This window comes from Alosa pseudoharengus, unplaced genomic scaffold (assembly GCF_046254945.1).
Source record: "Alosa pseudoharengus isolate Yale_2024_CS ecotype anadromous, Long Island Sound unplaced genomic scaffold, YU_APseudo_1.1 YU_APseudo_1.1_scf_13, whole genome shotgun sequence".
Classification (NCBI taxonomy): domain Eukaryota; kingdom Metazoa; phylum Chordata; class Actinopteri; order Clupeiformes; family Clupeidae; genus Alosa; species Alosa pseudoharengus.
In genome coordinates this window covers 10,193,837-10,338,015 of record NW_027468598.1, presented here as the reverse complement: position 1 = coordinate 10,338,015, position 144,179 = coordinate 10,193,837, and the positions used below count along the sequence as shown (strand labels likewise).

The 144,179-nt window shown below is 40.4% G+C and overlaps 3 protein-coding genes and 1 long non-coding RNA gene across 7 annotated transcripts in view; 3 read left to right on the top strand and 1 right to left on the bottom strand.

The window, feature by feature from the left end:
* bcas3 (BCAS3 microtubule associated cell migration factor) overlaps positions 1-18,971 on the bottom strand; it is a 110,722-nt gene extending 91,751 nt beyond the window's left edge. The window contains exons 1-5 of the mRNA XM_076283122.1: positions 18,886-18,971; positions 17,979-18,069; positions 17,230-17,284; positions 14,826-14,901; positions 3,127-3,233 (exon numbers count right to left, since the gene is read on the bottom strand). Coding sequence (XP_076139237.1) covers positions 3,127-3,233; positions 14,826-14,901; positions 17,230-17,284; positions 17,979-18,049 — 309 coding nt within the window. The 5' untranslated portion in view covers positions 18,050-18,069; positions 18,886-18,971. The remainder of the gene's footprint in view (positions 1-3,126; positions 3,234-14,825; positions 14,902-17,229; positions 17,285-17,978; positions 18,070-18,885) is intronic.
* Positions 18,972-21,462: 2,491 nt separating this feature from the next.
* tirap (toll-interleukin 1 receptor (TIR) domain containing adaptor protein) lies at positions 21,463-26,324 on the top strand. Its single transcript, XM_076283121.1, has 5 exons — positions 21,463-21,603; positions 21,775-22,007; positions 23,480-23,549; positions 23,966-24,638; positions 25,498-26,324. Exons 1-5 carry the CDS (start codon positions 21,463-21,465, stop codon positions 25,668-25,670), a joined length of 1,290 nt encoding a protein of 429 aa, XP_076139236.1. The 3' UTR covers positions 25,671-26,324.
* Positions 26,325-49,985: 23,661 nt separating this feature from the next.
* Positions 49,986-52,331, top strand: LOC143121107 (uncharacterized). The gene is made up of 4 exons (XR_012986408.1): positions 49,986-50,320; positions 51,050-51,135; positions 51,418-51,505; positions 51,609-52,331. It is a non-coding gene; the product is annotated as an uncharacterized LOC143121107 (long non-coding RNA).
* A 4,250-nt stretch (positions 52,332-56,581) lies between these two features.
* st3gal4 (ST3 beta-galactoside alpha-2,3-sialyltransferase 4) lies at positions 56,582-143,877 on the top strand. Of its 4 annotated transcripts, XM_076282100.1 has the most exons (12): positions 56,582-56,960; positions 112,451-112,519; positions 114,137-114,209; positions 114,299-114,391; positions 116,317-116,414; positions 116,566-116,629; positions 117,554-117,649; positions 123,338-123,527; positions 125,075-125,188; positions 128,394-128,531; positions 142,259-142,411; positions 142,584-143,877. In XM_076282100.1, exons 2-12 carry the CDS (start codon positions 112,498-112,500, stop codon positions 142,671-142,673), a joined length of 1,131 nt encoding a protein of 376 aa, XP_076138215.1. In that variant the 5' UTR covers positions 56,582-56,960; positions 112,451-112,497; the 3' UTR covers positions 142,674-143,877. The 4 variants fall into 4 exon arrangements, with proteins under 4 accessions (XP_076138215.1, XP_076138218.1, XP_076138219.1 ...); XM_076282103.1 differs by lacking the exon at positions 142,584-143,877 and having other exon boundaries at positions 128,394-128,587; positions 142,259-142,375; XM_076282102.1 differs by lacking the exon at positions 125,075-125,188 and having other exon boundaries at positions 56,584-56,960.
* Positions 143,878-144,179: the final 302 nt, after the last annotated feature.

Here is a 144,179-nt window from a genome sequence, read left to right as displayed (position 1 = left end):
ATTTTCTATTAAGCGAGCTAGGCTTTGAATAATGGTGTTGCCTAACCTATGTTTTTGTCATATCCACTATTTACTGTACCTTGTTGACCCCTTTTCACAATATTGATGTTACGTATTTGTTTGACGATGGTAAACACACACCTTGTGAGGTGCTCACGATGGTAAATAAGACTTGAGTTTAGAAGAAGTGTCGTGGCACAGAACTTCAGAACTTCAATATGCAGTAATTTTATTTAACCAACGTTTCGGCTTGCGTGTTAACACCTTAACACCTGTCCAATCAAGAGACTCATGTGTAACATAAAGGAATCCTGAATGACTTGTGTTGTATGTGAAAATGACCCTGATGAAGGCACAAGCCGAAACGTTGGTTAAATAAAATTACTGCATATTGAAGTTCTGAGTGTGCCACGACACTTCTTCTAAACTCAAACAATATTGATGTTACCATAACTAGCCTCTTGACGCCATCGAGTAAATGATAGACAATGATGGACAATCTGACAGTATCAAACAAAAAAGGGAACATCTTGATTTGGTCTGAAAGTGTAAAGCATTCAACAAAGAAAAATGTGGTTACTTTGAAGTATCTAAGATAAGATATCACATTAGTTTGTTTTTAGTTCTTTCTACATATAACAATTATTAGCTGATTTTGTCCTTGAATGGAGGAGAAAGGCTCAAAGAATGCCTATGTCTGTGCCGAATCATTTCAACAATAGTAAATGCAACTGTATTAGTCAAAAAACATTTCAGGACTTTTACTTTTGATACTTAAAGGAATTATCCGGAGTAAAATGCACTTTAGATCGATTTACGGATGATTGGGGGTACATACGTTGAGTTGACATCAAAATCATGTAATTCGGATGTGTTTTGAGAAAGTTCGATTGTACCGTTTCCAGAGCGTGTTACAACACACTCAGCAATAAGACTCCTACAGCAAAGATGGCAACATTTCCGAAAAGGTACTGGCTTGATGAAATTCATTCTGGACTCTCTATTCGACCACATAAAGACCTCGGGGTACTTCGGTTTGGCTTTAGGGACACTCTACTCACTACCACGTAAGTGTTATGTTGTTTGGAACTGTAGAAGAGGTATAAAAATAGCGTTTTGTAGCGGCGAAATTGAAATGCCCTGCTCACTTCCAGGCTACGAGTTGTGTGACTGAAAACGGTACAATTGAACTTTCTCAAAACACATCCGAATGACATGATTTTGATGTCAACTCAACGTATGTACCCCCAATCATCCGTAAATCGATCTAAAGTGCATTTTACTCCGGATAATTCCTTTAAGTACATTTGAAGGCAAGTACTTTTGTACTTCCACTCAAGTGGAAATGTAAAAAGAGGACTTTTACTTTTATTGGAGTAACATTAGACCATGTGTATATTTACTTTCACTCAAGTACAGGATTTGTGTACTTCGTCCACCACTGCGCACACGCACACACACACCTTAAGAACACAGAACCAATTAGCCCCTGTCTAATCAGACTGTTATTTGCTACCCGTCTAAGACACCTCTTAAGTCTTGACCCAACAGTGAGAAGATACCACAAACTAAAACACACACACGCAAACTGAGGAGATGCTAACGCACACACGCGCACACACACACACACACACACACACACACTAGTGTAATTGTGATTTAATGCACACTTTCTGAGGACACACATTCTTTGAAGCAAGATCTAACATACGTGAACGCACATACGCACACACACATACACACAGCTATTCCTTCCTTGACTCAACGCCATTATGGAGGGTGTCGGCTTAGCAGCTGTCACAAACACTTCACAGTCACTCATGGCCTGATACCGAGGTGCTTTCAACACTTTCCCTGCCTTGTAGAAAACAGACTCCCTCCCTAGGCCTACACAGACAAGAATATGTCAGAGTGATGTCAAGGCAACCACTGACCAATCTAACACTGACTTTTACTTTCCCTCCTATGGCCATCATCAACAAGAAATAATTACACATGTTGCAAGTATGGGGGCTCTATTTTTTTCTAGTAGTATGAAAACGTATTTAGAAGTTTGAAAATCTTATAAGATGATAAAGCTATTTATCCCTCGTACATTTCATTACAGTTTATATAACATTTTTATCAGTCAATTTAACTGCATAATAACACCACAGAACATGGGACAGAGATCCCTTGCAGCACTTCACCATCAAACTAGGGCTACACTGCCTGACAGCAAGCACAGACAAACCTTTGTCTTTATTGACATCTAGTGGACATTGACAAACACTACATCAACTTTAGTTCAGTTTCTTTTATGTTCTAAACAACATCTGTTAATATTATCTTTTCCATTTATGGAAATTCTTTGTTAAATATTCTTCCATTATCATGAAAATAATCACCTAAGTAAAAACAGTGTTTGAAGGGCGCTAGTGTTAACACTGGGACCACGTAGCTTCAGAATTATTTGACGACATTGTTGCTACTGTGATCATCTCCCATCCTCCCATGATGCATCTGATTGAAAAATGGACTTTGGTCACAAGGCACATACTACATGAAAACAAACCAAGTCCACAATATACACACAGATCTGTCTCAGACATTCCCATGCAGTCACATAATCATATGACTCACTATAAGAGCTCAGTATGGGTGTTCACTGTTTACACCAATGCAGACACTTATCAAACAGGTTGCCTCAGATGACTTCACCTAATAGCTCACAGCAGTTCAACATGTCTACCACAAAGACATACTGAGCATGATAAACCGTTATAATCACTTGTAATTACATGTAGCTGTATACCACTGCTTGAAAATAAAACTGTGTGAGGTGTAGGCTCTGTTGATGAGCAGGCTGAAGCCCTCTTTGAGCATTGGGGCAAAGCAGAGGAGAGGGATACAGTAGGTCCTCAAGCAGGGGTTTGCTCATTTACTCAGGTAATTTGCAAAAGAGCAAAGATGGCAACAGGGAACTAAACAGAAACGCTATGGAGAGCTGCTACAGGGCATGAATTAAGGTTGCTTCAGGCAGAGGAAATGGACACCATTTGCAAAACAAACCTTTTTTTAATCATTTCAGTTTAATCTTTAAAACCAGTGAATATTTCAGGATAAGCTAGTTGAATGAATACTCACCGATATGCTCCAAATCTGCATACCATCCGAGTAGCCAATCATGAGACACAGTGGAGGATCATTGCCACTGCCCTGCATCTCCAGAAACTCCGGGGAACGGGACACATCTGTGCAGAAACATCGGACCAGGGACTTCAGTCAATTCTCATACTATAGTGCACCGGCTCTAAACAACACAGTGATGAGGAATATGCTGCCTACTTAGTCAGCGCTACACAACACAGTGATGAGGAATATGCTGTCTACTTAGACAGCAAAAAAAAGTTTCATAAGATGACATCTTGAATTTCCCCTATGGATCAATAAAGTATCTATCTATCTATCTATCTAACAGCCGACCGCACAAGAACAGAAAAATCAGATATAAGTCTCTGTAAGCACCTACTGTAAATCACCAAATTTTCAGTTTTTTCCATGCAGAACTCTCATACTCCTTAATGCTGTATTTGAACAATAAGCCTTTGGTCTATATTTAAGAAAGTTCACAATGGTGTCATTTAACAATGGTGAACATTTAACAATGGTGTCTCAAACGAAACAAGGACCATGGGTGAGTTATGGAGAGCTATGGGCCATGGATGCTAACTGCATTAAAGGAGAATTTTCACACAGATCTTCGAGGTCACCGAGTACTGTCGGTACAAAGAAAAACCAAAAAAAAAAAAACTAGCTCGAGTTGCTGCAGCCAGGCAGATACAGTGCTACACTCCAGGGATATGAACATGGGGGCTCACGAACATGCACCCAGATTGTAGCGCAACTGCCAGATTGCTTTACCTGCTATTTTTTTTTGGGGGGGGAGAACTTCCATTCTTCCAACTCCACAGAACCTCAGTCAATTGGTGAAAATGAAAGCTGTAATCTTGGTATGGGTCATGGCTATTCAGGGCTCCAGACTAACTTTGTGCATAGGTTGCACTGGTGCGTCTAACTTTTTTATTTAGGTGCACCCAAATTTTTCATCGCCACAATTTCAAGGTCACCTTTTTAATCGGTCTCCATACAGTATACATTCCGTGTCTGAGCTGTTGTCAGTACATGGACCGGGAATGACTATTGATTTGATTTGGGGACCCCGACCACCTTGACACCAGTAGCCTAATATTGAATATTGTGTGATCATTCACATCAGTGGCGATCCTAGTCTCTACTCGACCCTCCACACACACATGGAAAATTATGGCTTGTCATATGTTTCTATTTCATATTTTGAAATTCATAAACTTTATATATTTTGTTAATAATTTATAGTATTTTATGATCTGCATAATTACTAATAGCTACAAATATTTAGTCATTTGAATACTTCATATTGATTTTTAAACTATGGTGTGTAGGTCTAATTGAGTGCCTGTCAAGAACAACATGAAAGTAATTCCCTTTCATTCTCATGGTTTTAGGTTAGAGGAAAATGGTCGCGGATCGTCCAAGGATATATGGATACAATTCATTATGTTTTCTATGTCATTAGATAAAATAAATGTTCAAAAAACTAACAAGTCAAAGAAAATCTTTCTGGGATCATAGAAGAGATAAGCGTCTTGCAATGTCAATTTCTATGATTTTGGTGAGCACTACATTAATGATAGACAGCATGAGGTAACGGGATAGTAAATAAGGCATTTAGGAAGGGTATTTAAACATTTTCTAATGAGAGCTATTGCGAGCTAAATATTACACTTTTCTCTTTACGATTTTGCTACATACCGTAGTTGCTGCTCTGTGGTTTATATTGGCAAGTTAATCAAACATGTATAATTGAATATATACACGTGGGAGAATGACTGGTGCATTCATTGTGTTTCAAAAAGAAGCGGGCAGGAGGTATGCTTTTTAATAACGCACACCTGCAGCTTCCTGCACACTTCCTGCACACTCACTAGTCTGTTCCATTGTGTGTTTTCTGAATGCTAAGAAGCCTTGCCTCGTCTTTGAAGAATTTGACTCGGCAGGGCTCGTTCTACCAAGCACGAATCCTCGACTTTGAGAAACAGCGAGTGATGAGGAATATGCTGCCTACTTAGTCAGTGCTACAGCAAAAAAAAAGTGCAAGTGAGCACAAGGCCAGAGTTCCTGCCTCAAAACCCGGATTGCTGCTAAAAAGGTGCGGTCTACAATCATTGTGGAGACATGGAGAGGCTTGGTAGTATAAGAACCATTTTGAAAGCTGTGATAGCAAATAAAGATGTTTCTATTGATTATTTAAAAAGGGTATGAATCATTTTGGACACGCCATTTTTCATAAAATTGTTTAAAAAATTGAAAACGCTTATTTTTCTGATTCCATGTTTCTACCACATTGTCTTACAACCTTTTGGCATGTGGCAGTGTCATTTTCGTGCCACAGCTAAAGTTACACAGGGGAACAAGTAAGGCACAAATTGACAGCAAAGAACAAAAAAAACACATAAACAGAGAAGGAAACAATCATCGGAAAAAAAAGGTGTAGGTTGAAGCAAAGTGAGTGAAAAGTGAGTGAACCCTGATATTTAAGCATACCACAGCAGGTCTTAAACCAGTATCAGAGCAATATTCCCACACATATACAGGAAGGTGCAGCTCAGATAAGTCAAACACAATCACCCAAACAGAAGTGGAGCTGGACAGGCTGAGGAGTAAACAACTTTAAAAGGGCCAGCGTATTGCATCACTAAACAGGCCAGCTGTTGTAAGATCACAGTTCCTATCTGGCTCAAGCACACTGGTGTCACTGTGGAACGCACTAGCCATCACTCATGTCCGTACGTAAAACAAACCATTGAGTGGTTCACAGGTAGCCTCTGCAGTATCTCTGTTCAGGACTTGTGTGCCTAAAGTGACAGAGTCCTTATTGACATACTAACTGTTGTTAATCATGATCTGAAACAGAGTATGGTACTAAATTTCATAATTAATGACTGTGTGTATAGGAAGATAACACGGCTCCACAGACTCCTTTTGCGTTGTTCAAAAACACAAAAGCAATGAAAGGGGAAAAAAACTATTAAATTAACCACAAAACTCTCAGACCACTCAACAGAGAGGCAAAGTTGGACTTTTTATCTGTTATAACAGACTTAAGGCTGTCAGTTACACCTTTAGAATAAACTATTTTCAGTAACGACTGTTATTGCAAAGGTTGTCAGTGCCTGTGTAGGCCGGGGTATGTAAACACATAAAGCCAAAATGCTGATTCAATTGACAACTGGGCAAGGAGGAAAACAGTACTGCAGTCAGCCTCTAGAGGCGGAAAACACACCTTTGGGTTTCCCTTTACTACCACTTGATCATGCCATTCATGATTCAAACAAAAGTCCATACAGTCCTTTAAACATTGTCTTTACAACAATGCATTGTCTTTACAACATTTTTAAACAATGCAAGTCAATGGAGGAAGTCAGAGCCACAAACAAACAAACATAAAACCGTATGTGGCTGACAGCTGACAGCAAACAATAGAAAGTACTTGTCTTCAAACACTGGATCATCCTCACTCAATTATTTATTTTATATTAAAGAAGCATTAATGGCTCAGAACTCAGGCGCAAACTAGCGCTTGGCTAAGCCGAAACAGTTGGCATTGGTAATTTAATCAAACTTAAGTAGTTTCCTAACCTACACTACCAATCAAAAGATTTAGAGAATATATGGCATGACATGATAATGGAATATAGACCTAGAGCCTAGTGCAGATTCTGTTCCTACCACTAAAATTGCAACAATAGCCTATATGAGCGACTGTTCAATGCTTTATTGAATTAACCCATTTTCTTCAACCTAATCACAGCTATTGAGTCATAGAGAACCAGATCCATCTTAATCATATGTGGCTATACACCAGCTGTGGCTTTTAGTCTATCAGTCTGTCTCTTCAAGAAACAACAAACAGCATCTACACAGACAGTGTAGAAGTCATGATAATGACAGCAAGCTTTTAGAAGAAATATAGAAAGCTGCCCATGGCTCCTAAAAAACAGTAACGTATTTTTGTAATGTATATTTGTGAAACCATAACGTCAGCTCTTTGTATTCTACCGTCAAACTACTGTAATTTTCTCTTTTTTTTCTATTCAACATGACAAAAAAAGGTTCATGGTCAGGCATAGTTTTTAAGTGCTTTCGTAGTTATTTCGTCTGCCTTTGGGCTATACAGCATGGCCGTTATTAGAGGACAACTTCTGAATGCAGCTATGTTGTCCTGCCGTGTATGAGGTGTAACTTTCTAGTTAGCTGCACGCATGTGCAACAATTCTTGATAGGTATCTATGGACGAAAGTACAAAACAGTATGCAAATAGTCATTTAGGTTTAGGCTGACTTGTAAAAGTAAAAGTCTAGAATAATAGCCGATTGTTAATTATTATTAAAAACTCAATATAAATTTTTCCTCCAGCACTATGCAGCCTTCACTGTAAACAGTTTGGCAAACACTGCTCTACTCTGTGCTACTTTGCTTATCTACTCTACTCTATCTACTCTAACATACACCCCTCCAATGCAGATTCTGTTGTTTCTGCTAGCCGTTTTCAAATTCTCAAACTTTTATAATCAAGTCCAAATCACAGTATCCCTAGTGCTACAATATAACAGCCAAGATGTCAGTCATGTGTTCACTGCGCACGCCAGTGTGCCGTCAAAATGACATCAATCCCAATGGCGTGCTGCACATTTCAGTCCCAATTCGACAGGTTGTGTGCACCTCTATTCTTTCTAACTTGCGCGTGCAGCGCATCTGGAGAAGCAGGACGGATAAGCTAGAAACCAAGAGCTAGAAACCAAGCAAGAAACCGAGCTAGGAACCAAGCAAGAAACCCAGCTAGAAACCAAGCAAGCAGGTGTGACTCTACAAACATAAAGTTAATTCATAAATCAACATCAAACAATAGTAGGTCAACATCTCAGCATTCCATACAGCCCACATTATAAATAAACTTAATAGGCTAATTAACTCACACAACGTAAATGGAAAAGTAAAATAATAGATTTAAAAATGGGGCTCAGAGGGTTTGTGGTAGAATTGGAGATGATTTGTAAACTGTTGAGTTGTGAAGTTTGAATAGTCAGTTGGAGTATTAGACAGTAAATTTATTAGACAACAAATCTATTTCCAAGTCGTAGTTCTCTTGCAGACAGAATCAGATTGTCCTCCAGGATTTCCATATAGCCTTACAGCCTTACAGGGTCTGTTGTCTCATCAGACAGAAGAAGTCACTCAGTTTGTGGTGACGGCCTGCTCTAGGCAGATTTTTGCCATATTCCTTACATTCCTTAGTCTTTTGCCATATTCCTTACATTCCTTGATGTCCAGGGATGTCACGATTCTCCAAATCCTCGATACAATTTGATTTTTGATCTTTTTTAAATTATATTACTATTAATGCATTTCTTATATTGTTTACTTTTTTGCCTTATTTCCAGTTATGTTTTGGGGGTCTTTTATTTTGAAACCGGTCCTACCACGAGCTACTAAACAAACAGACATAAACATAGACATAGTGTTCACATAGTGAACATAGTGAAATTAAATAACATGGAATGATAATTTGATTATCCTAGCACACTCCAAAGAGGCACAAGGTTACTGTTCACATAATATTACACTGTTAATGTGTGTTTATGCCTTAAAGTAATTTTGGACTCTATCTAGAACTTAACTTGCAAAGTTAAAGGAACCATATGTAAGATTGTGGCCAAAACTGGTACTGCAATCACTTTCAAATTACTGTAGAGCGGTGTTTCCCCTCCCCCTCCCCCCTGACTCGAGGTTGCCAAACCCGATGCCGAAAAACTACTGACTTTGTGATTAGTAGATAGGTGGAGGGTGGCAAATCAGGCCAAAACACAACATGACATGACAAAACACAACATCAACATCAGTTGAGGGCTGCAACTTCACTTTTTAAATGACAATATCCTGGCCGGACTACTGTTGTCAGTGAAGTATTTGAAATGAACATGACTTCTTAAAGGAAAATTCCGGTTTTTAGCACTTTAAAGCCCTTTTCTGGTTTGTTTTGGATAAACTAGAGTGGTGGACACCGAAATTTTGACCATTTCGGTGTCCAGTAACCACTTGGTGAGATGCACAGTTTTAAAAACGAACGTTTGAGTAGCCTACAGCAGCGGTCCCCAACCACCGGGCCGTGGGACATTCCTAACCGGGCCGTAGCCTACGACATGAGTTTAAAAAAAATGCATGCAAACTAAACTAAATTTAATTCGCAATAATGTCACGTTTTTACATGGCATAGGCCTATATGCAGTTGTTTGATTGCACGCATGTTTGCATTTTGCAAGGTCTATTTTCTTACGTCTGTCTGTCCCGCCTTCAGCACTTTACATATTGCCTTTAGCGCTGCGCAGCCTCAGGTCAGCTCACTTCACTTGATCAGTTCTTGGCGAACGGTAGTGTCACACGAAGTTAGCTAAACTGCTAGAATGAGCAACAAAAAACAAGCATCTTTAGCACTGGCCAGAGTGTTTGAGTTGCGAGAGCCGCTGCAGAGATTTCTTACAGAAAAAAAAGTCACCGTTAGCTGCACATTTTAGTGATGAGGACTGGGTGTCAAAACTCGCTTACCTGTGTGGCATATTCGGGTTGCTTAATGACCTCAACCTGTCACTCCAGGGGAGAATGACGACTGTCTTTAAACTGGCAGATAAAGTCACTGTATTTAAAGCCAAGCTTGATTTGTGTGGACGAATGGGAACGGGGTGTATTTGATATGTTCCAAACAGTAGTGGGGGTTTTGGGAGAGGGGCCCTTTCTCTCGCAGCTGGTGCGCGATCACCTTGTTGCGCTTTCAAATGAGTTTGAGTGTTACTTCCCATCCTCCAAAGATCCACGGCAAACCAATGAGTGGGTCCGCAACCCATTTGTCAATATCCAGAATAGTCCTAACTTGTCAGCGCAGGAGGAAGAGCAGTTGATCGAAATTGCAAATGACGGTGGTCGAGTGTGTATGAGGAAACCTCTCTGGCGGGTTTTTGGATCAAAACCATAGCAGAATATCCCGAGATAGCCGTAAAAGCGCTGAAAACGTTGCTACCATTTTCCACCACGTATCTATATGCGAGGCCGGGTTTTCTGCAATGACTGCAACTAAGATTAAATTGCGCAATCGACTGGACATTTGAAACACACTGAGGGTGTCACTGTCTTCCATCACCCCCATGTTGCAGGGAAACAAGCACAGGGCTCCCACTGATTATATTCGTAATGCACGTTTAGTTCCCATGTTTTGTTCCCATATTTTGTTAAGCATGTTCACACTTGATGTAGCTTCAAGTTGTTCAATTTTCATAGTTCATAGGCCTATTGTTTTTTTTTACTTCTTCAAGTTCACGTTTTTCACATTTTTAAGAGTTCGTTACCTTCATTGTTCATACATAGGCTAACTGGAGCTAGTTCTTTTCAAGTAATGCATGCACAACACATATGGAACATGGAACCCCCAACCCACTACCCCCCCCCCCCCCCCGGTCCGTGAAAAAAAAATGGGAATCAAACCGGTCCATGGCACATAAAAGGTTGGGGACCCCTGGCCTACAGTATGCCTGTTGGCAGCCACCCTGAGCAGTCAAAGGCGATTCAAAACGAGTCAGAAAAGTCGAGACAGGACCAATCGTCAAAATGTTGGTGTCCACCACTCTAGTTCATCCAAAACAAACCAGAAAAGGGCCTTAAAGTGCTAAAAAACGGAATTTTCCTTTAATGTCTAGTGAAATATCAGGGCCATTTTATGATTTATGGTTCCTTTAAGTAGCCAAAGTTGGTGTAACTGACGTGAATGAATGAACCTGAAAATATTTCCACACTAGTGATTTCAGAGAAGCAGGAGTGTGTTTGATTTCGGTTGATGTGTTTTTGAAGTGGCTTAAAGTTTGGGGAGATCATGTTGACGCGCCGAGCTTCAACACACCTGGCCTGCAGGGCCGTAGTCACCATAGACATTGAGGGGGACGTGTCCCCCCCAATATTCAAATATGACCAAAATGTCCCCCCCAATATACGGACATAGAAAAATAAAGACAGAAAAAAACGTTATACTAGGCCTACAGGAAACCAACACGCACCACCATCTGAAATGTAATCAAACGTAAATAATGCAAAAATTAGTGACCTAGTGATGGTTCCAGAGTAGCCTACACCCTGAGTGGTTTGTCCTGATGGTTTTCCGTTTTTCGTTAGTGACGTGCGCTATCAAAAGCTATTTATACCATTTACTGCAGTGAGGTAGGGCTGTCAACAATATCGCAGCTACCAGTACAATTTTCACAAAACTTGTTGGAAAGGTGTAGCACAGGCTAAGGAAATCCTACATTTTTGGAGCCGATCAGACTCAAAGCGAACTTTGAAACATTTTCCATATTGTAGCCTATTCTCGCAATGATAGCGAAAGTGAATCATTTTATTTTAAATGATGAATTTGTGCAAGCCTGAGTCATTCATTTCTTTCACATGTCTTTCAACATAAATAATGCATTCACATGCTAGTAATGCCAGAAATTGCCGTTTATAGGCCTCTTAGAAATGGTTGTTGCATCTTGCATATTATTTTGCGCACTCAGTCGCGCATCCATGCAGGCAAAACGTAGGAATTAAATGTGGCGACGGCACACAAGTTGGAAAAAACTTTTACAATGCACTGGCTGTTATAGCCTACAGTTAATGTGAATCGGCAAAGAAAGGAATTTGCACCTCCATTCATCAATTAAAGGCTGTAGCAGGCCTAGTGTTTCTATATGTTGGCACAAAACATAATTTCTGTCAGAAGCCAGTCTATAATGCAGGGGGTAACATGAGGTGAGTCAGACAGAAGAGGGGCCTGTCTTAGTAGCCTATTCCTGAATCCTGTCCCTTTCAAACTACGTTAAAATTGTGTGATTAGCCGCCAGCATAATAAAATCTAAATTAAAAGTCAAAATCTTATTAGGCTATAGGTCCAAACCTATGAGTCTAAGCCTTAGTTAAAAAAAGTAAGTCAAAGAACCACATTCTGTGTAATATAGCGTTTAACAAAGATACTCTAGTTTGTAATTCCTTTTAAAGTATACATTTTGAAGACAAATGGAGTCATAATACAGGTCCAGGGATGGATTACTGAATTGGCTTACTGGGCCTTCTCCACCCTTCTCTTTTCACAAAACTCACCAGAAGTCATCATTTAAAGGGTCATTTTTAAAAAAATTAAAAATCTTCCGTGGGAGAATGCCTCAGGACCCGTCTATCTGGAGGAGGGGGGGGACATCTGTGCCCAGGGGTTCATAATCCATCCATCCATGCCATGCCCATGTCTGTCAAAAGTTTGGAATACCCTAATTGACTGTTGGGATTTTTAATAATATTTTTTGCATTGAATTGTATTGTATGAATGTATTGAAATTGTGTTCGGGGGTCTCTCAGACCCAACCACAGATTTGGTCCCCCCCAATGTTGACATCATGACTACGGCCTTGCTGGCCTGTATGTGTTTTTTTCCCTCTTGGCATGCATGCTGGACGTGATATTCTACCTTTGATTTCGAAGTTCAAGATTGTGATGCCATTTCAATCAATTTTCGACTTAAAACCGAGATTATGACACCCCTATTCCTTAATGATGGATTTCACTGAACTCCAGGGGATGTTCTCTGAGTTGTTTAGAGTGTTTTTTTGTCTTCATGATGGAATTGTAGCCAGTAGTACCAGTAGTGCTGGGCGGTATACCGGTTCACACCGTATACCGGTGTATATTTTCGTTATGGTATGTATTTTTAATATACCGCCATACCGGTGTATTTGATTACACAACATTTGGAACGCTGCGCCGCGCGACAGTGTTTGACGGGACTTTTTTCACACGCACGCATGGTGCCACTGTGAGGGTAAACACAAAACACCTTAAGTTTTTCCCCTGAAGTATGACCCTTAAGGCTTAATTTCTCCTTAGGTAAGGGGTTTATTTAAGGGTGTTGCACAGAATAATACCTTAAATTCTTGCTTTAGTTAAGGAAAAACGTTAAGGGATACTGCATTGAAAAGGATTTAGCCTACCGTCACGAAAATTCTATTGAGATTGTTCAACAGCTGTAACTAGCTGGCTAGTAGTAGGTGATGTCGTTAGTTAGCAACCCACCGAACACAGTGAAGTTTAATGATCTTATCATTAATCTCACCTTAAGAATATTCGCTGAAATTATCCAGGTAGCAAGTAAAGCATGTTATAGACATGCACTGAGCAATACTGGCTAGTTAGAAATGATCCTGACTGTCATCAGTGCACCAAAACGAACTTTTTTGTTAATGTTTTGCCTAGCGAACCAAACCGAAGCTCATGGCAGGCTAACAAGACATCCACATCCACATGAAGTTAACGTTAGCCTACCACTAACGTCATGTAAACCACACAATAACAATACATTTCTGATAGGCCTATTTGACAGAGTAAGCATATTAACAGAGAGGTTTTATTTTAAATTGTATCATTTTCAAAAAAGTATAATTATTGCAAGTTGCACTACTTTTTGTATTGGTTTTATACAAGATGTACTTGTGAAATTTGCACAGTAAAAGTTCTGTATTTTGACTGCAATTGTCTTTGCATTCTGATTAGATTCTTCATTAGAATCATGAGTGGCTCTTTGTAAACAGCATCATTTTCTGGGGCCATGCAAAACTGCATTACCACTAGTGTGGAGTTATTCTACATCATGACAGTAAAATAGACCATCCTTAGTCAAAAATACCGTCATATACCGTGAAACCGTAAGAATTTTGAAAAATACTGTGATATACATTTTTGGTCATACCGCCCAGCACTAAGTACCAGGCACATGTGAATTTATATTACTATACTACAAATATTCACTGCACTCAGGCGATCACCATTTCACTAATTGTGAGACTCCTAGCACTAATTGGCTGGACTGCTGTTGATTTAAGTCAGTCACTTTAAAACAACACCAAAGAACTTTTCCTCTGCACTAGCCTATTTGTTTATCCAGCGCGGCTTTGCAAATAACAATGTCCACAGACAAGGTAGAATATGTTGCATGATTTTATGAAAGTAGCCTACGATGTATTGCGACATCAGATGCAAGTCAAATTTGTAGTTTCTCATGTCTCATTCCATCGAACTACAGATCCGCTACCCGATCTGGCAAACTTACATAGTGCGGTTATAGCCGATAGAGGGCCGCGAAGCGAATGCAGAAAGTGCCGTTCACCCTGTTACGAGTTGATGAACCACTGAAACGATTTTGGAAACATTATTTTAAGGTACAAAAAACTCTTTGGTGTTGCTTTAAGGGGAGGTGAATATTTATGCAATCGCTTATTTTGTATTATATATTTTACTTAAATAACATTACTTTGTAGAAAATCTGACACTTTGACATTAAAGAGGGGATTTTTGTAATATATAGTAAAAAAGGCCAAATTAAATTGATCAAGATTCCATTTTTAAAAGCAGTAAAAGGGGAAATATCCAAGGGGGGGGGGGGCAATTTTTTATAGGCACTATAAATGGCTCTGGCGCTCCGGCTCTGACCACTGCATTGAGTATACTGAGCTCTTTACTGATGCACACACCAATACCAACATTTCATACAGTTTCATCTTGACTAGATTATAATTCATGAATTTTTTTCTACTATGTTGCAATAATGTATGCTATGCCATGTGATTATCTGCATAGATTCCAAAAAGATGGCAATACGGTGAATGAACATAAATACTTACCATTGAGATCAGCCTTTTCAAAGCGCACCCAAACAATCTTCTCCTTTTCATCAGTTGGTGGAGTACCTGTATATGCCTTGTTAGATGACAAAAGAAAAGGATCAGACAAACACTGGAAAGCATGGACTGCTTAAAAAATGTATAGGTTTTAATTTCTGACATTACATCCACCTACTGATCACCTGTTGAAAAGAAAAGCTATCCCCAACAGCCCACTTTGCACTATTATTCCACCAATCAGTTAATTCAACAACATATATATTCAACATATATATTCAATATTATATATTCAAGCCAGGGAGACTTGTGAATATGCTGCAAATACAGAGAATGGATGAGTCTATGAGAGGGAGCTTGCATCTTAAACTTTCCAACTCATCTAACAACTCACTAATCGTCACAAGAAACATGAGGCTTGACGTGAGAGTGCAGTGCACACTTTCAATTTACTGTACAGATTCAATATGAAGCACTTTGGGTGTCTTGAAAAAGCACTATATAAATGCAAGTTGTTGTTGTATTGCATTTCATAGTCATTTGTTATGTGTTTTGACATCTGTGAGGACAACAGACAGCTCTTACTGTCTGTCTGTCTGTCTGTCTTACCACTGTCTTTCTGTCTGTTTGCGTGCTATATTAGCACATTAGCCGAACTGTGGCCACACTTATACACGAATCCGGCGAAACTACCGGAAGTAAGCGGGCGCCATTACTGAGCTGTTGCTGGCTACTAGCAGGCTACTTCAGCCTGTAATCTAGAACTGACATTAGAGATCATGCCGTGAAAAAGTGATGCCTTACGCTAAATAATACATTACTGCTGTGTAGGCTAATGTCATTATTCTGTGGGTAACAGCACTAGTAGTCGCAAAGTAGCAAAGTGACGCAGACGGGAAGGGACTTACCACCGTGACACCATGTCACATGGCCTTAAACAATCCTTCCTAGCGATTTTTGTGTGAGCATATCAGTGAACACCCCTGACCACTCGGTGAGTTTCACATCTTTGTAAACGAAAGTTTAATGCGTTTTAGGAAGGATTGTTCCAGTGCACCTATGCAGCGTTCTGGAGGAGGGGGGGGCGCTACCACAGAAACCGAAAATTCTCAGGACAGCAGCATGTGTCCAAATTTCAATCTTAAACGTTCTATTTAATCATAAACTATCTGAAAACAGGGCTTTAAGTGTAAAATACCGAACTTGTCCTTTAAGTAGATAATATCAACCTAGTCCCAATTATGTCTTTATTTCCTCATTCTCTACTCTAAGCTATTTTCATAAATAATCTGTAAGATCGCTTGTACCTTCATCTGTGACCGGAGGCCACTGTCTAACATCATCAACCCAACAAGCCATACTGCCTGGCTGTAGCTGTCATTGAGGGTGCGTTATCACAGAGGTTTGTTTACATACCATATTGGATTGGTTGTGTCCACTGGGATAACAGCCCGCGATTTACGACTGTCTCACTACTTCTTTCATAATGTCGAGTAGGAAAACATGCCAAATGGACAGATATTTGTATAGTTTCCTCGTTAGAGAGCCTAGCTAGCATAGTTATTGCTAACGTTAGCTAGCTACAGTAGTTAAGTAGATATAATATCAACCTAGTCCCAATTATGTCTTTATTTCCTCGTTCTCTACTCTAAGCTATTTTCATAAATAACCACACCATAAGATCGCTTGTACCTTCATCTGTGACCGGAGGCCACTGTCTAACATCATCAACCCAACAAGCTATACTGCCTGGGTGTAGCTGTCATTGAGGGTGCGTTATCACGGAGGTTTGTTTACATACCAGTAACAGCTCATTAATGGCGTCGCCACAAGATGGCAGCCTCCACAGAACGCTCGTCGGATTCGTGTATACCTTTTCTTAAAATAGTTAAATATATAGATATATAGACTTTATTTCTGCATTGTTGCACTGTTGGACTTACTCATTTGCACTATCACCATGACCACTATCACCATTGCACTATCACCATGACACTCATTCACACAGAGCACCTTACCTTACCTTACTATGCACAGAGAATCACAGGCTCAGTCCCTGCCTCAGTCATTGCAAGCGCCTCTGATTGATTAATCACCACTATGTGGATACTGTTTTTAGAATTGATTTAGATTAAGTGTTAGTTAGTATAATTTGTATTTTAGTATATTCTTTATCTTCTACTGTCCTTATTGCTTAGTTGTGTTTTTATATTATATACTTTAATTACTTTTTCTGCTGTTAAAGAATGTGTATGTGTTGTCTGTATTGAGACCTTGAATTTCCCCTGGGGATCAATAAAGTATCTATCTATCTATCTATCTATCTATCTATCTATCTACTGTTTTACTTCAAGCTCAAACCTTACACGTACATCGTTAAACTCGCCATGATGAACATTACACTCACCTGAGGGACGACATCCTGTAGAAATGTGACCACACTCTCCATGTATGACTGCTCACTGAAAGACAATGCACAATGACAGTCAGTAACACATCATTCTCATGCGTCATCAATGCATGTTAGTCTTTGACTTAGACAGACAGACAGACAGACATCAAGGGTGCTGGACCAATCAGCGATGAGAGGGGATGTGGCTAGTATCGAAAAGTGACCATGGTAAATGCCCCTGCAAACATCAGAAAATTGCAGTCGGAAGAATGTGTTAATGTATGCTAGTCCTAATTACATTGTTTCCTGACTGCCAATGCAGTTTATTATCAGTTTGTAAAGGTTAGGCGAAGTGGAAATCCCTGATCAATGTGACTGTTTAGGCTGGACCAATGATTTCAAAGTTAATGCAAAGTCTACAACACTAGCGTTGCTAGAGTTTGAAACATTTCCCAATTGTGAGAGGCCAGACTCACTTCACAAAGTGAAAGGAAATAGTGAATCTGGAAACCAAGCTATATATTTATAACCTCTGTTATAAATGTAGGCCTATACATGTTCATCAAATCACCATAAGAGCCCTTTTCACACAGAGCCGATGAATAGGCAGTGGATACTGCCAAAGAAAAAATCCCCTTCAGCAGTTCCAGTGTGTGTGTGTGTGTGTGTGTGTGTGTGTGTGTGTGGATAACAAAGCCGTTTAAAGAGTTATATCTGGTGACTATGTCTCAAAGAGAATACATGTGTCTTCAGAACAGACTTACGTGGCAGCCTGGGCTCGAACCACAACCCCTCCAGCACAGCGGCTTGGTCTGCGAGGGGAGTCACTTGCCATCCCGTTGACAAGTTTTTAACCTGTATCAGGACAAAAGGCAAAATGTCATATGAATCTTTTCTATATTGAGGCATGTTAGAAACAACACACAACGCAGAATTAATTTAAGCTCTCTGCCTAAGCTGATGTCTTAAGACTATAACTACAGTATTTGAGCAATATAGTGGTGCTGATTTGGTTATTGTTGCTTGTTCATATCCATATATAATCTTGAAGATAACGTTAAGGTTACTTGGTTACAAGACCTTAAAAGACATCAGTTTGCTATAGTCTTCTTGTAATGTAACGTAACGGTATGTTAAACAATAACGGTACACTATAAATGTCCATGTTTCATGTCATTAGTGAGGCAAAGGATGTACATTTATGTTATATTTTTGAGGCAGTGAGGAACGTTAGGGTTGCAACTTCTTATCCATGTAAGACTGCGTTAATGTTACAAAGCTGGCAAGCTATGTTGACTGGATGACTAACTAGCTAGGAGGCTAACGGTCTGTTACATTTCAGGATCAGAAAACTGACAGCTAGGTAAAGTTCTTGTTGTCACACCTGACATGGCATTACAGAGGACATCACCAGCGATTTACAAGGCGTCCCCCAGCATATCACTTAAGTAAGCAAGCTGACTAATGAGCTATCAAGCTCTTCCAAATAACTCTGAAGACTTTGCAAGCAAACCAACCACCTAACGTTAGCTAGCTGGCTACCGCTAGCAACAGTTCTCCTTTGTAAGGCATGACATTGTATACTACTCATAACATATTTTAGATATGACATTGTTTGAAATCATATCTTAGTATGCAGCAAGATAGCCGAGATAATCTCATAAAACAAACCTTAATATGAACCAAAGATGTGTTTGCAGTCTTGTATGTTCAAAGCAGAGGTCTTTATCGAACGCCTCAACACAACACAGCACAGCAGAAAAACAGCGGAACTAACCAGGGTAGCTGCTACCAATCAGAGAAGAGAAAGAGCCTCATGTGACAAATCATCTTACAAGGAGGGCGGGAGTGTGGCTGTTTTTGACCCAATCAAAGTAAAACTTCTCTTTGCTCATACTGGATGATTTGATGAGCACCCAATGTCAACTTATGTTTACCTTTTATTTTATAAGTACATAATTAAGCCGTATAAAAATTCAGTGAACAAGTATGTATTTCTTTCGATAGCAATACTTTGTCTTCATCATGAACTGAAACATAGGCATCACGCTGTTTTTGTGTTTGTTTACATCGACATATCTGGTGACGTCAGCAAGCATGTTGCAGCGTTCCGTCATTTTCTCAACACTGCATTGAAACCGTGATTGGAAAGGCCGACTGGTGTATGTAGAATTTGGCAGACGCTTTTGTCCAAAGCGACTCACAGAATAAGAACCTTACAATACTAAAAACTAACAGTAAGTCGTTTTTAAAAGATGGTAAGCCAACATTAAGCAAAATAGCAATAATAATGTCTGAAGCCTACACAATAATAACAATAAACAATTACCATAAATATACAAACCATAACTCTAAGAATTAATTAATCAAGTGCAAGCTGAACAGACTTCAAAAGTCTTTAGACCCCTCTTGAAAGATCCACAACTGTCGCAGAACACTAGGCAATTCATTCCACCAACAAAGAACCACTGAGGAAAAAAGTCCTGACCTGATCTGATCATGGAATTAAAATTGCAGGGAGCAGATCCAGAAAGTGTCCTATAGGCCAGAGTAAAGGATTTGAATTTAATTCTGGCTGCTATAGGAAGCCAATGCAGAGTAAAAGAGGAGCTACATGTCCTCTTTGGCTGACCAAAGACCAGGCGTGCTGCAGCATTCTGAATTAATTACAGTGGTCTCACTACACAAACAGGCAGACCAGCTAACAATGAATTGCTATAGTCCAATTTGGAAATAACCATGGCCTGTACAAAAAGTTATGTGGCACGCACTATAAAGTCAGTTAAAAGAGGTTATGATATGTACCCAGGTTTTTCTAGAGACAAATGAGCATATATCGATTTTCTAAAACTACAGCCAAGAGTAGGCTAGTTCAGTCTAAATCAGACTCTTGTTATTTCATGGGTGTCTCTGAGACAGTCTCATTATTGACTCTGATAAGCTTTTGTTAGACGACAGTGTTTCCCTACAATGCCATTACTACCACTGCCTCAACCACCACCATGATCATCATCATCATCATCACCATCATCATTATCAACAGGGCGGTGGTAGTGTAGTGGTTAAGGAGCTGGGCTAGCATGCAGTAGCCTGAAAGTTGTCGGTTCAATTCCCGGCTTCCACTGTTGTGCCCTTGAGCAAGGCACTTAACCCCAAATTGCTCCGGGGATAATGTGATCCCTTGTAATATAGCTGACATATGTAAGTCACTTTGGTCAAGAAGTGTCTGCTAAATGTAATGTAAAATGTAATCAACATCTTCATCGTCATTATTTGCAGTATAGGCCTAGGCTTAGTTCAGGCCGGAGTTCAAGCAATTGGCCCTTATGTACTCTGTTGTTCTGTAGACATAATTGATATCTGATGACCACAGGCTATTTGTCAAAGGTCTGCAACTACAGTCACTTTTGATTCACCTAAATGTAAAAGTAATTGAATACACCTTGTGGTGCAACCTGGACACATCGTCAGTGATGCTCCCGGGGTATTTTGCACCCTGGCGCAAGGCGTAAAATGTGACGCACTGTCACGAGATATAAGCAACTCCTCTGCAGGATAAATGTTTTTTGAGCAATATTAGGGTAAGTGTTGCTTTTTCCAGCCTATGTTTTCGATGGTAACCCATTGTCAGTCAATAGTGAAAGTAACTGCATATAACTGTCTTGTCGTTGACTGACACCATGGTGAAGTTAGTTTCACTTTGCCAATGAGTTCAAATAATAGAGTGGAAATGCGTGAATGCTATGCAAGGTTTTAGTAAAGCATGGTTTAGTGGAATGACTATTCCATACGGTCTCGCAAGCAGCCTCCTTCAAATGCGCCGTTGAATGTCAAAATACCGATGCATTTATTTGACATCGCGCTTTGTGCCGGTAAAGGGAAAGGCAGATGTCATTCTCATTGGTTTAAATGATGTTATATGCCCCAAACACACCCATGACTGATTAAAAAACCTAGGAACACCTTGTTGCGCCATGCGCTCGACGTTTGATAACGAAAACCCTTCCAATGTGGACTGGACATCCTACTAAATTTGAATAAGATTTTGACGAGTGACGATGCGCTTTTGACTGTCATTATAGGGCCCATAGGGTGTTTCGGGTCTTACATCAGACACCCTCACCCGGGCGACCCAGCCAGGGGTGATCAGGCCCCGACTTGTGTCCAGGTAGCGCACTACGCCACGTGTCCCCCCTCCTTAACCAGAGCCACCGTGAAGCCTTTTCAGCAGCTTCCAGGATGTTCTTGATGGCTCTTTGCCTGTGCAGACCGCAAATCCCTAAGAGTGCCAGGACCCGGTGTAAAGACTGGCCTGCGAAGCCCCTGCAGCCCACTTCAACAGGCTCACAGTGGGCCTTCCACCCATTCCTCCAACACTCAGCTACCAGCGTACTTGGCCGTTGGCCCTCTTCCTTTCCTGGGCTTCCTCCATCCGATCTTCCCAGGGGACAGTTAGTTCCAGTATAGCACCACCTGCTTGCTTGCCGCGGACATCAAGACCATGTCTGGTCGGAGTGATGTGACTGCAATGGTGTCCGGGAATCTCAACTGTCTCCCTAGATCAACCAGGAGGTGCCAGTCTCTTGCTGTTGCGAGCAGGCCCCCTTGGGTCTTTCTGGGGGGCTGAGGCTTCTCGCCTGCTCGGACAAAGGCAGACTTGGTTGGATAATGCTGCTTGCTGATGTTGATGCCAGTGCAGATGGTGTCTGCTACTGCCTTCAGGACCTGGTCATGGCACCAACGATAACGCCCATCTCCCAAGGCCTTAGAGCAGCAGCTGAGGATGTGCTCTAGTGATCCCCTAGAAAAAATAAACTCTATATCAACAACCCCTGTACTCCAAACCCTGTTCCACCAACCCCTGTACTACATATAGGCCTATACAGGTAGGCCTATACAAAATTGCATTGTCATTGATAATGTGGAACATGTTTATGCTTAACTTCAATGGGTTTCATCATCTGTTCATGTATCATTACTGCAACATGTCCTTACTGCAATAATTATGGCTGCTGCAGTAAAGACCTCCTGAAATTACATTTCTCATGCCCAATAGTCAATTTCACCCACTTTTGTGTCATTGTGTTTTTACTGATAACGCAAAATGAAAAAAATTAATTTTATTTGTCTTCAAAAGTAAAGACCATCACCAGCGCACACTGGTGTAATATTAGGAATTCTTTGTAAGAAATGAACGACACAAAACAAAACAGAACTGAAACTGAGAATTGCAGAACATAAAGCAGCAATTAGAAACACCAATATGGATTATATCATCACTAGACATTACAAAGAGAAAAACCATGGACCATGAGTGCAACCCCATCCAAGACGGGACAATTTAATAAACAACTTTTAAAAAGGGAGGCTTTTTGGATCCATGAATTAAATACAGTTGAAGCCAATGGACTTAATGAATTAAAAATGGACACTGACCAAGAAAAACCTGGTCTAGTCAAATGCACAATTCTACACAGCTTTTTTGAGACACAAAAGTCTAACAAATGGCTAGACCTTAGCAATGAGTCCCTAACAACACAATGCAAAACTGTGCTGGTGTGCTTGGATAAATGTCCTTGGGATTTTTATTCAGTCATTCGAATATTATTGGGTTCATTTGTTGGGTTTGTTCAATTGATGTTGCGCCCAAAACACACCCATACTTGTGGATGCAAGAACTTATTCGGCCGTCAAACTAGCAAAAGTGGACAGGACAAACCCTTACTACGCTTAAACCATACGCTTCAGGCCATGTGTTTTAGATCATCAAAATAGGGCCCAATGAGAATGAAAACAAAAAATGGAGGACATCAAATGTTAGGTCTCAATCACAGCTGTAACTATTTTAATTGAGGTGAAATCAGCTAGGCCTACATTATGAGTCTGAAATGGCCTTCAGACAGTTTATTACTCTGGCATTCATTTGTTATCACTCAGCAAGCCCATCTGATCCAATTGTTACTCTGCAGAATAAAGGCTATAAACCAAACTGTAAAATTATATGCAGAGTAATTGAATGGTTCCATCTGAATTGCTATATCAGTATACCACATCATAAAATTGTCACAAAGGAACATGATTAGCCTACCTCTAATTCATCACAGCTGACCTGCTTTAACATGTATGTCCTCTCGATAGCCCTATAACTGCAGAGATTTTCAGGGCTATGATTTATCTCAGACTCATCAGTATTTAAATTTAAATAATGCTTCCTTCCTTTTTTATGCATGCGCTTCATGTTCTTCCTTGTTTGTGTAAACCGTAGTCTTAGTTGTCACACTTGCAGTAATCAGCTCACCCATCGCATTCATGGATACAGAGCACCTGGATACAATGTAAGTGAAATAACAGTAACAGAAACTTTTTATATCTTTAGTGATGTTTAATCAGATTCGCTGTTCATGCTGGATAAAGTATAAAGAGAGCAACAGCTGCTTGAATAGATTGCTGGTCTAACTGAGATACTTTGTCTTTCTAAATTGCTACAAGTTAATATCTGTATTTTTCCTCCCATATAATGGAATTAGGACCACAGTCAAAGAAAGAATTTAGGCTAGAAAGGTGAAAGTTGATATGGTAGGTACATCTTTATTAGTTAATAGTTGGTGGACAAAATTTGCATGAAGCATTTTTAATTCTAAATGTATGATTAGTCAATCTGGACTGTTATCAGTGATTGGTTGCCTGCTTAATTTCACCTCTAGAACATTTTAGCTAAATAACTACCCTTCATATTTCTCTCTATTTGTAGAATGGTTTGCGTAGGCTCATTGGGAAAGGAAATGAGTCACCAGTGTCTGTTTCAGAAAACACCCCCCATCATCACTCCTTAAGCTCCACTGCTTCTTCAGGGGCTTTCCTATCCAGCACGTACAGTAATAGCTGCTCGTGTGCAAGCCACAGAGTCTGCACATGCTCTGCTGTTTCTTATGCAAGTGATCCCTCCGATGGGGCATCGCCCTCTCACGCATCCCAAGAGCAGAGTCTTCCACCTGCCTTAACCAGTGCCTTTCGCTGGAGCCTGGAGTACGATTTGTGTGTGTGTCACAGTGACAATGACGGCAGCGAGGCCGAACGTCTGGTCTCCTACCTCGAGGATACGGTCAGAGGCCTACGCTGTTTTCTGCCAATGCGAGACTGTCCTCTCGGTAGCCCTATACCCACAGAGCTTTGCAGGGCTGTGCAGAACAGCCACTGCTGGGTATTCTTGATGACATCACATTTCCTGCAGAGTGAGTGGTGTATTTACCAGATGCACCAAGCGTTGTCAGAAGCACCCATGTCAAACAGGATTATACCCACAGTCCTTCATTTGCCTTACTCAAGTTGTCCAAAGGAGTTACGTTTCTATTACATTATAGACCTGAGCCAAAAAGCTAGTGGAAACCGTGGATATGAACTTGTTTACAAGGCAGTACTTCATTGTGAGTACAATATTTTAGACACTTTTTACATCATTGGTGCATATATGGGAAATGAATATGCTTTCTGTTGACTAATGATATCTGATAAAGGGCTGTGGCCCGAAACGTCACATGTGGTGATATAGCCTACAAATAAAAAAACACTAAGGAGCAGATTCTGGTGTGCGGACTCAACGTTCTTCTACTTGCTTGTGCCTTCCTGTCCAGCACCCAGTACTCAACTACTTGTATGTGCGTGCTGCACTCTTGAACCCAAATGTGTATATTAAAATCAGTTCCTCCCATTCCATTATATGTACAAATCCATGAACACATGGGTTGATATGTGTATATGTTTTCTTTTTAATGATCTCGGTCTAATAATACTGTTTTTTCTCATTTTTGTGTGCCATGCACTCCCATCTTCTGCCATCGACCCCCCCCCCCCCCCCCGCCTACAAACTACAAATGACAAAAAATTTGTTTGTTTTGTTTTCATTTTCCCTCTGGAATTTTAGCCTATCTAGTTTGGCAGTAGGCCTAATAATCCTTAGGTAGTAACAGATAAAGATGGGGATATAGTGCAGATATCAGGCCTACTCTGGCATTAACGTATCATTAGTTTATACATTGTGCAGTAGGCCTAAGCCTCTATGCTTATGGATGACCTCACTAATGAGCTCCAGTACTTTTGACATCAGATCCTGCTTATGTTTGCTCCCCATCAGCAGCTGGGTGAAGTTTAGAGACATTGGAAATAGCTATGCCAGATAATTTGCCAGCCATGGGCTCTTCTGATTTTTTAAATGTGCATCGAGTTTCATCTGACCCCTCGAACAACTTTTGATACACCTCGATACACTTTTGCTCTCTGTTTCAGATCTGGAAGGTGGTGTGGAGAAGGTCAACAGTAGCACAACCTCTACAGCTGCCATTTCTGACACTGAAAAAGATTTCAGTTCCTTAAAGGAAACGGATGCAAATGTGCTTTATAATTCAACCACAGGGCAACAAAAGTCTCCACAGTCACGTAATGCATGTAACGCTATGTGATTTCATAGCCTAGAAATCTAGACACACGCTAGCAGCAGTGGCTCCAGCTTGCCAGGCTAGTGATTTCATTGTTTACTGAATTGTGAAAAGTGAAGTTGATAGGCATTTCATGTCATCAAATGCAGACAAGACCAAGTATTTTACCTTATAATATGATGCATATATTTTCTGCACAAATCCATTTGTATTGTGTAAAATTATTCACAGTAGATTATGTACATTTTTTTAACTTATACTACTGATATATAAGTTATTTTGCAAAAGTCAAAACCAACATTACAACTGTCATGTATTTTATTTTGAAATCGCACTAGGCCTATGTTTATATTGTCTGACATGTTACCACCATATAACACTATGTATATTATTTGACATATTAATATTATGTAATATGTTGTTTGTCATGCTTGATATGTTATCCCAGTAAACTTAGGGTGTCCCGAAGTCGGGACATTTACAGTGTCCCCCACCTCCCCCCAACATTCTAAATCAATTGTATGCACCATATTGCTATGTATAGTAATATTATACACAATTTGAAAGCTTGGACTCTTGGGAATCCATATATGACAATCGTTTTCATGTGCAATTTGTAAAGTGCTTACCATTGTCAGATTAATCTTACTTCGTCTCAATTAAATTTTATCAAAAATGCCCTCCTCCCCCTCCTCCGCCTTTGGTGCTTCTCTACTATGACACAAAGCTGCAGTGTATATCCCTTAGCAATAAGTATGTAGCATATTGGGTCTTGAAATATGCACAGGAATCCCTATACATTGCATATTCATGTTGTTTTATCCAATATTAGTTGTGCATATGTATAATTCTATACACATCCATTGAACCAACAAAGAAAATGCAAAAATAGAGACTTTTGTGTAATTATTCCAGATTTTGCGTAGTCATTCCATATCAGAACCCCTGACATACGTTCCATGTCTACAAGAAACTACAGAGTGTTACCTTTCATTTGAGACCAATATTATGCTTATACACCAAGATGTTGCCACACAGTAACATCTTGGTGTATAAGCACATTTAACAATGTGCTGCTTTTAAAAAGTATATTTAGAGATTTTTTTGCCTTTATTCAGCTAGGACAGGCTCAAATACGAAGGTAAATGAAACAATACCTTATTTCAAGTTACAAGGTGTCAACATTGGGGAGGACAAAATGTGCATGTTGCATAAAATCAGTTTCTGCCATTCATATGTACAAATTCATGAACACATGGGGTGATATGTGTATATGTTTTCTTTACCGGTAATAGTTTTTCTCATTTTCATGTGCCACTCTCATCTTATGCCATTGAGGGTTGAACAAATTATTACCATAGCTATAATCACATGAACATAAATCTGTGCATTGGTAGAGGTTTCTTCACTTAACTGAGATCATCTCACTTCCGCACTCTTTCTTTGTCAGTTATTTAATCATTTAGCATATAATTTTACAGTTTGTAACAAATTATTATTTTGGACAGCAGTGAATGATACTACTGTAGCATAACAATTTATATCCTGGTATTAGGGGGGACATTTTGAGCATTTTTTTATATTTTGGGGGACATGTCCGTGACATGACAGTGGTATGACATGACAGTGAAGATACGGACAGGAAACGAGTGAGACAGATAGACTCGAACATGGGTCCCTGTGGGCCCTTGCACCCGAATGTACTGACACTGTAACCAGTGTGCCATAGCGCCCCTACAAGCAGATTTATACTTTTGTATGAAAGGTCTCACAACATTTAAGTGCTTGTTTTAAGTGCTTGTTCCATTCCCTCCTCATTGCCTTCACATTTTTAGGAAGAACGAATGTAACTTACACCTAGTTAGCATTACATGAGGTTCCCCATATCCAGTGCTCTCTCAGTTTCAAGCTTTAACATTTCTGCTTCCCAACCAATCACTCCCAGGTGGCTTACATAATCAACCTTCTCAAGGAAACGTCCCTTCCATGGGCTTCTGCTATGTGGATGAGCAGCCTGAGCACAAGTTAGTTTTCTATCATGGAACTCTGGGGAGAGTGGCGTAGTTAAAATAATAATAATTTAAAAAGTAATTAAAAATGTTTTTTGTTGTTGTCATTGTTGTTGTTATTGTAATCTATCTGTGTGTATATGTACCCTGACTGGTTCTGATGCAATCTTGGCTGTGCTGTGCAGTCAGGGGTCATTTCTATGTTCCCTTTGCAGTGATAGCAAGTTGCCATTGACTTACTGAAGTTAGCTTGCAGACTTTTTGTTGCAGCTGCTTGTGCCGAATAAACTTGTTCACTCCCGATAAGCAGCACATACTTAGCTAACATGATATGGGCTGGCACAGAAAGGTGGAATATCAATAGAGAGTAAGGATGTGAAGAAAGATAAGTAAGGACAACAAACAAAGAGGCACATTTCCTTCCTGTTCCTGATTGTGCTGCCATGAATGATCAGAGAGGCACATCTGGGTTCATTCGCTCCTCTACAAGGGCCAGGTTCTTCTTCATCGGAAAGGAGGACGGCCCCTATCCATTTCTTATAATGATTATGACCGCCGCTAGCGAAGCGGTCATATAATGATTGTCAAAGTTTTTTATAAAACTTCATCTACTTCCTGAATTTTTGGTCAACGATACCCGGGACACCGAAACACCGGTGCACATGAAATTTGGTGGGTATGTAGCCCCATTAGACTTTTACGGAAAAAATTTGTTTCGTCCCCGGGGGCCACTCCCCCCCCCCCCCCCCGTGCTGGGCCCCCCGAACTGCAAAAAAAGCAGTTTTTCCTAAATAACTACCTGAACCGTGGCACTGAGGATGAAGAATCTTTTATGGTATGTTGGTCTCAAGGGCCCACATCAACCTGGCCCATAATCACTCATTTGTGATTTGCACCCCCCCGGTAAAAAATGAAAATGCAATATTATTCTGCTTTAATCGCCCCTATCTTCAGTTAAGATGTTCAGAACTGCACCAAATTGTATGTGTATGATTAACCTGGCATTCTCTGGGGGTATGCCAAGTTTCGTAGAATTTCATCCATGGGGGGGGTCTAAAAAGAATTAGGTTATGTGTACATTTAGTGACTGTACACTCATTGGCCTGTAGATGGCGGTGCACACATATACACATGCACACACACACAGGCACCCACATACTATCAGTATTAGAACGGCCGATACATAATTACAAATTCAGTAGGATTAAAAGAAAGCCAAAATAAATATTCATCATCATCATCATGGCTGCATTTCCAGTATTGTCAATAAGTAGTCGTTTGTCCACTAGATGGCGCATCGTTGCAGTGAGACGTAATTTTGTTGGAAGTTAAAAGTGGGTTGGAAAAACAATGGACGCTTCCTACAAGGACTGTAGTTTATGGCAGAGAACGTCTAATAAGGATAGGACGATGTTCACATGAAATGTAATTCCCATTTCTTCTTGAAGCCGAAATAAATCTGAGGATGTTTATCGGACATGCTTGGTTTTTACTGCAGGTAGGCTACGTTAATCTTATAATATCAATAAGGACCTATAGGTAATGTTACCGTTAGCGTTGGTTGAGTGATGGAGGCAATTTGATTGATTGCATGCATTTGTAGAAAACTATAAATGCGGTTATACCAAGCAAATTGATAGCAGCACTGTAATTGTATCTTTCGACTCATTTGTTGCACGTGCTACAAAAATCATTCTGTGCAATGGAAGATTTACCAACGTTACACCGGTCTGATACAGTTTTGCCTATACATGCGTGAGACTGAGACGCCTGTTTATTTGTTTTAAGTGCATGCAGGGTGTGAGAGGGGAATCGATGTGCTTTGATTCCAGCTTGGTAGTTGTAGTCTGTGAAATTAAAAAGCACGTGTGTGTGAAGTATCCAAACAATGACACCTTCATTTCATTATGGCTGCTTTAGCAACACACCTTAAGCTACTGTGTAGTGCAGCCATCACCAAATGGCGGACCGCGGTCCGAGTCCGGACCGTGACGTGATCCTATCCAGACCATAATAGCCTAATTTAGATTTTCACGTAAGATTTCAAAGCTGCGCTAAATGTTTCGTTGGTTAGGATAACAGCATTTACTTCAGGAGCTTCAGGAACCATCATTTCGCTTGCTGCTACTCAGCCAGTGAAATCTGTGAATTCTGATAAAGTCGAGTCAGTGAGTAAAGTAGCTGAGTAAAGTGAGTGAGTAAAGTAGTTTCCGAGTAAAGTAGTTTCCGCCAATCTGCAAAAAAATTTCTTACCAATAGCTTTTTTTACTATGTGTTCCTATAGGTGTCTAGTAACACCTCCCAATTTATCCACGGCCAAATCCTCGGGGAAACACCTGGAGAGCCCATCAAGTTTGGGGTGCCCAGAGGGACTGGGCGAAAATAATGAAAACATTTTGTTGACCAATATTAGCTTTTGAGATGTCTAACTAGGGGTTTTTAGGGGTGCTGAATCTATCCCAGCCATTAGTTTTGAGTAAAAATTACTCCAAGTCCATAAAAAATCCATAACAAGTGGTTTTATTGAACAATTACAAAACAAATCTTTCTTAATCACTTTAAAATTTAACAAACCTCATCCCTCAACTCCCCTGCACTTCCTCACTCCTGTTATCTTCTGGCTGGTTGATGTTCTGGCAAGAGTTACCATGACAGTTCCAACAAGCAGAAATACACTTGACTCCTTGCTTTTTACAACAGCACCTGAGAGTGTCACAGACGCCTGCACAGTTGCAGCTGACAAACTTCAGAAGGTAGTCTGGTGCAATGGGATCTGGTGTGACTGGTGCATAATCATCCACACTCAAGGACATCTAGTGATGGATTTTGTAGCAGTAGCCAATCTCTGGTCTGGAGATATGCCCGCAGAGAGTGCTATGCTGCACCTCCTGTACTCCTGAGGTAGTTTCTAAGGCTTGACACTAGTTATGTTGTCCTCATGAGTTTTACATGTTGCTCACTGTCCACCCTCAACGTTGGACACTCTTTTCTCTCTCTATCTATCTCTCTCTCTCTCACACACACACACACACATTTATGCACATTGACTCTCTCACAAACACATTCACAACCACACACCCACACATCTATGCACATTGACTCTCTCACAAACATATTCACAACCACCCACCCACCCACACTTGCACACACAAATAAAGTTCACACCTTCACTGATACTGTCTCTCTCTGTCTCTCTCTCTTACACACACAAACGCACAAATACACACACATGCAAAATGTCCTTTCTCACACACACAATGTTGAGACAAAACTATCTGTGATTATAGTACCAGTGTGTTACACGCAAAGTGTGTGTGTGTGAGTGTGTGTGTGTGTGAGAGAGAGAGAGAGTCCAATGCGGAGAGTGGACGGTGATCAACAAAATGTAAAACTCATGAGGATTAACTGAGTTAATATTTTTGTAAATATGTTATTATATCTTTTCATGGGATAACACTGAAGAGATGACGCTTTGCTAGAATGTAAAGTAGTCAGTGTACAGCTTGTATAACAGTGTAAATTTACTGTCCCCTCAAAATAACACAACAAGCAGCCATTAATGTCTAAACCGCTTGTGAGTACACCCCTGAAGTGAAAGTGAAAATGTCCAAATAGGGCCCAATTAGCCATTTTCCCTCCCCGGTGTCATGTGACTCGTTAGTGTTACAAGTTCTCAGGTGTGAATTGGGAGCAGGTGTGTTAAATGTGGTGTTATCGCTCTCACACTCTCATGGCAAAGAACTCTCTGAGGTTCTGAAAAAAATAATTGTTGCTCTACATATCCATATGTTGTCTTTGGAAAATAGACGTATGAGTGATGCCAGCATTGCTGCAGAGGTTGAAGGGGTGGGGGTCAGCCTGTCAGTGCTCAGATCATACACCGCACACTGCATCAAATTGGTCTGCATGGCTGTCGTCCCAGAAGGAAGCCCGCAAACAGTTTGCTGAAGACAAGGAGACTAAGGACATGGATAACTGTAACCATGTCCTGTGGTCTGATGAGACCAAGATAAACTTATTTGATTCAGATGGTGTCAAGTGTGTGTGGCGGGAACCAGGTGAGGAGTACAAAGACAAGTGTGTCTTGCCTACAGTCAAGAATGGTGGTGGGAGTGTCATGGTCTGGGGCTGCATTAGTGCTGCACTGGGGAGCTACAGTTCATTGAGGGAACCATGAATGCCAACATGTACTGTGACATACTGAAGCAGAACATGATCCCCTCCCTCGGAAACTGGGCCGTAGGGCAGTATTCCAGAATGATAACGACCCCAAACACACCTCCAAGACGACCACTGCCTCGCTAAAGAAGCTGAGGGTAAAGGTGATGGACTGGCCAAGCATTATTCCAGACCTAAACCCCATTGAGCATCTGTGGGGCATCCTCAAATGGAAGGTGGAGGAGTGCAAGGTCTCTAACATCCACCAGCTCCATGATGTCGCCATGGAGTGGAAGAGGATTCCAGTGGCAACCTGTGAAGCTCTGGTGAATTCCATGGCCAAGAGGGTTAAGGCACTGCTGGAAAATAATAGTGGCCACACAAAATATTAACACTTTAGGCACAATTTGGACATTTTCACTTAGGGGTGTACTCACTTTTGGTGCCAGCGGTTTAGACATTAATGGCTGTGTGTTGAGTTATATTGAGGGGACAGCACATGTACACTGTTATACAAGCTGTACACTCACTACTTTACATTGTAGCAAAGTGTTATTTTTTCAGTGTTGTCCCATGAAAAGATATAATAAAATATTTACAAAAATATTAACTCAGTTAATTCTCATGAGTTTTACATTTTGTTGATCACCATCCACTCTCTGCATTGGACTCTCTCTCTCTATCTCTTTCTCTCTCTCTCTCTCTCTCACACACACACACTTTGCGTGTAACACACTGGTACTATAATCACAGAGAGTTTTGTCTCAACATGGTGTGTGTGAGAAAGGACAGTTTGCATGTGTGTGTATTTGTGCGTGTGTGTGTGTGAGAGAGAGAGACAGAGAGAGACAGTATTAGTGAAGGTGTGAACTTTATTTGTAAGTGTGTGCATATGCGTTTGTGTGGGTGGGTGGGTGGTTGTGAATGTGTTTGTGAGAGAGTCAATGTGCATAGATGTGTGGGTGTGTGGTTGTGAATGTGTTTGTGAGAGAGTCAATGTGCGTCAATGTGCATAAATGTGTGTGTGTGTGAGAGAGAGAGATAGATAGAGAGAGAAAAGAGTGTTCAATGTTGAGGGTGGACAGTGAGCAACATGTAAAACTCATGAGGACAACATAACTAGTGTCAAGCCTTAGAAACTACCTCCGACTACAGGAGGTGCAGCATAGCACTCTCTGCGGGCTTATCTCCAGACCAGAGATTGGCTACTGCTACAAAATCCATCACTAGATGTCCTTGAGTGTGGATAGAAACAAAGAGAACATGATTATGCACCAGTCACACCAGATCCCATTGCACCAGACTACCTTCTGAAGTTTGTCAGCTGCAACTGTGCAGGCGTCTTTGACACTCTCAGGTGCTGCTGTAAAAAGCAAGGAGTCAAGTGTATTTCTGCTTGTTGGAACTGTCATGGTAACTCTTGCCAGAACATCAACCAGCCAGAAGATAACAGGAGTGAGGAAGTGCAGGGGAGTTGAGGGATGAGGTTTGTTAAATTTTAAACTGATTAAAGGGGTGATAGAATGATGATATAGGGTATTTTGTGCTGGTCCTTAAGGTCTCTGAATAAGGTGTGTAACATTGGTTGGGCTGAAAATGGCATATGTGCTGTTCTATGTGCCCTAATGCAAGCCTGGTTAAAAGCCCTGGAATGAAACAAGAGGTTTTCTTCCTTTTATGGTATGCTCATGAATATTTAGATCAACTGCGTGCTGATTGGTTGGTTTACAACGAGCGAAGCTAGTACGGAGCAAAGACGCAAACATGGCCGACAGCACTCACTTTAGCAGCCAAGGTGGAAATACTATGGAGACATAGGTGTTGAACAGCATATTTGACCCTGAATCAGAGGAAGAATCTGAAATAGAGGAGCAACCAGTCGCCCATAGATTGGAAATGACTACTTCAGAAGTTAAGTTTTGTCATTTACTTGAGTTTGCCACACGTAGCCCAGTTAGCTAGCTTTAATACTAGTGCAATACTCGCACGTTAGTGTCGTAGACTAAGCTAAACATTGTATTAGGTTCGTTTTTAGCATTGTAAGCAACAGAAGTTATTAATTTGCACACAAACAAATGTTTTACAACAAGTATATTCTCCTGCTGAATAGGTCATCTGATTAGGAGTTACATACATTATTGTAATGGTAATATGCGATCTTACAACAGGACGTCCAATTAGCTGGGCAGGAGCTCTGTGCAGTTTGTAGGCTATATGGCTGAAGTGAAACGAGTAGCATACTGCTCGCGTCAATGAAAATATTACGTTTGTGTCAGTAGGTCTAATGTACTCGTGTAACTACTATCCTGCTGATTAAGTCATCTGATTATCGAGATTTTTTTCCTTCTTTCCATGTAGTAATGTATGATCTTACAACGGGACGTCCAGTTAGCTGGGCAGGAGCTCTGTGCAGTTTGTAGCCTATGGCTGAAGTGAAACGAGGGCAACGAAAATATTACTAGGCCTACTCTCGTTTGTGTCAATTCAAAAACACTTTTATTTATCCCCAAGGGGCAATTTACATACCATGGAGTAGAGTACAATAATCAAAAATCCTATAAATATCACTGTTTAAAATACAGTAGGTACAGTCAGTAGGTCTAATGTAATCTTGTAACTATCCTGCTAACATCTGATTGAGATTATTACCTTCTTTCCATGTAGTAGCCTAATATGTGATCTTACAACTCTGGTAACTAAAACTGGAGACATTTACTTAAGCTAATTTGTGCTTCCTGCTCATTCAAAATTACAAAATAACAGCAGGGAAATTATGTTTGTTTTTACAGGTTATGAAAAGAATGGGCCAGGTTCCTGAGGAGCTGACCTGAATGACCATCATGGCCTCGATCCGTTGTGCCTCTATATTTTTGTTCTTTGCAAAATGCAATAAATATTTACAGAGCTGACCATGGCCGTTTGAGAATCAATCAGAGGGATGGAAAGGTGAGGACAATTTGATACAAGTGTTAGCAGTTACAGTATATAAATAAAATATTTTTAACCAATACACATTCATTATTGGTTCAGCATATTACAAAAACACAGTTTGAACTTCATTTTTTTTTTTCAACAATCGTCCAGTGATACTCTAATGTAAAAGATTTTTTATAGTAAAAAATGTGCTTTTCCACCCTGTTCTCGTTGCAGGCAATGAAGTGACTTGGCCTACAGGTCTTTTGTGAGCAGGTGCTGGGGTTTCCTTAGAAGAAGCGTCCGTGTCATGATCCCCTCGTGTGTGGTGCTACGCATATGGAGGGAGCGTCCGGATACTTCAGGGCAGTACGTTGGATTCAGACCCCTTGTCGACTGAACCGTGACTCATGTTCAGCAACAGCATCCTCCATGGAAGGTCTGTCAAGCTGAGCACACAAGTCTTGGGGCACAGGAATCTGCTGGACGGCATCCCAATCAGGAAGAGGGTCTTTGATGATCTCGAAGAGGACAAGAAAGAGGACTCATATTGGATACTGTAATACAGTGCATTGTAGGCTGTACACTGTACAATAAACAAATTGTATGGCCCTGAACATTGTGCTTTGTTTACAGTACTGATGATGATGATTTCGACACCAGTAGCATCAGATCTAAGACAGCCTGTTGAGTGTGAATCTATTTTAGATAATCTAAGATAATTTTAGAATCTAAGTTATTTTTAGTGCCTATACTGTTGCACATTTTGATTTGTTGTTTGCAATAAAAAAGTATATTTTATTAAACTTACAAATTGTTTGACAAGTCTGTACATAGTTTCTCCTTGGCTGTCTTCCGTTGTGGGGACTCAGCATTCTCATTGAAGTGCATGGCTGCAAGATAAAACCTAAACCAAACAACAGAAATGTTGTAACACAAGTGAAAGTCACTTTTGCATGCACACACCAAGCTGTTAACTCACAGCAAAAGCATTTGCTAATATTCTAAGCCCCGCAAGATGCCACACTTGGGGAGCATCTGTTTGGCATTCTAAAATAAGAACGTGCAAATAAATCCATTGTATTTAGACAACATCGACTAGATATCATTTGAATTGATAACGTGAAGTTGTTTCCACTTCTGACGTCAAAAACTTATGTGGGTTATATTACAGCTTAGCAACCAAACTATCGTGTTACTCAGCTTCAGTTAGCTATCTTGCTGAGAACATAACCTGTCAGAGATCTCGACAAACATGCATAGTAAAATGTAGGTTAACATGACAACACAGGTTTTATCCGAATGACACACAGGAAATTTAAATAGCCTTGCCAATGAACTAACGTTAAATCACACATTCTACTTGCTAGATACACGTTAGCATAACTGCTTAGCGACAAAATAATACTTACAGCATGCGGTTGTGATGAGCTTACGATCAGAACAGCCCCTCGCTTCAGTAACAGCAGCTTAGCAAATCCATCTTTAAACTGTCCAAGGTTTTGAAAACTGCCTTCGGTAAAATGTTTTGCAAATTAATAACGGTGTCGAACTTTGCAGGGATCTTCTGGTAGAAAAACATTATCCATGCCCCTCGAACTTTTGAATCCTTGGGAAGACTATGGAAAGTCTCCGCTTTCTTTGTAGCCTACTCTCAGCCTGGAACACTGCATTTACGACCGTGGCTCATTTTCGATATCCTTGAAGAACTGTCTGCTTTATAATTCCTGTGGATGTAAACGAGCAGGTAGCTAAACTAGTGTTTGTCTCATCTTCGCTCTCCATTCACGTTCCTGGGCTCAGAGCACCAGTGGGCTGGTCTGTATGTAAATTTTGAGGTGTGACAAATGTACAGGCCAGAGCCAAATAAGGTACCACCTGCGAGTTTGCGTAAACTCGCAGCTTCGTTGAGATTCGCCCGTTTTATGGCGGGAGTTTCGAATTGTGAGATTTGCATAGGAAGGAGGTGTCGATGGGGTTTTGAAGTTCTCTGTATCTCCATTTCACCCACTGAACTATCGCTATTCATCTATGACAAGGTAAACTCGGTTTTGCATTCTATGACCCCTTTAAAGAGAAACTAAATCATCAACAGTCACAACTTTATTTGGCCCCCTCATTGCTGCTTGCCCATTTTTGTCAAAGATAACTATTTCAACACAAGATATATGTGTTTTAATTCTGTCTAATGACACAAAGCTGAGAATCACATTGTTAAGATACAGACAGAAGATACAAGAAGACAAAATTATCAAATGATGCCATTTGTAATGGATGCCAGCTAAAAATCGGTATATAAAAATCGATGAAAATCAATATCGGATGAAATGAGAAAATATGATCTTTTTTTGTAAACAACTTAAGTGTGACAAGCAGTATGACACATAAATACCCCAGAAATGTTTTGTGGGCGTCAGCAAAAAGACCTGGGTTGATGCCTACATGAAACTTGATGATGATGATCCTGTCATCAGTTGCTTTAAGAAGCTTGGTGAAGGTCCATTGCCATCTAATCTCATCAATGGTGAACTTCCCCAACAAGTCAGAGGTCTAGAGCAGTTTGTCTGCAGTGTCTATAGGTCAACTGGTCACACAACCCTACCAAAACTGAGGTGGGAGCTATTTCGGACCAGGAACTTCGAGGGAGAAATGTTACCTCAGACACGAGCTGCCTTGTTGCCTCATATCCTTTGTGCCAATTACATTGCCATGCGTGATAAATCCTACATTTCAAACTGACCAGTTCTTCCTCAGATTGAAGAAAATGCTTGGACTTTCCAAGAAGGAGTTTATGTTCCTGTGACATGTCTTACACTCCCTGCCAGAGCTGTGATAGAGTTGACAAAATGTGTGTGCAAAACCCAGTGCAAAACACCAGGGCCGGAGTGGGGCCACTTTTCAGCCCGGGAGTTTCAGGCCCAAGACCGGCCCACGTTTTCCATAGTGGTGGAAATTGGATAAATGAAGCAACATTTCAGCTCTTACTATCCTGTAGTTTTTATTAGTACCATGGTTCAACAAATGTGTAAAGGTTCAACTGAGAAGTTAACAAAAATATTCCACTATTCCACAAGTTAACAAAAACGGAAAGAAAGAAAGAAAGCCTTTGAAATGTAGCCTATCCCACGCTTCCACAAAGAGGCATATTGAACTAATGTTTAGGCTAATGTTTTTGCATGGGTAGGCTATGCGGTTTGGTGATTTAGCCTACTCCTTTACTGCACCCTCTTCTGCGCAAACAAGGCATATACAGTAGGTTTATCATGTAGCATAATTGCTCTTTCTCACATTAGCCTAAATAACTATAAATATCCTTTCTACTTGTCCCTGTAGTCATGGCCTCCTCATCACTAATTTCGGGCTCATAATTTTCAGCGGTCGACTGGTTGATCTGCTGCTCAGAGGCTACAATTTTTATTGCATAGGTCTACACAGATCAAGCTTCAGTTTTGTTATCAATATTTGCATACTGCAAAGTCTATGAATCGGATACAAAATGCTAATATTTTAAGTAATGTAATATGTTGCTTGCGAATAGCTTGACAATGCTACAAACGTCCAATATTAGCCCAATAATTACATTGCCAATAGGCTCATTGCCTATAGGCTATCTCTCTTTACCAGTTGCCACTTTTGTCTGTAATCTGGAAGCTTCGCACATTTAGCAGCATTCTACCTGGCCGTTTCAGTCCCTCCTGGCCTCTTTCTACATCCATCCTTCCTGACGCTTATGGCTACTCTAGGGCCGGCCCGGCTATCCGTAGGCTATCTGTGAAAACTTTTCGGAACGTGTATAGCCTACTTTAAAAGAAGATAGACTAACGTGACAAATTTCAATATTTTTTTCCTCGACCGGCCCAAAAGTGAAGCGGCCCACCGGGAATTCTCCCGATTCTCCCGATTACCCACCCCGGGCCTGGGTGACTGTGAAAATGCGACCAAGCATACTACAAATGAGGATGAATGATCGATTTATGTAGAAGTGTATTTCTAAAGTGTTTTATTTCCTGTTCATGTTTATGCAACTTTACATTACTAATTAGTTCATTTATCAATTAGTTCATCAATTAGTTCAGTACTTAGTTAATGCCCAGATAGCAAAGGGGCGTTGAATCCACGTTGAATCAACCTCCGCCGCTTCAAACAAACGTGGATTCAATGCCCCTTTGCTATCTGGGTGTACACTGCCATTGCAGTAGAGCTACAGTACATTTTGTATTAGTTTTATTTCAAAGATGTTAAATGATTGATTGCTTTATTAGCTATTGTAAAGGAAAATATCAGATTAGAATTTTAGCAAAAAAATCCTACGGGACCATTATTTCATGACAATTCGTACCCCACTATATAGGCATTCTCTTCAATGCCTCCTAAGCTTAGAGGAGTACCTCAAGGAGCTCTTGGCTGGGTTCACTAGAGCTTCAATAATACTATTGTGTAAGAGATCCAGGCGGCACATGAATTTGTACATTAAATTTCTAAGGACTGCCTCACAGGTTGGCACATTGGAGAAGACAAACAAGTAGCTGGCACCAAACCATCTATAGGTAGCTGCATAAGCAATCTCATAGTGTCATTGTAGGCAACTTTAAGCTTCTGCAAGCTGCTTCCGAGCCCTTCCGAGATAGAACCTTTTCGACGTAGACTGGGTAAACCCAGCCCAATCTGCCAGCGATTTTATTTCGCCCTGCAGCTCAGGCTGGAAACCTGTGCATCTTTCTCTCCTGCTTCCATTACAATTTTGCATGGACCAATCACAAACTGGCTTATCCACCTGGCACACCCGAATTGTTGGTCTGATTGGTTAAAGGACTATCAAACTGCGTACAGAGTAATTTCAACTGCCAGTTGATCACGCCTCTTGTGCAGTAGAAAATACAGAACAGACTCCTCAGACTAATGTTCAATCTTAAAAGATTGAGCTTGGTCTGGTGATAGCCAGACTACTTTCGACGCCCTACTTTAAGAGACCAACCACCACTCAAAATCTTCTGACGGCTGGCGTCTGACGGAAACTGATCAATCTGACCAACAATTAACGTTGATTTGACACTCTTTTGCTGTAGGGGTTTGCAAATCATTAATATAGAACACTAAGTTGCGCTATTTGTTATTATGATCACAGCACAGCCTTACTATGTTATCATTACCATTGTGACGGAGGTTGGGACTCCATGATAAAGGTTTGACTGAGTGTAGTGCTGGGCGGTATACCGGTTCACACCGTATACCGGTGTATATTTTCATTATGATATGAATTTTTTATATCCCGCCATACCGATGTATTTGATTACACAACGTTTGGAACGCTGCGCCGCGCGACAGCCATGCAAATAAATCACTGTTTTACACCATTTACGAGGCTCAAAGTAGCTCCACACTTCATTGGTAGACTTCCGAGGGCCCTGACATTTAAAATGAGACATTGAGAACTTTGAAAAAGCACTGGTAGTTTATTTACAAGACGATTTATACAGACAGTACGTTCAGGAAGTTTACCGTTCGCTGCCATTCTTCAATTTAGTCACGATAAGTCGAGCGACGAGTACGAATGAACAGGTATGATAAGGGATCGGATTTCAAAAATAATTCCGTGTAAATGCATGGACTCCAGTTGCTTAAGGTCAATATCACACCGAACTTCTCCTTTAAACTCAAGTTTCTTGCTCTCCAAAGTCTTTGCATGGCTAGGATGCCCGAGGCACCCCCATCGAAAACCTGTTGGTAGCATCGGCTAACTAACGCCAGATTTCGGAGTGCAGGGGACAAGCCGAGATGAGCTATGAGACAAAAGTACACACTCGGTATCATGTTTCAACACACTTTAGGTCAGGGGTGGGCAACTAATTTCCCCAAGGGGCCACATGACAAACTGGGACTGTTGAGGAGGGCCGGACCCAAAATACCGAATTCAAGTCTGAACTCAATTCTGTCCAATTCTATTCTGTTCTTGTATAACATTAAGTAAATCATATGGTTTTGTTTACTACTCGTAAGAACAGATGAAAATGTGAGGGAGACCAAGGAAAAACAGCAATAGGCTATTTAATCTATGTCCAGTATTTAATCCTCATTCTCGAAAAAGATTTTTTGACATTGACATTTTTTTTTTTTTCAGTTTTTAAAGGCTGATATAAAAAAGTACTACAATATCTATATAATTAGGCTAGGCCATGAAAATGTGAAGGAGTCAGTACAACCATAGGCCTGTGTCACCATTTCATCAACACTCAGCAATATTTCATCATTAAATCATTACCATCATTAAATTAACTCTATGCAGAATTAGACTATGAAAATGTGAAGCAGACAATAGTAGGCTGTCATTAGTTAATCAACATGCACAAAGAAAACTATTTTAAAAATGTAGGCTATGTTTTTGCTTTAACTTTATGCACAAAACTGTGATTGGTCAACTCGCCCTGTGTGTTGAGCCGGCTGCTTCAAGCAACCTGTGGGTAGTAGCATCATACTAGTTCGCTAACATAAGCTTTGCAAATAAACTCAGACATATTTTGGTTACAGTGACGGGGTTATCCGAATGTAAACTGTCTATCTGCCAGTAACGTTTTGAAATTAACGCTTCATCTCCAACAAACAGCAGGAGTTCGTTCTGACAACCTTTGCGGTGGTGAGCGACGCAGACATAAGAGACACAAAACTTTGAAAGGTTTACGCAGAGTTAAAGGCAACTAATTGTGTCGACGCAGAAGCATAAATTCTATTCACCAGCACATCAGTGAGGGTGTTTACATCGTATGCATCCACGCACAAATGGGCGTACAAATAGCAGTCACTTTCAAAATAAAAGCAACGATATTGATTTGCGTGCATTATCTCTATGCCAGGCTCTTGACTATTGTTCTTTCACGGACCTTAGCTTCCTTGGTTTAATCATCAACCAAAGGAGCATCAAGATATGACAAAGGCAATTCGGGAATGACCACAACCCATGTACATCAAAGAAGCAGTGTTTTTTTAAGGTGTGCACTTCTACAGTTAATCACTCAGCCATCACCAAGGAAATTCCTTGTTGGAACTCATGGATTAGTTTATCTGTGTCCAGTGGGGTATACTACGAAGCACGTTAGACATATCTAGGCTATGTAGACATATCGAGGCTTGACAAAGCCTTGACTCAGGGGTATACGTTAAGTGATACTACGATTGCAGTTATGTGATATATTTGTCAAACTAGGCTTTCAGCTCAGATCTGTGCGCGTTCTCGGTGTTGGGATGACTGGCCAATCGTGTAACGTGGAGACGCACAAGACCGCCTCTATTTAAAAACAATTACTTCCGCATCCATGAGCGATAGCTTAATCTACACTGCGGTCATTTTTTGTGTCTAACCTTTAACATCAAATAAATCAATTGTCATCAGTTGTTGTAGGGTATGCACGTCCATAGTGGGATATTTGCACGCACAGCACTATTAAAGCGCATTCGAGATCCAAAATGTTAGTAGAGGCGGAGCTCCACCTGTAAGATATATGACAGAATCCTACACGTGAGATAACTTCGTTTTTAAGACAATTGATTGGTCAGTGCGCGGTAGATTACACGATTTGAGCTATAACTTAGCACATAACCTCCTCCCGACCAGGTTTGGTTGACAGCATAAGATACCATGGTGATATAGCGACACTAAAACAGATCCACTTTCGTGTCACAGCATAGCCTGGCTTTGAGCGCAAATTACCTCGCTAACCCACTAATCGAGATTCGTAGTAGCCTACACCCCACTAGTCTTGACCCTTCCCAATTATTTTAAAGCATCCATTATGACCGCCACAGTTTTCTGTGAATATCTCGAGGTCAGATTTTGAAATGGTTTTACCTTGTGTGTTTTATGTTTTCTTTTTATTATGATCTTTACCTTTTGAACTATTCTTTGACTATATCGCCCTTCTATGCTTTTATTTGTTATTATTGTTTGTGTGGTATCCTGATATTTATGTTGCACTACCTGCAGTACCACTCCACACCACAAGAGGTTCAGTTGACCTTCAGGGTCATTAGGTATATTGAGTTGATGAAATACTAGATAGAAAAAGTAATAACCTGCTGTTTGGATGCCCTGTCACGTTCGTAATGAAATAAATGATAACTATGATTATTGTGAGTGATTCAGTCTTTAAAACACTGAAGTTACCACAGTTTGGTTTTGTTTATGTAAAGCACATTGAATGACCTCTGTGTATGAAATGCGGTATATAAATAAACTTGACTTGACAGTCATTTACTGTATTTCATAATTACGGTAACGTATACTGTCAGAAATTGGCTGTATTTTTATGGTACTATTTTACAGTGTAATTTGCAGTTATCACTATAGGACAACTGAAACAACTCAAAATAAACAGGGCAACTTTGTTGCCTGTTGGTGGAAATATTTTATTCCTGTAGGCTATATACTACCTATGATACATTGCTGGTACATTTCAGAACTGTACAGCTACAAGAACTAATTCCCTTTAATGACTTTCAGTAGCCTATCATATAGGTTATATACAGCTTAGTTGGCTTGAATATGACTTGATGTTTTGTAATCTACATTTCCATCAGTCAGTCTAGTCTTTTAGCCCATCTTTACTAAGAGAGCCCTTCCGAGACAGAACTCTTTCGACGTAGACTGGGTAAACCCAGCCCAATCTGCTGGCGATTTTATTTCGCCCTGCAGCTCAGGCTGGAACCTGTACATCTTTCTCTCCTGCTTCCATTACAATTTTGCGGGGACCAATCACAAACTGGCTTATCCACCTGGCACACCCAGTTGGTCTGATTGGTTGAAGGACTATCAAATTGCGTACAGAGTCATTTGAACTGCCCGTTTATCCGTCCTCTTGTGCAGTAGAAAATACAGAACAGACTCCTCAGACTAATGTTCAATCTTAAAAGATTGAGCTTGGTCTGGTGATAGCCAGACTACTTTCAACGCCCTACTTTAATAGACCAACCATAACTCAAAATCTTCTGACGGAAACTGATCAATCTGACCAACAATTAACGTTGATTTGACTTTTGCTGTAAGGGTTTGCAAATCATTAATATAAAAAAATTAAGTTGCGCTATTTGTTAATATGATCACAGCACAGACTTACTAGGTTATCATTACCATGTCATTACATTATCGCAATAAATAAGTCATCATAATCATCATCGTCACCATGGCATGTCACACACATAGCCTACCTCCATCACTGAATTCTTGTTATCATGTAGCCTCAACTAGGCTACACTCTCACCCATCTGCTCTGTCTCTCAGCCCCGTATTCTTGCTTACATCTTCTCGCTGAAATTCAACGAACAGAGGAGGTTACATCTCCTCGCTCAAATTCAACGAAGAGAGGAGGTACTCTCGGAACATTTGGGTCTTCAGAAGGATTTTGAAAAGGAACACCCCTGTATAGGAACTGGTGCTCTCAAACGGGAACAACAGATGAGAAGTGTTTGGATTGTCTTAAGCTTACGAGTGGCAGAGCTAGGTGTCATTCATTAGAGGTGCGCTGAGAAAACTGCATAGAGGCAGTTTTCTCAGGCATAGAGACAGATGTATTGCTAATCACAAAATATTGGCTTTGAGTATCATATGGTCTCTTGTCAAAAATATGTTAAATTTAAAAGGTGTTAATTTGTCTTGCCTCTCCTTGAAATTCAATACAGCAATGTCATCCAGTGAGAGGCTATCCAACCAGGGCAGTTTTGCGCTTACATAAGAAACAGGTTGTCTACCTGCCATGGTTTAGACTTTGGAGAGCAAGCAACTTTTTAAGGTGTTTTAAGGAGTTTAAGGTGTGTTTAAATATGTGAAATGTGTGTAATACATTACATGAGTAATGACCCCAATGTTACTGCACTATACTGTTCCTTGAGTGATTATTAAAGAAACATGCCTCAGATGTTAGCTTCCTTGGTTTAATCATCAACCAAAGGAGCATCAAGATATGACAAAGGCAATTCGGGAATGACCACAATCCATGTACATCAAGGAAGCACAGTGTTTTTTTAAGGTGTGCACTTCTACAATCACTTAGCCATCACCAAGGAAATTCCTTGTTGGAACTCATGGATTAGTTAACCTGTGTCCTAGTCTTGACCCTTCCCAATTATATTAAAGCATCCATTATGACCGCTACAGTTTTCTGTGAATATCTCGAGAACCATATCCTAGGACAACCACATTTTTTTGTACGTTAAAGGGGTTCAAGGGGCCATCTCAATCTCAACAGTGAGAAGAACTGCTTCAAGAGCTCTCACACTGACTAACATATGCATACAAACACACCTTATCTGGCTCTCTCATTGTTCCGTAGTTGCACAATGTTGTTAAAAAAAAAAAAAAAAAAAAAAAAAATATATATATATATATATATATATATAATTTTTAAGAAAAAATGTCATTTAAACTCATATGAAGTGATAAAAAAGGACTGTAACATTTGTTCCATGTTGGCATAATAATGTATACAGTAAAGGGTTAGGCATTTGTGGAAAGCTATGTCGTTGCTCTGATTGGTTAGGTCTATCCAATTGAGTGCAGAGACATTTTCCCCACTTTATCTGTTGAAACAGACCCCATAATCACGTCCCAATGGAGCAGCATCAAATATCTCAAATTCTGACTAGAATTGAGTATGACGACGTCAAGCTAGGACTCTGCATCCTCCGAGCTAAAGAGGAGAGGGACCATCCAACTTATTATTAGTGCATTGTTCAAAAGTAAGCATCTATGATGTAAGGTTTTGAACAACTGAAATAAGGCAAAATGTTGTTAAAAGAAGAGATGGGCAAGATAGTGGTAAACATGCTCTTCTGCTAACCTTTTGAGACGTGTTGCTGGAATCAAACATCAACATACTGTACTTTTTTTTTTATCTATCAACACTTGATATACAGTCTTTGTACTATCCTTATCCACCAAATGGTGCATTTGTATACTCTGTTCTTGTGTCTAAATACTGAGAATAATTTGTCTCCATATGACTTTATTCTAAGATTTCTTTAGAGGTTTTGCTCATTTTGGAATCCGGACTGTTTCTCTGTTTTTGACAGCTTCCACATTCCATGGTTGTATTTTTACTGTATTCCATGGTTGTATTTTTACTCTATTCCAATACCAGGTTTTGGTATTGTTTATTTTTTAGAACTTGACATTACCTAAACTTTGAATACAAAGACAGTCGTACCAATCCTACCCAGATAACAGCATCTCTACCAACATCAATTGACAGCAGTGGCTCAGGAGTGGAGTCAAAAATCCTGTATTCATGTCACTCAATAATTGGGTGTATTGGTCTGTTGTCTACAGCCCACTAGCACCTTTTTTGTAGCGTGTGAAAAAGTAAGCGTTGAATGTAAGCATAATGCTTCACTCCAAATCTATGGGGTTCCAGTCAGAGCTATGCCAAGCTATGCATTAAGACATCTACCACTTAAACTTAAACTTGTTAAATATGTCAACAAAAAATATTTACATTTGCACAGCATAACATGTATTTAAAAACAAAATGTGTTAAGCTTGTATGAACTGTGGACAAAAAAAGTTTTACCATTTGGCCACTAGAGGGCAGATGTGGAGAGTAATTGTATCAGGAAAATTTGACATTTACTGTAATGATGATATTTCACTGGGCTTCACTGGGTTTAATGATGAAATTTTAGTGGGCTTACAGTAACTGAGATTATGGAAACTGCACATATTGCTAAATTTGAGGACACATCAGAAAACCCTGACCTGACCATTCAATATGCTACTATTCAATAAAAGCTGCATGCAATCCCCACATTGCAAACAAAGCAGCATTGGTATGACAAGCATACAATGCCTGTGAACTATACATTATTTTATTTTTGTATTATTATTATTATTATTATTATTATTATTATTATCCACAGAGAGAATTAAATATAGAGAGAGATGGAGGGAAGGATGAAAGTACTTTAAAGGAACACGCCACCCAAAATCAGTAGTAATATATGTTCTTACCTTAACTTTCACGAGTTGAGTCATATCTCTCCCGCGTAGGTATGTGCACTCAAACGCTCTGGCGCGTGGCACGAATGTGTTAGCATGTTGCTATGCTAGCGGGCTCTGCCGTGGCCGTAGAGAGAGTAAGATGGCATTAATCAAACACATCCACGTTTTCCCTACTTAAATACAGTTGCACAAGTAGTTGATTAAAAATGTTAGGGCACACAACATGAAACGTGACGATTTTCCAAGCGAATAAACAGGAGAACTACAATGTCTGGCGCAATAGCAGGAGCGGGATATACTTCGACCTAGGTAGTAATATTAATTAACACCTAATTGTATCCTATCCTATCCACCACAGAGTTTAGAATCCATGCTTGATCGACCCCTCAGCCTCCCCCTCCCCTCTGAGCGAGAGAGAGGCACACACACTAGAGATGCGCTGATGGGCTATTATTTCAACCATAACTGCATAGCAAAACTTAATCCATCCATCAGCAAAGTTTTTTGACCAATTTTCAAAACCGCACCCGCCCGCCATCTGCTGTGTTTATAATGTATATGGGATGTTTTTAATGTAGCCTATATGGGATGCGGCGCTGCTGACGTGAGGCTAGAAAGCTCTTGCTTGTTTTTTCTAGAAAGACTGATCCAATGCAGCAAATATATTAAAAGGCTAAAGTCCTACATTGGCTATGTTGTAGCCTATATCCCCAGAATATCAGCAGCAAACTCAGTCTCTGTCTTGCAAAACAGTCTCCAAATAAAATGCACATCGGCCTGTTGCCTAGCCTATTCTGTGTGCCAATATAGCCTATCGTCCAAAATGCTTGATTGCATTGCATTCTCCACATTTTTAGCTAAATTTTCATGTACCACATCAGCGTTTTTGTTCAGTGAATCTTTTGTAAATTGCTTTACAATTACGGGAGAGATATGACTCAACTCGTGAAAGTTAAGGTAAGAACATATATTACTACTGATTTTGGGTGGCATGTTCCTTTAAGGTAGAATTGGATTATAATCCTTAAACAGAAAAGCTATGGATAGGGCTAGGCAGAAGAGGCTTTGTGTCAGCAGGAATGAGTCATGCAATGTAGAAAGACCAGCAGCCATAGTAGGACCATAAACTTGCACAGAAACACCCGCCTCTGGTAAAAAAAAGAATGCCTTACATTTTTATTGCAAAACAGATTGTAGGTCTTTTGCTGTGTCTTGCATTTGCAAAGGGCTTGTTTGCGTTGTAAAGCATGGTGTCATATTTGTTTCATGCCTAGCCCATACAATTTTTGGCCACCATCTGTCTCACCCACCCACAAGCCTCTCAAATTAGGTGACCCTAAAATTTTAAATGAAGGAATTAGAAAAGCAGATAATTCTACCCATCTTGATCCGATACATAAACAAAAATAATATTGTGCAAGGGATATAAAAGAAGGGTATAGAATAGAATAGAATAGAAAGCCTTTACTGTCATTATACTCACTACACAGTACATGAGATTTAAAGAGCAGCTCCGTTAAAGGGCACACATAATTAGCACAATATAAATGACTATACAATAAAAAATTATAAATACACAGTAAAAAACACAAACAGACAAACAGAATATTATGAACACAGAGTAAATTGTAGCATGTTGTCATGAGCTCTCTCTCTGCCTGGTAACACACGCTGATTGAAGTCTGATGACCTCCACCTGTTCCTGCTCTGCTCTGCTCTGCTCTGCATCACCCTCGTTAACCTACCAGCTGCACTGCATTCACCACTCATCATGCCCTGTATATAAAGCCTTGCTTTTCAGTCCACACTTGTCAGATCGTCTGCAACCAGCACCAGTTACCTACCTGTTTTGGAAAACGCCTCTGACTCTTTGCCTGTGATCCCGGACCCGTTCGACTACCTCTGTGTTCTCCAGCCCCGGTAATCTTGACCTGCCTTCCGTCTCTCTTCTACGAAGACCGCCTAGTCCAGGGGTCTCCAACCTTTTTGGGAATGAGGGCTACCTGAAGACCCGAAATCATATGGAGGGCTACTCATTTGAAACAAACATACAGTCATCCCTTTTTTGCGAGGGTAGTCCTCCTAAATAATAGGCCTATGAGATTTGTACTTTTAAATGATCAATATTGTGTAGGCCTATGCAACACTACCAACATTTTTGTTCAGTTTGTTCATTCAAAGTTTGCATGGGGAATCTAATCTATTTTATTATAACAAAAAAAAAAACAATCGTTTTGTGCAATTAATAATTTGGGTTAAAATTTGTACCCAATTTATACCCACCCACCATTATGAATTCAGGGGTTGTTTAAGTTCTGATTTCAGTGGACAATTCAGTTTTAACATTTCAATAGTAATCGCCCACACCACCCTAACATATGAAAACTCCTTTTAAAGTTATTGCACACCTGAAATCTCTCCATGATCTGACAAAAAAGGTAATGCACAGTCCTGCTCAGTCATGCATGCAACATTTTCAGCGCTATTATACGGCAGTAGCCTATGGAGGAGAAAAGGCCTGTGAGCTAAAGCAATTGTTTTTCAGTTCTTGAACAATCATGCAAGAACCGTATTTGACGAACATGGAATGGCCACAGAACTTTTGCAAAGATATGCTTCCATTGGCTACACCAGACGAGCTAGTTTTGCCCCCTTTACTGTCTATGCGTGCGAGCAGCATGTATGCGCTCCGCTTCTGTTGTTGTTTAAAGACTGAATGGGAAACGGATTTGGAGCCAAAGGCTAAAATTTAACGCAGCTACAATTTGTAAGATATCACCAATATCAATTTAATGTTACAGATGTATGGCTACATACATTCTTAAAATGGTTCTGGTCTAGACTTAAATATCGATTGAAAACTTCACAATAGAGCATGTTTTTAGAGCGTGATCTGCAGGCGACCTGTTGGCTATTTTTAGAAGGTGCGCTGGGGGCGCCTCATAGCCGTCCCGCGGGCTACCTGGTGCCCGCGGGCACCGTGTTGGAGACCACTGGTGTAAGCCATTGGTTCCAACGGAGATTTTATTTGGGTCGCCAGCATAGCCTAGCGACAATTTGTGTTGTGTAATAGGCCTAGCATAGGGCCTACCTTATATAGCTTATAGTTTGTTAACAGTCACGGTTTTGTCATAACTCCCTCTATGCATTTTTGCATTTAGAATAGCTCTAAAACCGGGGGGCGAACACGTCGCAGGGGGGGCGCCAGTGCGTGGATATCTCAATCGCAAAATTAAACAATATTTCTATCGGGCGCCTACCATGGACTACACTGAAAAAAATGGAAATAGGGGGTCTTTGATTTGACACAAATTAATTTGATATATGCAACATGATTGTTTTATATTCCGCTTGCAAACGTGTTTTAATTAAGTAGATTTCAAGAGATAATTTTGAATGCTGGATGTAGACATTTTTCTTGTGTTGATCGAAAGTGAAAATTTCAAGTTCAGACATACTCCAGAGCAGCAGGTGGCTGTAATGTGTCATTAAAACAATACATAGTAGTAGAAGAAGAAGTGTTTGAAGCATGGTTTGACCGTTAAAGTTTGGATATCTATCATCAGTGACTGAAGTGGAAGAGAGAATGGCAAATCGAATTAGCCTACTGAAGGGTAAGTTTATCAACCTTATGATCATGTTATATCAGACAATAAATCTCCTAGCTGTTTTCTTACAGTATTACAGTGTTGCAAAGTTGACCCTTGATGTCTTTGTATTATTTTTTGGTCCGTTTCTTTTTACCAAGTTAACGTTAGCCTAACCAACCAGTTAGCTGCATCTGTTGGGCGGTTGGAAAAATACATAAATCATAGTAAAGCTAAATTGGGGTTGGTTTGGTACAGTCCATTAATTTGATCACGTTTGAAACATAATAAGTTGTATGTGAGTGAAAAGCCTGTTAGCCTGTGTGCGCCAAGTGTGTTGCCAGCAAATGGCTGCCTAAAAGCAAGCTAGCATAGCCACGTGGACAAAAAGCCATTTGCAAAGTTACATTATAGCATCCAAAAACGTTTAGCCCTAGGAAGTTGTCTCCCCATATGATGAAAATATGAAATATAAATATTTTGATTTGTTTGTGCAGGCAAAAAAAAACAGGCAGTACAGTGTACGCATACAACTTTTTTGTTACTGAGTCTAAGATGTAGTAATGTTACTGTTTGGAGTCACTGAAGTTTGATCTTTTATTTATTTATGAATTTACTGTTGATAAAATGAGTGTCTTATACACCAATAAATGGCTGTTATGCCAGATGTGTGGTGCAGTATGCGTATGTTTTGTCTGGCACTGTCATATGTGTGATGGTATGAAACTAATTTTCTTCCTGCTAATCTTATTTCAGATCAACACGGAATTTCAAAAGAATCACAATTGTCCCACTTCAATCCAAGTTCCTGTCTCCAAGCAATGATTAAGCAAATTACTGATGTGAGTAATGCAGAGTTTTAATCATGCAAACCTTACAGAGGCTAATATTTTTGATCATGTTGATATTGATACTTCTTCACATATTGTTCTATTATTATTCTATTATTCATCACATCCTAAAATTTGTGATGATCTCGGGAAGAATAAAGTATCTATCTATCTATCTATCTATATTGTATTCGTCTAACTTTTTGTTTCTTTTTATCATATGGTCGTTTACAACAGTGGCTGACTTAAATGAAACTTGGATTAACGTGCTAATCAATAATGTTTTTATTTCAGTGTGATATAGATGCTGGCCGAGTGTCTCCTGAAGGGACTCTGTATCTACACGGGGGAAGATCCTGAAAACTTTGTGCAGGAATATGTGGTATGTACATGAACATGTCTATTTTTCACATTAATTTCTTAATAGGGCTTTGTTAGAGGGTCTCATTTTCTTACTGTTATGTGCATTTGTCTGCCTAATTCAGGGCATGGATGAAGTTGATGTCATTGAAGACAACTGTTGAGGTTTATGTCCTAAGAGAACATGAGTCAAGTGAACCAGAGGACATTGGGGTTGTACTCCAAGGAATAAAGTTTTGACAGATCTACATGGCCGTTAGCTGTCACTTTGATGTCGGAGTTGATAACCTCATGTACCTGCCCATGCTTAGATACACCTTTGAGGCATTGCAAAAAATCTTCATGGAGCTGGATGAAGACAAACTCCCAAGGTTGGTTAAAGAACAACCTGTTTCAGTGAATGACTTTCCATTTTTATTTTTTGAAAAAGAAATACTGTTTTTACTATGTTGAAACCTGAAAGGACTATCAATGGCTGAGTGACCACGGGTCATGGAATCTTTTTGTGGATGTTTTTTATTATTATTAATTATTCATTATCTTTGTTTTAGGAACTAGAAATGTCACCTTTTGGTCAATCATCTTTGAATCTGGTCCATCAGTCTTCAGGCCTGATCTCTCACTTTCTTTCTCTTCTCTCCCTCTCTCTCTTCCCCCTTCTCTCTCCCTCTCTCCCCTTCTCTCTCTTCTCCCTCTCTCACTTCTCTCTCTCCTCTTCCTCTCTCACTCCTCTATCTTTCTCCTCTCTCCCCTGTGATGTTTGCTGCACTTTTTTCCATTTGTCAATTGCTGGATAAAAAACAATACTGTGTATTTCATATTGCTTTCAATAAAAATTGACTACTAAACTGACTTGACTCTTTTCAGTAAAAAGATGTATAACAGATGTCTGCAATTCTAGAAAAAACAGTTAAGACACTGTTCTGGTATTATAGGGACATAAAACTTTAAGAGTTTATTTTTTTAGCATTAATAAATGAAGTTAGAAGTACCTTTTACAATCTATTACTATTGACATGATAAAATTACTTTAGCATTACACAATACATTGGTATTACATAAATATGAAAGTATTATCTTCATTCAACATGATTTTTTTATGTAATACGATGTGATTTCAATGTGTAGGTTTTACAAGAAACGATTAACTAGAACAAAAGTGTAAAAATTGTGTCAGCTGGACACATTCTGATTATGTGGGACCGATGTACACATTAAAATCATGTAAATTCAAGGAACTTTTTTTTCAGTGTAGGCTGGGTGAAAATCAAAAGATTGCGTCAAAAGATTGAGCTTAACCATTGACCTCATGGTTGCAAAATGCAGGGGAACATGAATCAGCATATTATTTGCACAAACAATAACGGAGAGTAGCTCTTCAACTTTGCCCGTTAAAATGAACAGTCTCGCAACGCATTTCATGAAGGCCCTTTGGACATGTCAGTTATTTGCACCACTGGGAAAAACGGCATTTTGTTTTAGACTACTGGTATTTCATTTGTGCATTGACAATAAAGCTGAATATCATTTGAACTAGATGACTAAACTTATGCATAGAAGAAGAAACATTCACAAAAATCCATGACCTCTCTTCTTGATAGCTGTTGAAAACTGCATGGAACTGACAGGGATTGTTTTGTTTAATAATAAATAAATAAATACATTATGCTGCTACCTTCTGCTTTTCCCAAATACAATGTAGCCTACAGTTGTACCTTTCATCAGTCCAGTTGCAATGGATGGACTGTGATGAACTGCCCTACTTGTGATTGTTTAGAGATTTTAAAGGTTTTATAACAATGTTACAGATTTTTTGGCCCAGAAACAAATCTATTCACCTTTGCAGCGCCAGTAGGCTACTTTGTGTGTGGAATGTGTGCAAACACACATTCCAAACAAGCATACACAAAAGTTTCAAGAGTGGGGAATGGAGTAGAAGATGGAGACAAATTCATTAATATGATTTATTTTCGCGGAATGGATGTGCAGGACTGAGCGGCGGTCATATTTTGTACCGCTACGCGGTACATCTAGTTTTATATCAGTCAGTAGGAGCCATAGGCCTACTAGGCTAGTCTATCTGTATGGAGCAATAGCAAATGGTTGACAAGCTAAGCTGTGATGGCAAGCAAAGGAAAAGGAAGCAAACATGATGGATCAAAAACATTCATAAACATGGCTCCAAACTGGAAGTATTACAAAGAGAAGTGTGTAGAATATGTCAAGCAGAAACTGAAGTTGGTGACAATTAGCCCAGCACAAGTGACTAGTGAAGCGTCCATGGCACCTGAAAGCAACAAACGACGCAAAACAGTATGTTCAATATACAAAATGTGAAATTGGCCTACGCTATTATATATTTTAATGGCAGTCATAATGGTGGAACTAGGAGAGGCAATTGTTTTCTGAGGTGGTACTTATTGTGAAAAGTTTGAGAACCACTGCACTATATAAAAAATATTTAGGCCACAAGGGAGAGGTGAGCAGGAATCCAATAAGGCATTAGCTGGAAGTGAACCTGTTAATAGATTAACTACTGTAATTATTAGCCAAGTAGATCTATGACACTTACTCGAAGCAGGCTTGTGCAAAATTCCAGAATTGAACTAAGTATAACCGAAGTCTCCCGGAAGTTCCGGGAGACTCCCGCATATTGATAGCGTCTCCCTGACGCCCGCAAATTAGATAAAATCTCCCGGAATCTATAGCGAGCGATCAAGAGCGCGCACGCGAGAGGGAGACCTAAAATCGCGTGTGCGTCTGAGTGTAGCGCGCACACGACAGGGGAGAGAGAGAGGGGTGGCGCGTGTGTGTCTGAGCACATCCAAGACATAAAGCATCCTGATTGGCCTGTATCTAGGAACAGGAGAGTCACGGCCGTCAGTGCAGAGTCACCCCCCAAAAAGGCAAATCAGAGCCATAGAAAAAGAGAGTTGCGACACTCTTTGAAGTCGCCGCCACGCGGTCACGTGGTTCATGTAAGCTTCAACAGTTCCAAACAGCTCTTTGCGTGTCGTGTTATTTCAATGGGATAGACAGCAGCGAGTGCGTTATTGAACGGGAAAAATTACAACAAACCAAAAACGAGTGTTATTACGTGTTAGCATGCTTACATTATAGTGTCAATTATATATTGCGAGTATAATTAGTTTGCAACATCAATCTAAAATATGTTCTTTGGTAGTTCTAACATTGAACGTTTGTTTCCTTGCTGGACATGAGCTTGGATTCCTATATTTGCCTGTATCACGCTACATAAACTTTACTTACATTGTCAAAACGTAGGCTATGCATTTTGTATCCTTTTTGTGTGTGGACATTAGATCCAGTGTCCTTTTCAGTTTGTTTGGTGAGATGAAGATGAAGGTGCCCCCCCCCCCCCCAAATCTACCACACAACTTTGATCATTGTAAGACTAGCAATAAACGTCTATCAAATATATAAATATATGAATGGCATTCAGTAGCCTAACAACATTTTAAAAGTTTGATCAATGCATTAAATCTGTTCAGTTCTTTTAGAGAAATAGCATATAGGTGGCCACCACACAGCCTTGGTAACATTTTAAGACTAAGCCATAAACATGTCAAAAACACATAGGCTAAATAAGAATCAATAACAACTTAAATGTGAAAAATTTGATTAATACTGCAAGATAAGACACCCACTGTTTCAATAACACACAATAAGCAATCAACTATTTCAATAAAATACTTATAACTTATATTTCAGCCAGCTGGTGAGACTACAGCATGAAAAGGATGACTGATACATGTTAGGTTTTCAATAGAATTTTTATTAAGTTTTCAATGTGTGTTTAAAACAATAACAGGAACAAATGCAAAAAAGGTATGGTGACACTGCAACATAAAAAGGAGGTCTGACACTCATTTAGGTTTCCAAAAAATAAAAAGATTTCAGTTTCCAAAGTTTGAACAACACTTGTGTGTGAACTACACAAAAGACACAATGTGGAAGCAGCCAGTTAACATGGGTGCCAGTTGCCATGTAACACATGAGAGAAAGTGGAATAGAACATTATGTCCAATATTCCAATATATGGTTTAATGTTCTGCATTATGTCCAATATTTCAATATGTGGTTTAATGTTCTGCAGTTCTCATTAGTAGGTCACTTTGATACTAAAAGTATGATTATATGTAATGACTGTATGATATCTGTACTGTCCCTATGTATATCTCTGTGTGACTGTGTTTAGAGATAAGCAGGAATATTATGACTTTGCAGTGTTTCACTGTTCTGCATGGCTGCGTCAGTAGCTATCTGCTCCGGATTGCCAGGCTGCCACTAATCAGGGTCTGATTCAGTGTAGTCCACGTGAGATGGGATGACCAACGCCATCTCCCGTCAGCCTGGAAGGATACTTAAACCCTAACTATTTCCTTGTCTAGTTAGAGCAGCTGATGGATCTTTAGGTGAAGTCATGCTGTCTCTCCCTTGATGCGCATCATTGTAAATAAACTCTGTTCCTGATTTTTCATACTATTGGTCTGACTGGCTCTATTAAATCTATGTTATCAAAATTACCATCACACCGGCACAGTGATCTGCCTGCAACAACAGCGGCGCTCAGGGAGCAGTGAGGGATTAGGTGCCTTATTCAGCCGTGCCTACTGGTCGGGGTTTGAACCGGCAATTCTCTGGTAACAAGTCCGAAACACTAACCAGTAGGCCACGGCTGCCCCCAATTGAAACTGGCTCTTAAATTCCAATTTAATTCTTGAATTTCACTTGCATTTCAATTGAGGTAGCAAACAGGAAGCAGAATTGCAATTCGAATTGTGCACAACCCTGACTTGAAGATAGGGAATCTATGGTAGTTTGACATTAATTTAACATTTAGGGTGTCAATATTAGGGTTTCACGCAGTGATTAATGACATGTTAAAGTGCCACTTGTTACAGTGCTTAATTGACCTGTTTCAAGTGTTTTCCCCAGACAAACTTTGGCAACACAGCAGCAGGTTTTTAGAAAAGAGGCTGGTCAGGGGATACAAGGAGATATGTCTATCTCAGCTGCAGCGCATTGGAATGCAGTTACATTGTGCGCATGCGCCACTCAAAAACTCTTGATTTTGGGAACGTGTTGTGCCTAGTAGTAAGAAGTGAGTAGCAATGTCGTGCCGCATCCTGATGCCTTGCACATCTTCCTGCAATTAATGTCAATATCTGATATAATAATGGGAAACGCGAAATGACGGGAGATGCACCGCTGAAGGATTTGCCAATTTACGGCGGGTATCTATCTCATTTAACGTCAATGCAGTGACCACCTCTGAAGCCAGCTCGCGGCGCCTCCCACTCAAAATTTGTACCCTTTTTCATAAATTTATTTGTCACTGCAGTTACCAAGCAGTTGGCCAGCTGAACTGTCTGGCTTTATATCATCATCAACTTGTTCTATCAAGTTTCGACCTGTTTTGCGTAGTCCAAGGAACAGTTATAACGTTACAATAGGTAAGTCTGTTTTAACTTAACGTTACTATTTTTCCTTCATCCATGTTAACGTTAGATTCCCTTGGTTCGTGTTAAACGTGAACGTTTTTCAAATGGAGAGCTTTAGTCTGTAGCGTTTCAACAAATGATAAGGTAGTGGAAAGTTGCCAGTAATTAACATTAACGTTAACTGCAATAACTTAGCGTTTTCAAAGCCATACTATTATTGTGCTGCCTGTGAGAATAACGGTTAGCTGACTAGGTTAGCCATCACCAGCTAACCTTAGCTAGAACCAACTAACATTAACATTGCAGAACGTTACGTTAACTAGATAGAATTCTAGAGTGCTAGAAGCTAGAAACGTCAACACATAAAAGCAGGTTAAATAACTTAATGTTAGCTGTCACGGTTTTAACCAATGGATATAACGTTCACGTTACAGGGCAGACAATCTATTGTGATTAATGTTAGTGTGAACGTAACGTTAAATGTCATAGCCTATGCATTAGTTTTTTGTTAACCCTCCACATTTCCATGGCATCTAACGTTACATGCCAATTTAATGTAGATCTAACTTAGCTTTCCAGATGTAAAAAATGTGCATGAGGACACGTCGCCTTTCACGGTAACGCTAACGTTTGGCTAACGGTAACGTACCTGAAGTGAACATGAAGTGGAGGAACACCAATTTGCAGATTTGCCCAAAGCGTTAAATTGCTTGCTGTCGATTTAATTCGACTGCTGTCCAACCGTGTTTGTTTTTGTACTGTCAAGGGTACATGTTACTAACTGTGGTTAACCGAGCATCATGTTCGACGTTAGGTTAGTTTGTTTTGGTAACGTTAAGGTTAACATCCTCTATTAACGTTATTTTATACGGTCGTTATGTTAACGTTAACGTTATTTGGTAACGTAACGTTGCAAGTTAACTTTCCCAAGGCAGGCATTGCGAAAGCTGTCAATGAGGTTGACGCAATATTCTGAGGAGTGTCTGGGTTGTAGTGGGATTGTTCATGATACGTTGTTTTTTCCCAGTAAATTAGCTGCTATATGAAACTGTCTCTAACTTCACGTTAGTTTATCCACTCAGTCAACTCGTCTAGTCATCATAATAACATCCGTGTAATATATTTGTGTTTTTCCCGCGTGTTGCACAGAACAAGCTGTTTCTGACTAATGTTAGAGGAAAAATGCCCCACTGTCATATTGTAAAATAAAAACAAATTAGTCAGTGAAAGAATCAATAGTTGCAGCTTATGTAGCCTACTGTGGGACTGCACTGATCTGAGCCTGGGCTGTGGCAGTGTTTTTCATTTGGATCGTTAGCATTGTTTGCTGTTAAATGTGCATAAGCAGTTATAGCCTAATGTATTCAAGACAAAGGGAAATATGCATTGTGGCATGCATCCCGTCATGTCTCTTGTAGTCATTGATAACAAACACGGAACCAGAAAAAGTAAAACGTTTTGCTCAGTGATTTACTTAACATAATTAAAACACATAGTACACAACTGTTTGGCATAATATTAACAGCCACCAGTGAAGCACAAACAATATGAGCACAAATGGGTGTCATCGTATATGTCAGCAGTTTAATAACTTGACCGAGTCTATCTCGGCGCCTCTGATTTATTAATCACCACTATGTGGATACTGTTTTTAGAATTGATTTAGATTAAGTGTTAGTATAATTTGTATTTTTGTAATTTGTATTTTAGTATATTTTTATATATTGTATTAAGTGTTAGTATAATTTGTATTTTAGTATATTTAGCATATTCTTTATTTTCTACTGTCCTTACTGCTTAGTTGTGTTTTTATATTATATACTTTAATTACTCTTTCTGCTGTTAAAGAATGTGTTTGTGTTGTATGTATGCTGCTGAGACCTTGAATTTCCCCTGGGGATCAATAAAGTATCTATCTATCTATCTATCTATCTAAATATGGCATCACATAGCATGTTGACATTTCAAGGACTTGTAAGGACTTACCATGTGGGTATCTTTGTTGTATCCATCCTTGAGTTTCCTGTTGTTGATGTTTTTAGAGTTTCTGTTTGGCCTGTTTTGGGTAATTCAACCAACTTGATGATGGATTTTGTTGAGTTGCCCATGGCAAACTAAATCTATGTCATTGCAGCATATAATGTTATAATAGTTTTGTTTTAAATGTTGTTTTGAGCTGAGAGATGTGGGAATCTTTTTTTGAATAACTTCAAAAGTTGTGTCACTGAGCTATTTGTCCAACATCCAAACATCTAGTATCATTCAAACATCAGCCACAGTAATTTACCTTTATGATGTATTAAGTATAAGTAAGTATAAGTATATATACTCTTTTGATCCTGTGAGGGAAATTTGGTCTCTGCATTTATCCGAATTAGTGAAGCACACACAGTACACAGTGTATACACAGTGAGGTGAAGCACACACTAATCCCGGCGCAGTGAGCTGCCTGCATCAACAGCGGCGCTTGGGGAGCAGTGAGGTGTTAGGTGCCTTGCTCAAGGGCACTTCAGCCGTGCCTACTGGTCAGGGTTCGAACTGGCAACCCTCCAGTTACAGGTCAGAAGTGCTAACCAGTAGGCCACGACTGCCAAGTGGCTAGTACGCTGCCCAGGAATTTCTATTGTCTGGGAAACATGGACTTTATTTAGGCTAGTTTTCTCTTTCAGGTTGTTTATTGCATGATTCTTTGTGCAAATGCTGAACAAGAACAGAAACGGATCATATATTGAAGGATTTATTCAATAAATGATTGCTGCAGCCAGGGCCGCACTTACAAAGCTAATCTGTCACTGGAATGTAATGAGGTGTGTGCATCAGAGCTGATGTTTTAAATTGAGGCCAGGCTCTGCAGACCTGGCATTGGTCTCACACTTTGTGTGGCACGTTTGCAAGGTGTCTTGATTTCCTTTGATTTTTATGTCAAAAGCACAAGTCGCACCAGAGCCGGGCATCTCAAATGCTCTAGAGCAGTGTTTCCGAAAGTGCGGGCCGCCAAGGCATTGCAGGTGGGCCGCGAGAGGTAACCTAAATTACTTTATTAAAATCAGTGCTGCCGCTCCCACCACGTGCATCATGCACATGCACCAAGGGACAGGGGGCAAAATGTAGACAATAAATAGAAGTAGCTTTTCTGCAAACTGCATTTCACTTTTCCTTGAGAACGTATACAATGTTAAAATGCCAAAAACACCATTTTGCATGCAAGTATGATACCTTTTGGGTCCTCTCAATCTCCACCATGCAGCAGATCTAACTTGAAAGTAAGGCTACTTAACTGCACTTTTGTGAGCGCTTCTTGAGCATGTACGAGTGAGAAAAAGAGTGGCAGGTTCCAGCTGGCTTGTTATTATTGATACCAATAGGTGAGCCACAGAAGATTTTCAGAAGTGAAATTGGCAGGCCCCCCCCCTCCCCCCAAAAAAGCGTTTATTTGATTATTTATTTTTCTGGGGCCCCCTTCTGCCGGGCCCGGTTGCTCCCGTTGCAACCCCTCCAGAATCGGCCCTGAAAATTGGGCCTCAACAGCTTTAAGTTTGGGAACCTCTGCTCTAGAGCATTTGAGATGCACGGCTCTGGCACAACTTGTTGCCTAACCTGTTAACATTGGAGCCAAAATAAGTCCGCAGTTTGAGACTGGCCATAGTTGGTTATTCAGACTGACGTCAAGTTTATATGGATTGACTTTGCTTGTCAATATCAATTCAGAGCTGTTTGTAAAGTTGGGACTTTGCATCCCCTCTGCCATGTTTCTGCTACTCCCAGCTGGATAGAGATTTTAGTGTTCAACAGCAGTAACAACAACCTTTGTACTAGAAATTCTTTTATACCAGGTTGTTCTACTTTCTTTGAATAAGAGCGCATGCAGGATTTGGTTTTATTTGGTTTTATTTTATCCACACCTCTTATTTCACTGCAGTATCAGTTGATTGCTTGCACGCCCTGGATTTCCATCACCATTGTGTTGTACACACAATTGAGCACTCCAAGTTCATGACGTTGTAGCACAGTTCTGGTCGGAAGAGTTGCTCATATCATTAAATCTTCCAGGGAAAACACTTGGACTACCTGTGAAAGTGAAAAGTTTATTCAGTTGAAGCCATCAAGCAAAGGGCATCTGTTATTTAAAATCCTTTTATTTGAATTGTCTATTTAAAATGTCTTAGAAGCCTCTGAAATACTGACATATTGTAGGTGTAATGTGTGTGTAGGCTAATTATTTGGCCTTTTGATAAGTGGCTGTAATTGTTTTGTTTTTACTAAATGTTTTAATGAGTTGAAGAAGCATATTGGAGTTTTGGTATCTACAGCCAAAAGCCTGGCACATTACCAACAACCCAGCTTGTGTCTTTAGCAGTATGAATGCCATTACATGTTGTTTCTGAGCACAACAGATGTTTTCATCTGTCCTTCACATGACCATATTCTGGAAAAAAATTGATTTGTAGTGTAGTAACATAGTAGGCTATGTTGTGCTGGTCAGATCCTGACCCCTTTGGACACAAACAGAGAGAACAAATCAATGGTCAGAGACTTTATTGGCAGTATACTACAGTTAAACTCTAACTTTGCTGATATTGTTGTAATATCTCTGCAACAAGGAGGGAGGTATGCCACGGAGCATTAAATACAATTAGGCTGGTGAACAAATGAAGCGAGATGGGCAATGTGGCTTCGGTGGAGGTCAAAATTGAGTTATTTACATATTCTTATTCTGTGACACCTTAAGAAGATGAGGTGAAGTGTTTCTTGTAGTTGTATGCTTTTTTTGGACATTATATCTGAAGAGGTTTGTTCCACTTAGCAGTATAACTCTATGGAATTCCAAGACTTTGAAGCTCAATATCTCAGAACTACTCAGAACGCAGATAGAACCCTATAATTCTAAGGGGACGAAATGTTAATGTTTATGTTAGTCTAAAGTAGCCTGCGATAATGACTATGTTTTGCCTCATGAATGATAGCCATTGTTTATGAACAATGAAGTGAATACTATCCATGCCTGTATTGACCGTTTCAAGAGTTCCATTATCAGCATCATAGTTGTTCCCACAAGGCTTCCGTTTTAACATTCCATATGTTATCTTAATGAAGCAAAAGTAGATTGGGAACAAAATAGAACGTTCAAGCATTGTTTTTGTTTATGTTGTTGAAACGGTCTATAATGATACTTGACTGTTACAGTTTTGAGGAACATCCATCATATCCAACATCCATAATCTCTTATCATCAGCCTGGTCCACACACTTGGCTCACTTTGAGTTTGCTGTCCATTGCAGCATATAGTGTTGTGCTTTAGACCTGTAGACTAAGCGGCCATTGTGAGAGCAGACGCGGGGCAATGAATGACCCCCACTTCCTTTTCAAGGCAAGCACGTGCGTCTGCTGGTGTGGTACCTTGAATGAAGCCCTTTTCACGTGCCACGTCATAGAAAAATGCACACGGTGAAACAGGAAAAGGGTGTTGGTGAAATGCAACTGTAGGATTCTGTAGCGGATTCTGAAGCTTTGTCCAGAGCATAGCATGGGGTAGACTATCTGCAAAACTCACACTTAACGTGATACAGAAATACACACTCTGATCATTTCAACACTGTATTATTTTATTTTATTTATTTTTACATGGTTAATGCACAACAGCCTTTTCATCTTGAGGAAGCATTAGAGGTGTAGCGGTTATGTCACAAAAACAGAATTTTGACCCACTGGCAGGAAAAACGGCATATTGATCAGTGGCTGGCTCATTGCTTGATGTACAGTAGCTGACTTGTAAGGTGGAGTAGTAGGCTAGGCTACCCTCGGAGTGTTGATTTTTTGAAGTTGAAGTTTTTGTCCCAAAATGCATGAAAGGTGAGTTCAAAATCGCCCCGGTAGTCTATTATTAGTCATCCAGTTTTCTCTCTCTGATATCATTGTTCAGTATGAATAATAGGCTATAGTTAGTAGGTGCTAAAATTAACTTTAATGTTGAACAAGGGGACTGGGACACACACACACACACACACAAATAGGCAGAGACTAGAAATCTGATTATTGATCTTTTGAGTTTTGTACCTTGAAAAGCATTTTATATGGTGTTGATGAGTTTTTTTGGCTGAGTTTTACAGTAAGACATTTCCCATGGAATTCCATTGGACAAAGAGCCAAACTACAAAAAAACAACTCCTGCAGCAAATGCTTTGACATTGCCAACAGTTCAGCTCTTAGCTTACTTACATTTCACAATGAAACTTGATCGAGAATAGAAGAGAAGGTATGTAGTTTTAGAAGTTACCAGGAAGTGTGGCAGTCTTTTATTCTTGATTGAATGTATTGGACAGTGCATCCCTTTTCCCAGCAATTGGGATATCTCAGATGTTCCTACTGTAGATTAACAAATAAGGTTAAGTAAGCTTAGGCGTAGCAGGTGAGGCAGGCCCGGGGTGGGTAATCGGGAGAATCGGGAGAATTCCCGGTGGGCCGCTTCACTTTTGGGCCGGTCGAGGAAAAAAATATTGAAATTTGTCACGTTAGTCTATAGGTGAGCCACAGAAGAAGGCTATACACGTTCCGCATTCTGTGCATGACACCGTTGCCTCTGCATGGGTTGTAGCATAGCCTACCATGTGAGGGAGTTCTCCCCTCCCAAAAAGAGTTGGTTGGGTCCATATCGCCCGTCTTTTCCAAAAAGTTTTCACAGATAGCCTACGGATAGCCGGGCCGGCCCTAGAGTAGCCATAAGCGTCAGGAAGGATGGATGTAGAAAGAGGCCAGGAGGGACTGAAACGGCCAGGTAGAATGCTGCTAAATGTGCGAAGCTTCCAGATTACAGACAAAAGTGGCAACTGGTAAAGAGAGATAGCCTATAGGCAATGAGCCTATTGGCAATGTAATTATTGGGCTAATATTGGACGTTTGTAGCATTGTCAAGCTATTCGCAAGCAACATATTACATTACTTAAAATATTAGCATTTTGTTTCCGATTCATAGACTTTGCAGTATGCAAATATTGATAACAAAACTGAAGCTTGATCTGTGTAGACCTATGCAATAAAAATTGTAGCCTCTGAGCAGCAGATCAACCAGTCGACCGCTGAAAATTATGAGCCCGAAATTAGTGATGAGGAGGCCATGACTACAGGGACAAGTAGAAAGGATATTTATAGTTATTTAGGCTAATGTGAGAAAGAGCAATTATGCTACATGATAAACCTACTGTATATGCCTTGTTTGCGCAGAAGAGGGTGCAGTAAAGGAGTAGGCTAAATCACCAAACCGCATAGCCTACCCATGCAAAAACATTAGCCTAAACATTAGTTCAATATGCCTCTTTGTGGAAGCGTGGGATAGGCTACATTTCAAAGGCTTTCTTTCTTTCTTTCCGTTTTTGTTAACTTGTGGAATATTTTTGTTAACTTCTCAGTTGAAGTGAATTATAACCTTTACACATTTGTTGAACCATGGTACTAATAAAAACTACAGGATAGTAAGAGCTGAAATGTTGCTTCATTTATCCAATTTCCACCACTATGGAAAACGTGGGCCGGTCTTGGGCCTGAAACTCCCGGGCTGAAAAGTGGCCCCACTCCGGCTCTGAGGTGAGGTCACTGGAGCTGGAGCATATATGTGGCAAATGTGTTAAATTTTCCACAAATGAACATACCACCGAGTGTACATGATGCCACTAAGCTTTTCTGCAAGACATCAATTTTTCATGAAGGGGATTTTAACTTTAAAAATTTGCAAGTAGCTGACAAAACTGAGCATATCAATAAGCATAAATAGCACATTATTCACACCCACCATATGTGTTGTAAAAAAAGCTGTGACAAAGGACCTTAACCTAAAAAGTAAGGCTGTCAAAATAACTGATTAATTTCGATTCATTAATTTGAGAAAAAAATAACTGATTAAAAAAAATAACGCAGATGAATCGATACTTTATGACCTTTGACCCCGAGCCGTTGTAGTCAGTAACCATTAGACTGTAAAATGAAGGAGAGAGAAGACAATTTGCTGACTAGATCATTGATTGGAACATTTACTTTTAAACAACGGCCTGATGGTGTTGATAAAAATAGTGTTGATTAAAATAAAGTCCTCTGCAATGTCTGCAGCAATGAATTTGCATATCACCGGAGTTCATTAACTCTAAAGTCGCACATCGATGCAAAGAAATAGTGTTGACATTGAGGGAAGTGTTCATTTATTTTCATTGTGTCCCCTAGGTTATATCTGTGGCCTGAAATACCTTGTATGTGAAAAACAACTTCTTCCCGAAGCACTTAATTAATTAGATTAAATTTTTTTTAATCGATTGACAGCCCTACTAAAAAGTAGTCAGTCCAGTTCAGATATGTAGGCTATTGTTTTCCTTCTTTATTATACATTGTAACAGGATATCCTCACTACATCTGGGCGAGCAACTATCTTGAGCATTGAATGTTCTGAATCAGTTAAATTGCATCATATTTCTCAAATAAAATAGAGATGTGGCGTTTGACAAATCGTCTGCTTGTCGCACCATGCTGCACAGCACTGCTTTACACATAATTAAACTGATTTTTATCGGTAACGATCGCTTGCATCACGCATAGATAGGATATGATGTAAGACGGTTTGTAATTTCCGGGTATTTCTAAAAGAACTCTTTGAGTCCCGGTTACGCCCCTCTACACCCCCACTGGCCTTGCTGTGGCAGTGTAACAGCCTTTGGGTGGCGTATGGGCGGAATCAGCCTAGCTGGCAAGGTCAGGGGTTCACCCTCAGAGAGGCTTGCATTTCTCACCACACCTGAGTGCACCATGCTCCTTTGTGTTGCTTTCATATTCAACCACTAGATTTGAACCCAAATGGCTCATTTATTGAAATAGAATTCTCTACTTTTGATAAACTCTGTTGTCTGTCTTCTGTTACGTTGAGGTTCCTGAGCTGGTTGTGACATAAATTGAGGGAGGCTTCAGATTGCAGCAGTTGGCTGTCCTAGGTTTACTGAGTTTAGCGTTAGCCTTGAGCTCAGTATGCCTCAGAAGATGGTGAGCTTAGTCTAGTTAATTTTGACAGGTCCAGAGATTGTTTTTCGTGGTTGATCTTATGAGCAAGCATGTGATGTTGCAGCTGTGTGTGGACATGGCCATGGTGTGTACGCATCACCTTTTATGGGTGCCTAGATAATGAATTACCATGAGGTGAGTGCTTTTTGTTTTGTGTGATATAACTCTGTATTTGCATGTGGAGAGGAAAAATTAGAGTTTTTGTATTGGGATGTGACGTTTTATCCTTTCTTTGAAATGTTTTCAGGTGTTTTTTCAGTGGCCAATGTCACCACTTTGATTGATATGTTCTTGACAGCCTTTAATGGCTGTTTTTGTGGATGGAATTGTTTTGAAATATGAAAGAGGCTACGTGTGGACATAGCCTGAGGTTACTGTTGCCATCAGCTTGATCCAGTCTGGTCGTTCTCCTCTGGCCTTTGGTATCAACAACAGATTTATGCCCAGAGAACTTCTGCTCATTGTCGGACCATTCTCTGAAAACCTTTAAGATGGTTATGGGTGGAAATCCCTAGATCGGCAGTTTCTGAAATACTCGGACCTGATGGTCTGTAGTGGTGGGGTAAAAAATCGATTACTGTTCAGTATCGGGATATTTTGTGCTCGCAATTATATCGATACAGTAGAGCATACATGGGCAACATCCGGCCCGCGGGCTTTCCCTGACCGGCCCGCGTAAGGTCCGTGAAAGAACAATAGTCAAGAGCCTAGCATAGAGATAATGCATGCAAATCAATATCGTTGTTTTTATTTTGAAAGCGACTGCTATTTGTACGCCCATACATTTGTGCGTGGATGCATACGACGTAAACAGCCTCACTGATGTGCTGGTGAATTTATGCTTCTGCGTCGACACAATGTAGTTGCCTTTACGTCGGCGTAAACCTTTCAAAGTTTTGTGTCTCTTATGTCTGCGTCGCTCACCACCGCAAAGGTTGTTAGAACGAACTCCTGCTGCTCGTTGGCGATACGAAGTGTTCATTTCAAAACATTACTGGCAGATAGACAGTTTACAATCGGATAACCCCGTAATTGTAACCAAAATATGTCTGAGTTTATTTGCAAAGCTTATGTTAGCGAACTAGTATGATGCTACTACCCACAGGTTGCTTGAAGCAGCCGGCTCAACACACAGAGCGAGTTGACCAATCACAGTTATGTGCATAAAGTTAAAGCAAAAACATAGCCTACATTTTTAAAATAGTTTTCTTTGTGCATGTTGATTAACTAATGACAGCCTACTATTGTCTGCTCCACATTTTCGTATAGTCTAATTCTGCATAGAGTTAATTTAATGATGCAATGATTTAATGATGAAATATTGCTGAGTGTTGATGAAATGGTGGCACAGGCCTATCGGTTGTACTGACTCCTTCACATTTTCATGACCTAGCCTAATTATATAGATATTGTAGTACTTTTTTATATCAGTCTTTGAAAACTGAAAAAAAATGTCAATGTCAAAAAATCATTTTCGAGATTAAATACTGGACATAGATTAAATATTGCTGTTTTTCCTTTGTCTCCCTCACATTTTCATCTGTTCTTACGACTAGTAAACAAAACCATATGATTTACTTAATGTTATACAAGAACAGAATAGAATTGAACAGAATTGAGTTCAGACTTGAGTTCGGTATTTTGGGTCCGGCCCTCCTCAACAGTCCCAGTTTGTCATGTGGCCCCTTGGGGAAATTAGTTGCCCACCCCTGCAGTAGAGCAAAGTATTGCAATATTTAATTATATAATTATCTATTTTAGGGTGCTTTTATTTGAGTCTGGTTTACTCAGGGTTTACTCTCAGGGCCTAAATTTTAGCGTGGGATTGCAGGTATAGCGCATAATTTATTCAAGTCCCGCAACTCTAGCCTTCATAATGCGAGAAATTCTTGCATTTTACAGTGCTGTCTGATAACGTTAATCTAATAATGGAGCGGTGTGAATGCAGACCGGACGGACCAACTTCAGACTTGAATCGACCGTAACCCCATGCAGGGACAGACACACTCACAGAGCCACTTTGCAGGTGCGCGCTCTCTCTCTCTCTCTCTCTCTCTCTCTTGCAGCAGGAAGTCAAATTATGCTATAGGTGCTTCTACATCAACTGCTAACCGACAGGAAAGAAAAACAAAAGTTTAAAGATCAGGAACTGTCAGGAATTTTGCAAACACAGAAGTATCACATAGAGTGGCCATGAGATGCGAGGGAACATGGATGGGTTCTCCATTTGAGGAATGTAATCGATTGCGGACGTGCAGACAGTTACAGACACCAAGCGCATCGTTGGCCTAGGTTAGGCTACTTTCACTTTCTAGAGTGCACGCTCATTACCTGAAAGATGCTTCATACCAAAACAGCAATCAAACATTATCAAATTTATCATAACATGTGTTGTCACAAACACTTATCCTATTAGAAAATCAAAACCAAAGAAAAAGACTCTGACTGTGTTGCTCTCTCATTGACGCCTGTAATAAGGATAATGTGATTTCAGTTTGTAAAATGTAAGTATGTATGGTTTTCAACAAAAAGCGAATAGCAAGGACCTTGACATGCACCATGCCATGATCAAGTTTGTGCACCTCAGTTAAAGTGTAGAATAGGGCTAGGCGATATGGCTGAAAACTGTATCACGATATAAGTACTAGGGCTGTAACGATACACCAACCTCACCATTCGGTTTGTATCACGATTTTTGACCCACGGTTCGATAAGAATCTCGATTTTTCTTTTTTTTTTTTTTGGGGGGGGGGCTAGACATTTTATTAAATAACATTTTAATAGCCTCCCTTAGAACACCAGAGGATTACAATATTATTTTATATCCTGATATAAAAATATTTTTCTGAATGACTGATATTTATGACAGCACACTATGCAGATTAGCCTATAGCCTAGGCTTACTATTTTTTATTACAACTCTACCTCTTTAATTCAGCTGTCTGGTTGAAGCCTGGAAATATTGTAAACAAAGTAGCATAGTTGGCTAGCTTAGCCTATCATAGTCTACTGATTGGACTGTTCAGTTTCCCCATGTGTGTTTAAGTTTCAAGGTAATACTTGTTCTCCTTGGGACAGGCCCTTTTGGGAAACGTTGGTATTGAGATGATCAGTCAATTTCAATGCAAGAGTTTTAAACAAATATGTGCAGCATGCTAATATTGCTAAGCGGATTTAATAGTAATTTAGCTAGTCGTCTTCTATGCGTCCTTGCTTTCACGATTGTGAATGTTTTATTTAAGTCGCGCGTGTTCATTGAGCAGGAGAGGGAGAGGGAGGGAGCGCGAGAGAGAGCGGGGCAAGGAGAGGGGGTTTACTTCTATACTGTTTGGTAAAGTTGCACACATAGTCTACAATGAAAGCAAGGAGAGGTATGAAATTATTATTTATTTATTTGTTTGTTTTTGGACAACGTAGGCTACCATAAGTAAAGCGGGAGATGTGGGTTGCTTTTGCGGCCGCGTAAGCTGCAAAGCACTGCCTGAAACACTAGAAAGGGTGTGTCACGATTCTGCCTTTTCACACCGCGACACAGTATCGTGGATATGAATGTCGCGATTTCGGTTTCGAATCGTATATCGTTACAGCCCTAATAAGTACCGTAAAACTTAAAATAATCGCCGAGTCCCTAAGAGACGCCTGTCTCTTTTAAACGCCTGGCGTGGCTTCAGGTTTGGGTTAAAGCCCGGTCTCCAGTAGAGGCCTGGTCTGTTTTTTAGTATCGGGTTGTATTTAATCTTCTAAAACCCATCAGATCGTCTGTTTAAAGATTCGCAATGACACGAAACCGTTACAGAAAGGAGGTTACAGCAGTGCGAATTAGATGTTGCACGTCGTTACAAGCCGTCGCAAAGCATTCACATGTCTGGTCACAGTTGCAAGGTTTTAGAATGTTGCATGAAGTTGCTGCTCATCTCGTTGCGAATCTTGGGTGTGATTTGGGCTTAAGTATGGCGCAGACTGCGCACGTTATGATTAGATGGCATTAAAAAACTGCGGTGGGGAAAAGCTAGAGTTCCAAATTGTATAACTTTTTTTCCAATATGAACTATGCCTATATGTCTGACTTCGTCATCGTTCAATTCATCCCTTGTGTTTAAAATTTGCGGATAGGCCGATGGTAAGCTTGTTTTTATGCTGGAAACAAAACCAGAACGGTTTGCGAACGTTATTCTTTATTCTAAATGCCATGGCGATAAAGAGAAAGAAGTCAGAAAAGGAATTTACCTTAGACCAGGCTATATCAGAGCCCGTCTACGGACATTCTCTGGCTATATAACCTACTGAAATAGATTAATGATGTAAGGTCAAGTGCGCTTCTATGGGACTGCTGTGTGCGCGCACAGTTTTTATTGATGAGTCGGAGTGGCAAGTGCTGCGCATAGTTGCAGTGGAATGTGGCTGCCCAGGGCATTATAAAACCTCTCAGAGTCTTAGACCTACTCATACACGGCGGTGAAATGGCGTATTTAGCTGTCTAAATTCGAATCATATGCAGGGGGAGAAATCGTCGGACATCCATGATTATTTTGTTATTCAGCACCCCTGGTCAAAAATATGTTCCCGCGAGCCTGGAATTCAGGCTATGATTTGAATGTAGACTGTTGTCAAATGTGGCAAATACAAAACGGGAGAAACAATATGGTTCATGCTCTCTCATGCTGTTTCATTCGTGCCGAAAAGGAGGGAGAATGAAACATTAAGCATGTTCCACTTTTGCATAAATAATTCCTGAACAGTTTTGGTCAGGGCTGATAATGCAACTGTATTTGACAAAGGACCGATATAGGCTATTTGCTAGTGACAAAATATGAGCTTTCAGTGTGATACGATCTCTTTGTTACGTTTCATTAAAACGTGTTTCATCTGTTCTGGCTATCCCCGCTATTTTGATCTTACTGTATCTCACTCAATGAACAACATCTCAACACTAAATGAATGATGATCCGTAATTGTCATCAGATAGCCTAGTCATATAGGTAGACATTCAGTGTGTTTGAAATAATTAATTCGATAATATTTTCCATCTTTGCAGAGGAAAAGTTTTGTGTAAAGGGAATTAAAGGCCTGTCTCATATAGACGCCTGTCTCTAATACTAGCTGGTGCAGTTTGGCGATTTGGGAAAATAAAAGCCCGGGCTATTATTTGGAGTTTTACGGGATTTCATATCAGTCGATATCGATAATTATTGATTTTTTAAAATCTATTTTAGATAAGGACCAGAAGGAAAATTTAAACACTTTTATTTTAAACTTAACCTTCCTCTGATTTTAATCACCTCAGTTATCAATCAAAGCAAACAGGGAAAAGAAATAGCAACACAATCATGAAAAACACACAAATGTGCACATAAGTCTGAATGAAAAGCAGCACTGGTTGAAGCCTGGAAATATTGTAAACAAAGTAGCTTAATTTGCTAGTTTATCGTAGTCTACTGGTTAGACTGTTCAGTTTCCCCACGTGTGTTTAAGTTTCAAATGAATAGGCTACTTTTTCTCCTTGGGACAGGCCCGTTTGACTCTTGGAAAATACTTTTTCCTTTTGCATCGGGATTGAGATGATTAGAACTTAACAGTCAATTTGAATGCATTAGTTTTGAACAAATTCGTGCAGTGTGCTAATGATGCTAACCGGATTTAATAGCAACTTAGCCAGTCGTCTTGCACGATTGTGAATGTTTGGATTACATGTGCATGCTGAGAAGGGATGCGCCTGTTGAGAGGGAGAGAGAGAGAGTGAGGGAGTGCATGGGGCAAGGACTCATTGAGAGTCTGTGTTGAGGTAGGCCTACTTCTATCCCTACTCTGGTAGAGTTGCACATACTACAATCCAAGATATATTTAGCCTATTTATTTATGGACAACGTAAGGCGGGAGGTGTGTGTTGCTTTTAATTATCGAATGTTCTATCGAACGTATTTTTTATTGATATCGATTACATGTCTATTGCGATACATATCACTATCATTTTATCGCCCAGTCCTAGTGTAGAAGGTAATGTTCACAGAATTAAATGTGACATTTGAAGTGAGTTGAACAGTCTTATTTTCCTTATTTTTTGTTATGCCTTTGAATAATATGGGAGACATGAATCGCAATATATCGCAGTATCGAATCGCAATACTGTGATTGTCAAGAATCGCAATAATATCGTATCGTGGCCCAAATATCTCAATAGTATTGAATCGTCACATTTTTGGCAATTCCCACCCCAAATGGTCTGACACCAACAACCATGTCACTTAAATCAGTCTTTCTAGAACAGGCAAGGGCTTTCTAGCCTCACGTCAGCAGCGCTGCATCACCCATATAGCCTACATTAAAACAACCAGCGGATGGTGGGCGGGTGCGGTTTTGAAAATTGGTCAAAAAACTTTGGTGCTGATGGATGGCTGATGGATGATAAGTTTTGCTATGCAGTTATGGTTGAAATAATAGCCCATCAGCGCATCTCTAGTGTGTGTGCCTCTCTCTCGCTCGAGGGGAGGGAGAGGCTGAGGGTCGATCCAGCATGGATTCTAAACTTTGTGGTGGATAGGATCTACAATTAGGTGTTAACAATACTACTACGCTAGGTCGAAGTACTCCCAAGTGCTATTGCGCCACACATTGTAGCCTAGTTCTCCGGTTTATTCGCTTGGAAAATCGCCACGTTTCATGTTGCGTGGCCGTAGCATTTCTATCAACTACTCGTGCAACTGTATTTAAGTCGGGAAAACGTGGATGTTTTTGATTACTTCTACGCTTAGTCCCCGTCAAAGCCCGCTAGCATAGCAACATGCTAACACAGTCCAGCCGCGCACCAGAGCGTTTGAGTGCACGTACCGACACGGGAGAGGTATGACTCAACTCGTGAAAGTTAAGGTAAGAACATATATTACTACTGACATTGGGTGGCGTGTTCCTTTAAAACTTTGCAAACTCAGCTGGGTGTTGTTACAATTGCGGCGCACGAGTGTATTTGACCGGCCTAAAATCAGCATGTCTCAGACTGACCGGCCGGTCGCCGGTCATGGCCGATCACGTGAAAATCGGCCGATTCCGGTCACCAGCCGATCTATCGGTGCATCTCTAATTAAAATGGGTAGGAGGAAATCCTTTGAAATGATCAAACGAGATAGGGAGAGACTGTGGAGTTGCTTCTATTGCCCTCTAGATGTACACTCAATTAATTCAATCATGACATGCCCAAGTTTTCAGTACATGAAATTATAACATTGACAGATGTCATGGAAAGGATGTTAAAAATTAAATGCGACTAATGCATAACAAAAGCATAACATTTTTGTAAAACAGAAGACATTCATGTAGTAGATATTCGGGCTTTATAAATAAAAGAAGTATTGTGAACATTGGAAGAATACAAAAGGAAAGAGAGAGACAGTGAGAGTGGATAATGTAGAGGAAAAGATGAATGAAGTGATGTTTCAGCACAAAGATGTGCAATCGTCCAGGACTACCATTCATATGCCTTTGTAACATATACTAGTTGTGTTTACTACTACTTGAATTCAGTTCCTTCTTAAATCCTCAGTGCTCCGTTGGTATTCAGCTGGCATTGGTTGTGTATGGTTATCAGCATTGGTCTTTTCTTGTAATGCCATTAAGGTTATGTAGTTTTCAATTTCTGTCAGATGCCACGCCCACACATAAACAGACATCTAAACACCAATTTGGTGTAAATGCTTCTGACTCACCCCTTCAATAAACTGAACTGAAACAGTGTTTGCCGTATTCTTCCAGGCAGTGGAATTATGCTATAATGAAGTTATAGATGCCAGCTAGACATTTGAGTAAAGCCTTGTGCTTTTGTGGTGGCTCTGGTTCATGTACACTAAGACATTGCATGATTCAGGTTCAGAACTGTTTTTATGCACCCTGCATTTCCTGGATATTCCTTCTATGGTTACAAGAAAGGGTGCATGTAACACTGGTGATTATGTGACATTAACAGAGCAGATATGAGAGTGGCTGCCAATTATGTTCAATTTAGTCCAATTTAATGGTAGAGAAAGACATCGTTGTTTTGTGTAGTATGCATGCTCTGCAGCTGTGGTACATGTGTATGGGACCTCATCCTATGAACTCTATTGAAGGAATGAATGTCTTAAAATTACCACATAAATGACAATCTCATAAGACGAATTAAAACTAGCCTGCAAACAAACATTGTTGAACACACTAATGCAGTGTTTCTTAACTGGTGGGTCGCGGAACCGTTCTGGGTGTGTCGCGGAGCTTGTGTTAAAGAAGAAATCGCTCATTTAAAATGCTACCTTATTGCATAGATAGACAATGTTTATGTGACTGGTCATTAGGGTTGCAAAATTCCAGGAATTTTCAAAGTTGGAAACTTTCCATGGGAATTAACGGGAATATATGGAAATTAACGGGAATAAACGGGAAATAATGGGAATAAACTGGGAATTTTTTATATTTCAAGTTAGTCTATAACAGGAAACTTAAATGTAGTGGACCAGGGATTCCCAAACTGTGGTACGCGTACCCCCGGTGGTACGCGAGCTGCCACTAGGGGGTACGCGAGATGAAAAGGGCAATGGCGGAAAGGAGTTAAAAATGATTAATGAATTAATAATCTAATTAATTAATAAATAATACATACTTTTGAATCGGGTTATAATAATATGGAAATGTGAAATTAAAGGAAATAATTTGTAAACTCTATAATAGGCTATGTATTCATTAAAATATAAGCTACACACAATACACGTGATTTCATGCGGGCAGCCAGATTATCTGGCGCTTTAGTTTTTTTGAAGTATAGGCTGTAGCTAAAACTGGCTAAAAACAGGGACACTGTCCAAAAGGCCTAATTAAAGCGATCGAAGAGAAGAAGCGAGGGAAACAGAGCAGGACACAGGTAACGATGGGATGGGGAGCAGACTAATGAAGGTAGAGGCGCAGGAGGATAAAAGAGAACGAGACAGAAAAGACCGCGTGAAGAAAACGAAAGTATGATGAGGCATACAGCCCTAGGCTTCACGTGGATTGGGAGACTTCCCAAAGCCACAGTGCCTGGTCTGCAGTGAGATGCTATCTAACCATTCTAGTGTGGTTTTTCATTTTAGCGTGAGAGCTCATAGACCAGTTGCACATTTTGATTTTGTTATTATGTAGGGTGGCTAATTAAACACGATGCCTGGAATGCGTCAATATAATGTGTTGGATGGTGGGGGTACGTGAGCTGAGTCAGGATGTAGAAGGTGGTCCGCGGGGAAAAAAGTTTGGGAACCGCTGTAGTGGACAAAACCCCATCTTGCAGTAGGGCTGGGCGATATGGACCAAAACTGATATCCCGATATTTTGGGGCTGATTGGCGATATACGATATCGATACGATATTGATATTTCAAACAGAAAGAGCGATGTGCTTTATATATTCACTCAACACAACAATTATGACAACACAGCCGGTTTTAATTATATTCATTTCAGACTGCTCTAACAGAGCTGTGCAAAAAGGTGTAAACAATAACATATACCAATAGGCATACAGTTGCTCTGAGGGCTGTGCAAATGACAATATTCGGTCGACCCTGATTGGCAACACAGGCCTACAGCTTTACAATAAAGGTAACACAAAACATAGGCTACCAATATAATAAACCAATTGGCATACAGATAGAGCTGTGCAAATAAGAAAAAAGTAGGCTACACAGCACATACCTGTTTGTAAATATTTAACTGCACAAGGAGTAGGGCTGGGCGATATGGACCAAAACTGATATCCCAATATATTTTGGAGCTGATTGGCGATATACGATATATATCGATATTTTAAACAGAAAGAGCTAAGTGTTTCGTATTCACTCAACCAGCTTTAATTAGAATGATTTCAGACTGCTCTAACACAGCTGTGCAAAAAAGTGTAAACAATAACATAGGCCTACAATGGGCATAGGCTACAGTTGCTCTGATAAAGCTGTGCAAATAACAAAAGACCAAAAGTTGACCCTGACTGACAACGCAAGCCTACATTGTACTGCACAATGCAATATTTTGGGCACAAAAATATTGAAAAACCTGCAGTTTTGTCACACAATCCATTTTTTTTTACCCGTAAGGGTTTGATATGGCCTAGATGACAAATAGCCTATGATGGCCTAGACATGTTGCTATCAACAACAAAAATAGTTTTAAACAATTAGGCTACTTAAACAACGTAACTGAGTCACTCATCAAGAGTGTGATAGACGCTATAATGTCGTTTTGTATGCGTTCATTTTTGCATGTTCGGGTTCGTAAGAAAAATCCCTATGCACGATTGAATGGGGTTTCAGGAATCATAAAAAATGATGCCCCTAACTGCTCGCGAGTCCCCGCGTGCATATCCTCTTCATAAAATCAGCGTGTAGGTTGTCTCCCTGAGGACTTTAGATCTGCTACTGTATATCGCTAAACGCAAGCATTCATCAGTGTATTTAAATTAGCTAGGCTATGTACCAAAAATGACATTTTACCGTGAGTCGAAGAGCTGTAAACAGTGTTGTAACTTAAATCTGCATGTACAAAACCGCTTGGAGCTCCAGTGGAATTTTGAACGAGAACGAGAATTCTCGGTCTAGCCGTTGATGTGCCGACGGAATAGGCATCAGCACCAACCTCTGAGTCAACAAAATCTGACTCAGTGTCCGTCATGTTTGAAAGTTTGTAGTGCTGCGAGGGAGAACGTGCACACGCAGGGGCGCAGTTGAGCAGAGCTGCGGCTATCTGTTCTATATATACAGTCTATGATCTGAATGGTCTGAACACAGAAGAGCAAGTGGCTTTGATAAAATGGTCCATTATTTTACATAATACCGGTATTACGATATTGTCTCAACTACAGTGGGCAGTGCTTCGACTTGGCCAGCTTCACTCGCGGTCCGCGCGTGGGATCACGCGGTATCACGCGACTTTAATTTGTATTTTCCCAGTGAGATGCTGCAACAACCCAAACAACCGGTAGATGGCTCAAGTGAGTAGGGTGTCTCGTAAAAAGAAATGGAGCCTGGAAAACCCTACACAGACTTCACTACAGACTTTAGCAGACTGGTTTAGAAATAATTTAATAGCCAGAAATATGCCTGCCCTGCCCTAATAAAGAAATATTTGGTTAACTGCGAGTGAGAAGAAACGCAGGACAAATTAAACATTCTGGTTTTCTCCGAGTGCAACGATGATAGACAGACATAATTTGGACAAAATATAGAGCATATTAACCTCGTTGCTCAGCCAAATGCCTTCCTGTTACGTCCTGTTATTACGGAGTTACAGGCATAAACGATTTTTTAAGGTCACAAGTTTACTTCATTAGCGGTTTATTTTTTTGATTATTAAAGAGTGTTTTTCATTTAAAGGTTTGACTTCGTGCTTATTCAGTAGAGCATTTAGTGCTCTTCCCAATCCCAGACGTTCACATTGCATGTTTGTTTGTAATGGATGCAACCGCGAGAGAGGCTACGCGTTTGACGGCAATGAGTTGTGAACGGACATGAACCAAGACATATAGCCCAGCAGCAATCTAGGGACTGTTCGTTATTTATTGAAGGGGCCACCGGATGAATTTTGAGTGCTTCAGTCAAAAGTTGCATGACCCTCCCTTGCCTGCTAGAAATTGTTCAATGACCCTCCGACAGAATTGTTAAAAAAGACAAGACCCTCCCCTTGCCGTCTTCCGCCCGCGCTGCTTTGCGCCACAGCCACACACTGTGATAACGTTCTTAAATCAATCTTTCGTGAGCTTGCATGCTACCAGTCCTTCCTTTTCAAATGTGTTGCGCCTGTTTGCACAATTTCACAAATAATCATATGTGATTAATAATATGACAAATAATCCCTGTGCATGGGGACCGAAACAATGCGTGCCAACTTTTTCCGTGTTTATCACGTATTTTAACTTTCCCCCGCTGTCTTGCCGTAGAATAGGCTATCCCAGATTTTAATACTCTCATAACAACCCTGCCATCGGGCCTGTCTCTGTGTTGCCCTGTTGCTACCCCTTGCCATTCCAACGAAACAGATGTCTTCAAATCATCGTTTTCCTTGCTTGAATGTCATAAACATACAACTTTAGACAGCAGAATTACGCATACCCAGCTAACAATTTATGGTTTCCAAAACGTTCTAGGAACCATAGTTTTTGGTTTCGGAAATGTTAGTTTTTGGTTCCCAAACGTTACCCTGGGCAAGTTTTGGTTCCCATGGAAAGTTTGCTGAACGTTCCGGAAACGTTAGTTCTTGGTTATATAAAACGTTCCCTGAACGTTCCCCTAACGTTATCTAAAGGTTACAAACTTTAGAGAACCTTCCCCTAACGTTCCCCAACTGTTGCAAACTTTAAAAAACCTTCCCCTAACGTTCCCTAACCGTTGCAAACTTTAGAAACCTTCCCCTAACGTTCCCTAACTGTTCCCATAACGTTCCCTAACATTTAGGGAACGTTCCCTTCCCTAAATATTGCAACCTTTAGGGAACCCTCCCCTAACATTGCAACCTTTGCATACTAATTACTTTAAACAGCACGAGCAGGAATGCATTATTATATATTAGCAGGAAAGAATGAACTGGCAAAATCGATGGAACTTATAACTTTAATATAAAATTATCAAAAGACAAAAAAAACAATATAAAAGGCCTCACTGTATATATATATATATATATATATATATATAAATTAGACTTCGTGTTAGCTAAGTATATTAACATAAGGCATTTGACTTTGGTAGGTGCTACATTCAACAAATAGACACACTGTACAATAGACAACAATATACATTGTGGCAGATACCAACACAATATACAAAGACATAATACCAATACAAGTACACATGGAGTGGGCTGTTGAGTGCAAAGTAATAGTGCAAATGTAGAGTGCAAGACGTATATTGGAATGATAAAGTATGTAATGGGCAGGTAAACGGTCAAAGTGGGGATGACCCCACTTATCTGCAGTTCAGGAGAGTGACGGCAGTGGGAAAAGAGTTGTTCTTGTGTCTGGTTGTTTTTGTGTGCAGGGATCTGTAGCGCCTGCCAGAGGGGAGGAAGTTAAAGAGTGTGTGTGCAGGATATGTGGAGTCTTTGGTGATGGTCTCTGCCCGCTTAGGTCCAAGAGTACAAGTCCTGGAGGGAGGGCATTTTGTTCCTCCTCTCCTGCAGCTCAGTGACTGTCGAGCAGGACGACAGCAATATGTCATCGACTGGAGCAGAGGGAGGTGACTGGGAGCTCCTTAAGAGCATGAGCAGCTCATCCATCTTCTCCTCAAATGCGTCCATTCGCTATGCCATGCGGTAATGGTTGTCCTTATTGCTATGGAAAATGGATGGTGTTAGTTTTAGTTGTTAAATACATTATATACCTGCATATGTGAACAAATTAAGTGAGTGTTCCTACCTCTTATTTCCGTCTCCATGGCCAAGCCACCTCCCTCTGTGTGATGAGTCACTTGTGCTGTTTACAACAACAAAAAAGTTACTTACTCTCAAGTTCCTTGTCATGAAATTGTATTTACTTGGAAATGGAAAATTCAAAGACACTGTACCTTCAACTGGGTCCCAAGATGAAGTGGCAGGCGTTATAATAGACCCATCCAGCTCTGGGCAATGAGCTGGTTGCCTGTGTGGTGTTGACTCATCTAAAAAGAAATTAAATATGAATATTGGTCAGTTAATTTATGGTAGGTTTCTTGCACATGACATTTGCAAAAGATAAACCTATGCTGTTACATTAAACAATCGCTAAAAAGAAAAACTCACATGCAGGTGGTGGAGGCAGTGACATCTGCTGACCTAATAAAAGGCAGGAAGAGACAAATACATCAGAACAGTAACATGATATGCACTAGGTTAATAAACATGAATGTCAGTAGTTCCATGGTAGGAAATATGACTCAACTGGTTTTCTTAAATAATACATGTATAAATGTTAACTTACAGACAGGGCTTCCAGGCACACGCACCATCCTGGAATGCTTTCTTGCTTGCGGAACGGATTCATCTGAAATAAAAGACCATGCAATCTGCACTGATTGCAAAAAGAATATTTGAATTGTGCAAATAATGTAGTCTGTATTTAAGAGGTCTTACCATCACGTGACCATGCACTGCCTTTTGTTGACGCTCGCATCTTCTTCCGCCTCAATGCTAGAAGTGTCCATCAGCCGCTGACATTTTTCCATAGCTTTGGTGTATGAATCTACGTTAAGAGAACAACGTTTTTGTGAGCCAGTAGTAGAGCAAAGCAGTATTTCCATATAGAGAAAACTATTATTGATAGTATTGCAGCAATCAGTCATCTGTACACAACCAGATTTTCTTAACTGGATATTTGGCCCAGCTTTTGACTTGATTTTTGTATTGTAGCCCAGAGAATTTCTAATGGGGAGACACAGCATCCATAGAAATGCATGGGCGTAGACCTCAGACCTCTGAAGTTCGCCTACAAAAAGGAACCAAAACTGCCATCTTTGCCTATAAGGAGATCAGGGTGTTAATTTAACCTAACTACCTATGACAAGTTACATTGCAAGTTAGGTCTGGGGTAGCAAAAGTCTTAACGTAGGCCTGTTGAAGATCACAGTTAGCCTACCACTCGAAGGCAGAGGACAAACGTGTGTTGAGCAAAATGTCTGCATTTCAGACTTCTTCGTCCACGGGAGAGTGCAATAATTCTCTCCCCATGTTATTTTCCCATAGCAAAAATTGCAAGATAGGCTACCGGATCTCAGCTTTTTGAAGGCAAAATTCAGAGGTCTATTCACTTGAATCGTCTATCCGATCAACTGTGTTGCAAAATGGCCGCCGACAGTGTAGCCTACTATAGCCATCTCTATGGCTCTAGTGTAGCCTACATATGCAGGACTGTTCAGTAGGTTATACCAACTTAAAAAGCCTCACCATCTCAGTATACCCACTTAAAATAGACTAGGATACATTTGGGGTTGATCACAGTATAGCCTACCCACTACAGCTAACTAGCCTACATCACAGTAGCCTAGATCCAGCTACATACAGTAGGCCTATATCCACTAGCCTACACCACTGCTGCCGAGTGACTTGCCTAAAAGGACTGACTGTACACTAAAACTAATTAAAAGAAACGGTAGCCTAGTGCTATTATTTGTAACATCAACGTGAGCAGGTTAACACGATGACACAAAACATACAATGCTGCAAAACATAACACGTTGAGAACAGCTCAAACAAAGACGAACGAGCAATGTGCTCTGGTAAATTACAAACTTGGCAGAATCGGAATATAACAAAGCCCTACAAGTGAAAGGACTTAAGGTTAAACCTCAAACCCTTGCATTACAACCACTAGGCCTACATCATGAAACTGTAACATATTTCACTTACTTTCGTGAGATCGAATTCAAGACGAGTGTAATCCATTCCAAGACTTCTTCCAGCGGTGTTGAAGAATCACGGAATTCAAACAGAGACCGTTTACGGAAGTCAGGACAAGACTTCAATCGATCACCTGAAAGCAGAGGCGCTGTCTTCCCCCTACTGGCGTGGGGGTAGGCCTACGTGTAAGGGAGAGCCTGTCTGATTGAACTGAAGTGAATTGTGAAATGAAATAAGTGAATTTTCTTAGTTGTGAAAAGTGTTCTATTGATAGATTTTTGTTTAAAGTTCACCTAATACGTAAAAAAAAGCACAAAAGTATATATTTTTTATTTAGTAAAATTGATATTAGCCTAAAATAAATATTATCTTGATATGATGTTTACCTTACTTAGATTTTATAAGACCAATCATTTGAGTGGATCTAAATCAAGTGACTGCAAACATTTTGTATGTTACTTCAAAAACTGAAATGGAGCTTGTGTTGTTATTGTCTCCAGTTTCTAACGCTGATAGAGGCGCAATCAATCACACAATGCTATATAACACATTTAACACGGCATGGAATTGGAATGAATAGAGACGCATTACCATTGACGTCATTGCCACCTAATCAGAAGCCTCGAATGCAAATAATGTAACATGTGTGAATGTAAAATGGTAATGGTAGGCTACAGGAACAAATGAAACATGTTCTGAATGTATTCTAGTGATAGCAGAAAACTATTATAAAAATATTTTATATTTTATTTACCGAAGTATTATTGTTTGTTTAATCCAACGTGAAACTGCAATCGGTTCTGAATGCAGACCAGGCGTTGTCTTCCCCCTACTGGCGTGGGGGTGTAACGGTTGGACTTTTATATTGAGCTAAGTGAAATGTGAAATGTAGAAGTGAAAATTGTTTTATTGATAGATTCGTGTTTTAAGCATTTTCACTTCATACGGTTACAAAACTGAAATCAAGCACAAAAGTATTGTTTATAGCAAAATTGATATCAGCCTAAAAATAAATATATTCTCTTACTCCTTATCTTAATTTGATTACATAAGGCCAATCATTTTTAGTGAATATCAAGTGACTGCAAACCTTGTATATGCTAGGCCTACTTCAAAAACTTAAACGGAGCTGGTTAAAATAAACATGTCAAAACAGCACTCAGAACAACCAAAAACAACCAATAACAACCAAACGGGAACGTTGTGTGAAGGTACTGTGCAACCATAGGAGAACGTTTTGGTTGGTTGGTTCCCTTAACGTTTAGGAACGTTAAGGAACCCTTAGGTAACGTTGCCTAACCGTTAGTTTTTGGTTTGGTTCGAACTACCCTTTAGGGAACCATACACTAACGTTCCCGAACGTTCCCTTAACGTTTTGTGTTAGTGGGGTAGGTTACTTGGAACATAACACATTGACAAAGGACAGATGTATCGTAACACCCCCAATTATCACCACTTTTGTTCAGAAATTCTAAAACAACGATGTTTTTTAACACTTCAAAATAACATTTGCTAAATTAACCTTGCATTTTTCAGTAGCCATAGGTGTGTAGATTTGAACAAAATCTGGTTTGGTTCTTAACGGCACATGGACGGTTAGACCGAGAATTCTTGTCGTGAAATTAAAATTCCACTGGAGCTCCAAGCGGTTGTGTACACGCAGCCTTACAACACTGTTTACAGCTCTTTGAGTCACGGTAAAATGTCATTTTTGGTACATAGCTAATTTAGATACACCTATGGTGTTGGTGGTTGCGTCTCTTTAGGAGTCCGCTGTCTTGGTTTGTATAGAAATGGATATAAGTGACACATACACGCAAGACGGTGGAAATACGGGACCGACGGTAATAGGGGGAGTTCCGATATGTTGCTAGTGACAAAATATTAACTTTCAGTGTTTTACGATGTCTTTGTCATGGGGAAGTGTTTTTCCCCATGCATTTATTCTAGGCTACTGCAGTGACTGCCGTGAGAGAAGCGGGTTCTGTGTTTTGTTCATGTCAGTGACTGACGCGAGAGAAGCGGTGTCTGTGTTGTGTTGCATTGCGTTGCGTTAATTTATTTTCATTGGGCATACCGTGCCGTGCCGTCCACAGCTCTTCAGTTCAGTTTTTTGAAACAATGAGTGCAGGAAGCGCGTTTGTATGGTTATATTGCTTGACGGGGGGATCCCAAGCAGCTTTCAGCCATAAGGCTACTTTGAGAACATTTCAATTCACCCGACACTAATATTCAAAATGTTGACAACTATTTCGGCATAGCCTATAAAGCAGTTTAATTAAATGGAATGTAGTTGTAAACAAACGAGCTACTTGGTGAGGCTTGGCCTCACAGATGCGCTCGTGCTTTAGATCAGGGGTCCCCAACCTTTTACGTAGCCTACCATGGACCGGTTTGATTCCCATTTTTTTTTTTCACGGACCGTGGGGGGGGGGGGGGGGGGGGGGGATATTGGGGGTTCGGGGGTTCCATGTTCCATATGTGTTGTGCATGCATTACTTGAAAAGAACTAGCTCCAGTTATGTATGAACAGTGAAGGTAACGAACTCTTAAAAACGTGAAAAACGTGAACTTGAAGAAGTGAAAATGTAACAATATGAACTATGAAAATTGAACAACTTGAAGCTACATCTATCAAGTGTGAACATGCTTAACAAAATATGGGAACAAAACATGGGAACTAAACATGCATTATGAATATAATCAGTGGGAGCCCTGTGCTTGTTCCCTGCAACAAGACAGTGACACCCTCAGTGTGTTTGAAATGTCCAGTCGATTGCGCAATTTGGTTTTAATTGCAGTCATTGCAGAAAACCCGGCCTCGCATAGATACGTATACGTGGTGGGAAATGGTAGCAACGTTTTCAGCGCTTTTACGGCTATCTCGGGATATTCTGCTTTGGTTTTGATCCAAAAACCCGCCAGACAGGTTTCCTCATACACACTCTTAAGACCACCGTCATTTGCAATTTCGATCAACTGCTCTTCCTCCTGCGCTGACATGTTAGGACTATTCGGGATATTGACAAATGGGTTGCGGACCCACTCATTGGTTTGCCGTGGATCTTTGGAGGATGGGAAGTATCCTAACGCTCAAACTCCATTTGAAAGCGCAACAAGGTAATCGCGCACCAGCTGCAAGAGAAAGGGCCCTGCCTCAGTCTCTCCCAAAACCCCCACTACTGTTTGGAACATATCAAATACACCCCGTCCCCATTCGTCCCCACAAATCAAGCTTGGCTTTAAATGCAGCGACTTTATCTGCCAGTTTAAAGACAGTCGTCATTCTCCCCTGGAGTGACAGGTTGAGGTCATTAAGCAACCCAAATATGCCACATAGGTAAGCGAGTTTTGACACCCAGTCCTCATCACTAAAATGTGCAGCTAACGGTGACTTTTTTTCTGTAAGAAATCTCTGCAGCGGCTCTCGCAACTTAAACACCCTGGCCAGTGTCTGCTAAAGATGCTTGTTTTTTGATGCTCATTCTAGCAGTTTAGCTAACTTCGTGTGACACTACCGTTCGCCAAGAACTGATCAAGTGAAGTGAGCTGACCTGAGGCTGCGCAGCGCTGAAGGCAATATGTAAAGTGTTGAAGGCGGGACAGACGTAAGAAAATAGACCTGGCAAAATGCAAACATGTGTGCAATCAAACAACTGCATATAGGCCTATGCCATGTAAAAACGTGACATTATTGCGAATTAAATTGAGTTTAGTTTGCATGCATTTTTTTTAAACTCATGTCGTAGGCTACGGCCCGGTTAGGAATGTACCGGCCGCGGCCCGGTGTTTGGGGACCGCTGCCTTAGATGGCAGGAAAAATCTTCAGCCTATTAACTGACCACCCGATTCACGTTGGCTGGGGGGGAAGGGGGGCCATCAGACATTTGTGACCAGTTAATTCGGCCCTGCCCCCAACAAATCACACCTTCCCACCTCTGACAGCTTAAAAGAACTCACACCTATTCACAAACCTGCGGCATTTTGCCGTGTTTTGAAATCCTATGCAGCTTTCAATAGTGAGGAAGCAATTTTGCATTGTAGGCATAACTAACATGCAATAACGCCACCAACAACAACCAAAACTAGGCTAATCATTGTCAAAATGTAAATTAAATGTAACATTATGTGCATCAAATTAAAATGTTCTCTTTTGCAAACGTAGGCATAGTAACAGAATAATTTAATCAATCCGTATGTTTCATTAGGCTACTAGGCTATTTGTTTTGCCTTACTCATTATTCATTTAGGCTAGGCCTTTTTATTCAGTTATTAATCATCTTCCTTCTCACTACTTGTGTAGCGCACGCATTCTCCGACCTGTCACCTGTCACTCATCATCGGAAGGGAGGTGTTTGGAATCATTCCCGCGTTACAATCGTCAGCCAATCAAGGTGGTCACTTCAGTCAAGCTCGTGCATGAGTAATGACGTCATCTATAGCAACGAAGACTCACTCCTAGTTTAGGAGTTGTCTGAAAGGCTTTGTGAATAACTTTTAAGAGAAAACTCCAAGCTAAAATCTTTTAGTGCGATTTAGGAGTAGCCTACTCCTAGTGGTAAGATAAAAGCCTTTGTGAATAGCCTACGGCCCCAGTTATTCATCATCTTCCGTCCTTGTGTAGCGCACGCATTCTGAGACCTGTCACCTGTCACTCATTATCGTAAGGGAGGTGTTTGGAATCATGCCCGCGTTACAATCATCAGCCAATCAAGGTGGTCACGCTTGCCCATTTACACAAATGAATGGTCGAGTATTACTGATGATCATTGTTATTTAAGAACATGCAGTGTGCGTAGGGCACCAAAAACATCTTGCTCGTAAAAAAGCATCATACCGCACATTGTGGCGGGTCTGTTATTTACTGTAGGCTGCGCAAACCACAGGGCAAGCCTGCATTCGAGGCCTTCTGTTGAAGACTTTTATATAAAGCCTGCGCTAACAGTAATCCTCCTGCCCCTGATAGGCCTACCACAGCTGTGGATATGTGTGGAATGTTCAAGTAATAACACAATCCAATGTGTGTCTCAATTGTCCCCCGCTGAACAGACCACCTCACACATTTCTCTAGATTTTGCAACGAATTTACATGACACAATGCCATAAAATATGCCAGTTTTAGGACACAGAATAATGTTTGTAATGATACCAGTTAGGCCTACATTTAACAGTAACAAGTGTAATGAGCTATTCATTGTCGAAGGTGCATGGTCAAGTGAAATTCTTACTTTGGAAAACAAACATTTGCCGATATCATCGCCGATCATCAGAATATTGCTCTGGACTGCAGGTAACTTGTTAACCCAGTGGTTCTCAAACTTTTATTTAATTCCCCACTTTGATCAAGGGGCATTACTGATGATAGTGGAGATAACGTGTTATCCCGAGGCCTTTGCCAGTCAGCATCTCCGACGGTAGTCTACCCTATTAAAAATAGGCTATACGTTTTCGATGTCCCAAACAGAGAGACATAGGCTACTTTATTGTTTTTAACGATCTCTATGCTACTCACAAAAATGTAGGCATGGGGACATGATGAAGTAGGCTATCCAACTGTCGTGTGTTAAATTATTGTGATTACGAGCCAGTGGTTTTCAAACATGCGTGACTCGGACATCTAACTAAATGCAACAGGCTCATATCTTCCTCGCATTCGCAAAATGAGGACCAGTGTTTTGTCAAATTGCAAATAGCTATTCGTTTTAACGAATTTTTATGATAGTAGCCTATGCTTTTTGTATAGGCTACTATCTTAATCTTGGAATATCGGGAGGGAAGTGGCACGTCTGCAGTCAGCCAAATATGAATGTAATTCTGCGGCATAAAGCAGATGTATTTGTTTATTGTACAGAAACAGAAAAATAAAAATGACATGTCAAGCAGTCAACTGACTACATTGCAGTCAAGAAGTAGGGTAAATTAAGACACTGTTTTGATTTGCGTAGTTGCATTGCCCCCAACACTGACAATAACATAGCAGATTTCGATTTTCGCTACCACCGTGTAGTCAAGCCTTAAGCCATACCCAAGTAGCCTTAATCGAGGTAATGTTTAATTATGCATGATTTATTTTGTTATTGAATTCGTAGGCTGGGATTCCTCTCGGTAACAATTATGTTTGGTAGCCTCCTGCTTTTTCAGAAGGGGCGGCAGTCAGGCTACTGACAGAGCGATGTACAGTGGCAGAGCGACGCACAGTGGCTGAAAGTGGTACTAAAGCTTCACGCAGCTTCACGCCTCGTAATGCGCGACTAAGTGGCCATTTGAAAGCGATGCCCACTGTACATATCGTTTTCAAAAATATATCGGTCGTAGTCGTAATACCGATATATCGCCCAGCCCTATCTTGCAGCATAATATTAGTTGAAACAACCTGATTTAATGCAATTTCAGTCAAATTTCTACCCTGCACATACGTCAATCCCATGCACACAGCAATCAGCATAGGCTACTAGACATAAAGGAAACCTATGGTGTGTTCATGTGCATGGGGAAAATAAATTCCCAGTGAAAATGTCATCTCATGTGGGAATAACTGATGTGAAACTGGGGGAAGTTTGCAAACAGAGTTGCCGAGTTATTGGCTTGTCGTCACTTTTGTCCTCATTCAAATGGGTGTACGTCATTTTGCATAAACTGTAATGGGACGATTAATCTGTCTGATTAAGCTATACGGTTTGGTTCCAGTTGCTGCTAAGCTGAATCCATGCATTTCCACTGAATTATTTTTGGAATTGGATCCCTTATCATACCTGTTCATTAGTACTCGTCGCTCGACTTATCGTGACTAAATTCAAGATGGCGTCGAACGGTAAAATTCCTTAAGGTACTGTCTGTATAAATCGTCTTGTAAATAAACTTACCAGTTCTCCATGTCTCGTTCTAAATGTTAAGGCCCTCGGAAGTCTACCAATGAAGTATGGAGCTACTTTGAGCCTCGTAAATGGTGTAAAACAGTGATTTATTTGCATGGCTAGGCCGATGATGCCCGAGGCACCACAACGAAACACTGTTGGTAGCATTGGCTAACTAGCGGCAGATTTCTGAGTGCAGGGGACAAGCCGAGATGAGCTATGAGACATACTCGGTATCATGTTTCAACACATTTAGGTCAATATCGCACTGGAATTCTCCTTTAATTCCATGACATTTGGAATATTCCCAAAATTCCCCAGCTTAACTTTCCATGGAAAGTTTCCGGTAAGTTTCCGGAAATTTACCGGAAATTTTCCGCCCCTTTGCAACCCTACTGGTCATGTTAGACATCATTTCAGTGGTAAACACAAGTAAGCTATGACCCTGAATATTTGAAATAGGATATGGATTCACTTAAATTGAAGACAAAATGGTACAGAAACCTCAGTGTGTGGTGTGCAGTGAATTGCTGGCTCATGAGAGCATGAAACCATCAAAACTAAAATGTCACATGGAAACCAATGTAGCATGTAGCTCACCATATCTGTTGTCCTCAACGCTAAAAAAATATATGGGTCGCAAATTGTGGGTCCCAAAGCCAGACCAGTTAAGAACCACTGCACTAATGGATATATCAGACTTGTCCGAAGAAGTGACATTTTTGTTTGGTCCATGTGGTCTCCTCACAGGGAGACACATGATGAGGGCAGCAGTCAGACATGAGCAGGTGGGGGTGACCGTGATTTGTTCAAGTAAGAGTTGTTCCTGGACCAACATTCTAATGACGGTCCTGGACCAACAACTCTAATCACAGCCTTGTGATGTCATCAGTGTGAGCCTTCTGCTTCTCCCATTGCCATTTTGAAATTTCCCTCCAGAAACAACCAGTGGATCACCAACTTGTATCTCAATACAGGTAGGTCCTTGCATATTTGTGTGTAAAACAGTTGTAAAATAAAGTAATTCTGAGTTGAATCTGAATATATGCACCTTAGATTTTTTTTATTTTCGTTTTAGCTGACTTGGTTCCATGTTTGTCTAATGTTAGCTGCCAGGCTAGGGACCATACATTTACTGTAATACATTAGTTCCTAACAGACATGTGGACTCGAGTCACATGACTTGGACTCGAGTCATGATTTTAATGACTTCAGACTCGACTTGATCAAATTCGGCATGACTTGCGACTTGACTTGGACTTGAATACTATTCACTCGAGACTTGACTCGGACTTTGCTCTTTGACTTGTAATGACTTGACATGTCTCGAGTCAAAATATAAATTTCCTGATCGTGGACCAGTTACCCCAGAGATGCTTTCACCTCGCGACAAAAAAAACAAAACACATAGTGGACTCAAACAGGCAGAGCACAGTGATAAGTGCTGCTGTTACCACCACACGCATCACCTGTGTGTAGGGCACCAAGAGACAGAGGAAGGACCAATATTAAATAAATATTAGCTTTACTGCAAACTGATTTGCATTCTTGTTAGAGAACGTTTACAATGTCAAAATGTATCAACAGCATGTTACATAAAGATGATACTTTTCGGGTCCTCTCCATTAAGATCCATCTTGAACGTACGCTAGCCTACTCCATTTAATTGAGAACGCGTCTCAGCGCGCACGAAAGGGAGAGAAACGTAGGCCTATGAAGGGAAATCATAAAGGAAACCAAGACGAGATTAGAGGAAATTGCGGATTTATCCGGTACTCACTACTGTTATAAACTGTGAGAGCCAGGGCACTTAGACATAGGCTGCACTCACTGTGATTTGGAAAATGGACAAGAATATGAAGTCTTTGCATTTGTGTAATGGAACTGGTGAGTCTTGAAGTGTTCAATAATTCGTTTACATGAAGCACATGATATATGCCGATTGAAACGCCTTCCACGTAGCTAGGTGGCTATCTATACCAGGCTCATACTGTAATTCACTTTTAATTGCAAACAGAAAATGTCTAGCAAGCATCATGTCATTACATGCTTTTATTTCCAAAGGAATGAAAGCTGTTTGTGCCAACTTAATATCATGCTTATCATTGTTAATATTGTGCTATACGTGGCACAAACAATCTAGCCATAGCTATATTTGAATGGAGCTGGTAAAAAAAGATCATTAGGAGAATGTGTGGAAAGTGACAGTGCACCTTAGTTAAACAGCATCATATGTATAGTATTTAAGAAATGAATACTTTAAAACAAAATTACTTTGTCATTATTATCCTAAATAATATAGAAGTGTTTTACTTTGACGTTTGTGGTTACTCAGTAATTTTGTGATTTATGCTGTATTTAATATGCCATATAAGAAGCTTAGTCTTTAGGGAGAAAATGTACTTTTTAATCGCAATTAATCTAGATTAATTCATTTCAAAATATGAGATGAATTAGTTTTTTTTTTTATCGTTTGACAGCCCTAATAAAACGTAAACTACTTAACTGCAGTAATTTACTAATGTAGCCTATATGACGATTCTTCTCGTCACCATTTATTGTAATCATTAACCATGACCTTGGCTTCCTTATGAGTCGCCACTGGCAGACAGTCTAATAAATTGTTTGCAGGCAAATCTGTGGCCTAACACAGTGAAATGCCATCAGTCAAATTATTACTCATCCTTACAGTGGACACCGCAATTTGGAAAAACAATATATATTTGCTGCTATGCTGAGTGTCTTGTAGCTATCCGTTTTGTACAGATTACTCAGGTATGCTCATGCGTATATTTCACAGGTATGCGCATGCATATATCGTAAAAGATTTCAAGACCGAACCATTGAACATATTTGAATCTGTATTTATAAAAAAATACTGTAGATTAGATTGATAAAATAATAAAATTATGATCGATAGTCTAATAATGGCATTATTAAGTGAAGAGTACCTAATGACTTGTTCAGGACTTGAAAAAGATTGGGACTTGGACTCGACTTGGCTTTGAGGTGACTTGGCCTTGGACTCGACTTGCCCTTCTCTGTCTTTACTTGGGTCTTGACTTGGACTTGACTGCTAAGACTTGGGACTTACTTGTGACTTGCCAAACAGTGACTTGGTCCCACCTCTGGTTCCTAATAGGTAATTCAGTGGCTATGCATCTTAACGTATTTCGAAGGGATACAGTAGTTAAAGTAGCTTTGAAGCTCATTTAGCAATCTTGGTGCCGCTGTTATTATGTTAGAGGCTAGGCTAGGGAACATAAATTTATGCTTCCAAATTAGCTTGCTAATAGGTAGGTGCAACATGCAACTATGTGAAGTGCCAAGCCAGTGTTATGTTAGTTCACTTGCTAAGGAGCACACTTTTGGACTACTAATGTAGCTTGGTAAAGCAGTAGCTTTTGTTTGTACATGGTCCTGGAGCGACGTTGCCATGTTGGCCTTGTTCCAGGACCGACTTTAGAATGTTGGTCCAGGACAGTCTTTACAATGTTGGTCCAGGACCCACATCGTCATGTTTGTCCAGGACCGTCATTACAATGTTGGTCCAGGACCGTCTTTACAATGTTGGTCCAGGACCCACATTGTCATGTTTGTCCAGGACCGTCATTACAATGTTGGTCCAAGACCGGCTTTACAATGTTGGTCCAGGACCCACATTGTCATGTTTGTCCAGGACCGTCTTTTTGTCATGTTTGTCCAGGACCGTCTTTACAATGTTGGTCCAGGACCCACATTGTCATGTTTGTCCAGGACCGTCATTACAATGTTGGTCCAAGACCGGCTTTACAATGTTGGTCCAGGACCCACATTGTCATGTTTGTCCAGGACCGTCTTTTTGTCATGTTTGTCCAGGACCGTCTTTACAATGTTGGTCCAGGACCCACATTGTCATGTTTGTCCAGGACCGTCATTACAATGTTGGTCCAAGACCGGCTTTACAATGTTGGTCCAGGACCCACATTGTCATGTTTGTCCAGGACCGTCTTTTTGTCATGTTTGTCCAGGACCGTCTTTACAATGTTGGTCCAGGACCGTCTTTACAATGTTGGTCCAGGACCATCTTTACAATGTTGGTCCAGGACCCACATTGTCATGTTTGTCCAGGACTGTCATTACACATTACACATCGTCATGTTTGTCCAGGACCGTCTTTACCATGTTTGTCCAGGACAGACATTGTCATGTTTGTCCAGGACCGTCATTACAATGTTGGTCCAGGACCGACTTTACAATATTGTCTTTACAATGTTGGTCCAGGACTGTCTTTACAATGTTGGTCAGAGACCGTCTTTAGAATTTTGGCCCAGCACCGTTTTTACAATGTTGATCCTGGACCAACATTGTAAAGACGGTCCTGGACCAAAATGGTAATGTCACTCCTGGAAGATGTACAACAAACAAAAGTGACTGCTTTAGCCTATTACCAAGAAGAGACCCAATAGTTTATATAGCTTTGAAGCTCATTTAGCAACTTTGTAGCCATGGTAATTCGTGCTAATGTTAGCTGCTAGGCTAGGTAAAATACACAAAAATAGCTTGCTAATAGGCAATACAGATCTGTCAGTTGTCGTTGGACTGATTTTTTTTTCTTCCTACATTTCTGAGAAACTTGCCATGTTTAAACCTTTATACAATAAGCTGCAAAATATTTTTTCTGCTTTGTTTATTCCAGGTCCATCATAGGGAGGTTTGTCCAGGTACATCACAGAGAAGTTGGTTCAAGTCCATCACAGGGAATCTGGTCCAGGTCCATCACAATGAAGCTGGTTCAGGTTCATCATAAGGAAGCTGGTCCAGGCCCAACACAGTGAAGCGGGTCCAGGTCAATCACAGGGAAGTTGGTCCAGGTCAATCACAGGGAAGTTGGTCCAGGTCCATCATAAGGAAGTTGACCCAGGTCCATCACAGTGAAGCTGGTCCAGGTCCATCGCAGGGATGTTGGTCCAGGCTCATCATAAGAAAGTTGGTCCAGGTCCATCACAGGGAAGCTGGCCCAGGTCCATCATAAGAAATAGCACTCTGCAGTCTGCACACACTCTGCCCTGGTCTGGACCCAAATGAATGGTCAATAGCCTTCATTTCATCTGCTACACAAGCGATACATCACTTTTTCAATTTAATTTTCTCCTCATTAATCTGTTTATACTATAATTTAAGGGGGTGGGACATGGAACAGCAGTTTAAGAGAGATAAGTTTAGTAGGGGATTAACTTTTGCCATGTTAAGCTATGAGTACTGACTGAGTGTGGGTCGGTAAGAGTACTTATTTGGAAAAATATATTGAATTATATTTTAAGTGTCAAAAATATATATTTTTGTCATATTTGTCAATATATATATTTTGTCAATATATATTTTTTGTATATATTTTATTTTCTATTATATTTTCTATTATATTTTTAATTATCTACAAGAGGCCAGACAACATCAGAGACTATGAAAACAGACTGCCCACCTGCACCAACACCGCAATATTTCCAGATGGAAATTATCCATGTGGGCACTGTGCACAGGACAATTTCACACACATGTCACTCCTTCAATCACCTTATAACAGGAAAAGAACTATGGGTTAAAGGAAAAATCTCATTTAGGTATTAGGTATATTTGTTAAATTAGGTATATTTGATCAGATGTCCCTGTGGGAAAGCATATGTAGGAAAAACATGCAGGGCTCTGCAGACAAGAATGTGAACTCAGAAGCAACATCAGAAACAATCATGATAAGAGTCCCCTGGCTGTTCATTTAAACAAATTTGGACACCCACTCTCAACTCTGAGGTTCATAGGGGTAGAACAAGTCAAAAACCACCGAAGAGGAGGGGACCTAAACAGTCAGCTTTTAAAAAGAGAGGCTTTTTAGATCTACCACCAGGAAACTTTGGCCCCAAGAGGGCTTAATGAAGATTTTGTAATCAGACCTTTTCTGTAATATGAACTTGTAATATGGACTGTGAACAGAAAGTCTAACGAATGATTGAACTCTATATTTTTTTCAAATCTGCATTTGTATACACTAGAGATCTGTTTTGGTCTTAAAGTTCTACTAATGTTTCTTATAATGTGCTTATGCATTTGTTTGGCATTAGTCACGCCACAAGCTTGCCTGCCATACCTGTAAGGTTAATGAGTCACTGAGCTGGCTCCCCCCTATACTGTAGGCCAGGTGATTTAGACTATGTGCAATGCCTGTGTTTGCAGTGAATCTGAGGAAGAACAATCAAGGTCATAACGTCTTGCCAAACTATGAGAAAATAAAATCAAGAAAAGAAAATACCAAGGAGTGTGTGGACTTTTTCCTAAACACTTTTGCTTGTTTTTGCCCTGTATCTGGGATTGTGCACAAAGTCTCTTTACAAGTTGTTAGAGAATGGAGCCATACACTTTTCTAAGGGGCCGTTTACACGAAACCGCCGGGTGGATTTTATCTTACCGCTTTCACACCTTTAACGACTCCGGCAAGAAAAACCTTGCGTGTACACACAGAGGTGTAACCGGCTAAGTGTGCTGTAGTGCATATGCCAGACCAGTCGATGGCGCCGCTGTGCAGAAGCTTCACGATAGTTTCGCGTGAATCACGTAGAAGAAAACATTGTTGAAACAGTTTGTTAAGCCAGAGAATGTCTAATAAGTGCTCTGGTTAAGCAGTTGCATGAAATAAGGAGACTAATTAAGTTAAACTAATAAAGTTCATTTTCAAGGTATGTGACTGCTATGTGAAATTTCAAATGCTTAGCCTACGCATTGCATTAGGTCTGAGCACCACTGGAGAAAACACTAACAAGCAGTAAGCTAATGTTTAACTAAGTTAAGCTAACGTGTGCTTCTAACTTACCACTAAAGGCTGATAGGCTACATTGTGCACATAAATCATGACAGGGGAAAGAAAGACATTTTAATATGATAAATAAATGGTTTGGTTTGTTTTGACAAGCAGCATGTCAGGTCGAGTGCTGTGGCTGAGTTGAGAGGTGGGGCTATGTCGTCATAAAGTTGCCGGCTTCGCACCTACAGGCCGTCTACACGGCACTGTCTAGCCGGCGGTCTCAAAAGTTCCCACTTCGGAAGCCGGTTTCAAAAGCTATCGGTTTCAGTCTCCTAAACTGCCGGCGTCGTGTACACGCAAGGCGTAACCGTTAACAAAACCTCACCGGTTTCACAAAAACCGACGTCGTGTGCACGGCCCCTAAGAATCTCTGAATTTACCACCTACCTTGAGGTATCACCAAGCCATATATAATTATTTTACAATCTCAGAGAATCATGTTTATTGGTTGCAAAAGAGTTTGGGTAGATTGTGGAATGACAGTGGCAACATAGAATAGCATTCACAATTTATTGGAACATTGTAACATAATGTGTAACAAAAGAACACTTAACATCGCTATAGAGTCAGGGACATCAGTATAACTTTACCCAATATAGCCTTTAACTTTTTCTTTCTGGGTAATCTTTGAACTGTACAGTTGAGTCACATTTCCTATTTGGAAACAGTGGCTGACCTTGCATACATTATTTGGGGACTTGCTGACTGCAGATTTAGAAACCGATATACTGTGGATTGTTTATGAGGCACTTTGAAGCTTGCCAAGCAATGTCCATCAAAAGGGGGAAGTGAGTGGACAGTGTGAGCCACATGGCAGTCCCATGTTTTAGATGGGCTACACGCTTGACAATGACGGCAAAGAGTTGTTATCAGACATTCACTAAGACTTATTACCCAGCACCAATACAGTATATCTAATAAAACCTTTTGGAAGTACCATTAATGATAAGTTATAAAATATTATAAAATATACCCGACCGAGGACCGGATATTTTAAAATTAAATAAAAGAAAACCGAATATTGATCCTTCATTTAAATTTCCAGTATTATCGTAATGTGGTAAATAGGAAGTGGAACCAAGTCAAGCAGCATACGTGTCTTGCCGCAGAAAGCTGCGTTGTCTGATGGACAAAGCACATAACGATGACAACTCTTTGCTGTCATTGTGAAGCGTGTAGCCCACCTCACGGTTATGGAATGGAAATATCATGCATATCGATGATTCTGCCATTTTTATAGCTGTAACAGTAAGTGTTCACATTAATATAATGTTCTCCATACACAAAAAATATTTTAAAAATATTTTCACAATATATTTTGAAATATATGTACATATTCAAAATTGACAGAAAAAAAAAAATTTGGACACTTAACATATATTTCAATATATTTTCCAAATAAGTGGCCTTAACGACCCACACTCAGTCAGTCTCCATAGCTTAACATGGCAAAAGTTAATCCCCTACTAAACATCTTTCTTAAACTGCTGTTCCATGTCCCACCCTCTTAAATTATAGTATAAACAGATTAATTAATGAATCAATGAAATTAAATTGAAACAGTGATGTATCGCTTGACCATCCATTTGGGTCCAGACCAAAGCAGATTGTGTGCAGACTGGTATTTCTTATGATGGACCTTGTCTAACGACAACTGACAGATTTGTATTGCCTATTAGCAAGCTATTTTTTGTATTTTGCCTAGGAGCTTAAATTAGCATGAATTACCATGGCAACAAGATTGCTAAATGAGCTTCAAAGCTAATTCAACTATTGGGTCCCTTCTTGGTAATAGGCTAAAGCAGTCACTTTTGTTTGTTGTACATTTTCCAGGAGTGACATCACCATGTTGGTCCAGGACCGTATTTACAATGTTGATCCAGGATCAACATGGCGATGTTGGTCCAGGATTAACATTGTAAAAACGGTGCTGGACCAAAATTCTAAAGACAGTCCTGGACAAACATGACAATGTGGGTCCTGGACCAACATTGTAGAGACGGTGCTGGACCAACATTGTAATGACAATCCTGGACAAACATGACCATGTGGGTCCTGGACCAACATTGTAAAGACGGTCCTGGACAAATATGACAATGTGGGTCCTAGACCAACATTGTAAAGACAGTCCTGGACCAACATTGTAATGACGGTCCTGGACAAACATGACAATGTGGGTCCTGAACCAACATTGTAATGACGGTCCTGGACAAACATGACAATGTGGGTCCTGGACGAACATTGTAAAGACGGTTCTGGACAAACATGACAATGTGGGTCCTGGACCAACATTGTAAAGACAGTCCTGGACCAACATTGTAATGACGGTCCTGGACAAACATGACAATGTGGGTCCTGGACCAACATTGTAAAGACGGTCCTGTGCCAACATTCTAAAGTTGGTCCTGGAACAACATTCCAAGACCAACATGGCAACGTTGCTCCAGGACCACCAAAGCTACTGCTTTAGCCTATTACCAAGCTACATTAGTAGTCCAAAGGTGTGCTCCTTAGCCAGTGAACTAACATAACACCGGCTTGGCACTTCACATAGTTGCATGCTGCACCTACCTATTAGCAAGCTAATTTGGTAGCATAAATGTATGTTCCCTAGCCTAGCCTCTAACATAATAACAACGGCACCAAGATTGCTAAATGAGCTTCAAATCTACTTCAACTACTGTATCCCTTCAAAATAAGTTATTTAAAAGATGCATAGCCACTGAATTACCTATTAGGAAGCTAATGTATTACAGTAAATGTATGGTCCCTAGCCTGGCAGCTAACATTAGACAAACATGGAACAAAGTCGGCTAAAACGAAAATATCTAAGGTGCATATATTCAGATTCAGATTTTATTTTACAACTATTTTACACACAAATATACAAGGACCTACCTGTTTGCATTGTGCTTCTGTTTGTATGTCATGTATAATGTCCTTGAACTTTTTAATTGTACAGTGTCTTTGGGTGACTTGAAAGGCGTTTAATAGTAATCATGTTATTCATATCATCCATCATTCAGTCATTTACAGCGGGGAAAATAAGTATTGAACACGTCAGCATTTTTTTCAGTAAGTATACTTCCAGTGAGCCTATTTGCATGAAATTTTCACCGGACATTAGTATTAACTTAGGTAATCCACACATATATAAAAATCCAAACATTAATGTCTAAAAGTAGTGTTATGAGTAAAAAAGTGGAATGGCACAGGGAAAAAGTATTGAACACGCTAAGAAAAAGCAGTACACAAAGGCGAGGAATGACAAGGAACAAACTGGAATCTATAAGTAGTTAGAGAAATTGTCCCTCCTGTCTGTGCAAATTGATATAAGATGGGTTAGTACATACTGGTGGGCTATAAAAAGGTTTTTTATTACCAAGGTGTCACACAAGAAACATTTCATGATGGGTAAAGGCAAAGAGCTCTCCCAAGACCTTTGCAACCTTACTGTTGCAAAACATATCAATGAAACTGGTTACAGATGCACTTCAAAACTTCAGAATCATCCAGCAAGCAGTATTGGAGCCATTATCTGCAAGTGGAAGAAACATCACTGCATCATCAACTGGCAATGCACAGGATCTCCTTGCAAGATTTCTGACCAGGAAGTCAGAAGGATAGTCAGAAGAGCCAAGGACCACTCTGAGAAAGCTCCAGAAAGATTTGGAGGCAGCAGTACAATTGTTACAGAGAAAATCATAGGTAATGCACTCCACCGCCATGACCTCTATGCACGCTCATCCCGCATGACTCTATTGCTGAAGAAAAACATGTCAAAGCTTGTTGAAAGTTTGCTACACAACATTTTGAACAATCCTATGAAATACTGAGAGAATGTATTCTGGTCAGGCAAGAGCAAAATTGAACTTTTCAGATGTCATACTACAAACCATATTTGGAGGAGGAATGGCACTGTGCATCACCCTAAAAATACCATACCAACAGTGAGGTTTGGAGGTAGTGGCATCATGGTGTGGGCTGTTTTGCATCTCATGGCACTAGCAGACTTCATACAGTTGAAGGAATGATGAATGGAGTCATTTTGTTCTGGGAGAATCTTTACTTCCACCAGGATGATGAGGATGAGACATGGCTAGACCTTCCAGCAGGACAATGATTCAAACCATTCAGCAAAGGAAGCTCTCAATTGGTTTCAGAGAAAGGAAATCAAGGCCCTGACTTCAATTCAATTGAACAGTTTTGGAAGTTAACTAAAGATCAGGATTCACAAGAGGGACCCCTGAAATATTCAATATTAAAGGACTATCTGTTTAAAAGAATGGGCCAAACTCACACCAGAATACTGTGACTGATTAGTTTCGTCATACATGAAATGCCTTGAAGCCGTCATTACGAATAAAGGCTTTTCCACAAAATATTTAAGAAATTTCAGCAGGCGTGTTCAATACTTTTTTCCTGTGTCATTCCACTTTATTACACATAACTCTACCTATGGACATTAATTAATGGATTTTTTAATATGAGTGGATTATCTGAGTTAATACTAATGTCTGGTGAAAATGTCATGCAAATAGCCTCATTGGAAGTATACTTACTAAAAAATACTTATTTTCCCCGCTGTATGTTGAAGTTCTTAAGGGAGGTTCGAAGGTCATTTGGGTTGGGCTGGGAGGATCTGTTTTAATAAAGTAACAACTCAAGGTCAAAAAATGTAATAAAAAGAACACACCTACATTGAACACTTGAAAGTAGCACGACTTATCAACCGCCTTATGAACACAACTTCTCAATATTTGTCCATTACCTAAGTAAGAGCGGCAAAGGCTTTTGAAATCCTTATCACTTTGCCCATTTACCATGTACATGTGGTGCCATAGAATGCCAGCTGCTGTTTCACACCCAATGGTACTGTCTTACTAAGTCTGCAGCAGCAGACAAAATGCAGTTTGTTGACATCCAAGGACACATCTAATTCTGCATTGCTTCAGCTTTTGATCGCAGAGGTTTCCTACCGCCATTATATGGTTGTCATTTTATGCACTGTATGTCTAGTTTTGTAAAACACTTCTGTTAATTCACTTCTGTTTCTGGGAGTTTATGGATAAAATGTTGTGGATGTTCTAGCTAAATAAATGCCATCTTTTGGTTTATCTTTTGGCTGATCATGATTATTTAACTTAACATGATTTTGGAAATTATCTAAACCTTAAAGAAAGGTTTCTTACACTTTCTCTTGTGTTCCGCTACTTCTCAAACATTGCTGGTACGCAGCTTCAGTATCACCACTCACCAAAATAACTGAACTCAAAAAATAAATAGTCACCAGACATCCAATCATTAAATATAATTTGTTGTATCCGGGAAAATTTTCAAAATAGGTGATCCCCTCCCCGTAACCTTATGCCTATTGATGCGAACACAAACTCTTGACTGAACTTGTAACAAACCATATATCAAAGTAAACAGCAGACCTTACTGAATACAGGGATGTAAAGCATTCCGCTTAGCAATAAGCATTAACATTTGTACATGGTCTTTGGTCTGCAATTCTAATGTGAAAACAACCCAACATAATGAACTTGTTACCCTTATCAAAGAATCAAAAGTTGGTCTTGGCATGCACAGATCAACTGTGCCTTTGGCTACCTACATGGCATCTGCACAAGAACAGGTTACTTCAAGTCACAAATGCAGATAAGTATTAGGCACATTCTTCATCCAATGGTTCAGTGACGAGACTTGAATAAGCAATTCAGCAATACAGTACATCTCCAACCCAGTATCGCAAGGATTCGTTGTACTGCCACGTTTGGTTAATCTATCTTTCGTGCTGGGGTTGAAGGAGTTGGTAGGGGGACAGTTGGTAAGTGTTCTTAACAATCTTCTGTAATAAACTCCGGGTTCGCAAACTACGCTGTTGGTGCTTCGTTTTATGTGTAGGGACCCTGAGCAAGCTACTGACGAGGTTTGGTGCTGTTTTGAATAATATTACTCGTTAAAAAATGCTATTTGGGAAGCGTTTCGCTCATGGCCCTTAATGCACTGTTTGCGATTTGGGGCTATAGCGTATACCGGAGCAAGCTCTGTAGTGATTGATCAACGAAAAATACTGTCTCCACGGCTTATTTGATGTGTTTTAATGCAGAAAAACACCCTGGGGTCAATTTTCGCTGGAGTTACACTTTAAAGGCTGCCATTGACAGTACCTTTGGTGTTGACATAGCACATTTAGTTTTTGCCGGTTGGAGGGAAGGGGGTCGCGGGACTTGGCCAATGCCTTTTGGGGGGTCGCCAGACAAAAAGTTTAAGCACCACTGGTATATAGGCGCATCTCAAAACATTATTTTACACTGTAGAAATGTCACATTTACATACAGTATGCCAGTTGGCGTACTAGGGTGCCAGTTTTCCCCCCGCTGCATTCAAGCACTGCATATAATCCAAATAAATAATGAAAAACAAATAAAAAACATATAAAATATTGATTGAATGTTATTGAATAGATTGAATCTTATTTATGCAACATTTACCACTGTTAAACATAATGCGGAATGTGCTATTGTTTTCATAATTGGAGGCAGTCAATTAAATTTAACTTTCCAAAAGCTTCCTAACATAACTGCCATCTTTTGGCATGACAACATTCCATCACAGACCAGAGAATTCTGCAGTGCCTAGCCTGGTCAGCTACTTTGAACAACAGGTGTCTTTTACTTGTCCTTCATGTGAACATAATGTTGCAGTCTGTTGATTCATTGATCAGGGAATTCTATGTTTAATAACATAGTTAATATTGTCAATATAAGCAGCCACTTTCTATTGCAGCCATGCAAGCAGCCAAATTATATGATAATGGTCACAGAAATTTTAATAGGTTTTAGGGCATACAATATAACAAATATTGATATAGGCTAACAACAGAATCTTAAGAGATTTTTTAGTCTGTGATTCCTTGTTGGTGGAATGATTAGTCTAATACTCTTTCGAAAAGTGCTTATGGAGTTTACCTTGTTTCTAACTAACTAGCTCTCCTATTAGTCACAAACTGCCAGTTGGTGAATGGCAAACATTTGTGAAAATTTTGTTTGTAAGAATGGTTGGTGACTGAGGCCCCATTAATCTGCAAAGTACAGTGTATGCCACTCTAAAGAAAGGAAGATTCTAGCATTTCTAAACTTAAGGGTTGAGCCTGTTTATGGGGTCTATGGGTTTATGGGCTGAATCATATGATGACATGACTCGTGATGAGCTTTTTTTTAGCGCCAATGATGTGCTTTTTATTCTCCTACTTATGCTCACAATAATTATCTAATAACAGGCACCAAAACCAATTAAATGTGCAGTCAGGGATTGCGCAGGAAGTCACTTTTGTTTGTGTTTATGTTTATATTTAAATGTATTACCAGACGCTTTTGTGCAAAAAAACTTACATTATATTTTAACCAAGGACCACATGAAACAGAGATGTAGCTAACTCCTACCTTCAGTATTTCCAGAGAAATTCCATGCAAGATTTAATTTTTGTTTGGGGGACAGGCTTCCCCCACTTTGTTTGTTTCCAGTTTTTGGAGCCTGGGCTACAGAGACCAAATTATTTTACAGTGTAGGCCTACTCACAGAATGGACAGCTAGCGGTCGGGAGGAGATGATTGCTGAATGGGACAAAAAAACTGTTATGGGCTTGAAATCGCATAAATTCCCTTACTTCACCTCAGGGTTTCCGTTGTCCGGTAATTACCGGACATTGGCCGGAAAAAAAATGAAATGTCCGACAAAATTAAATCTCTCCGGTCAAATTGTCCGATTGAAATTGTCTAATAATCCCATCCCCCTAACGCAATCTGAATTTGAGAATAAGCCTTAAAATGTAAGCCTATATTAAAGCAATATGTCCTTTCGCTATGTTTTTAAATGTACAGGCTCTACCTTTTGAAAGCTATTAAACAACACGCATAGCCTATGCTGCATTTCAAATACTGCAGGAAACATTTCAAATAGGAAGCGCGCGCTTAAAACGTCCATGTTAAACAACGAACAAATGAGGCGGTTCAAACATGGCCAGGCCCAGGCAGACTAGCCTTAAACGTTTTTTTAGAGGCCAGACGCGATGGATGATGATAAATTGGTAACGTCTGAAGCCTCAGATGTCCGGTCAACTCCACCACCACCAGATAAAAAGCATAAGTGTCGGGCGTATCTGTCGGAATCATGGTTGGAAGTGGAGTTGCGGGGTTGTGGCCGCTCCAAGACACTGTCATTCTCCGTGTACACTGGACATGCAACTGTGTTCTGTACCCAAAGCATACAGTAGGCCTATGCTTTCTCTGTCTATGATCTGCAGGGTTAGGGCCTCCTCGACGAGGAGATTGCTGGTCCGCGGATAATTTCCGGCACAATTAAACGGTATCATTGAACCGCGGACCGAAAGAAAAATAAACAAAACATTTCCCAGGATAGGAAATATTTCTTAATTTATTGTTATCAAATAAAGAGGCATAGCCTTAGGGGGTAGTGGCGTGAGCACTCATTCTTGTGTGTGCGCATCTGTGCAAGTTAAACAGTGGAACCACTGGAGATAACGTGGGTAGCAGCAACAAACAACGTAGCCTTTTTAAAACAATGAACGAAGCGGACTCTTGCTGTCCATGAAAACATAGATACTGGCTAGATCTTGTTAGGTATGTTTACGTAAGTTAGGCTAATGAACATGTTGCATTCTATTCAGCCTGATTATGTCATTCTTTAAGCTACATAGCCTGTCTCCAGTTTTCCTCAACTTGACTAGGTAATTAAGAAGCGATAATAGGATATTTGACCGGCATATCATCAAAATGTCCGGAAAACGAAACCTCTGCCGGTCACTTTGACCATTTTTTCTTAGCGGAAACTCTGCTGCACCTTTAATTGTACCATTTCCTCTGAAGCATAGTAGCATGTAGCTGCTACTCGCTATGCCTTCATGTGCCACCGTCATGCTTATTTCAGTCTTACACTACTGACTTCAAAAACTTAAAACCATCAAGATTTGTGGAACATCTAGGACCATGTGACCTTGACCTTTGACCCCTTGAGACAGGCTGGGCTACTTCTAGGAGACTAAACCCAGGGATGACCGGAGCACCCCGAATACTTTTAAACTTTTTTATTGTGGTGCAAACAATTGACTGACGTTTCAACGCACTTCATCTTCCTTTGCCCCCTTGATCTAGAGTATCTAATGAAGGGGTGTGAATAATCTCTGAAGGCACTGCATAGATAAATCATATATCATATGTTGATGTGTTCTAATCATCTATAAATTACAGGAACGTCTGTCTGTTATTAGCACATCTCTCGAACCGTTCGTCCAATCGATTTCAAACTTGACAGGTATCTTGCTACGGGCACAAGTAAGTGCAGTAAGTGCAGTTTGACATTGTTTGTATAAGAATTGTATAAGAAAAGGTCTTGTTAAATATATCGGTAAAATAAGCACACATTGGCTTTTGCCGCTCTAGCTGCTGGCCACTCCCCCTCACACAGCATGGCCCAGGACCAAACACGGGTAGGCCATGCAGTGGCTATTAAAAAAAATGTAAAAGAAACTTTAGACTTAAACAAACAACAATTCTGACTGCATGGTCCTGAATTTAAGGACGTTTAAGAATGATGCAAAGCATGACCAGCTACAGACAGCAAATGGTAAACAGAGTGTGATGTGAATAGGCTACCAGACTTGAATCACATTGTTGCAAATTTTATATGATGATGCATGATGCTATAGCCTGACCCACATCAAGATACCCTGGCTGCAAATTACATTTGCTGCTGCTAGGATGCGTCTAGATTTCTAGGCTAGCATCATTCCACAAAATAGTTTGTCGTCTATATCAATCAATCAACCTATAATCAATAGGCTAAACTTAGAGCCTTAACTCAAAGCTTAGGCGTATATCATTTTGATCAGCTACAGACAACGAGTGGCAGACAGAGCGTGATGTCACTCATTGGCTACCAGTGTTTGCTTTTTGAGTCACATTGTTGCAAATTTCAAATGATGAAGCATTATTCCACAAAATAGGTTGTCTTCTCTATCATCAAGTTAAAACAGCTGTTTACGCCTATCACGTCATGATCTATAAAAAAAAATCACATGCAGCCATACTTAAATTGTCACTGCGCGTTTATTATAACGTAATATAATATTCAGTATTCATTATTGAATACTTAGCTGGAATGATGTTTTTTACTATCATCTACCTACATGCGGCCATGTAATTGGGCTATGGGTTTTCTACAGGAATAGCATGTTTGAACGGGCATTGCACTAGTGTATGATAGGCATCCCTAACACTAATTATGACCGCCGCTAGCGAAGCGGTCATATAGGGATTGTCAAAGTTTTTTATTTTTTTATTTTTTTATTTTTTTATTTTTTCGTCATCTACTTCCTGAATTTTTGGTCAACGATACCCGGGACACCGAACCACCGGGGCACATGAAATTTGGTGGGTGTGTAGCCCCACTAGACTTTTACGGAAAAATTTCGTTTCGTCCCCGGGGTCCACTCCCCCCCGTGCTGGGCCCCCGAACCGCAAAAAAAGCAGTTTTTCCTAAATAACTACCTGAACCGTGGCACCGAGGATGAAGAATCTTTTATGGTATGTTGGTCTCAAGGGCCCACATCAATCTAGCCCATAATCACTCATTTGTGATTTGCACCCCCCCGGTAAAAAATGAAAATGCAATATTATTCTGCTTTAATCGCCCCTATCTTCAGTTAAGATGTTCAGAACTGCACCAAATTTTATGTGTATGATTGACCTGGCATTCTCTGGGGGTATGCCAAGTTTCGTAGAATTTCATCCATGGGGGGGGGGGGGGTCTTAAAAAAATGTGATTATGTGTACATTTAGTGACTGTACACTCATTGGCCTGTAGATGGCGGTGCACACATATACACATGCACACACACACAGGCACCCACATACTATCGGTATTAGAACGGCTGATACATAATTACAAATTCAGTAGGATTAAAAGAAAGCCAAAATAAATATTCATCATCATCATCATCATGGCTGCATTTCCAGTACCTATTGGCGATAAGTAGTCATTTGTCCACTAGATGGCGCATCGTTGCAGTGAGACGTAATTTTGTTGGAAGTTAAACGTGGGTTGGAATAACAATGGACGCTTCCTACAAGGACTATAGTTTACCGCAGAGAACGTCTAATAAGGATAGGATGATGTTCACATGAAATGTAATTCCCATTTATTCTTGAAGCCGAAATAAATCTGAGGATGTTTATCGGACATGCTTGGTTTTTACTGCAGGTACGTTAATCTTATAATATCAATAAGGACCTAGGTCATGTTACCGTTAGCGTTGGTTGAGTGATGGAGGCCAATTTGATTGATTGCATTTGTAGAAAACTTTAAATGCGGTTATACCAAGCAAATTGATAGCAGCACTGTAATTGTATCTTTCGACTGTCATTTGTTGCACGTGCTACAAAAATCATTCTGTGCAATGGAAGATTTACCAACGTTACACCGGTCTGATACAGTTTTGCCTATACATGCGTGAGACTGAGACGCCTGTTTATTTTGTTTTAAGTGCGTGCAGGGCAGGCACGGCGCTACGGGTGGGCCTGGATGGGCCTAGGCCCACCCACTTTTCAACAGGCCCACCCAAAACTTTTCTTAAAAAAAAAAAAAACTTTTAATATAGTCGTTGTCAGTGTTGGGAGGGTTACTTTCAAAACGTATTCCGTTACAGAATACAGAATACATGCCCAAAAATGTAATCTGTAACGTATTCCGTTACGTTACTCAATCTGAGTAACGTATTCTGAATACTTAGATTACTTCCGCATTGAATTGGATTTTATAAGTGTAGGAATGCGGCCATCAAATCCTGCTTAGGCCTACTAAACAGGCCTATTCTGGTGTGTTCTTCTGTTCCAAATGGCTGAAGTGTTAGGCCCACATAGGAGAATGTAAAGTCAACTAAGCTACCTGATAGCAAGGTGACCACTAAAACTACTGTACAGCAGGCGACTAGTCTAATTAAAACAAACTAAATAAATAGGCTACTTTAAGGGCGTAGCCAGAAAATATATTAGTGCCTGTGAGATTTTTCGGTGGCATCAACCCAGTACAAGTGAGGGGCGCATATGACAGGTGGAACGCAAATTACCTGTAAATGTAAACACTATCTAGGCTACTGTATATTAGTGCTCTCAAAATGAACGTGATTGCGTAATGACAATCAAAAACCGCATGTTAAAATATGCTAGCCTACTCGCAAGAATAATTCTTCAGAGGCTCCACCATATAATTAATTTTAAAACGTAGGCTAAATGTAGATCTAATTAGAAAAAAAATAATCCATAAAGCTATTTTAAGTTAGAATAAAAAACTTAGAATGCAGTGCCTATTTTAGAGATTGGTTTAATTGTAGGCCTAGGTCTAAATCAACACGTGAACTAGGCTCTGTTTATTGATTAGCAAACTGTGTAACCGATTGGCCGAAGTAGCCTGAGCTATTAATACTTGGGAAAATATCCTTTGAACAGACATCAGGAACCGCGATCAGTGAGGAACAGGAGTTACCTCCACTTACTTTACTCCTAATTTGCTGTGCAAACAGTCATTTCAGGGTCTCCGATGACGCGTCCATAATGTGCGCTGGCTGCGTTTTGAGGCTAGTGCAAGACGGCGGGGCTTGGATTTAAACATGGAAATCATAGATTGCTTTTAGGAGCTTCTGGGAAATGAAGTTGCCTTAATTTATTTAGAGAGTGAATAAACTTATGAAACAGAGAAGTATCGTCATGTAATCCATTGGTTTCAACAATGTAACTGTATTCTAAATACCAACTATTTAACTTGTAACTGTATCGGAATACAGTTACTCATAATTTGTATTCTGAATACGTAACGCCGGTACATGTATTCCGTTACTCCCCAACACTGGTCGTTGTTTAGGTACCTTAAACGTGCACAAACGGTCTCGTTGTATCGCTGCAACCAGGAGATGAAGGATAGCTGAGATCCATAACACCTAGCACATCTCTATGGCTTAATAATGGCTTCTGAAATGTTTTTTTTTTTTGCAATGCAGCTTGTTGATATTGTGATCGTTGATCCGATTTGCATTAAAGGGCCTAATGGGTGTGATTGATCTTTATGAGCTCTCTTGGTTCTCTCAAGTTCTGTGCCCGAGGGGTAGGCCTAGTAGTATTTTTCCAATTCAAACTCGATTTACACAAAGACGATAGACTTGAGAGCTGTGAAATTTGACCAGAACAGAGTCGTACATGTCTACTCCATGAAAGTTGAAACAGAATTTAAAAAAGATGTTATAGTTTGTCAATAATTTAACTTAACCGCGACATGTACCTTTGTTACAACCTTGACGCAGCCATAAAAAAGTGCGGTACAGTTGTAACAGTATAGCGTCATGAATGTAACAGTGCTAAAATCGTAAATCCTATAACATATTTTAACACAAAACAGTGCTGGGTTAAACAAAGAGCATCTGTTTTCATATAAAATCAAGAAAAAAAGTCCAAATGTATGACTGTTAAAGCTAATTTATTGCATTATTGATTAGCCATTGCAGACCATATGTTACGGTGTTATGCTAGCTCACAATAACCTTTAAATATGCTTATTTTGGCCATATCCACTTGATAAAACCAGTAAATATAGTTGATAAATTGCTTATTTCTTACATGTCTGAAGCATTTGGTCCAACATTGATATTTCAAGTTGCTGTGTTAACTTTAATTGGGTGATGGCGGCACAAAAATCATAATCCATAACTCGCAATGAGAATGTTCGCGCATGCGCGATAAAATCAGTTCATTTTGCCATAGAGACTGGTGTTACAACCAGGCGCGCCTGCAGGTGTACGTCCGTACGCACTGTGCGTACCATCAGGCTCAACAGCGAGAGAAAATTTCCCTTGTGTGTGTGTGTATTCACACCAAATTGGCCTACCATACCTTCCCAACTATGCACAGTATCCCATTAGCTGCATGCCATCAGGCTATTTACCATTTTCTATTACGTAAAGTTAGTGAACACGTTATCAAAATTAACGTGCACACATTTTGTTTGAGCAGGAGAGAGAATACGCACGCAGGCACGCAATAGGCTACTTGTTTTCTTTTACTCGGCTATCTATATATGGTTATCAGCACACAATGTTGAGCTAATTCAATAACTCAATACTCATCATGGATATCACAAGTTTTAAACAACGAAAACAGAAAGGATGGAGGCAGCAAAGCTAGGAGTTATTCCAGATATACAAGGTAGGCAATCGGTGTGCTTGTCAGAACGTTAGACTGCACTAAAGCCAGACGTCACGTTACGCTAGAACAAAACTAAAGGTAACTTTAGCCTGTATAGGGCTGTATCAAGTTGTCCAAATGAATAGGTCATTGTAGACGTTGTCTTATTGCATGTGGATGTTGTTATGCTATGTAGGCTACTTTTTTTGCTGACTGACCAATGCACGGACCAATATTGTTCACGAGTGATTTTTTTTTTTCCGGGGGGGGGGGGGGCTGATGGGTGTGCGTACCATAGCATTAATTCCTGCAGGTGCCCCTGGTTACAACTGACCCGCACAGGTCATGTTTTTATTTTCATTTAATTGCATTTGCTGTGACTATATAAATCAAATGGCACTCATGTTAACTTGAAACAGAGGGACTGAAGATATGAATGACATGTGATTGAAGTCCACACGCTCAAATTTCACGAAGCAAACTTAAACAAACAGTTGCGGTTAAAAAATAAATAAAAAATCGCGATGCTTTAATTTTGCACCTTTTTGCTTAATATCTCTGGTCGTATTTATAGTAGACCATTCATATTTGGATGGCTGTAAGATTAAACATAATTACATGATATGTGTCTGTTTACGTTTCCGTAGCTACACCATATCTCGAGAATAAAACACTGTTACATTTGTACCGCTGTTACAATTGTACCAGTTCTCCCCTAGCCAGCTGATTTTGCCAGGGCTTCAGCCCCGAATGTATTTTGTACAGTTGACTAACAAATATGAAACCATTATTCCGATCGCGCATTGAAACTTTGAGGTGAGATGGACGTATTTAACATACAAGCGGACACGGGTGAACTCACTCTTCTTCATGCAGCAGATTCAACATGAACGTTACCTTCCATAACACATAATTTGGAACGTAGGCTACGTGCGCGCGCGAGGTTGGGCATGTCATTGTTTGCATTTAATATTTGGTATAGGCCTACGTTACAAGGAAATCATGAAGTCATCAATAACAAGGTGGTGGTGGAGTTATCCTGTTCTCGTCATTTAAACTAGCCTACAAGTTCAGGTTTGTTATCAGCCTCTAGCCTACAGTCTCGAGCTGGCCAAACAGTGGTGGCCTGCTTTGCCTAGTTCGAATTAGTGAGTCTTTAATGTTCCCTTCTCCCTAAGCTAAGCATAACAAACCATATAATGCATATTGCTATTTAAAAGCCACTCTGCTAGGTGGCTATATAGTTCGTTTCTAGCAAACAGAAAATGTCAATATAGCTAAATGTCATTATATCCTCTAATTGTCAAAATGTTATTGTCCATAATATTTAATAAATGTAGTGCAAATGAGGCTTGAGTCAGTGGATTCATTTATGAAAAGTGAGCAGCAAGTCAGGCAAAATGGGAATTATGAAAACCGTTTAGACTCTATGGGCTAAGCCCCGAATGTTTTCAACTGCCCTGCATATTGATTGAAACTATCGGGCAGTGTGATTGATCTGTATTGTTGAAAACCTAAAACAAATGAAATATTCGACTTCATGTTATACAAGCAGAACTAAACTTTGTTTGGGGGAAATATTAGATTCCCACTTTTACAGCCTGTCTATTCGAGAGATGCGCTAAAGCACAGCCAGCAGGTATGGTGCGTAATGGAGATTCCAAAGCGCTCTTATTTGGTCAGAACCAAGGACAGTGATCGAGGATAGGTACGTCCGTCCTTTTTACAATGCAACAAACTATTTAAAGAGCATCAAGCTATTCAAATCTCTATTATGTAAGCACAAATAATATAACAGTATATTAGTCAGTCATTTTTATTAGGTTAAACAGTGATTTGATAAAGTTTTTTTTTAAGGCCCACCCACAATTGGTCTGGCCCATCCAAAACTGGAATCCTGGCGCCGTGCCTGGTGCAGGGTGTGAGAGAGAGGGGAATCGATGTGCTTTGATTCCAGCTTGGTAGTTGTAGTCTGTGAAATTAAAAAGCACGTGTGTGTGAAGTATCCAAACAATGACACCTTCATTTCATTATGGCTGCTTTAGCAACACACCTTAAGCTGTGTAGTGGGTCCCATTTAGAAGTGGCTACTTCATTCGCGCTTTCCTTGACTCATGGAGCTGCGTGAATTTTATTACAACTTTTCGCCACGATATGGCAATTTAAGTCCGCTTGATACTGTAAGGCGTAAGCCATTGGTTTCCAAAGGAGATTTTATTTGTGTCGCCAGCATAGCCTATTGACAATTTATGCTGTAAATAGGCCTACCTTATAAGCCTACCTGTAGCTTAGGGAAGCTAACAGCTTTCTTTTAGGATCTAGTTTGTTAGTTACAGTTTTGTCATAACTCCCTGATGCATTTTTGCATTTAGAATAGCCAGAGCGTGAACAATATCGGGTGCCTATGGACTAGGTTTGCGGAACGGATGTACAGGACTGAGCGGCGGTCATATTTTGTACCGCTATGCGGTACATCTAGTTAATATTAGGTTGAAAAAAACAAATATGAGTTTGCTACATCCCATTTCATTAAAAAAATGCTGTGAAACTAATCTAACACATCCACTTCAGATGAAACGATGTGAAAAGAAATGGCTTCTAATTTACTTGTGTTAAATATCGCAGCACCATAGCACATGGATCTATAGCAGATCAGATATTTTATTTGTTTGTGAATTCAATGGTCATGCCAAACAGACAGTCTGCTTTGAGTGCCTTTGTGCCATTGAGTCATTGTTGGCTCGAACCACTTTCAATGCAAGTGACATCAGTGGCCCTATAATCCATTGTAATCCTCTCTGAATCCAGAGCCCCAGTGAACACAGTCCGTAGGCACAGGTTATCTGACCTACATGCTACAGCTGGGGGATTGGAATACTCTTGGCAAGGGAAATATTCACCCTTGTCATTTACACCCATAAGTCAGACTGCACCAGCTGGCTATGGCCATGGGCTTGCTATGCTGTACCGTAGTCAGTTTAACAACGTACATTTATGATCGGATGAATGAGCCTAGTGATTGTGTTGATCTTTATGTGTATTTGTTCTACTGTTAACTGAGCTAGTGTTACATTTTAGTGTGTGTAGGTCTGAACACGGGTATAATAATATAAATTGACAGTTTGATGGTTATCTGAAGGTGTGCTCATGTGATCTTAACCCTCTCTGTGGTTCCTCAATGCAGGTTAACATGTGCAGTTCAGAGATGCCAAAGTGGAGGAACATGTGAAGATGTCCCTGAAGGCAGCAAAAAGTAAGTACAAAGAACAGGATGACAACACACACACAACAGTTTTTAAGTTTGTATTTCATAAACTATCTACTTCCTCTTTCCTGCGTGGCAAAGAAAAACACGTTATTCCTGAAACCACTGAAAATGTTATTGTTGAAACTGTTGACTACCTTTCTTGGTAACACTTGATTTTAATAGTCCACCCATAGATTCATTGTGTAAAATTCATTCATAAGTTCATTGTGTAAAATTGTTGTTGAAGAGTAACTGAACATCACCTTAACCAAATGCTAGTTTGAGCATCTGTAGATAGTCTGTGGTCAGACAATCCAAGTAAAGTGTGACCCTTCTTGTTTACTCCATGGTTCTTATTTTTTAGCTTATTAAAACAAGGATATGTTGCTGGTGCATAGATTAAGTCGGTAGAGAAACGTTAAACAATTAACTCCTTGAGCTGCTATTTAATTTCTACCCACCATTCACTGTGATTTTTGTTTTGTTTTGTTTTAATTTATAGTGACCTGTCTGTTTGACTAGAACATTACCTTGTCCACGTAAGCGCATCATGGGTATGGATGGGTAAAAGATGTGTCGTTTTGGACTGTGTGTGTGTGGAGGAGATTGGGAGTGCTGGGATGAATTGCTGAGGAGACTTCTTCAGCATGTGTGCATCGGTTAATGAGCGCTCCAGAGAGGAGTGTCAGCACAGGCGGTGTTTAGCTTGGCTTCTGCTTCCTGACTTTACGGTATTCTGGGAAACCGGCATGGGAGTAAATATACAGCGTGCCTGCGGTGGCAGATTTTTTCTGCACATTTCAACCCAGTTTTTCACAAAGTCTGTGCATTGTCATTTAAGCATGATGTCTCCTGTGGCAGGTAGCTTTCACCCCTTATAGTAGCAAGCATCATTTTAATCAGGCCAGAAAGAGAGGGACAATAGCTTACCACTTCCATCTCTTAGTGTGTGTGTGTGTGGGAGGTGGGGTCTCCTCTCAGAAGTGCTAATCAATCTCAGGAAGGAGGAAATCACTTTGAGCTCGGCTCCGTTCACAGCCTCCACAGGCTCTCAGGAAGTAAAGTGCTTTCCCATGCACATGTGAGCTGGACTGCGTTGAGGGCAGAGTAAATGTTACCCGCAGACTACAGCTTATCTTATCGAAGCAGAACACACACTGCGGGTTAGTGAGCTGTCTTCACAAACCCACTGCCTGCCTTCCTGCCTGCTGGATATCATATACAGTTGGAAGCGAAGTGCTATACATTTTCTGAGGCTAAGCGTGTGTTTATAAATGCATACAATGAATGTATACCTCTGAGGTTGGGGGACTGTTTTGGAAGCTTTGCCTATCTCATTGTGTCCTGCTTCCAAGGCATATGACTAACGTTTGAGCCAGTTGGGTTCATGTGATGGCTTCTGAAGTGCCTTAGGCTCTTTGGTGTCGTATCAATGGCTTGTGTGTTGAAGAGAAGAAAAGGGCACATAGCTTCTCTCAAACACAGCTTCACCAAGACATGTGACCACAGTCATCACTGTCAAATGATCATACAGAGTAGTACATTGGCTTGTCATTTTTACAAAATATCAAAATTCCTATATGCTCTTTTGTGTTTTTTTTGTTGTTGTTTGTTTGTTTGCAGCATGGTGCATTCGACTGGTCCCCCTTGTGTTGCTGTTCGTTTCCTACTACTGTTTCAACTTCTACCTTCAGAGGTAAGCCTTGTCAGGGGAGCTGTCTACTACTAGCTGCTGATTCGGTGGCGGGTTTGCACTGTTCCATGACAGTTGGTTTGTTTTTACAGCAATGGAGGCACCATTAAGGCTCCAGCTCCCACAAAGTCCCTGTGTGAGGAATGGATGGGGCAGGGGAAGAAATGGGAAAACCTCAACTTCACGTGAGTATGTGGGTGTGTGTGTCAGTTCTGTATGCATATTTTTGAGTCTTCTGATAAAAGCAATAGCCCACTGTTTAGGGAGGGAGGAAGGGAGGAAGGGAAGAGAACACCCCCACCAATCCAAACAGTGCTATCAGTTGGATATGAGTTAGAACATTTGTATGGGTTTGCTTAAGTTTGCGTTCCTTCCTCATGCAAAAAAACAAGCGTAGAGGTAGCATAATTTCTAAATTCTAGACATTTCTAAGCCTTCCTTTATTTATTTGCCCGGCTGACGGCATTATCTTGAATAGATCCCCTTTGCTTTCTTTTTTTCTCCTGTGCTTCGTTTTATCAGTTTGTACAGCTGGCTGTCCCCTAACGCAGTGGTGTTTCTCTTCTCTGTTCAAGGATAGGACAGAGCTGCCATACCCCACCTGGGGTATGACCCCTGCAAGTTTGGGGAAGGGGGTGGAGTGGTGGTTGGGAGGGCCTTTTAAAAAAAAAAAAAACTCTGATACCATGCAGCTGTACAGCTCTTAAAATGCTCTGAAACACTATGGCTTTCCGAGTCCACAATCTCACTTTCTTAGTGGCCTTTCACTGCATCTAAGTTGCAAAGCATTGGAAAGTTGCATCAGGAAAGTGACTGTATCCCTGTAATCCAAGTAAAAGGGCACCTCACAGAGCCAAAACTCCACATACAGCACACCCATTTAAACTCTACATAGCACTACATATGCCTGTTCTATTTAAGTCTGCATGGGATTTAATGGTTTAAAGGCTCACCGTTATTTATATAATATTTTCTGTGTGATTTTTTTAAAATTTATTTATTTTTTTATTTTTTTTATTAAATAGCACCATGTACTCCATGTCTAGCAGAGGATAGAGGTCCTATTGTTGTAGTTGTGTTGGCTCACATGGTGCAAAGCAAAAGCATACGGATGCAATACTGCAACAGCTTGCCATAAATAGTACATCAGACAGTCTTGGCTATTGTAGAAAGAGACAAAAACAGTGTCCGGTGTGAGGAATTCCACCCAAAGTCCAAACACAAGGGCTACATACACAGCTGACACTGGTCACATGTCCAAACACTGACCCTGACCAGAATGATGACTTTATTAGGCCCTGTCTCACATACGTACACACAGTCAGAGAGAGAGAGAGAGAGTGAGAGGTGCATGTGTTTGGTGTATGCGCACAGCTAAATGGTTCTGGTTTGCCTAGCTCCTCAAGTGGACAACTAGGGCCGTACTTGTGGTGTGACATCATAGAAATGCACTGTTTGTCAGAGCTAATTGAAGGCAGCTTTGTGGTTTACAAGGGCTGGTTGCCCGCCAATTAAGAGCGATTTGTTCTCGGAAAGGTTGTTTTTTTGGGGGGGGGTTTTATCTCCAGAGAGCACTTAGGAGCTACTCATCTGAGAGACCTGAAACTGTCTGAAATGGATTTTCTCTCTGGCTAGGCTCCCAATTCTCACGCTTTTTCAGGCTCATACTTTCTCGACTCAAGAACAGGATTTATTTAGGAGAGTGGCACAGAATCCCATGACAAGACAGCTTAGTAATAAAGCCATAATTTGCAGGCACAGAACCTCTGTATTCCTGCAATAATTTAAAACTCAGAATACAATTTGGTTGGCCACAACTATTCTGAAACACAGTGGAAAGATATGAAAATCTCAAAAACCCTGATTTGCATGACATTTATCAGTTTTTAATCTAAACGGTAGACTTATTCCAATGTTTGCCTGCTTTTGACCTTAAACTTTATCAAACATCTCACCAGTGTGGCTGAGTCAAGCTAGTGTATTTGTTGTTGCCACTGGAGCGGAAAGAGCAACTCTTTGAAACCTGTGTTGTGTACTCGCATGGTCAGTAGATGATGTTTTGTCTTGTAAGCTTCTTCTGTATGTGTCGTCTTTTGTCTCTTTAAAACAGCATCACCAGGAAGACCGACCTATTTTTACAACTGGAGGATTTCTTCTGGCGACAACATCTGGCAACGCTTGCATTGCCTTATGGTATTAAAGGCAGTGGTATGTTCCATTTCTCTCTCTCTGTTGGGCCTTCTGTCAAGCCATGGATGAGAATTACATAATCCAATTTAACCCTGCATGGCAGTCTGCTACAGCAAGCTTAGATGGCCACGCAGTTGATTTTGTATTGGCATATATTTTCTCTTTTCAGAATCACTCCTGCTGAAGATTTTAGCGGTCACTGCCAATTGCAAAATGCCTGCCAGCATTGAGAAGTAAGAAGCTAAAAGAGTTGGGAGTTAATAGTAGAAGTTTAGTGTGTGGCTTTGGGTTTTTGGTTTTTATTTTGTTTTTAAATAAACTGCTTTAGTAGTTAGTAGCATTTGCACTTGTTTATTAAAGTCTAATGTTTTCAAAACAGTAATTGAGGTAATGTGGCAATACATTACCCAAAAAGGTCATGTTGTAGTAGCTCTGCATGGAGTTTACACAGTGGTAGTGTAGTGGCTATGGAGCTGGGCGAGCAATGCATGCAGTAGCCAAGAAAAGTTGGGGGTTCAGTTCCTGGCTGTCACCTAAGTGCCCTTAAGCACTTAACCCTGAATTGCTCCTGGGAGACTGGCCCTGTAACTAATATATCTGTGAGTCACTTTGAATAAAACATTAACCATAATGCATAAGTAATACAAGAAAACAGTCAGAATCAGATATCTGTGGCCAAATGAGTTAAGCACACACAATTTTGATTTTGGCTAGTGGTGTCACTCTAGCAGCAAAAACTATTTCGACAACACATACAATACAACAAATGATCAGGATGCATTTTAAAGTAAAAACGTGCTGTATGAAGACAGTAATGTGCAAAAGTGTAAAGGCCAACGCCCACTGGCGGCGACATGTGCGTCTATGGATTTGACATTGAAGACAATTTTCTGAACTTTGCCGTTAACGCTCGTCAGACACCGCCAGTGGGCTTTGCTCCATTAAAAGTAATGGAGTTCTAAACTTTGGCGTCACTTGAAGCGCGTCAGACGGCGCCAGTGGGTGTTGGCCTTAAGACTCCTTGAATTTATTGTTACTAAATAAATTGACAAATAGATGCATTGAAGATTTTGTTGCAACAATATATGCAAAAAAGTATTTTCAAAGACATTTTGTTATAACTACATGATAATAGGGTTTTTTTTTTTATCCTGCAGTCTGGATTGCAGAACCTGTGCAGTCATAGGGAATGGATTTGCTATCAAAAACAGCTCCCTTGGAGCTGCCATTAACAAGTACGATGTTGTGATCAGGTACGTTAAGAAACTTGACCTGGTTTAGAATTTAAGTTAATGTAATATTAGAGTGCATGAAAATGCACTCTACTGTTATCCGATTTATTACTGTATTGTTCTTCCTAGGCTTCTTATTAGAGTGCATGAAAATGCACTCTACTGTTATCCGATTTATTATAGTGCATGAAAATGCACTATACTGTTCTTCCAAGGCTTCTTCTTATTATAGTGCATGAAAATGCACTATACTGTTCTTCCTAGGCTTCTTATTACAGTGCATGAAAATGCACTGTACTGTTATTCCAAGGCTTTTTCTTCTTCTGATTATTCTTCTTCTAACGCATTTAATGCAGCTTCAACCGTTTAACGTAGAAACTTCATTCAAACTGCGTTGCGTAGGTCTTACTTAGGACATGTGGGCTATGTATTTTTCAACTTTGTAACTTTTATACTTTTTAAACTATTAATTAAAAACTACTCAAAATTTCCCCATAGACTTAAAGGAACCGTATGTAAGATTGTGGCCAAAACTGGTACTGCAATCACTTTCAAATTACTGTAGAGCGGTGTATCCCCTCCCCCCTGACTGGCATAGCTGGCAACTGGATGCCGAAACACTACTGACTTCGTGATTAGTAGATAGGTGGAGGGTGGCGCATCCGGCCAAAACACAACATGACAACATCAACATCAGTTGAGGGCTGCAACTTCACATTTTAAATGACAATACCCTGGCCGGACTACTGTTGTCAGTGATATAAGTATTTGAAATGAACATGATTTCTTAATGTCTAGTGACATATCAGGGCCATTTTATGATTAATTGAAATAAATGTCTTACATATGGTTCCTTTAACATGGGCTGATGACATCACAATAGAGCTGTTAAGCAATTAGAATCCTATGGCAGGTGTTCAGGCCACCTGGCTCAACTGCCAGTCTCAGGCTTTAAGCATACAAGGATACAAGTTTATTGTCACATGCATATAGTTACTGGAAGTAAGAAATGCAGTGAAATTAAGTCTGGTGTCAGCCTATTTGTGCATTAAAAAGTGCAATAGAAGAGGGGTTTAGTAGATTAAGTGGCAAGGGCTGCATAAGAAAGGTGGGGGAGGATTGGGATTGGAGGGGGGGGGGCACCAACAAGGAGCACCCAAGAGCAACAGGGGCAAGGAAAAACTCCCTTACCAAGGAAGAAACCTTGGGCATATCCACGGCTCAAGGGGCTAACCCAACTGCCAGGGGTCTTGGTGTGTGTGTTGGGGGGATGACAAGGGAGATGGGATAGTGTGCTGTGTATGTGGGGAGAGGGCAGTGTGCAATATGTGTGTTGGAGAAGCTTCCTCATGAGACAATGTGCTGTGTATTTGGGGGGAGTGGAGCAGTGACTGTGTGTGTGTGTGTGTGTAGTGTGTGTGTGGGTAGGTGGGGGCAGTATGCTGTAAGTATGTAGAGGATGTGTGTTGGAGAAGATCCTGAAGACAATGTGCTGTGTATGTAGGGACGGGGGGGCAGAGTGTAGCAAGTATGTAGAGGAGGCTTACTGTAGCAAGCAGTGTGCTGTATGTATGTGAGGTGATGACAGTGATGATGTAAGTGTGTGTGTTGGGGATGGGGGTGGGGGGGGGGCAGAAAGGCTAGGCAATCAAGGACATGGGTAGATAGATGGAGAAATCAAAAATAATAAATAAAAAGTTCTATGGAGATGTGCAAAAGTTGGAGAAAGTCAGATATGTGTGTGTGTGTGTGTGTGTGTGTGTGTGTTTTGACGTGTGATGAAATAAGAAAATAAATAAAAGGTCTGTAGCATAGGGAGAGGGATGTAAAAGGGCTAAAAGTCATGTAGGTGTAGGTGTGTGTGGGGGGGGGGGGGTCATGAGTGCTGAGGAGTGAATGAGTGCAAAGTCAGTATAGTGTGAGTTCAGAGTTGGGAAATGTTTGAGAGTGCTGAGGAGTGAATGTGTGCAAAGTCAGTATAGTGTGAGTTCAAAGTTCGGATGGCCTGGGGATAAAAACTTCTCCTGAGTCTCTCAGTTCTGGCTTTGTGACTACATAGGCGTCTTCTTGATTTCAGCGGTAGGAATAATCCATTGTTAGGATGAGAAGAGTCCTTCAGAATCTTTTGGGCTCTTAGGAGTACTCTTCTGGAATAGATATCTTGTAGAGCAGGGAGTTGAGTTCTTATAGTACGTTCAGCTGAGCGCACTACTCTCTGCAGAGTACTACAATCTCTAACTGTGGAGTTCCCATACCAGATGATGATGCTACCAGTTAGAACACTCTCAACCGCTGAAGTGTAGAAGGCCTTCATGATGGATGTAGAAACTTTGAATTTCCTTAGCTGACGAAGGAAGTAGAGTCGTTGTCTGGACTTCTTCAGAACATGTTGAGTGTTAACAGTCCATGATACAAACTTGCTCTATTAAGACTACACATCCTGTTCAACTGCTTCCTCTGCCAAAAACTGTTTCAAAATAAAAGTCCTCGCTACAATATTTCACTGTTAAACAATTTAACCCTTTAAACTACTGAACTTTTTAATTATTCAGCCATTGTAACTGTTACTTGTCATCAACTATGACTCCTACCCATTGTAGCTAGTTAGCATGGTTAGCATAGTTAGCATGTTAGCATTGCTAGCATTGTTAGCCTTTTTAACTAAACTGCTAAAAATTATTAGCTAAGTTAGCTAAGTAACATGGTTAGCATAGTTAGCATGCTAACATTGTTAGCATTTTTAGCAAAACTGTTAAAAATGATTAGCTAAGTTAGCTAAGTCACATGGTTAGCATTGTTAGCATGCTAGTTAGCATAGTTAGCATAACTATTAAAAATGATTAGCTAGGTTAGCTAAGTCACATGGTTGGCATAGTTAGCATGTTAACATTGTTAACATACTAGTTAGCATAGTTAGCATAACTGCTAAGTCACATGGTTAGCATAGTTAGCATGTTAACATTGTTAACATGTTAGTTAGCATAGTTAGCATAACTGTTAAAAATGATTAGCTAAGTTAGCTAAGTCACATGGTTAATATAGTTAGCATGCTAACATGCTAATTAGCATAACTGCTAAAAATGATTAGCTAAGTTAGCTAAGTCACATGGTTAACATAGTTAACATGCTAGTTAGCATAGTTAGCATAACTACTAAAAATGATTAGCTAACTTAGCTAAGTCACATGGTTAGCATAGTTAACAGCATTAACATTATTAACATTTAAAAAAACTGCTAGAAAACATTAGCTAAATTAACTAAGTTAAGTAACTTGGTTAACATTATTATCTTTGTTAACATAGTTAGCATAACTGCTAGCAAACATTAGAGCCATTTCAACTGTTAGTTATCGTCAACTATCTACCTAAATAATTTAACCATTTAAACCATTGGTTCCCAAAGACTGGTCCGTGACCCACGGGTGGGTCGCAGGGGATTTTATTTGGGTCGCCAGCACAATTTATGTTGTGTAATAGGCCTAGCTTATACCATTTAACCAGGAAAGCTATCAGTTTTCTATTAGGATATAGTTTGTTTACCACAGTCAAGGCCCTAGAATAGCTGTAGAAATGGGGGCGAACGTGTCGCAGAGGGGACAGCGTGCATCTCACTCACAAAACTGTGAGGCGCCTGCTATTGACCTCGCAGTTGCAAAATGCAAGGGACATGAATCAGCACGAACATTAACGGACAGCTGCTTCTGTTGACCGATTAAAATCTAGTTATCATGCTGTCAACTAAAGCAGACATCCGTATACCGGGCATGGCTATTCAATTTGCGTCATAGGCTGATAGTTTCGATTGTAGATGCACTCTTTAAAGTTAATAGTAGCCTCCTCACATTCCTTATTATTTCGGATTTAAAACGCACACCAGTTCATTCATTATATTAGGCTACAATTTAAATGGACATTTTAAAATGTATTATTTCCTCTCGTTTTCCACCTCGCAAACTGTACTAGGCTAAAGTGAAAGCGCATTATCTTTTGGCTATTGCGAAAAGCCTCTTCTGATATTTATCAATTTCACATTCTTACAACAACATAGCTTGTCACAACATCAATACACAGCCTTAGTATCAGGCCTAGCAAACGTTTAACTCCAGAGAAAAATGCGGATTCAACTTTCCCTGTAGTAGTAGGCAGTCTTAGGCGCTATTACGTATCTAGATATGGCCAGATTCTCTGATATGGCACTGTAGAATGGTTGGGGGGGGCATAGAAAAGTTTGAGGACTTGTGGCCTAAAACAATATTGGTGGTTGCATGTTAGATCTGAAATGAAATGGGTCGCGATGGTCTGTCATTTTTAAAAAGTGGGTCCCCTGAAAAAAAGTTTGGGAAACACTGATTTAAACTATCCACCTATTTAACTGTTCAGTCATTCCAACTATATTAAACCTCATCTACCTAGCAACCAATATAGTTTGTTTTTACTCTGTATGATATTTTACATCATATTTTTGCATTTTCATGCACTGTATTTCCTTCAGGAAATGCTTTTCTAGTTATTATTATTATTATAATTATTAGTATTATTATTTTATGCATTTACCAGTTTACTATCCATCTGACTTGAGTGTTTCAAAGTGATCATCATTTTCAGGTGTACATCTTCACTCCCTAGTTCACTGCCCCCTCTCTCTTAACCCTCCCGATCAAATAACAGTGAAATGCCAGTGCTACTTTCCACCATACCCTGTAAAATGTTGGCTTGGCAGACTCTCTTAAAAGGCTGTTTCGCTTCCCCTGCCAAGAAGCTCATGTGCCTATGTTTCACAATGTTATTTACGGCTTTAAAACGGCCACGCCGTTTTTAATTGTTTTTAAGCCTCTTACTGACCCCCTTTTTTGTTTAAGCACCAATCATTAACTGCCACCTTTCAACCTCTCACCCCACCCCCTTCCATCTGCATTTCACCCTCTCTTCCCAGAAGCTAAAGTGGAGAAAAACCTGGTTCATTGGCCTCGCTATTACAAACACCAAAGGGGTCAGAGTATGGACGCAGTTCAAGATAAAGAATGCTGTTTCCCTCAGCCACGTTTTAATCACATTGTTGTAAACAAGGGCATTAGAGTCCATTAAAAAGAAATTTTCTGCACACACGTTGCAGAGGCCTGCACTCTAGAGAGTACTGTAATGGTTGCTTCTGAGAAACAAGGTGCCAGGAAACGGAAAGTACCATATGTGGTTTTAACACGAAGAGAGTAGATGACACTTTTAGAGAGACGGCTAAAAACATGCTAAGGACCCCTTATAGCAGTTCATGATATATGACCAAAAATGAAATGACTTAACTTTAACACTAAACTTTAGTGGCCATTAGCGAAGGTTGTTCTTGAAAATGGTATCTGGTGGTTTGTTTTGGACAGTATGCAGCTCTCAGGAAGACGATGCAGAAGTTCCAGTGATCAAACTGAGCACACAGGTTACTCTGGAACTTGACTGTTTGAGGATGTCTTGTAGTCCTGAGTCACACTCAGCACTTTACAGTTGGACAGGATTGCAAAAAAAAAGTTAAAGGAAATACATGATTACAGAAGTGTTTTTAACTGTGAATGAGTTCATTGATTTTCTTCTTTCAGTACTGACAGTTACACAACTATGCTGCAATATTGCTCAATTGCAGAACATGCTGACACATAACCCACCCCCGCCCCCTCCCCACACACTAACACACTTTTTTTCTTCTCTTGTTTGGGTTATGCAGGCTCAACGACGCCCCAGTACGGGGCTATGAGCACGATGTGGGTAACAAGACCACCCTGCGCCTCTTCTACCCCGAGTCAGCCGTCTACAACCCCAGCCTCCAAAACAACCCGGACACGCTCCTGGTGCTGGTACCGTTCAAGCAGCAGGACCTGCGCTGGCTCAAAGAGATCCTGTATGATGAGAAAAGGGTACGGCATGCCCGGACTCGCCCCTCCACTTCCTTTCACCAGACTTTTCATCTCTCTCATTTCTCCTGACGCTAAGCTCTGTGGTTAATACGACGCAGCTAGTAGTTTTTGGCAGAATGTGATGGCAGAGAGAGTCTCTCTAGGGTGTTAATGGCCACAGTGGGTAATAAGCACGTGATGGTAATTTTTGATTCCATAGATTTAATAGAGACCCAGTCAGACCAATAGTATGAAAAATCAGGAACAGAGTTTATTTACAATGATGCGCATCAAGGGAGAGACAGCATGACTTCACCTAAAGATCCATCAGCTGCTCTAACTAGACAAGGAAATAGTTAGGGTTTAAGTATCCCTCCAGGCTGACGGGAGATGGCGTTGGTCATCCCATCTCACGTGGACTGCACTGAATCAGACCCTGATTAGTGGCAACCTGGCAATCCGGAGCAGATAGCTACTGACGCAGCCATTGTAGGAACTTAAAATTGTCTAGGGATTGTTTCAGAAATGAAGTCTCAGTCAGCCAGGAGTCAAGTCAGAAATCTCAGAGAGCTTTATTCACGAATCCGGAGACCTACGTCGTGTTGCTAACAGACGCAGTCTGATGTTACAAACAGAGAAACACTTTTTATACTTCACTGACAGTTCAGACAAGACATGACATCTCCATTAATGGTACGCAAACTTGTTTACGACATAGTTAACCAAAGAGTCAACCATATCTATAAGGCTGTATCCCATAACGACCAAGGGCCATGGAATTCAGTCAAGATTGACCCCAAGACAGTAAATAAGGTCTTAGGGCGCCAGCCGTCGAGAAGAGGCCTACCCAGCCTCCTTCGAGGACACACACACACCTAAGCCATGGTACACACATACACAGCATTGACACACGCACATACATCCAGACATCATGGCATACGCACACACTTTCAGCAAGGCTGCAACCATGCGCTCACCATGAAGACACATACACACACAGCGGGACTGCACACTCACACACCCAGCATGGCTGCGCAAACACCTTGAACATGGAATTCCACAGTTGTTAACACATAAATCTCTCCTTCACTTTCTGCTTACAGCAGCGTCTCTTTCTTCAGCTTTGCACAGACCATACCAAAAGAGTAAATGGTTGAATATAGCCTGCACTTAAATGGAAACACCTTTAAGGCCAAAATTTCTCACTACACCATGCAGAACAGTGAAACACTGCAAAGTCATAATATTCCTGCTTATCTCTAAATACAGTCACACACAGATATACACAGGGACAGTACAGATATCATACAGTCATTATATGGAATCATACTTTTAGTATCAAAGTGACCCACTAATGAGAAATGCAGAACATTAAACCACATATTGGAATATTGGACATAATGAAGAACATTAAACCATATATTGGAATATTGGACATAATGTTCTATTCCACTTTGTCTCACACGTTTGTGTATGCCTGGTCCCCAGCCACTGCCATGGCTAGTCTTTGACATTTAAGACGTTGTACCAGTGGCAAGCACTCGTTAAATCCAATTTTTATACTCCAGGTGTTCTGTGAAAAACAACACCGGTTACTTACAGCATGCTGGTCCCTCCACTCACAGCGTTCTCTTCCCAATTTTATGGTTGACTCTGAAGAATCAGCTGCGTGGGGAGAAACAGCAGGTGGAGGTTTACATGGGCACATTTTGATCTGATTATAATTGGATTCATGCTTCAATCGGAATAAAAAATCCTCATATAAACACCTTGATCGAAATAACACCGGCCGATCTGAATTTCAATCGAATTGAAAGGGGTGGTGTATTCCTTTTCGAATGATTCATTCTGCAATCTGATTTAGCAGGCATGTAAATGCTCAATCAGTTTGCGTGTATGCCCATTACTTCATTTTGTGAAAAGAATTGGCATCATAATAATAATACTTCCACTGTGATCATTTTCTGAGACAACTGACAACATCAAAAAGGCAGTTTGTTCTGCTTGCCTTTTCCTTAGCTCCAACTTGTTGTTTCATAACTGCACTGAACAGACGATAGATTTAAGCAATAAGCCCAAGGATTAAAGTTCTCCGTCGTAGGACGGATTTCCGTCAATTTGATTTTAGAAATGTCATATTTGAGATCGATGCAGATCCGATGAGAAAAATAGCAGGGGGGGGGGGGGCTGTCACCTTTGCTTTTCCTTTTTAAGGCAACTACAAATATTAGGTAAATGTTTAAGACCTAATAGTGTTCTTGAGAACTTTCTGTGTCTCAATCAGTGACCGCTCAAGAAGATAGCCTACGTCAGCCATATGTTTCGCTTTGTTTATGTTGCTACACACTTGTCTTGAGCGTTTGCTTAAAAAAAGAACACTTATAACACTTATAACGGTCTAAAAGTTGGATTATAGTGACACAATCGAGACAGCTGATGAGGTTGGCCAATCCGTTTAACTTTTTTGGATATGAGAATAAGCGTATAGGCTGTGTTCTTTCCGTGCATCAATGTAGACAATTTCTTACTATCGCGAACTCTTGTCAGGGGAGGTCATTCATTTTGGGTGTCACCTATGACTTGAACAGATAGCCTGCTATGCCACCCGATGTAGGCTACTATTATTGTTAGTTTTTAATCAATGCAACTAACATTATGTGTAAAGCGACGCAATATAAACCGTAGCCTATGCAATTTATTATCCCGTCTATTATGACAACAATGTTTTTCACAATTGCGACGGAAGGTTTTGTCTGAGCGTGTTAACATAAAATAATAATAATAATAATAATATTGTCATCATCGCGAACTGTCGAGTAAGGGGGTCAGTCGTGTTTGTGACGCACAGACAGCCTTGTAGCCTATTTTGGGCCTCACTTTTAACGACAGTAGGTTGTGAGTGTATGTTGACAAAAAATAATCATGCAATTTAAAATAGTCAACTTAAAACGTTGCTATAAAATATTATTAATTTATAGCACAAAACCATAACCAGTAGGCCTACCAGAACCTCGCATATTAGCGTCATGATTTGTGTGCGTCTATTTGGCAAGGCCACTAGCTGTCATGTATGCGTTGTTGCTAAAGGAAGGCAGGTGTCAAAAGTTAAAAAAATTTATGGAGATGGGCAGCTGTTGGAAACGGAGGAGAACTAACAAGCCATGGTGTAAAGAAATTAAAGTGCCAGGGGTTTGCTTTTGCGTGGTTCTCTGCAAGAAAATTGTTTATGGATGCAATAGGAAAACGTTTTAGCACGCCACCAATCAGAAGACCGCCATAAGGTTAACATTCGTGCACTTCAGGACATCTTCCCTACCTGGTGCTAGCCACCACGACAGAGGTAGGCTACGTTTATCTATGGCTGACCGTTTTTACGTTTAGAAAGTAGGCTACGCATGTTCTTTCATAACGCAACACCACCTGCCCTTCACCATATCGCAGCCTCTTGTCAACCTTATACAATCTGTTGCTGAAGACAAAGGCGCCGTCTCCAGATTGTCGTTATCAAATGCGCAGACCTCCTACATGGACACACACAGTATTGCTGCTCATTGGAAAACTGAGTTGTCTGTAAAACTCAAAATTACCATGTTTTCATTAAATGCGGATGAGGCAACAAATGGAAATATGAACAATATCTAGAATGTTCTGATTCGTTACTTTGATGAGGAAATGGGAAGTCTTGTAAACTTGATTTTATAGATTTTACTTGGTGTTGAATTGCATATTAACAAGAAAAAAATCTCCCCTTTAAACACTTTTGCCCTGAAGTAATTAAATAAGAGTGTGTTAAAGCCTTTCTACAATATTGCTGCAGTAGAAAAGAACAGCAATGGCTAATCAGCAATGGTCAGGGATGGTACTAAAATATATTTTTGTTCATCAGGAAAACTCAGTCTCAATCAAGAACACTCAATTCGCCTTATTCACATGGTGGCCATTGGCGGCTAAAACGAGGCTACAGGGTACACAAACTATAGGATTGTTATGTTCTATGCATTCACCTGTAGGTGGCATTAATTATATAGTAAGTGTACCCTGTAGCCTCGTTTTGGTTTAAACAATGGCCGGCGTGTGAATAAGGCGAATACTCCCTTTACTTTGCTGTTTGCATCTTTTTGTACATTAAAAACAAATAGGTCGCGACCGCAAAAGGGGTGCTATCTCTATAGGTAGATATGAACAACGTATGACTTATGGCCTGAAAAAAGTTCAGTCAAACGATCAAACGAGAGGCCGTAGGGTACAGGGTAGTAGGGTACACTAATTCTACAACAGCTAAGGGGCGTTGTTAGGCCTGACGTGCTAGCGGAGTGCCTTAAACCCCCCCCCCCCTCCTCCCCAGCTGTTGTAGAATCAGTGTAACCTACGGACTTGAGTGGCTTATTGCTTTTCTAAAACTGTTACTATAAATACCTGGCAAAGTTTCATAAAGTAAAGGCACATCAACTAGAAATGGAACCGATTTATTCATAGATAATCACTCTTGCGCCAAGAAATATATTTCCTCTATCTGAATGACGTCGAGACGCAGCTACTTTTACTTTTGTATCAAGTTATGGTAGCGCAGTAATATAGAACAAAATGCGGTCAAGATGTATGTTTATGCTGCATTTTACAATGGCATCGAACGTGATTCAGCCAATCACAATCAAGTAATTTGAGCACATTAGAAAGAAATGTACACATCACACAACTATTCTTATTAAACGAGGCTACTGTTGCACTTTGCACCATACATTAAAATTGAAGGTATGCATGTTTAAAAGGCTAAATCAATAGAGTAAAGGTCACTGACATCACATGTCATGGTAACAGGTATTAGAAAATTGATGGTCTTTTTCCCTCTTTCTCCAACGCCTCCCCCTCCCTCTGTCTGTCTGTTAGGTGAGGAAAGGCTTCTGGAAGCCTCCTCCACAGATCTGGTTGGGTAAGACCAGTCAGATCCGTGTGCTGGACCCATACTTTCTGCACCACACCGCCAGCAAACTGCTCCAGATTCCTCTAAATCCAAAGGGCAGAGAGGTGAGCCGCAGCCCCCACCCTCATGATGGATGTCAAAACCCTCGGGCCCATTAAAGGTGGAGTCAGCAATTTTGGCAAAAAAGTTAGCTGTTTTGAAACACACCTGTGAAAATAAGTACACCCCTCTCACACATGCATGCTTTCTTGGCCAGTACACATGCAATAGTTTGGATCTTGTTACTACCTGTTGAATGTACAGCTTGGGGTTCAGAATTTGATGGAAATTGAAGCAAGCGAAAAATGATATATGATTATATTTGCTGACCTCACCTTTAATGCTCAATATTTTTCCCATTTTTGGTGAGGGTGTTTGCTGATTGCTATGTAATTTCCTTTTCGTAATTAACACAAAACTATTAATATAGAATCACAGCATTTGTGACTTTTAAGCACAGCAGATATATTGTGAGATGTTATGCTGTAGGTCATTGCATCTCCAATGCCATGTAAGATCCTGCATTGCCATCCCAGGTCAGGCTTTTGTGTGCTCATCTGCTCATCATGGGTCCCTGCTGCGACAGGCCAATGAGAGGATGGTGTGACACAGTCACCTCATCTCCCCCTTTCTCTCTCTCTGCATCTCTCATAGCTTATTTCACCACACTTCTTAATCCTTTTCTCTACGCCTCCACCCCCCCTCCTATCTTTGTTAGAAAGAAACATTCTCTTTATCCCACCCACTCCTCTCTCTCTCTCCCTCTGAGTCTCGCTTTCTCTGTTTCACTCGCTCTGTCAAGACATCTATCTCTCTGACATGGGTGGCATGTTCTTGGCATGCAGCCACTGTGCTTAGGCAATGTCTGCTTAGGCAGCAATGACTGACCCTCTGCTGGCAGACAAGTCAGGACAGGGGCCTCACAGAGGAGCGCAAACAAACATGACTGTCTGCTAGTAGTCATTTGGACACACATTCACACACACAATTTCCCACAGTTAAACACATTGAGATGTAAGTGTGCTAACACAGGCTTTGCATTTACACTCATGTTCACCAATGGAACCACAGAAACAAAATCACAAACCACATGCATGCAGTCGCACAAATATAAAGTTAGACTTCAGGGGATGCTACACATGCATTCACACATGTTCACCAACACTCACAAATTTTCTTTCAATTTTCTCAAATTCACCATTGATGAGATGCAACACCATACATCCCACCCCCTGACCCTCAGGGCCCAAACTCTGTATACCTTATTGGGGTGTGAAGATTCACTTCCTTCAAGCAGTTTCTCTTCCCCTGGTATTGCGTACACTGAAGAGAAGGGGGGAGAGAGGGGGCCAAAGGGAGAGTCTGTGGAAGACAGAGTGAAAACCCATATTAAGTGTGTAGGAGAAGCGGATGTAGAGGAATGTCCTGTGGCAGAGCTTTACCTTAGGACCAAGGCTGAAACAACGGCCAGACACAAATTTCCTTTTTTTCACAGGAAACGTGAGGCGTGTCACATTAGATTCCACCCTGGGTGTGGACCTCCACCACGGTCTTTCTCTACCACTTTGTTCCCTTTTTATGTTCTAGTGCAGAGTGATAGTTCTTGCCGTCACACAGTTCCTCAAACTGTGGCGTATTTTCATTTTCATTTTCAACATATGGGCACAGTCACTCTCTATTGCTGTGCAAATGTGCCAGATGTGACTAAATTAGTCCCCCTTACTTGGGCATTCTCACTCTCTCCGGTCTGTAAAGAAATCTCAGTCACCAGAGGGTTTCTTGTCTGTCATATTCAATTTGTCACTGTGTCTACCAGCGTTTGGCCTGCACCTGTACAGCTGCCACCTCAGTGATTTTGGTCTTGGCTTTAAAAAGATTGTAAGGGGGACAAAAAACACATAATATCCTAATATGTAGGTTCTGTAGTTCCTGTACATCTTATTTGTATGCATCAGAGTCCTTTTGCAAGTATTTTGTAGTCATCTGTTTTAATTAAAGATGCCCTGCCACATGTATTTCATTACTTTGTGGTAATGTCTGAAGTTCTACCATGGACTCTGTAACATTTTTTGTGGAAACCATTCTAGCATGGTATTGAAAGCCTGCATTAAGACTCGGCTCGATTTGCGCCAGTTCTCATTAATATTCAACAAGCTAAGCTGCTTGACTCTGATTGGCTAACAGCTAGTAGGTTTCGTCCATAACATGACAGCCGTTATCAACTAATTTTAGCTTCATGGCGTGAACTTAGCTTGGCTAGCGAGTGCTAGCATTGTCCAAATGTGCATAAATAAAACCTGCTAGGCTAGCGAGTTCATTAAACCTGTATAACATAGCACTTCTTCCTTGAGTTGACAATAACGTTTTACTTACAGGCACTGGTCGTAGACTGCGATGGTAGCCTACTGCTCCAGGCTTCAACAGCAACCTTTTTGCAAAGCCTGTGGCATTGTTTCAAAAAATAAACTGAAGCCATTTGATCCTCAAATCTGGGTTCTTGGGCAAAATACATTGTTGAAGTTCTATTTCTGCATACCGCACAAGTCCGTTGACATTCAGCCATCCTTGCATAGGCCTATGAAAACTGTCACAGAGCTAAACGAATTTTGTGGGCATGGTCTCAACTGGGCGAGCTCATTAATAGTAATCAGCTCATCAACGCCACGTCAATCTGAAGAGCTTTTTTGCAATTGGCCTAATTTCTCCGCTTATTTCTTTTCAGTGGCTAGAGCTGACCGAGGAGGTAGCTGTTCATTTTCACATTAACGACATAGCACAAACACATATGGACCTAACATGTTTAAAAATATACAAGTTAAACGGCTTGTTTCAGTTTTCCTGCTATCTTGTTGGATGGTTCCGTCAGGATTCTTGGGTGTAAATGCTGAGTGTTGGCTACCTTGGAAACCAGAGCCAATGAAGTGAATTAAAATGGCAAATGACTTGAAAAGGATGTGAGAAAGAGGCCTGCAGGCAGCCAAGAAGTGAAGTGTTCGGAAACTTTTTTTCCCCCCCACCCCTTTTCAGAGGTAGTCGTGTAAGGTCAATTCAGTGGATAGTCTCAAGCTTCCCACTTTACCAGAGTTTTCTTTTTCCCAGCATCAATGCCTCTAAGTGAAGGTTTAATGCTGTTACACACTCAGTTCTGATGCAGACACAGACACTGAAAGTGGTGAATAATTACTTAATATTATTATACGGCTCTTCACAATGCTAGTAGAACGCTCCATTGACTTGAATGGGATTTCCCAACGTTCTACGGTCAAATAAATTCATGTAATTACCGCTGCAAACATAATAATTACCGCTGTCAATGGGCACGGGTTTTGTGCTTATGATACGTCTTTCATATCACTACGCAAGGACTGGAACTTCATTCAAACGTGAAAGCAGACGGTTGATCAGCTGTGTTCTAAAGAATGTTTGATTCAAGTTCAGCAGCGTGTGTTGTTGCGAACTATTTGTTTCTCAGCAAATGCCACGATGAACGGTAACAAATAGGCTAGGCTATGTAGGCTAAAGTCATATCGTGGGGAGTTTATTATTTCGTTTTGGCAAGTAGCCGTATAACAAGCGAGATAATGTATAGAACGCCGGTCATTATGGGAAAATAAGCCCCTTCAGGGCGAAACAAGACTGCTCCGCTGGCGCGTCGGGGTCCGGTTCGCCCTGTCGGGACTTATTTTCCCAATAATGACCGGCGTTCTATACATTATCCCTTACTTAATCTTAGACTGGCAAACTTCAGGAAAAAACTCATGAATCAGGTTTATTCTGTTACAAGCATAGAGGGTACAAAAAAATGGTCTATGGTCTATGTAGGCCTGTAGCCAACCTCTCCCTCTCTTCAGTTCTCCATCCTTCTAATCTTCTAAACATTGCAGTTTAGTTACTTTTGTATGGGTTAAACAAAGGAAGAATTTTGACGCCAAAACAAGCCCACTTGGTTGGTTCTCCACTTGGCATCAGACACCTACTCACACCCACTTCACACCTATCTGAGTAGCATGAGGAGAGATATCTTATATATCAGAAATATCAGTTATAGAATGTTCCAAACATTCTCACAATCAAATCATTACAATCCTTGTACTGAGACTATTACAATGATACCAAACATGAATATATTTACATTTCATGACACATGAAGCGCTTTCAGATATAACCTCCGGAGTACATGCGGAGGTTTGTCAAACGGAGGTCCTACCCTTCGGATGATTCAGATATGATGCTAACCTGCGGACCTAATACTGACCTTATACGGACGTATGTGTGAACGACATACACGCACATTACAGAATCTCCGTGTTGTTGTCGAGTGAGGGGTGGGGGCTTACAGTTCACAAGATGCGAGATATATGACGCAGAATATATGTGGCCGCTGCCTGTCACAGCTGCTTTTTGTTTACAAAGTGTAGCCTATGCATTATAGGCTAAAGAAGAGAAATCTATATTTAATACTTGAAGTAGGATAGTCACGTAAGTGCGCACATACAGTATTTGTATGTATGCTTCGAGTAAACACATTTATCTGTTTTCAACGTTATAGACAGAAAGCGCTTTCAGACATACGTGTAAGACCGGAGGTTCTGCCGATGTTAAGCGGTGGGGCCGTATATCTGAACGACATAACCGGTCATATGGAAGTCCGAATTCACCCGGTGTTTATACTACCCCCGACCTAGTATTTCCTCCGGACATTATGTAAATGTGCTGTGTCTGAACGAGGAGTAGAACATTCGGTTAAAATCACACCTAGTGAGAGGGCGTGTTGGTGACGTTTCTTTCATGCGTCCATGTGGTTAGATCTGACTTAAATGCCAGTGTTATGATGGAGTGGCATAGTGCTGTCCAGAAAATCTCCAACCTGGAAAGATGCAGACATCACGGAGCTACTGTCCATGAGGGCATACAACATTTTGATAGAACACCTGAAAGGAACGTTAGAGACACGTTAGGCTACAACTGCATGGCAAGGAGAAACGAATTCAGAAGACTGAATCATCATAAGCAGAAGGCGCTGAAAAGGCAGTAGCCTATAGCGACGTCGTTGACGACAATAACAGGAGTATTTAATAAATTGTTAGCCAACACGGTTTTCTGTTCATTGATAGCCTTCATGACCTGCTGAGCTCGCTGATATTTGCTGAGCATATATGCCTAGAGAAAATGAAAACGAAGAAAACCCAACTTTGTTCCAAGCTCCTTACGTAAATGCTACACATGGGGCGAGGATGCTTTTGGAAAAAATAAACCATGAAAAAACGAACAACTTCACTGTTATTAATGTTAGTATTTTGTTTGTTGCTTAAAAACGTTGTATGATCTTGAAGTCTTGAGTTAGCCTACTGAATTGGCTGGTAGCCTACCATAAAGTTTGTGCATGCTCTCTCTCTCCAACGCAAACCAGATTTGGGGTTCTATAGCCTAGCTAATTCTGGTACATAACGTTGAAAACAGATAAATGTGTTTATTTGAAGCACACATACAAATACTGTAGGCTAGGTCAATTTCAAGTGCCCACTTACGTGACTAGCCTACTTCAAGTATTAGCCTTTGCACAATAGATTTCTTCTTCTTTAGCCTACATAATGATAGGCTATATTTTGTAAACAAGAAGCAGCTGTGACAGGCAGCGGCCGCATATAATCTGTGTCATGTCTCAGCATCTTGTGAACTCTACAAGCCCCCACCCCTCACTCGACAACCACACGGAGATTCTGTAATGTGCGTGTATGTCGTTCACACATACGTCCGTGTAAGGTCAGTATTAGGTCCGCAGTTTAGCATCATATCTGAATCATCCGAAGGGTAGGACCTCCGTTTGACAAACCTCCTCATATACTCCGGAGGTTATATCTGAAAGCGCTTAATATCAAGGTAACATCCTTTGTCTTGTGGACCTGATAGCCCTTAGAACCAGTACATTAGCATTTCATTGGGGGAGGGGAGGGTGTCTTTGTTTTAAACCAAGAAGGGCCACATGGCCAACTGAAACTAGTCTAGAAATTAAATTATTAATAATTTTAACTGTAAAATTATTGCTATCAACACCGATGATCCCCAAGTGGAAATTCAAGGTCTCAGTAGCATACAGACATCACACACAACATACACTTACAGAAGAAAACATAATATATATAAATATTAAAAAAAACTCCACTGCACAATAGAGACAGTAGAAGATAAAGAAAATACTAAATAAACTAAATCAAACATCCACATAGTGTGCTTAAGGATGATCAAGCATGAGGCGCTTGCAGTGATGGGGCAGGGACTGGGCCTGTAGTTCCGTATGCATGGTAAGGTGCTCTATGAGAGTGAGTTTCATGGTGATTGTGCAAATAAGTAAGTCCAACAGTGCAAGAATAAAGTCTAGAGACCAGCATAAAATAAATATGGACATATAAGAGAATACTGTATGACAAGTATAAAAACTATCAGTGCAAGAATACTGTAGGTTGAAGTAGGGTTACAGCCATTAGTAAAGTATTAAATAATAAGTATTAAGTACGACCACAATCCAGGCTGTGGGAGGGAGGGAGGGGATATGCATATGTGCTAATATAGCATGTAAACAGTGTAGCAGTAAAACAGTAGGCTAGTGGACAGTATGTACACAAACATGGAGAAGGTGGAGAGGCAGAAAGACTATGCAGAGAAGTCTATCTCTCCTCTACCCTTAAGTGAAGCATTGAATAGATCAATTATTCAATTTCAAAAAATCAATTATTTTTGGAATCTGATCCCTTATCATACCTGTTCATTCTTAAAGGAACACGCCACCCAAAATCAGTAGTAATATATGTTCTTACCTTAACTTTCACGAGTTGAGTCATACCTCTCCCGCGCCGGTAGGTGCACTCAAACGCTCTGTCGCGCGGCGCGAATGTGTTAGCATGTTGCTATGCTAGCGGGCTCTGCCGTGGCCGTAGAGAGAGGAACATAGCAGTAATCAAACACCTCCATTTTTTCCCTACTTAAATACAGTTGCACGAGTAGTTGATAAAAATGTGTATCACACAACATGAAACGTGGCGATTTTCCAAGCGAATAAACAGGAGAACTACAATGTGTGGCGCAATAGCACTTGGGAGTACTTCGACCTAGCGTGGTAATATTATTAACACCTAATTGTAGATCCTATCCACCACAGAGTTTAAAATCCATGCTGGATCGACCCTCAGCCTCTCCCTCCCCTCTGAGCGAGAGAGAGGCACACACACTAGAGATGCGCTATTATTTCAACCATAACTGCATAGCAAAACTTATCATCCATCAGCCATCCATCAGCACCAAAGTTTGTTGACCAATTTTCAAAACTGCACCCGCCCACCATCCGTTGGTTGTTTTAATGTAGGCTATATGGGTGATGCAGCGCTGCTGACGTGAGGCTAGAAAGCCCTTGCCTGTTCTAGAAAGACTGATCTAATGCAGCAAATATATTAAAAGGCTGAAGTCGTACATTGGCTAGGCCTATCCCCAGAATATCAGAATATCAGCAGCAAACTCAGTCTCTGTCGCGCAAAACAGTCTCCAAATAAAACGCACATCGGCCTGTTGCCTATTCTGCCATGCAGCTTGTGACAATATATCGTCCAAAATGCTTGATTGCATTGCATTCTCCACATTTTTAGCTAAATTTTCATGTACCACATCAGCATTTTTGTTCAGTGAATCTTTTGTAAATTGCTTTACAATTACCATCGGGCCTATAGGCCTATTGCCTGGCTTGCCTCAGCTTCGGTCACGTCCTTTTACAATTTTATCATTGTAATAAAAAACGCAATTTGCCACATCATTTCAGCATGCTCCTGGCCTACTAATTAATGCCTATTGTACTTTATTTTTTGCAAAAAGAAAGAAATCCTTGATAAAATAACAAGTCATTCACATTATAGGCTACTTTACACATATGTCAGGTTCACTGACAAGCCTGTTCTGAAGACTCCCATTCATTTTGACTGCACGAGCAGTGTTGCCAACTATTTAAAATAGAAAGTAGCTAAAGCCAGCTCCAAAAGTCGCTAAATGTCGCTAGATGACGTCACATACTAATTTGCATATAAATTACGTCACCACGTCGTGTACCCCCCCCCCCCCTCCACAAAAAACAAAACAAAAACGGTGATGGCCCTTTAACTCCCTTTTACACCTGTTTGCTTTTGTCCTACTCAAATAGTCAACTTTAAATATATTTCATTTACTATACTTGTATATTAATTGAGACACTTTACACTTCTGTACACTATCTCGTCATAGCCTACACCAGAATGAGCATCAAGTGGCTGAAAAGCAGTCCAACCTATTCCCAACTGCTCCATCTGCTTTGCACTGGTTGAAGTCTGATTATAACTTCACCATAGGCTACACACAATTTAACCTTACTGGCTATATTTTGGATATATTTAGGCTTAATGTCACTAGGACAGACCAACAGATTTTTTCCCCCTCAGCCGACAGTCTGTCCTGCATTGACAACATTGAGGCTACATAGCCTAAACGAATGCTATATTTTCCTAACCTGTATGTTCGATTTTGAACTGTTTGTGAATGAAGTTGTAGCCTAGGCTACTTTCTTTTGTTCAGTGTGTTTGTTGAACGATGCTGGCAGCGTGTCCTTGTTTCCCTGTCATCATGTCATTGCTCTCGTCTCGTTGATTCTGGTTGTAATCTCACCCGAAGTTGCGGCCATAGTTGCGGCACCTTCCAATAACATGGTCTGAGCTGTTAGATCTATAGGCTAGAATATCTACTTCCGTGTAATAACATGGGCTGATACTACAGGCCAGTCATTACTTTTATAATCATGGGGCAACGCTTCGGGCGAACTCGATGTAATTCACAAATGAAACAGGCATGAGACTTTCACACAGCACGAACTCACTGCTCACACAGAAGAGTAAAAAGGGACGTTACATGCCATCACATCAGAGTCTCCAAAAGTCTCCAAGAACGCCAGAAAAAGTAGCTAGATTTGTCGCTAGTCGCTTTTTACAAAAAAAGTCGCTTGGGGGGTCTGAAATCTCGCTAAATATGGCGACAAAGTCGCTAAGTTGGCAACACTGTGCACGAGCGCGTCTTTTTCAGACAGACATCGCAATTCATTTTATAGCAGGCCATCGGACAAATATGACGCCTCGATATTAAAGAAACTCCGACTCCATTTATTCTGAAAGTCCACCGCACAACAGTGCAACGTGCATGTTCACATTTTTAGTAACAACCGCCAAACTTGCTTGCTTGCCTTACACATCTAAGTTTTCCGACTATTTTTCTTGCCTTCTTTTTCCGCTGTGGATGTTATGGAGTTTGTAGAAGTTTTAGCTCTTACGTTCTGAACATCTCGCACTGCCATCGCCCGATGTCATTTCTGAGTCATATCACTCTCTGTCTCTCTTTTAAATGCCTATTCCCTGAATGGTAGGCTACAATTATGTGTTTTATATATAGGCTAATATCTAAACAAAATAACCCAGGCAGTCTCATCTAGGATATAACACAGGTTGAAGTCAACGTCAAGTTGGTTCTATTTAGGGAGGTGAATGTGTGTAAACATCTGTAGATGACTCAGAAATGACATCGGAAGACAAGGAGTGAATAGTGGCAAGAGGCAAGCCGAAGTCTGCTGACAAGGGCCCGACGGTAATTGTAAAGTAATTTACAAAAGATTCACTGAACAAAAATGTGGAGAATGCAATGCATTCAAGCATTTTGGACGATATATTGTCACAAGCTGGCAGAATAGGCAACAGGCCGATGCAGTGGCGCAAAAAGTGGGTATGCGCTATATGCGGCGCATAGGGGCGCAGCACCATGGGGGCGCCAAAGCGATGGTAAAAAAATAATAATAATATATTTGGTACTTTCTATATGTAGCTACTGCTGTCCGTTTCTAAACCATTTCAGCATTTTCTCAATGTTCTATAACATTTTAGAGGACTAACAAAAGATTCCATCATAGAATTTTGACATAGAAGAGGGAGTGGGGGCGCCGTCAGCGCTGAGCGAGCAGATAGGCCTACGAGTAGTGAGTTGGCGTCTATGGAAAAAGATGGATACAGCAAAAAAAGCTGTTGGCGGCAAAAAATAGAAAAAGAAAGAGGGAAAAGGAGATGGCATGTCAAGGGATGCAACAGCAGTTAAATAAGTGGACGGTGAAAGGCAACAGGTAGGATTTGTTGATAACGTCTGTGCTTGGAGGCTTGCAAATATGAATGTTAACAGACTAACTAGCGTTTGTTAAGCATAATGCCGATTGAAACATAGCCTATTCCATTCAGATAGCTAGGTGGCTACCATGCTCATACTGCACTTTTAATGGCCAACTGCAAACAGAAATGTCACGCTAGCAGCAACTCATTACATGTTTCCATATCCTAACAATGAAGGCTCCTTGTAATAACTTAATATTGTGTTGTCAATGTGGTGCAAACAAACAAGGCTAGAGTAGGCTTATCAGCCTTATCCATTGTGAATAATAGCTGGCAAAAAGACGTTATGAGAACCGTTTAGACTCTTAAAATGACAATGCACCATTTATCAATAGGCTACGTATCAAGTATAACATCAAGTTAAACATCAAATTGGCAGCATTTATTTAAAAACATATTCAATACACAGTAATAGTGTAAATTATTGGCCTTTTGTTTTGCTTTAGTTGTTTGTGTTTTTATTTTTATTTTTTTTTGGGGGGGGGTGCCAATATTGTTGTTGCATACCCCTCAAAAAATGGATAGCTGCGCACCTGGGCCGATGTGCGTTTTATTTGGAGACTGTTTTGCGCGACAGAGACTGAGTTTGCTGCTGATATTCTGGGGATAGGCCTAGCCAATGTACGACTTCAGCCTTTTAATATATTTGCTGCATTAGATCAGTCTTTCTAGAACAGGCAAGGGCTTTCTAGCCTCACGTTAGCAGCGCTGCATCACCCATATAGCCTACATTAAAACAACCAACGGATGGTGGGCGGGTGCAGTTCTGAAATTTGGTCAACAAACTTTGGTGCTGATGGATGGCTGATGGATGATAAGTTTTGCTATGCAGTTATGGTTGAAATAATAGCCCATCAGCGCATCTCTAGTGTGTGTGCCTCTCTCTCACTCAGAGGGGAGGGAGAGGCTGAGGGTCGATCCAGCATGGATTCTAAACTCTGTGGTGGATAGGATCTACAATTAGGTGTTAATAATATTACCACGCTAGGTCGAAGTACTCCCAAGTGCTATTGCGCCACACATTGTAGTTCTCCTGTTTATTCGCTTGGAAAATCGCCACGTTTCATGTTGTGTGATACACATTTTTATCAACTACTCGTGCAACTGTATTTAAGTAGGGAAAAAATTGAGGTGTTTGATTACTGCTATGTTCCTCTCTCTACGGCCACGGCAGAGCCCGCTAGCATAGCAACATGCTAACACATTCGCGCCGCGCGACAGAGCATTTGAGTGCACCTACCGGCGCGGGAGAGGTATGACTCAACTCGTGAAAGTTAAGGTAAGAACATATATTACTACTGATTTTGGGTGGCGTGTTCCTTTAATCGTCGCTCGACTTATCGTGACTAAATTCAAGATGGCTGCAAACACTAAACTTCGTGAAGATACTGTCTGTATAAATCGTCTTGTAAGTAAACTACCAGTGCTTTTTTAAAGTTCTCAATGTCTCGTTTTAAATGTCAGGGCCCTCGGAAGTCTACCAATGAAGTGTGGAGATACATTGAGCCTTGTAAATGGTGTAAAACAGTGATTTATTTGCATGGCTAGCCCGATGCCGAAGCACCACCATTGAAAAAGCTGTTGGTAGCATCGGCTAACTAGCGCCAGATTTTGGAGTGCAGGGGACAAGCCAAGATGGGCTATGAGACATACGTTCACACTCGGTATCATGTTTCAACACACTTTAGGTCAATATCACACCGGAATTCTCCTTTAATGACAGGAAGTAGGCTCATATCTCAGTGACTAGGGAAACAATGAAAGTGTGGACAATAATCTACCTGGGGAAGTTGGACCCAGGAAGGACTTTACTGGAAGCATTTCAATGCTAATAACTCTGGCCCTGGTAGAGAGAGAGAGAGATGGAGAGAGAGAGAGTGAATATCCTGCCTTCTAACAGGGAGGCTACACCAGGCATGAAGTGTTCCATTTGCGTAACATGCTGCAATAATTAGCTTCCACTATAATAAACTGAGCTGGCTACACCATTGCCTCTGATGTGCCGCTGTCAGACAGTCTGTCTATTAAAACATATCTTCACTGTCTCTTTTGGCTGGAAACGCCTGGAAACCTATTAATGTGTGTTCATTATGAGAATAGTTTTTACATTCTAGAAGTAAGAATAACCATTTTCATTGAGAAATAGACCCTGTCTCCCCCTCTCCTTCCTTGTAATTTGCACCAGGGTGCAAGCAAGGTGTGTGTGTGTGTGTGTTTCTTCCGACATGTATTTGCATTTCAATCTCCCATATCATTGAGGCAGTTTTGCACATTTTGAATTCTAATATTACTCAAGGCCAAAATAAAAGACAAGGATATTGACAGTCACATTTCATGCGCACACCTTGTATACCGTAGGTACAGATTACAATATTCCATTTTTAACCCTTTTTTTGAGTCTGTGTCCCAACAAGAAGGAAGCACATATTTTTCTGTCAAAAAATTATCAATGATGACCATGAAAGCAGCGGTCTAAGGTCTAAAAGCTCTGGGTTACGCTGGTCCACTCAACGAGTGACTGAAGACCAAAGCTGACAACTTGCACCTGAGCTGGCCTGTTTACTGAGTTTGTGTGTTTCACCCAAAGATCTTGCACATTTCCTGCTACAAATGAAATGAGCAACCGAAACTGTTTGTAGGGGAAGGGACTGAGTAGGGGATTTAACACAAGTGAGGTGGAGCGCTGATCACAAAGAAGATAAAGCACAAACAAGGTCAGACACACAGAGCCCACACACAAACAGCGGGTAACAGGTTCATTTAAACCAGTCAAAAAGTGGGTGAAAGGTTTAACATAATAACCTTATTGCATAATAATTTAAGTAAATGGCAGATGACTACTAAACACAGATTGTAAAGGATGAATGCAGTACAGTATGTCTATATAAAAACAAAATCCATAAAAGTAAAACATTGTATATATGTATATACACAGGCTGAAGGAGGTAGGCAGAAACTCTGCCCCTTTTTGTTACATAGGGATAGTCATGAAGTTTGGTGAAATGTATAGTTTATATGGTGTGTGAATTATTTATTAAATTCATGGGCTGCACTGTCCCCATTTGGGGTCTTCCCCCCCTCCCATTTCTGTGTGTGAGTGCAGTTTGTGGACCTGATCAAAGGTACGAACACGTGTGAGGACTTGGAATGACTGGACCAGGTGGCGAAAGTTACTGGGGTTGTGTGTTTGTGTGTGGGAGAGTGTACCCATGTACAGGAACAGCGTGGGTGGGTATCAGTGACTCTGCATGTGAGTGTGTGCTTATGGGGAAATCTCTCAAGGTTCTCAGTGTGTCATCTGCGTAGGTTTTCCAGAACCCCCCCCCCCCCACCCCACCCCCTGTCCCTCCAGTGGGCATGTGGAAACTTCTCACCATTCCCTTCCTTTAGCCTCCTCCATTAGCTAATCATTCACAGGGTAGGTGGAGGAGCCCAGTCAGTGTCTAATGTCACCTCCCCCCCCCCATCTCTCTCTTCTCAGAAGCACCATGAGTCAGACCCACTCAGAGATGCTGCTGCCCCCTACAGTTTAAAAATGGTATTGCTCATCTTTCCACTGTCTTCTGTTTGCCCTCCAGAAACCCGTCCACCCAACCACTGGGATCTTAGCTGTGTTCATAGCTCTGAACTACTGTGACGTGGTGCACATAGCAGGCTTTGGATATCCCGAGGCCAAGAACCAGAGGCAGCCAATTCACTACTTTGGTTCCAATACTATGAAATCTATGAAAGTAGGCATCTTCACTCTTCTAAATCTCAACTTATATGAATATCTTGCTGTTTTACCATACTAAATGAACGCTGTTGTTTTTGTTTTTTAATCTAATCTAAGGAAGTGAACATTGATTGATAATAATAGATGTCCCCACACCCTCATGAGTAGTCTCTTCCTGTCTTTGTCAGGATTCTTACCATGACCTTGATCATGAGGCACAAACCCTGAGGAAGCTGGAGGAGGCAGGAGCCATTTTATATCTTCATCCGCATTCCTGACACATACACATATTTATGTCAAGACAAACACATATGCACAAACATAAGTGCCCACAAACACATTACACATGTACATACACACACACACGTTTGTACATCTGAGTTGAATGTCTCTCTGTCTCTTACCCTATCATTTTCTCTCCTCTGCATTGACAGATGTTAAGGGACATCTAGTCCTTGAGCCAGGCCCCCTTATTTTGTTCAATAGGTACCATTCAAGGGGAATAAAAGTCTCAGTGATTTTTGACAAGATATACCACCTAGAATTAGAAAATATGTGATATAATTGCATATTCGGTAGCTTTTTGTGTTTTATTAGCTTCTTCATGTCCATTGTGAATAGGCTAATATGTTTAACTAATAAATATCTTCACAAAACCTCCACAATTGATTATTGCAATATTGTTTTGTATTGCAACTTCTCTGAAATGTTTTTGCATACATTTTAAGTACAGAGACCCTTAACACTGAATAAGGTCAGATTCAAATTTCTTCTTTTTGTTTTTCATTTTGGACATATTGAAATGCATACATTTCATGTTTCATTAGATTATGGTCAATTTACCTATTTATACATAATATTTCAGAAAACCTTCAATACAAAAATATAGTATATTTATAGTGTATATATATATATATAGTATACAATAGCATATAGTTTATTTTATAAAGGCAAGGAAACACAACAACAAACAAAATCCCTGCATAAGCGTATAATAGACATATACAGGGCGATGACTTGCCAAAAAATCACTATGAGACTTATTCCCCTCAGATGTTACCGACCGACCCCTCTGGCTCAAGGACTAATTCTTACATTTGTACTTCTGCACACATGAACTTGTGAATGTTTCCATCCACTAATAATGACACTTGAAAATGTACAGGTACATACACACTATATATGACACTCGTGAATACATGCCCATTCTCTATCTCTCCCTCGCACTTCCACATGGATCGAAGTGTGAAACATTCAACTCCTACTACGCTGGACTTCCTTCTCTATCTCATTCTGGATGAGATCAGAAATAATACTGCAATTCCAGAATTGTATGTCTGATTTTAGACAGACTTTTAATAAGAATAATTTGTAATTTAATTTTTTAGAATGATTTCTTCATAACTTCTACCACTGGATATTTTATTCTATGAATTGTTTAAATTTATATTAAAATGAAATCAAATAAATATTTTTTTGGTATGCTGTTCTCTCTCATGTGTTCTCATCAACAATCTCTGATAGGCAATTATAAAAGTTGACACATTAACATCTTTGTGAGTTAAAATGCTGCTGTTAATGACATCCTATCTTATGTCAAAGCACATGCAAAACTAGCTTAATTGCCGTTTTTCTCAATTGTGAAAGGTCATTTCTGGAATTATGCCTCCAAAACTCTAGACACATTCGTAACGCCACACTCCAAACCAAACTTTGCCTTCAAACATAACACACAAGCACTGAAAAGTATATAAACTACAACATAGTCTTACTGCAAAATCTTT

Coding starts and splice junctions, on each gene's coding strand:
- tirap (XM_076283121.1), top strand. CDS start 21,463: ATGGCTCTTTGCCTGTGCAGACCGCAAATCCCTAAGAGTGCCAGGACC. Junction 21,604..21,774: donor TCCAACACTCAGCTACCAGC/GTACTTGGCCGT, acceptor CTGTCTCCCTAG/ATCAACCAGGAGGTGCCAGT. Junction 24,639..25,497: donor TTACAAGGCAGTACTTCATT/GTGAGTACAATA, acceptor TCTCTGTTTCAG/ATCTGGAAGGTGGTGTGGAG.
- st3gal4 (XM_076282100.1), top strand. CDS start 112,498: ATGTCCCTGAAGGCAGCAAAAA. Junction 112,520..114,136: donor GTCCCTGAAGGCAGCAAAAA/GTAAGTACAAAG, acceptor GTTTGTTTGCAG/CATGGTGCATTCGACTGGTC. Junction 116,415..116,565: donor TTATGGTATTAAAGGCAGTG/GTATGTTCCATT, acceptor TTCTCTTTTCAG/AATCACTCCTGCTGAAGATT.